At 42.0% G+C, this 142,157-nt stretch overlaps 4 protein-coding genes and 2 long non-coding RNA genes across 10 annotated transcripts in view; 3 read left to right on the forward strand and 3 right to left on the reverse strand.

Annotated features, from left to right (window-relative positions):
- Window positions 1–2,205: 2,205 nt before the first annotated feature.
- On the reverse strand, window positions 2,206–6,919 carry LOC117244045. The gene is made up of 2 exons (XR_004496406.1): window positions 4,737–6,919; window positions 2,206–2,598 (listed from the first exon to the last, which is right to left on the reverse strand). It is a non-coding gene; the product is annotated as an uncharacterized LOC117244045 (long non-coding RNA).
- Window positions 6,920–7,051: 132 nt separating this feature from the next.
- IGF2R (insulin like growth factor 2 receptor) lies at window positions 7,052–65,273 on the forward strand. Of its 2 annotated transcripts, XM_015622328.3 has the most exons (48): window positions 7,055–7,191; window positions 14,872–15,005; window positions 20,258–20,382; window positions 22,054–22,152; window positions 22,543–22,672; window positions 23,683–23,803; window positions 25,716–25,833; window positions 27,342–27,504; window positions 27,659–27,839; window positions 28,552–28,655; window positions 29,031–29,195; window positions 29,887–30,027; window positions 30,389–30,541; window positions 31,440–31,571; window positions 31,974–32,121; window positions 33,507–33,684; window positions 34,219–34,334; window positions 34,722–34,884; window positions 36,397–36,576; window positions 37,614–37,715; window positions 38,569–38,670; window positions 39,340–39,514; window positions 40,846–41,013; window positions 41,573–41,716; window positions 42,984–43,162; window positions 43,521–43,608; window positions 45,071–45,277; window positions 45,634–45,764; window positions 46,471–46,568; window positions 47,388–47,524; window positions 48,133–48,323; window positions 48,878–49,004; window positions 49,359–49,481; window positions 50,484–50,746; window positions 52,390–52,602; window positions 53,508–53,657; window positions 54,673–54,834; window positions 55,326–55,527; window positions 55,919–56,065; window positions 56,180–56,414; window positions 57,380–57,516; window positions 58,477–58,591; window positions 59,944–60,090; window positions 60,557–60,741; window positions 61,142–61,328; window positions 62,339–62,503; window positions 63,092–63,161; window positions 63,577–65,273. In XM_015622328.3, exons 1-48 carry the CDS (start codon window positions 7,088–7,090, stop codon window positions 63,976–63,978), a joined length of 7,407 nt encoding a protein of 2,468 aa, XP_015477814.1. In that variant the 5' UTR covers window positions 7,055–7,087; the 3' UTR covers window positions 63,979–65,273. The 2 variants fall into 2 exon arrangements, with proteins under 2 accessions (XP_033368666.1, XP_015477814.1); XM_033512775.1 differs by lacking the exons at window positions 57,380–57,516; window positions 59,944–60,090; window positions 60,557–60,741; ... (2 more) ...; window positions 63,092–63,161; window positions 63,577–65,273 and having other exon boundaries at window positions 7,052–7,191; window positions 58,477–58,587.
- LOC117244046 lies at window positions 62,154–68,538 on the reverse strand. The gene is made up of 2 exons (XR_004496407.1): window positions 68,321–68,538; window positions 62,154–62,485 (listed from the first exon to the last, which is right to left on the reverse strand). It is a non-coding gene; the product is annotated as an uncharacterized LOC117244046 (long non-coding RNA).
- On the forward strand, window positions 65,611–78,182 carry SLC22A2 (solute carrier family 22 member 2). 2 transcript variants are annotated; one of them, XM_015622329.3, is made up of 11 exons: window positions 65,611–68,215; window positions 70,394–70,497; window positions 71,477–71,631; window positions 73,698–73,866; window positions 74,832–74,946; window positions 75,051–75,157; window positions 75,274–75,488; window positions 75,752–75,860; window positions 76,228–76,340; window positions 77,410–77,509; window positions 78,021–78,182. In XM_015622329.3, exons 1-11 carry the CDS (start codon window positions 67,805–67,807, stop codon window positions 78,085–78,087), a joined length of 1,665 nt encoding a protein of 554 aa, XP_015477815.1. In that variant the 5' UTR covers window positions 65,611–67,804; the 3' UTR covers window positions 78,088–78,182. The 2 variants fall into 2 exon arrangements, with proteins under 2 accessions (XP_015477815.1, XP_033368667.1); XM_033512776.1 differs by lacking the exons at window positions 75,752–75,860; window positions 76,228–76,340.
- Window positions 78,183–103,926: 25,744 nt separating this feature from the next.
- On the forward strand, window positions 103,927–128,898 carry LOC107202234 (solute carrier family 22 member 3-like). 2 transcript variants are annotated; one of them, XM_015622744.2, is made up of 11 exons: window positions 103,927–104,635; window positions 112,693–112,796; window positions 114,825–114,979; window positions 117,431–117,596; window positions 118,575–118,692; window positions 123,349–123,446; window positions 123,569–123,783; window positions 126,163–126,271; window positions 126,515–126,627; window positions 127,800–127,899; window positions 128,647–128,898. In XM_015622744.2, the coding sequence occupies exons 1-11, from the start codon at window positions 104,222–104,224 to the stop codon at window positions 128,702–128,704; spliced, it is 1,650 nt and encodes a 549-aa protein (XP_015478230.1). In that variant the 5' UTR covers window positions 103,927–104,221; the 3' UTR covers window positions 128,705–128,898. The 2 variants fall into 2 exon arrangements, with proteins under 2 accessions (XP_015478230.1, XP_015478233.1); XM_015622747.2 differs by lacking the exon at window positions 117,431–117,596 and having other exon boundaries at window positions 103,939–104,635; window positions 114,938–114,979.
- A 3,979-nt stretch (window positions 128,899–132,877) lies between these two features.
- LOC107202233 (plasminogen-like) overlaps window positions 132,878–142,157 on the reverse strand; it is a 23,356-nt gene continuing 14,076 nt past the window's right edge. For both annotated transcript variants that reach the window (XM_015622743.3, XM_015622742.3), the window contains exons 11-19: window positions 141,989–142,155; window positions 140,910–141,058; window positions 139,330–139,423; window positions 137,681–137,801; window positions 136,862–136,936; window positions 136,375–136,515; window positions 135,314–135,420; window positions 134,466–134,611; window positions 132,878–133,687 (exon numbers count right to left, since the gene is read on the reverse strand). In XM_015622743.3, coding sequence (XP_015478229.1) covers window positions 133,526–133,687; window positions 134,466–134,611; window positions 135,314–135,420; window positions 136,375–136,515; window positions 136,862–136,936; window positions 137,681–137,801; window positions 139,330–139,423; window positions 140,910–141,058; window positions 141,989–142,155 — 1,162 coding nt within the window. In that variant the 3' untranslated portion in view covers window positions 132,878–133,525. The remainder of the gene's footprint in view (window positions 133,688–134,465; window positions 134,612–135,313; window positions 135,421–136,374; window positions 136,516–136,861; window positions 136,937–137,680; window positions 137,802–139,329; window positions 139,424–140,909; window positions 141,059–141,988; window positions 142,156–142,157) is intronic.

Below are 142,157 nucleotides of genomic sequence, written 5' to 3' on the forward strand. Positions count from 1 at the left end.
ATATACTACAGCAAAATGTAATTTTTTTGTGAAAATAAATGTATACAACCAGTAATTTTTGTTTTGGGTAATTTTGACATTTTTTTTTTTCTTTTCTTTTCTTTTTTTTTTTTTTTTTTTTTTTTCCTGAGCTTGGCCTGGAATGGATCTGCACTTAGCCAGGGGACAGGCTGAGCCTGTCAGACCAGTGTCTGAACAGTAAACATCTCCACTGTTAACCTGGGAGGTCTGGCTGAGGTCCTCTGTAAATACAGCTCTGCTCACTAACTATATTCTTTATATTATCACCTCTGTTTTGGTTCATTTATCTGTTAGCATATATAACATTTCAGTACAACACTGGCCTCTGTTTCTTAGCAGCATTCAGTCTGGAGAACCTTTTCTCTGTACTTTTCTGTGTCTGGATTTGATGTCACCTCCCAAAGCACCATTCAGCCACTGCATGTGCCATCCTGTGGGTTCTCCCTTGTTTAATCCCTGTGGGCAGAAGACTTCAAGCCAACAGCACGGCTATTTTAACTCCTTGGGCAGACACAGTGAAATATTTGCCATGCATGTCTCAGCTTTCTATGCATCCTGAGTTTCCTACTGTGTATTCCACTCACACTTCTCTTCAGTTTCATCATTTGCATAAGGCTTGTAAAATTGTGCAGAGATTAGATGCCTCTTGTCCTGTCTACTAAGAGTCACTGCAGCCATCATGTTCTTCTCTTGGCCATGCTCATGACATCATGTCCCCCCTGTAGCACTGGGATAACAAAACACTGCCAAAAGGACTGAACAAGCTTTCAGCATCACTGCCCATCATCAAACACTGTCAGTCTCCTCATGATTGCTTTGTGTGGAGCGGCAAGAAAGAAAAGACTCTGAAAATACCTCCAAGTAGTTTTATTGAAGGCTTCAAAGAAAAATTACTGCTGGCTCATGAGAAAGTTCCAACACCTGTTTCAGAGAACATTAGAACACTGAGAAGGTAAAGACAAATAATATACAGAGAAAACAATTTTCTCTCTTGTGTGGGACAAATCTTCTATACTATTTTGGATGAGAAAATACATATTCTCATCCAAATATTACTTTATTTCTAATCCTAATATTACTTTATTTCAGCTGCTAAGGCCGTAACTGTCTGATAATATCAGTATTTTTTACTAGCAACTTTTCCACCAGTGTTTATTCACTTCAGCAAGGGTGAACTGTAAGATTTTATTCCCCACTATAACATCCATCATATTTTTAAATGTCATGTCAGTACATGAAAAAATGCCAGAAAACTCTTAAAGACAGTTGTCATTCCATGTCTATCTGATGCATATTTCTTAGCACATTCACTATCATATTTATACACTTTCTGCTCATTTTACTCTGGCTCTGACTGAAAAGAGGCAAGGAAAAATCTGGATTACTGCACTGATTCAGATGGCAATATTACAGATCCGAAACTGTGGAGTATGGAGATCTCCTTCTTGTCTTGTGATCCACATGTGCAACTGGTTTTTATGATCTAATGTAAATCTCTAATTGAACCATTTATTCAATACTGTAATGGCTTGCCTTCCATTAAGGTAAGCCTTCATGTACACACTGATATTTACTTTTCTCTACCCTATCTCCTTCAGCAACTTGTGAATATAAAACAGCCAGGGCAATGTGGTATCTGTTATTAAAAAAAACAGACTGTTACTTTTCTTCTAAGTAAGTTACTATGTAAACTTCTTTCTTTTACTTTATGTATCTTAAAATGTTTTACAGACAAATGTAATGGAAATAAAATGCATGTCTAGAAGAATTTTAATACTGGCCTAAACCTATTTATGAATGTGGCTATAAAAACAAATACATATGCATGGACAGAATATATAAATGTATCATCAGAATTTATCAATAAATTCTAGCAAGGCAGGGTGACAGAAGAGTCACCTGAATAAAGCATATCACATATTTTAATCCTTCACAAATAGCACATTATGCAAGAAATTTCTTGCTCAGTTCCTTTCCCCTGAGAGGACTAGGAAGAAAGAAAATGTAGGTTGAATCTTGATGCTTTAAACAAAACAAATCTGGTAATTTCTCTGCAGTGTTGGAAGTTTGTTAATTTTTAAGTGTAATGTTGAAAATAGCATTATGATTTTAGTGCCTTCAGCTACATGGGAAAGAAGAATTTATTTTTCTTTGTGATTTCCCATTACAAAGGACCAAGAAAAATACAGCAAACCAGAAATTTATTAGCTACCTTGCAACAATCAAGAAGGAACAGATGACAATGTATTTCCTTACACAATACTACTGAATTAGGTGAAATAACTACCGAATTAGAAAAAGCAACGTTGCTTATTGTCTTACAATAAAAATACAACATGAGCAGTAAGACCTCCAGATGATTCATTTTTTCACTTTAGCTCTGCACGAGGTACCTGGAGGTTTTTGCTATTGTGAAAAAGTGATCTTTACATATCTTGTACCAGCTTGTACTTCTTCCAGCCAAGGATCCACAGCTGTTCTCAGCTACTCTAGGTTAGTGTTGTGGTTTAGACCCAGCTGGCAACCAATTCCCATGAGCCACTTGCTCACTTCCCTCCAGGGGGATGCAGGAGAGATCTGGAAGGGTAAAAGTGAGAAAACTTATAGGCTGAGATAATGACAATTTAATAAGAAAAGCATAAGCCAGCCACAAGCAAAGCAAACAAGGCATGCATTCACTGCTGCCCATAGGCAGGCAGAGGTTCAGCCATTCCCGGGAAAGCTGGGCTTCATCATGAGCAACAGTGACTTGGGAAGACAAACACTGTCACCCCAAACATCCCCCCCTTCCTCCTCCTTCTCCCAGCTCTACATGAGCATGATGCTGTATGGTGTGGGATATCCCTGTGGTCAGTTGGGGTTGGCTGGTCCAGCTGTGTCCCCTCCCTTGGGCACCCCCACCCTCTCAGTGGTGAAGGGGTGAGAGGCAGAAAAGACCTTGATGCTGTGTAAGCTCGGCTCAGCAACAACCAAAACATCTCTTTATTATCAACAGTAACCTTCTAAGCCACAGCACTAAACAGTGCCCTTTTCAGTGCAAACACTGAGTACAGCACGTAAGGACTTTACCAACAAGACAAAGATTTCACATAAAGTCAAAGTGTTCAGACAAAGTTGATGTTCTTTTACAGTATCATTGAACAGTACCATCTAGATTAGGAAATGTCATTCATTATCTCCCTAACTGCATAGGGAAGCCTAAACCTAAGTCTGCAAAACAAGGTCATCAGGGACTGTTTTCCTCAACAGAAACTGTTATAAAGCAGGATAACTCATCACAACACATCAGACGGTAGCTCCTATCAAGAGTTTGCCCCTACCAATGCTAAGGAGAGTAGACGTAGAACAGAGAGAAGTAGAAAGCACTAGAGAAAAGATGAAAGACTGAGCAAGCAGCAAAAACAAGGAGCATTAAGAAGTAATGGCAATGGGAGTAATGTTAGGAAGACTGAAGTATAGTACAGCAAGCAAGAGAACAGGAAAGAAAAAGAAACTACCCAGTGAGTGGCACATCTGTGCATTCTGAAAAACTGCGCAGCTCCATGGAAGAGCCTTATGAAGTTTCCATGAAATATAAGAGTAATTACTTTAGCATAATGTAGCTTACAGACAAATAGACATCAACTATCCAGACCTCACTGGAGAAGGAATTACCCACAATCAAATGTAAAAACAACTCTGGATGCTGAAAATATTTTTGTTCCTATCACTGAAAAAAATACAGAGCTCAGATGTTAAAGGGAACTGAGACAGTAACAGTAAAAAAGGCTGCCTCTCAGGCAGCCTGACCTGCACAGCTGATGGTGGCCACATGAAGCAAGACTGAGAGTCAAAAGAAAAAGAAATGATGCGACATTTGACACCTGGCAAGATGAAAAGAAGAATCCTGGAGGACCTGTGTATCCATCACTTACTCAAGATGCTGTGCCTACTGAAAACCACCCATAACACGGAAATTGCAGCATGACTTTCAGGTATACTGGGATTTACTCCATATAACTAGCAGCCATTGTGCTGAACTTCTCCCGAGGGAAAGGAAAAGGTAAGATTAAGACAATTACATAATTTCAGAATATTTCAACACTCTGACATGGTGCATGGTTAGCTGAGATGCTGGTATGATTAAGCATGGGAGGTAAATATTTATTTATTATTTATAAATGATACTCAGAATGGCATATTCCTATGGGCTATGTGAAAAACATAGTTTAGGATACAAAACTGACTGACACATAGCTCCTGGCAATTTCTGTTGCATGCAGCTAGCTTTAAGCATGGCAGAAAATCCATGAATCTTGAGAGAACTGCTGCATCCACCAGATTATAAAGGTTAAAGAAAATATGTAGTAAAAGGAAACAGTCACAGGATTGGAATTTGCAAATTTTTACTTCATTTTAAAGGTATTTGCACTTACATTGTGTATTTCAATGTTTCTGCAGCACCCTTACTGTGTTGCAACATTGGTTCATTGTCATGTATTATTAGCACAGAGAATTTCTGGTCTGTTCCCTTTCCTTTCTAACTGGGATTTTTCCCCCAATTTCTTTCCTCCTTGCTAGGTAGCTGTTCACATACTTTTCTCTGTATGCAAAGAAACTGCTCTGAAGCCTTGTGCAAATACAGAGGCCTAAGCATTCACAGCAGTACAAAGAGTGAAAAATGCCACTCTAAACTTCATTCTTTTGTCAGAAAATAACTTTGAGTTAGCTCTTACCAGATAACTGAAATTAACTGTTTCTGCACTGCCAGGCCCTGATGCTGCAATATTTGTATGTCTTCTTAACGTTACCAAGGTGAGCTGTCACATTGTCTTCAGTGGAGTCACCCAGGTACTTAAAGCTACACAAAGAAAATTTCAGGGATAAAGCCCTATTTGCAGAAACCTGTGTAGCTGATAAGATCAGCAGCTGCAGAAGGTCTGCCTGCTCTGCTGTTTGCAGGGAATTTCCTGGCTGATACATTTTTAATTCAAGTTGGTAAGCAGAGACAGGATTTCCACCACGTCTTTTCTATTTGTACTGCTCTGTGTAGAGTGATGCCAGTCCTGCCAGCAGAGCAGCAATTTTAGAAACATAACCACAGAAATAACAGACTTGGTATTCTTTTTGTCAACTGCTTTTGTTGCTTTGAGCCTTTGAGTTGGTGTCATCGAGCTTCTCTTTAAACTATACAGGCTGGAGTCTTAAAAACAGACAACAGGGATTCTTGGGTAATCAGATTTGAAACTTTCAGGAATCCACTGAAGTTTAAAACAGAAGACAAAAAATTTACAATAATCCATTATATTGTAGTAGAAAACTGAGGACAGTAGCATTTACTCAGTCCCTTTTATTAATTCTTTTTCGGAAGTCCCTCTCCCCCCTCTGGAGCTGGTGGTGGTGTTTGTGCAGACATGCAGTGAGCCAACTAAGTCAGGTGACAGGTGCAGCTGCAAACCTGCACAAAACAGTCAGAACAGTATGTCAGCTTTCAGCCAGAGCAGCATCTTTAGCCAGCTGACTGCCCTGCTGCAGAACTAATGCTACACCATAAAGGTGGGTTGTATCTGAGAGAAAATAGTGGAAAAGGAGATCATGGCAGCCTGGAATCAGGCTGAACTGCCAGAGAGGCAGGTCTTCAGTGCTGTCTCATTCTCATGGATGCTAGGGAATGGGGCAAGAAAAACTATTTCAGTCTATTTGAGTTGTAGGCCTTTTTTGTTTTTTTTGGGGGCAAATGATTTTTGGAAAGCATAATTAGAGAACAGGATTTCTTCACACAAGACTGCTGTCTGTTTAATGAGTGTAATTTTCAGTTTTCTTTCTCTCTCCCACCCTTATGCCTCTTACCACTCTTTAAAGGTGCTTTTCTTCTTCACTGCACTTTCATAAAAACTTATTGCTAATTAATTACATCTTTTGAATCTTTACGTTGCAGTTAAAATTTGCTAAATCCTGGAAATAATTATGCAAGTGCCAGGCTGGATCACTTTTCTCTGTAGGCCAGGAGGCAGTGGAGGTAGGACAGTGTGTGTTCCACATCCTCCTGACAATGCTGCTACCTTGTGCAAGCCTCCCCTCCTGCACTCTGTTTGAATTGGGGGTAATTTCTACACCACACCAGCTTCCCTGCTGCAGTAATAATTCTTGCAGCCAGACAACCAGCCACGCTACTGTCATTGCTTCCTTAAGTCTTCATCCCTAATGGGTTTAGTTTCCTGATCTCTCACAAGATTTCACTGCACATTTCAAATAACTTATTTTAAACCCCACTTAATGTTTTCCAAACAGCGTTTCTTTGACTCAACCACCAAGCCACACAATCACAGAATCGGTCAGGTTGGAAGGGACCTCAAGTGGGTGATCTGGTCCGACCTCCCTGCTCAGGCAGGGTCGTCCCACAGCACATGGCACAGGATTGTGTCCAGATCATTCCTGAGTATCTCTAGTGAAGGACACTCCACACCCTCTCTGGACAGCCTGTTCCCGTGCTCTGTCACCCACACAGTAAAGAAGTTCTTCCTCATGTTCAGTTGGAACTTCTGTGCATCAGTTTCTGTCCGCTGCCTCTTGTCCCACTGCTGGGCAACACCAAGAAGAGCCTGGAAACGTCCTCTTGGCACTCCCCATTAAGATACTTATTGAAGTTGACGAGATCTCTTCTGCAGGCCCAGCCCCCTCAACCTGCCCTTGTTAAGAGCTGCTCCACTCCCTTAATCTTTGTTGCCCTCCGCAGGACACGCTCCGGGACTCTCCAACCCACTGGAAGTGCGCCCCACAGGCCGAGCCCTCGCGCACCTCAGCCGGCCGGACAGCAGCCGCAGGGCAGGGGTGCGGCGGGGGCCCGGCTGGCGGTGTGGCGGGTGCCCTGGTAGCGGGTGCCCGTGTGGCGGTGTGGCGGTGTGGTGGTGTGGCGGTGTCGCGGCGGTGTCACCGCCCGGGCCGCGGGGGGATGTGGGGCGGCCCCGCGGCGATCACGTGGCCGCGGTGCCCGCACATGGCGGAGGTCACATGACCGGGGCGGGGGCGCGCGGCGGTCACATGACGCGCCGCCGGCGCCGCCTGACGTCCCGGGGCAGCCCGGCCCATGGCGCCCATGGCCTCGCTGCTCCTCGGCGCCCTCCTGGCGCTCCTCCCGCCCTCGGGGGCGACCGCCGCCGCGCTCCCCGACTCCTACCAGGACCTGTGCAGGTGGGCGGCCCCTAGGACGCGATGGGGCGGCTGGAGAAGGGCTGTACCGGGGGGTACGGGGAAGGTGGGGGGTGGCTCTTGGTGCCCGTGCCGCTCCTGCCCTCCGCGGAGCGCAGCACCGGGACTCGGCGGCGCGGGCCCGGTCGCCCGTTCCGGGAAGGGTCAGGCCGGGCATCTCCGGGGGAAGCGGCGGCCGTGTCCCCGGGCGTGAGGCCGGGGCTGGTCCATGGCGATCCTGCAGCGGGACTGGGAGCCCGGAGGGGCGGCTGAGGGAGCGGTGCCCTCCGGGACCTCTCTGCAGATACAGGAAAGCTGCGGGTGACAGGGTGGGTAGGCTCGCTCTGTGCAAGCCGCCTGTGGTCGGTCTAGTCCGAAAGATACCAAGCGGTGTTGGTTTGGAAGGGCTGTCACTTGAGAGTTGGCTTCTTGCTAAGGATATCACCGTGTGCCATTCGGTTACTTACAAGTGAGTTAAGAAAGCTTTGGGAAACTTAGCACCATTATTCATGTCTTGACATTTTTCTACTCCAATTTCAGCTGTGAATTTAATCCAGCACCAATATGTTGCCAGTCTTAATTTCTTAATTACGTAGTGAGAATATTCAGGGTACATACAAGAACACTTTGTTTTAATCCATGTCACTGCGAAGGCACCAGTGTAGCAGAGTGAATGTAGCACTAAGAGCAGAGGTTTGATCCCTGGAGGGAATGGGATGTTCACGTGGCAGAATCTGGGATGTGATACTGTTAAATGATGAAAAAGGGGGAAAAAAATCGGTTGGCTTGCAAGAATAACCCATGAGGGAGGCAAAAATTTGTTTTGTGGATTTGTCAGATGACCACCCTAATTGCAGAATTGAGACAGAAATGAGAAGCTATCTTGTAGCTTCTGGAGGGAATTTAGGTACTCTGATGAGTGTTTTTTGTTGGTGTTTCTTTTGGGGTTTTTTTCCTTTCTTTTTTTTTTTTTAAAAAAAAAAAACTCACCCTAAATTATTTAACTGTTAAGCAGTTCCTACTCTGTGAGTAATGTTAAGTCCTGTACTGGTAAGTCTGTCTTGGCTTTGTTGTGTGTCTGTGATTAGAGGAATATTTGAGGGTGCTGTGGAAAGACATGCAGTCTCATTTTGGATGCAAATTACTTAAGCTGGTTTCATTTTGTTACTGTCAAGTGAAAATAATTTGCATGTAGATAGCACAATCAGCCGGTTTCCTTTTAAGACAGACTGCTTCAAAAACATGTATTTGACGTTGTGCCATGGTGGGGGAAAAACTGCTTTTAAGAACTTGTGTCCAGTAATCCATAATGGGTTAAAAAAAAAAAAAAAGGACTTGTGTATGATAGGTGGGAAATCCTCATGGTGTTCAGTGGTGAAGTTTATTCTTGGGTACAGTTGCCAAAAACTATACCAATTGAGGAATGATGCAGGCAATGCAAACACACTGCTGGTGGATTTCTCAGCCAAAAGTTACAATATCGGTGTGCAGGATAAGTCTCTGACCAGCCTGTATTTCTACTGGCTTAAAACAAGGTTTTTATTTGTTTTACAGCTGTTAAGAGAACCTCCTGGGTTTTGTGTGCTATAATAGAGCTGGTGAAGCTGTAGCAGCTGTTGTGTCTGGTGTGTGAATGTCAAAAGGTGGGCAAAGAAGGAAATTGCTGGGGATTAGAAGAGGCACTGGCTCTCCTTTGAGTAAGAGTAGGAAAGCTGTTTGGCAAGGAGGAGGAAAGGTGTCAAAACAGTTTTGCGCAAGAACCGTGGTGTGAGGCTACTTAAATTTCAGTTGGCGGTTTTCATTATTTTGTGTAGCCTTACTACTAGTATGCTTGGATGGTCTGGGGGAAGAAGAAAAGCTTTCATTCTCTGAAACTTTGTCTAATGGCATGGCTTCAGTCACTGATTTTGTTATGCTTTCTCCTTTGTTCTTGTGTGCTCCAACAGCTGACTGTGGCTGTCATGTGACTTGCACTTGGAATTCTTTTTTTATCTTCTGTGTAGAGGTTTCTCCAGGATTGCTGCAGTATGAGTACCAGGGAAAGAATACAGGGAACTGGTTTGATATAGGAAGTTACTGACCAGTTTGATCTCTCCCAGTTTTTCTTCTTCTCCTTGTATCTTTTATGTTATGATGCAGGAAAAATTCTGGAATTGCAGTTAGTTTTGTGACATGTTATTTAAGTCCATCTACTTACAAAGAAATCTTGACAGGTTGCATTCACCTACATAACCCTGCAAAAGTTGCTGTGTAACTTTCCTTTCTAAAAAAATGCAGAATATATTTTGAGTATGATGGTAGAGCAGCAAATACAAACTGCCTCCTCTATGGACTGCTTTGTCTGAAAATCTATACTGGATAAGAGGTAATTTAATGACTGGTGATATCTTTGCCCCCCTGCAAGGATAGGAGCTGGTACATAACTTCAACGATTTTTAGACTGGTGGAAATAAGGGAATCTCAAACTGCTGTACAACACAGGCTTGCTAATAGACAGACTTCAAGTTTTGGGGTTGTAAATCAATTCTCTTTTATGTTAAATGTGTAATCTTTAATAACACAACTCCTACAGCTGGCTGTTCCTAAACTTCTGTTCATTCAAAATACTGTCTTTTCAGCTTTTGTTGCGAAACCACAACTGTGCTCATCTGTGCTGCTTGAAACCCTTGAAACCCCAAGCGTTCTGCTTGGCCTTGGTGAAGAAGCACATGCTGAGTACAGAGAGGTGACCTTTGGGTGCACTCAGTCAGCTCTATTAAGTGCTTTGACATATTTAAATGGGAGATGTCATAAATAAGATATTACTGGACTTCTTATACTGATGTGAATTGTTGTGTCACGTGCCTGGGAAGCTGCCATTGTAATGTCTGAATGTGATTTCTCAGCATATGAGCCACCTTGTGTACTTAAACTTGAGATTGCTACCCCTTTTCTTAAGCATTCTGTAAAATGGCATAGTAGATATGGTTTAGAGTGCAGCATGAAAGATCAAATGTCTTCTGGATGCAAAAAGCAGAAGAGCTTGTGGTGTAGCTGTAAGGCTGTCATGCATGATGCACAGACATGAAAACTTGCCTGAAGATACAGTGTGCGTGGTTGTTGGAAAAGGGGATGGGTGAGCTAGAGCAGAATTAAGCATGAGTAGGGATGCATTAAAAAGCTCTTGAGGTGTAGTGATGGCTGTACTTTGTGCTGTTCAAGCTCTCATTTTCTGTAAGGAGAGCTTGTTTTGACATAGAGATTTCTTTCCCATACACATTAGTGTGAAAATGGTAGACACATCTAATAGTGATTTCAGTGGCAAGTGATGTGCAAGCTTCAAATTTACAGCGGCCATCCTGGAAATTGTTTCTGATCTTGTCTGCCTGAGATTGTGCTGGTTGAAACTGCTGGTAAAGAGGTTTGGATGCTCGTTTAATCTCTGCAGTGTTCTGATAGCTGAGAAGCATCTGGGCACAAAATCGTGTGGATGCATAATCACATGTGGATCTGCTTTCCAACTCTGTGGCTGTAGGCTGCCTTGTCTCTCTGCCAGGTCGTCTGTATAACACCCCCTCATCAAAATAAGCTATTTCAGTGCATTCCCTGGAGAGGAAACACATGATTCTTTGCGACTCTGCTTTACAGCTGTTTGGAGCAGGGTGCACTGTTCTTCCCAGCAGTCATTCTTTGGGTAACAGTTTGAGAAAAATCTTGAACTATTGTTGGAGACTGGTGGCAGTAGTCTCTCTGGTGCTCTGCTGATGTGAAGTGGTTCCCTAGTGCTCAGACCTCAAAGTGGCTCTGGCGTTGGGACCCACTTGCTGTGATAGGAGTTAGCCTTTTGCACCTTGCTTGACTTCAGTGCCTTAGCTTCTCAACACAAAGTGAACTAGGCTTGCTTTTCCCTTTCTCATGCTATTTTTTTCATATTGCTTCTTAGATTTGTTAAAAAAAGCAGACCTTTCATTTGATGTTGCAGCTTGCTGAAAAGTAGATTAATTTTCTTTTTCGTGTGATTGCTTCAGTGTTTCAAAAACAATGCTAGGTAGCTGGAAAGTCTGACCTGCAGGCAGGGTTATTCCCAATGACTCGTTTGGACCTTGCTTGCACAGCTTCTTTTGACAGTGGTCTGAGCTGGCCCTACCTCCTTCTGTACCTCCCACTGCTGGTGCACGGCCAGAAAACACCATAGGCCAGACAGGGAACTGGCCAGGCTCAGTCCCCACTCCATGCACATGCACCTGTTGTTTTTGCTGAGTTAATTTTGAGAGAGGACAGTCCCTGGACTCAGCTTGTGTCAGGTGCTTGGGCCAGCAACACTAGCAGGAGACAGGAGAGCCTGCCCTGGGGGGATTGATGTAGGTATGTTTCATCCCTCTAATTGTGGGGTAGTTCACAGTTGGGTTTGTCAGAAAACAAGTGCCATGTTGTGGTTTCAGCAAAAATAACTGTTTGACAGTTTTATTCAGGGCAGGTGGCGTGTTTGAGCTCTGACTTTGAACTGCTCCAGAAATGGCTGTTTGAATGGTTGAATCTGTGAGGCAGCATCTGTACTGAGCCCCCTGGATCAGAGAATGCATCACACCCCACCTCACGATCATGGCTGTTGCTTTTTAAAGGTGCTGATATAATAGCTCCCTAAACTAGTTCAACTGCATTGAAGGAGGATAGCTTAAGCCCTTCAAACAAGATAACTTCGTCTGGCCCTGGCAAAGAGGTGATTACATCAGGCATCACCAGTGGTGGAGGTGAGTGCTGAGCAAGCTGGAGGAAGCCTGTCCATGTGACTCACATGATCAGCATGGGCAATGTGATTGCCAACATATTGTTTCCATTATGGATTGCAGCAGAGAGGTCAGCTTGTATTTTACTGGAAAGTAGAGCACATGCAACTTGAAACTATTCCCAGGTACTGATTTAATGTCAGGAATCTTACTTGTGTAAGAAATAATTCTTGCTTTTGCTTTGAAAATACTTTTGCATCTCTCTGAGGACAGCTGCTTAGGCTACGTCCAGGCTGCTGGTACTCACAGTGAATAAATCCCACCTTGCTCCTCTCACACACACACTCTTTTTTTTTTTTTTTGTTTAAAAAAAAAAAGAAGGTTTTGTAACATCCATGAAAGTAATACTATTCTGAAACTGCATTAGATTTTCACTTCTGTGTGCCCCTGAAGTTGTGGTTTGGAACATGATTGAACATTGGATTTCATATTTCTTTTGTGCAGACTGTTTTGAAGGATTCTTCAGCCTTCCCTGTCCTGGGGCCTATGACAGGGCAGAGGGAAGGTCTGGCCTCAGTGGCTGCTTTGCTTCTGTTCTGTAAGCTGCTCATCTTGTTTCTCCTTTGCATTTGGCCTGTGGGTAAACTGACTTGAAGATGCCGATTTCCTCTATTTTGTAACACAGAACTGGGAAAGCAAAACCTTATCTCTGAGTGATAATTCTGCTGTGTGAAGGACGTAAATTCTTGTTCCATTCACAAACAGATTTCAATTTGCAAGGTCTCTATAAAAACCAACAACACACTGAAGAACACCCAATCAAAAACTTTGTGCCTTAGTATTATATGTTACCTTTTTGTCATCTTCCAAAACCAGTCAAAAAAAAGCCCTTGAGAAATTTTCAGTTCTCAATTTGAGAAATGCTAACTTTTTGGGGCTTCATTTTGAAGAAATTTGGTTTGGATTGAAATGCATTTTCTCCTTGATGTAAAGCCAGCTTTGGTTTTAATCTCTTACTCTTTTCAGAGCCCCTTGAAGATAGGTTCTTCTAATTTTTCTTTTTTTTTTTTTTTTTTTTTTTTTTTTTTTGTATTGAGAAGCTTTATTCTATTGCTGAACTCTGGTTAATCTGTATTGTCATGAAATTCTTATCATCCTCCTGCATCAATATTGCCTTTATCCACTTCAGAAATGCAACAGACTAGCTGAGAGAACTAATCAGTATGATTGTAAAAGGTCAGGTCTGCCTGCTTGTGAGGAAGCAATAATGGCAAGTATTTGTCTAAGATTGAGACACAGTCCTTGAATACATACTTTTATGTATGTTTTGGTGTTTTGGGTATGACTCAATACCTGGCAAATTATTTGCACTCTTATAATAGGATATAAAGCCTCAAATATAATAATATACTAATTTATAAAGATTTTCTTTGTTTTTTCAGTTCACAGAGAATGCTATTCTATTTGTCCCTAACTTGTTCCAGCCATTAGCAGTCTGAAATGAGCACAGCTGTGGTAGTACAGGGAATCAAAGCGCCCTGTTGTCAGTAACTAAAATGGAAAAGTATGTGATATCTTACTTATGGCTCTTTGATTAGATATGGGATGCACTGGGTTTGAGAGGGATTCTCAGAAGATTTAAAATTTAAGATAAAGTAGCTGAACTGTTATTGACCCATTCTCATCCAAGGAGTGGAGTTCATAGCTGAACAGGAATGGTTTCTACTCCTGGGGGGATCTGGAGTATGATAATGCTGAGTGATGTAACACATATGACCTAGAGATTAAGGCAAACAAACCTGATGGGTGAAGCTTCTTATCAACTGAGATTTGTACATTAAGACACATGCTTCTGTGGGTGAAATAGGTGCACTAAATTTTGTGTCAATTCTAAATAAGAGGAATGCCTAATGAGTCACTGTGGCATCCTTAGTTTTCTGATCTGTTGATGAGTCTGTATTAATCCTACTAAAGTTTTTGCTTAGAATAGAAAGGAAGCTGGGGAATCTGTTACGTTGCAGAAGTGTCCAGAGGATGTGGGCTGCTGCCAGTGCCAGAAGAGGGGTAGCTGAGCCAAGGTGACAGCAAACATTTATTGAGTTAATGCTTTTTTTGAAAGAGCTTGGCCGGGGCACCCTGATAGTAAGCCAGGCTGTCTGAAGAGCTCCTGGCTCTAAACTAGGTGACCTGGGCCTGCCTCAAAACTGAGCAGTGCTGTGTCATGCAACTGACCACATTTCACTGCAGTCATACTGCCTGCTCTGGGGGGAAGGAATCCTTGTTCTACTTCTGAACTGTGCTGCATTTGATTTTTTTCTGCTGTTACTTGGATTTATTTCCTGGTTATATTTAACCTGAGCTTCATGTTCCTTTTCCAGGTTTTAGACAGCTGGCTTTCTGATACGCCTGTAGCTAGGTAGTGTGATCTCTCACTGAGTGTCTTGAGTATAGCTATGCTTGGTTTCTAGCTTTTGACATATATATAATGCTTAAAGGTGCACCTAGGCCCCAAAAAGCACTGTTAGCATCTTTGGTCTGAATACTGTAAGACTCTCAACCCCTGAAGTTTTGACCCTGAAGTTGAGTGGCTCTACTGGTCTAGTCCACTTGGTCTTAGCACTTCTGTCACTATTGTTGGGCAGAACACTAAGGTGCAGTAGTGTCCAGCCTGCCAAGATATCTGAATTTATCAGGCTGTCAAGGATAACATATCACAGGTGATGATCCTTAGTCAGTGTGGCCTTCACAGCGGTTTGATAGGGAAGAATGTTACATTCCACAAGTAGTTAAATCTGTTCTGCTCTTATTCTCAACAAAATAACAATTATTTCTGGTATTTACAAATAGAGAACATGAATAGGAATTTAAGTTAATGGTGCTCTTAGCCTTAAACTTGGTTATTTCAGGGTCTGGTATCCAGATGATACGCAATTCAGACAACTTGAATATCAACTGACAGGCATTTTTGTCTTTTCAGTTACACTTGGGAAGCAATTGATGCAGACAAAGAGGTGCTTTATAAAATAAATTTCTGTTCTGGTGTTGAAGACTGTGGAAGGACGAGTGCAGTCTGTGCATATAACATCAAGAAGAATGCCCATCAGTCTGTAGGTAAGTAAACAAGTGTCTTGTAGGTAGTTCAGAGCCATGCGAATGGATGGTCTTATAACTATTGCAAAGTTTGATGTGTGAGCAGAGATTCCCCCCTTCCCCCTTGGAACTGTGTAAAACTTTGTTTTGTTGCAGATCTACTGGGGAGATTTGGTAAAACATGATCTGATTGTAGATAATGACTTTATGGGACAGTGAAATGTATCTTATGCTCTAGTTAACTGTAATTTGGTGTGAAAGCATGCAAGGCTACCTCTGGTAGAGTAAGTGCATCTGCCTGTAGCAGGATATGGGCTGTGCACAACTTTGTAAATACTGAACACAGGGTAGAGCTTGAGTTACAGCTCTAAAGTATACTCAACTTAGGCTGATGTAATGTCAGGTCTTTGTTCAGAGGCAGGTTACTTTCTGTAATGCAGCCTTGGGAGCATTGCTAAGTGTCTGGGGTGTCGTCTTCAAGTTGTTCCACACAGAAAGGAAGTTAATTACTTGCAGCTGATTGTGGTTACGCTTGTCAAATCTGGTGATGGCTTCAGTAGTTCACAGATGTCCTTGGTATTCTGAGGAGAGGCAGGCTTGTGCATGCTGATCTAAATATTAAACTGGTGTATTCCTATACACATGCATGTGCTTTCATCAGTTAGAAGCACCTTATGCTCTGAACAATATTTTTTCATGAGTTCATGTTATTTATTTTCATGGATGTTTGTCGCTTTCAAGGTTGCTTTTGTGTATTGGCTAACAAAACAGTAATATATAAGTACTGTTCAAGAAGCTTTCTCACAGCTGACTGTAACTTCTAATAGAATAAAGTAACAGCATTCAAAGAGCAGTATCTCTTCAGACTGCTTCATAGTATCTGCAGAACTGAAGTCTGATTTATCATGCTTGCCAGTCTTGCCAGCCATTGGCAGACAGCTCTTGAGAGAAGCTATGAGTCTTCATTGAATTGCTTGAGCTTGAACTGCCAGAATATGGTGAGGAGGAAGGTATTTCTCATCTGTATGCCAATGGATGGCAGCTAGTCAGCTTCCTTTCTCTGCACACCTCTCTATTAAAGATAGAGAAACCAAAGTAGGTATACTTTGGTTTAAGTCTATGGTCAATCAGTGCTTTTCAAACAAATTGTTAATGTTGTGACCCAGGCTTACATAATCACTGAATGCATGAATAAAGGTATATTCAGGCTCCAGAGTTCTCTGGGATGACTGGTTAGGTTGCATTTGTATTCAAACTGCAACTGCATGTAGTGTAGAATCTCTCTGAGGAGTGTGAGCACGTGATGCTATTATTCTTGTTGAACATTTTAGGAATGCAACACATTTTTACTTCCTGCTGATGGGGGTCTCAGCTCATATGCTGTTGAGGCTTCAGTTGCCTGTGGATTAAAAAAGAAAGCAGCATCTGAGTGTCTGTTTTAACACACTGCTTTGGTTGAGACTGGAATGTGGCAGGTGGAGTGAGATTGAGGAAGTCTGTTCTCCCCCAGGAGAGAGGGAGAAGTGTGAGAACTAAAGGCTTGTGTAGGCTTTGTTCCACACTTCTTGTGGAGAGAGGAAGGGAGAACAGAGCTGGGTGATGACTGAGCAGTATCAAATATTCCTCTGTATGCAAACCTTGAGTTCCTGAGTGCCTCAGTGCTACTGAGTGGAAGAGGGCTTAGCAACAGATATATTGTGGTCTTGCCAAGGCAGTTTGAAATGACTTTCAAAGGTTAGGTCATGAATCTTGTTCAAGTGGGATACATTTTTAACTGCCCTGCAATAAAATGAGAAATCAAGGTGAGCAGTTAACATGGTCATTGTCATTTGCTTTGTTCTATTGGTCAAATTGTCCAAGTTTTGTTCTTGCTCATTCCTCTAGATGCCTTGGAGCTTCATCACCATCACACTGAGTTTAGATCATGCCAATGGGTTATCAAGCTTCTTTGTTAAAAAATGAAAACAATCACCGCTAGTGAGAAAATAGGAATATTTCTGATCCAGGTCTAGGCAGGTGTAGACTCCCAGTTACGTAAACCAGCCAAACCACATACTTGTCTTCAAGCAATCCAGATGACAGGAGGTTACCTGTATGCGGGGAGATGAAGGACTTTTGTTTGGGAGAAGAAGGGCAATTTGTCAACTGACAAATTTTGATAAGTTGTAAACTTTCTTCAAATATGGGCTTGATCAGTTCTCTTCTTCATTCCTTCACAGAAAAAAAAAAATCAGTGCAATTGTTTTGATTTTTAAATATTAGCTGTGCAAGGGATGACAGCTGTAGGACTGTTTGTTGCTCCCAGCTTTGTGGAGTGTTAAGGCCATATGCTCTGTGGCAGTAATCAGTCTGTATCCCAGGGAAGACTTGTGGCTAATCTTAACTGTGTGTCAGTGATGTACCAGGGTTTGCATGGAGACCCCAAAGGCCTCTCCTTTGCACTTTTATTGATTAGTCTTAGAAGTTTTCAAAGGTAGGCAAACGTTTAGTTCATGAACATGAACAGTGCGAATGGAAATGACACGGTAGTTATTTAACTTTTTAACTTGACCATGATACCTGGTGACTCATGTGCCACGTACTTGAAGTGCTCCTAGAAAATGGAGATATTACTTGAAGTATCTGTTAACCTTGTGGTGAAATGTGCAGTTTTTCCAGCTGCTGTAGGATAAGTGGACATGAAATGATAGCTTCCACCTAAATGCCACTTTCTTCTGAACTACTGATTTGATATCTTCCATGACTGCCTTTTTCCTGCTAAGTAGCTAAACAGATGGAGTCAAGGAGCAGAAAGTGTTGTGTGATTTAGCATAACTGTGTATTATCAAGTATTAGGTGCTAATTTTTGTGAACAGTACTAGCTGATTTATAGTGTGTTGTTTTGTGGAAGCAACATCTCTGAAGTCATGAAGAAACATGAGTGATGGTTGTAGAGGGAGCTTGATGTTACAGTAAAAATGGTTGCAGCTCTGGAAGGAAGCTGATCGTGTGAGGGGTTGATATTCCTTGCTCCATGAGCAAGGGTGCAATGAGGCATGTGCTGCTGAAGAGACTCTTCCTAAAACTTCTAGCAAGTTCCCAAACTAATTGTAAGCATGCAAGGGAGAAGAGAGCATATGTGTTGTGTTGGCCTGTAGTAAACAAGATATACTGGCTGAGCTTGTTTTTTCTTGAATATTACTTTAAGTGAGAAGATTGGAATCAGCTTGGATTGGAATCATGTACCTTTAGTGCAGTGTACTATGTTTTTAGCGCAGAGAGAAGCTAGTGCTTACAGAGCACTAAGTCCTCAGATGGTGCTGCCATAAGTTCCCTGCTAAATGGGAGCTTGTAGCTGTATACATTTATAACTAGAGGTTTTAAGTCATGTGTATATTGTTACTATATACATCTCTTGCCTAGAAAGTTGTGTTGGCTTCCTTCTGCTGGTCTGTGGAAGAAAAGAGGACACTTTGACGGTATCTTCTAAGCAATCACATAAGTAACATTCTTGCTCCCAAAACAGTGTGTAGCCCTTATGTTCAAGAGAGCTGCTTGCCATTTTGGCCAGCATCAGTGCTGGTAGCTCTAGAACCTGAAGAGGGTCTTTTGATAACACAGGAAATGAAAAAGGCACAAACCACATGTATCAGTTTTTTTGACTTCTGCTCCTCTTCTGTTCTCTAGGCTATATTACATGGGTGCAGTGTAGTTTTTCTTGCCTTGAGTAAGGAGGTAACAGGCTGGGCAAAGTTCCTACAAGTGTGTTTTTTAAAATGAAGCAACATTTGGCCTAGGTACAAAGCTGCTATCTGCAATGATTGCAGATTTGCCTTGCTTTCTCCCTAGTGTAGACATAAACTAAAATGGAAAGGGGGAAGCTGATCCATGCTCACACTTGATAGCATTTTCTGTAGTTCACTCCTAACTCATTGCAGAATTAAAATCTACTTCTCAAAAAAAAAAAAAACCCAAAAAACAGGCTGGAGTTAGCTTGTAAGATCTAAAACCAGTTGGTGTTTAATATTAACCAAAATGGGTTTGAGCAGGAGCATTTCAGTGGCCTGAGCTGGTGTTCATCATGACTTGAAATATGCTCCACCTTTCACCTTCACAGCAAGTGGTGGGGAGAACAGCACAGTGACAAAGCACTGACCCTACTCTTCATGTAGCATGTGAGCTGTGCTAAAGGGGATGGGACATGCTGGGGATTTGCACTTAGGCAGTGGGTCTGTGCTGGGTTTGTCTGCAGACAGTGCCAGTGCACGGGCACCAGTGTGTTCTTCATTAAGTAGATTAAAGATTAAGTGGATCCAGCAATGTGCACCTGCAGCCCAGAAAGCCAGCTGTATCAAAAGCAATGTGGCTAGCAGTTTGAGGAAGGTGCTTCTGCCCCTCCTTTTCCCTCTGGTGAGACCACACCTGGATTACTGTATCCAGTTTTGGGGTCCTCAGCACGGGAAGGACATGGACCTGTTGGAGCAGTTCCAGAGGAGGGTCACAAAAATACTCACAGGGCTGAAGCACCTCTCCTAGTAAGGCAGAGTGAGAGAGTTGAGGTTGGTTAGCTTGGGGAAGAGAAGACTCCAGGGATACCTCATTGCAGCATTCCAGTGCTTATAGGAAGCTTGTAAGAAAAAAGAGGACAGACTTAGCAGGGTCTGTAGTTATAAGAGGGTAGATTCAGACTAGATATAAGGAATAAACTTCTTTATGGTGATGGTGGTGGGGCACTGGAACGAGTTGTTCAGAGAGGTTGCAGATGCCCCATGCTGAAAATGTTCAAGGTCAGGCTGAACAGGGCTCTGAACAGCTGATCTAGTTGAAGATGTCCCTGCTTATTGCAGAGGAGTTCGTTGTAAGCAAAACCATTTTGTGATAAACTCTCATCTTGTGCTGATGCTATTATTATAAACGGTATAAAGGCTGAGAAACTAATAAATAGAAGCTAGTAGGAGGAAGGAGTGAATTGTGATTGAAACTAGTTGGTAACAGCTTTCCTTCTTAAGGAGGTGACTAGTTTGTAGTAGCACCTGCTGTTGTACTTTTATTTTAAAAACTGTTTGCTAAAAACCTTTAAGAAAGTAGAAGTGTGATTAGAGATGTCAAACACTATGTTAACTTGGATCTGATCTTCCAGATCAGAAAATCCACAAAGATCTTCAGTTGTACTGTCTTCAGATGGACTGGTGTGTCTTGTGCTGCTCTGCGGTTGAAACTAGACCCTGTCAAGCTTCTATGCAGATGTTGTATTATAACACCCTTCCTCCCCCCCATCTTATTTTGAACCCTAGGTGACTTATCCTTGCAAAAAGTTTCTGAAAGTCTTCTGGAGCTCAACACTACGCATAGCTGCTTGCAGCAAGGCAGTGAACACCAAATTCAAAGCAGTATTAACTTCCTGTGTGGGAAAACACTGGTAAGTCTAAATGATTTGCTGTTATTGTCAATGGAAATGACACGTAATTCTGACTTGCTTTTTAAGGAGACTTGTACTTCTGGATGTACTGATTACTGTGCTTTATAGCTTAAAGAAGAGGCAGTTATGTTTTACTGTTAAGGTCAGGATTTATTGTGGCTTTCAAAATTCAGTCCTGGTAGAAAGTTGTTACAGGTCTGCAGCTTAGCTCTGGTTATGTGCTCTTCTTTGTCTTTAATGTTTTTACATGGTTGGCACTGTGGTATTTTTATTAGCTTAATATGGAGGAATGAGTCAACAAAGCACAGGGTGCCATAACAGTGTGAGCTCTTGTTTAATTGTTGTCTGTGCCTTAGCTTTGGACCTGGCATGACTGTTTAATAGAACAGTATTGAAGAAAATGACTGACCTCTGTTAAGGGGCAGCATAGTTGACAACAGTAAGCCTTGGGTTTGGTCTGCACATTACTGAGCTAACAGTGCTTATACAGCCAGCAGGGCTTCTGAGGAAATAGTTGTTTGTGAGAATGTGTTTGAAGTGGGATTGGAGATCCTCAAAAAGTTTCTAGGGGCCTGTGTGCATGCAGTTCACTTCAAAGTGCTTTTGGAGTTACACCCTCCACACACTTCACAGATATGAGAGCTCAATGCAGACTGTGATCGGTTCACACATTTTTGTATCCGAGAGAAATATTTATTGGTGCTGCTGTTGGCACTGACAATGCTATTGCACATTAGAAATCCCTCTTAGAAATCCAGCCAATTCAAACAAAGTGCCAGTGCAGCAGAGACTTAAATGCTTCTTGTTCTGTTTCAGCAGATGACTTTTTAAACTAAATTAAAAATTATTGCTCAATTTCAACTGTAACACCAGATCATACCGATCAGACAACTTCTGGTTAGCTCAGTTCTAGTACCTGTTTGTCTCATGACATAGTAAAAGGATTTTGTAATAGTGTCTGGAACAACTTGTTTTGTCCCCTTTTATGGCAGGGTTAAATGAGAGAGGGAGTCAGTTTAAGTATGCTAAACTACTTCTAGCTGAGGTGATGGAGGGCAAAGTGAAAAATTGTTGTGTTTTCACTGGGAGGCATTCAGTTGAACATCTAGTTCTGAACCATGGTAGAACCTCCATTTTTAAATATATACAAATGTGTATAATATGAGCCCATAAAAAGAGGCAGCTGAGGTCAGGGATTTTCTTTTTGTGTAGCAGAAAAGGCTGCTAATCAGTTGCTTCTGTAGGATAAAAAGGAACTGATAAACCATGCATTGCCTCACTGTGTTAACCTATTTATATGCATTTTTATGCATATTTATATGCATTACTGGTATCTTCCTTTCTAGTAAGTAGATATCACTGGTGTTTCTGTCATTGTCATTGTCATCCATCTAAAAGATGGAATACAGTTACTGCATATTAGACTGGCACATTTTGAATATTGGTGCATATGCAGACTAAGGATTTGGCATCCTGCATCTTCCCGAGTTGCCCAACAAGCTGTTATATAACAATCCTGCAGTTAACAAGTGCCATTAAGAAACTGCATGCCCTTGTTCTGTGATATGCTGTGTCCTGTTTTTCTTACTCTCTGGAATGAACTTCTTAACGTCTACAGATATAAAATAAAACCAGTCTGTTTTTCGAAACATTGTTTTCTTTCTTAAATAGGGTACCCCTGAATTTGTAACAGCAACAGAATGTGTGCACTATTTTGAATGGAGGACCTTTGTGGCTTGCAAGAAAGACTTGTTTAAACCTGTGAAAGAGGTAATCTATGTACTATCCATGCAGAAGTTACTCTTCACATACATGACAATTTTACTCTAATGACCTGCCCCCACCCCAAATTAATCTGAACAATCTCCATGAACCTTTTTCATAGGTATGTAAAGCATAAATGTTGGAAGTTGGTGGAGCTGAGAATTTTAAACAACTCTTGAAACTTTTCTGTGCATTAGCTATTTGTAGCAAAACCCTTCTAAAAGCTGGAGCAAATGAGCGTAACTTCAGATGCCTCATTTTAATCAGCATGTCTAGCTTTGAGCTTCCAGAAGTAAAAAATCTTTCCCACATACTAACTGGGCCTTACATATACTTGTTCATAGCTTCCCCCTACTTGTGTAGCATGGTTTGCATGTAATTTTTTTGTTGTTCTAGGTCCCTTGCTATGTGTTTGATGGAGATCTGAAGAAATATGACTTGAATCCTCTCATCCAAGTTTCGGGACATTACTTGGTGGATGATTCTGACAATGATTCCTTGTTCATAAATGTCTGCAGAGACATAGGTTTGAATGATTGCTTGTGTCATCTGTCAGTGTGTGAATTTCTTGTAGTGTGGGTCTTTGCTACTGTCTCCATTAAAGTTGTCCTATGTCTGAAGATCAGTATTTCAAGACTTAGATAATTATTTCAAATTCCCTACCCTCCAAACACTGAGGTGTTCAAAGATATGCTCTTCTGGATGTGCAGATACTGTTAGTACAGTTCGTCACTTTTTCTAGGTGGGAGAGTGCAGCGTGTCTTGTATCTGTCTTTGCTGCCAAATAGGACCAACATTGTTCACAGGCCTTCATGTGCTCTAAATTTATTCCTTTGGACTCCAGGTTGTTTCCCAGTTCCTGATGAATATCCTGAGGTGCATCTAAAATACTGTTTAGGTGCTTTCCTAAGTACTGGTGCATAGCTTGCACTTTCCTCTCAGTTGAGACCTATATGTATAAAGAATTAAACCATCAAAAACATGTATTTGAAGCTTGCTGAAAAGGTTAGTTTAGCTGTATATTTGCACTACAGTTTTTACTTTGCAGTTAAATATGTGTTTTGTGCCCCTGTTATGGGTTTAATACTTCTAGTTTTAGTGAGAGGTCTGTTCTTTTAGACATCTCACTAGTATGAATTTTTTTGCTGACAGCTTTGAATTAGATGGTTAGTAAGAAAATAAGAAGGGGATAAAGCCTTCCCTATAAGAAGGAGTTACCTTTTACTTGGTTGTGGGGAAAAAAGAGGAAATACTTGGCACACTTTCGGAAGTTTTCAAAGCCCTGTATATCCAGCAGCTCTACAAGCAAGTAGCTGCAGCTGCTTTGTCAGGAAGGATGAATTTGCTGTCCCCAACCAGGGCAGCACAAATTACCACAAGCACTCCAGGTTTTGTCTTGTCAGTTTCACATTTTAATGTAGCCTGTTCTTTAGAGCTAGTTTTAGAAGAACCCACAGATAAAATGGCAAGATACTTCAGGTGGAGCAGGGCTTCGAAGCACAGTCCTTTAACTTTTTTTCTATGTGCTATAACCAGGAAGTTCAAGGGGAGAGACCACAAAGTGCCCCGCTGGCAGTGCTGCTTGCTTGTTACACGATGGTGTGGCATATGATGTTGGCCGTCCAAAGGAGCAGCTGAAGCTTCAAGACAAAAACAGGTATGCAATTTTTGTGGTAATACTTCTGTGGACGCTTCAGTCTTCTGCCCTGGAAACAACACTCTTGGTAACAGATGAGTCTCCTAAAACTTAGTGTTAAAACCTCTTCCGTGTTGAAGCATTAGCAAAGACTATTAAAAAATACCGTCAGAGCAGTCTCTCAGGTGTTCTGTGGTACTGCCATAACAGATCACATTTTCTCCTTTGTTGTGAGAGACTCCTTTTTACAGAATTGCACTCGGCCCACATGCAGTAGAGTAAGATTTGGTCCTGTCTGCCTACTGTCTGAGGGCCCACAGGGTAAGTGTTCACTGGGAGTTTGTGCACTGCTTTTGGCTCACTCTATTCCCCAGAAGTACTTTAAAAGTTGAGAATAGGACCAAGATGTTGCCTTTGTGGGTTTTTTTTCTTTTTCAATAATGAACTCCTAACAGAAGAAATAGATAAGCAATGCAAGACTTATGGAATTACAAGAAGTGTTTTTTGATGATGCTCCTGTTTACTGCCTTTTGTGTTGGTTGTAAGTATAGCTTGATGTAAAAATACCCAAACCAACAAAAAAGCAAAAAAACCCTAAAATAAATTTTAAAAAAATGAACCGGCCAATAAGCCCCCTAAAAACCACCCCACCACAAAAAAACTCCACCAACAACCAAAGAAAACCATAACAAGCATGATAAAACACCACCCAAATGAAGTTATGTAGCTCAGGGAACTTAACATGCTGGTATTTCTGAGCTTCAGATCATCTGAGCCTGCTTGCCTTGTCTGTAGCATCCTTAGTACCCATGTTGATTTCTGCAGTACTGTCTTTGTTTAAGATGCCTGCTGAAGAAAACAAGCAGAATAAATTAATAACAGGGAGAATATCACCTGTCTGTGGTCAAGTTGAGGGTTTTATTTTGGTTTGCAAATGAAATTGTTAGACCTTTTTCCAGGAAGAGAGGACTTTTCCTCCAGCAGGGCTTTTTCCCAGCATGAAACAAGTGACTGAGGTGTTCTGTGCCAAGGTAGTAGCTTACATTTGAGGAAGCACAAGCTTATTCTCATACTGAAATGCAATTAGTGCTCTAGGAAAGTACTAGCAAGCTTATCCCTGCTAAGATTGAAGAGCTTTTTGGTGCTTCAGGAATATTCACTGTATGTGTTCTATCAGACTAGGGTGGCCTGGGAAGGAGTAAGGTGATGGGAAATCTGTGTCTTGAGGTACAGAGGGTGTGGCTTGTGTGAAGCCAGAGTGTCACTGCTCTGGCAGCTGTTGTCTTCTGTCTGTTAAACTGCATAGAATAATAATGCATAGCTGGGAAGCTGTGGTGATCTTCCTGTTCTCTCATCCAAGTCATCTTGCTATTTGTCTCTCCCTGTCAGATAATTACCATGTTTTATTCTCCCACTCCTGCTTCACCTGATCTGACCCAGTTGCCTTGCTCCTGTAAATTTGCCGATGAGTTCATTTTGCTGTTAATTCTGGGGGCAGAGTGGAAAGAATTTATATGTAGAAAGATGATAAAGTACAGGAATGTGGCAAAGCACTAAGTGGGTATTGCTTTCAAAAATTGCAAGAACATTTGCCATATCTGCTCTCCAGCAGTAGTTTTGAGAGGAAAACTGCGATTATTCTGTGTTCCTGTGATTATCAGCTAAATTCTTGCTACAATGTGAATTGCAAGGCATTCAGTGTAGTCTTAAATAGTGTACCAGAAGATACTGTATTAAGTAATTTTGCTGGGACTATTTTAATTTTTATTTTTAATTAACTGTTATGATTAAAGGAATGAGGATCTCTGTAAAAGTTGTTTTCAGGAGCAGGGCTACGTTGGTATATTGTGCCTGTATGTCTAGCGAAGATTGAGTGTTTCAAGAATATCCTTATTCTTAATTGTGTTTTTGGTTTGTTGTTTTCTATTTCTAGGCTTGTATTGAGTTACGAGAGACAATACCAGGATGGTGAAGAAAGACCAGGCTTCTGCCTAGGCCACAATCCAGCAGTGACAATCACTTTTGTTTGCCCATCAAAGAGGGGAGAAGAGGTAACTTCAATGTTTTACTTTGTGTTAACTGGTTGGTCTTTAAGTTTTGTGTGCATTATCTTTCATTTTTATTCAGAGCTGAAGAGAGTGTAAGTATTCCTGGCTTGTAGCTTGTGAAGAGTATGAGATTCTAGATATACTCTTAAAGTCTTCTAGAACTTAAGAAATAGCAAGAACTTGAATAAAATTTCCCCAGGAGTGTGTTGTCTCTTGTATCAGTGAATTTGGTTGTCCCTTTACAGGTTCCAGGCTTTCCTGTAAGCATTGGGATGGGCTTAGTGTAGAGTTAATCCCGGGTACATTGTGGCACAAAGCTTTGCTTACTAATAGTGAGAGCTCTTCCTCTTCAGTCAGGCTGGCTGTGCTTATAGCTGTTGCCTGTTACTTGGTTTCTTTATTAATCTGTTACTCCTCAGGGAAAAGAAGGTAGCTAGTAAGTGTCACTGCATGGCTAGAGTCTGTCACTTACTAAGTAGGCTCATGAGTTCTTTTTAAGTAAAATCAGTACTTTCAGCAGCAATTCAGTTTATGCTGGACAGTGTTTCAGCCTAACTTGAATGCAGTGTGACAGTCACTTCGGTATGATGCTGGGTAATGTGAGCAGCCTACACTCCTTGAATTGGGCAATTGCTAATGCTCTGCCATTTCATATAGTGATGCTTTTTGTTGAAGGTTAGTGAAGAGGGAATGCTCGTCTGGCTAATGGTTTAATGTTTAGTCCTGCATCTGATAGGTACCGCACTTCACTCTTCTTGCTGCAGAAATAAACACATCTCGTCTACTGTCACTTATGCACTGTTGTAGTATAAGTAATATTACTGATAATACTTGTGCCTGTAACTTACCTGATATCTGTGTATCTATCAGTTGTTCCAGTGGATGGCAGAAATGCAGATTTATGAAACAATTTGATTTTCTAATGTTTCACTTGAAAGTGAGGAAAAGCAAGACTACAGCTTCATTCAAAAATGTATCACTACAGAAAACTCATCTGACAGAAGTGTTGGCTAAAGAGTTCTCAAATGTCTATGTGATGATTTGGACCGAGGGAATCAACGTTGTTAAAACACCAGTGTCTGAAAGTCTGCTTTGCCTTCAGAGAATGTTTGACTTCTATTCCCTGCACTGAGGACTTCTCTGAGGCAATCACAATCCAAGCTTAGGCCATTTGGGCTCACATCTCTGCTTTTTCTGACACATTAAGGAAAAGTACTTTTACTTTTCCTTAATGTTACTTCTGCTGTCCTTCTGCTAATATCTGGTCCTGCTAATGTCTGATGCTTTACTTCTGCTTAGATTTGTAGTATTTTGCCACATCATTTATAAGACCTGTTTTATTTCTTTTCAACACCTATTTCTGAGAGGCTAGAAACAATGTTTGCACATTTTAAGTAATTTAGAGGTGAAGTCGTTGTTACTGATCTTAAAGGAATGTGATACTATTGCTTTAAAGATTATATTTCAAGTAAGTCTACTTATAACTTAAATTCTCTTCACTTCTGTTTTAGAGTGCAGGTCCCAAACTTACAGCAAAAACAAATTGCCGGTACGAAATTGAGTGGGTTACTGAATATGCCTGTCACAGGGATTACCTGGAGAGTAAGAGCTGTCGTCTGACTAATGAGCAACATGATATCTCCATTGATTTAAGTCCACTTAATCTATATTCAGGTAAGCTCATTTTTTTTTTTTTTGTTTTTGTGGTTTTTACTAGCCAGTTTTGCATTCTTATTTACGGGCAGAAAAAATTTCCTCTGTTGATATTTGGAGTTTCATGTCTGTCCTGATGTGTGCTAAAAACACGTTTTGTCTTTTATTCATTCAGAGTATGTCACACCATATACAGCCAAAGATGACAAAGAGGAGTATTACTACTACTTGAATGTATGTGGGAAAACCACTGCAGGTAACTGCAAGGATGATACAGGATACATTTCGTCTTGCCAAGTAAAACTTTCAGGTTACCAGCAAAAAGTGGCAGGAAGATTTGCGAACCAAACCCTAAGGTGTGTAAATGCTCCTTAGCCCTGCTAACTGGTCTGATTGGTCTTTGTTGCCTGCTTTGATGCTTACTTGTCACGTAATCAACAATTGATACAAAATGCAAGTTTTTGCTCACTTATTTGTTAGAAAAATGCAGGATAGCATTAGCAAGCAGAGGAGCCAGTGAGGTTGGCAGAGGCCATTGTCTAGACAGGAAGACATCCACTGACTTGGTTGTCCCAATTGCAGATTGTGCTGCACTGTCTGTTGTCCTTCTTTTTACATGTAAAGCAGTATCAGAAGAAGCTGGTTCCCAAGTGGCATTTAGGGACAACAGTTTGCATGAGATTGTAAAGCAGAGATTAATTAATGTATCTACGATCTTCCATTTTGTTTGTGACAGGTTTGTTGCAGTGATCTTCCAGGAAGCATGACTTCCTTCTCTTGCAGAAACAGGCACACAATAAACTAGTGGGACTAGATATCCCACCATACCTAGAAGAGGTTTAGAGCATTTTTTAATCTCTACAGAAATTAATGAAAAGTGATCAGAAAAATCAGTGGATGCTGTAGAACTGTCAGTAATGATGTTGAACTAGTATTTGTTTTCCCTTGGAGTGAGACAATTAATAAATGAACAAGAATGTGACTTCTGTTATGTGTAGAACACTGATTTCTGTGATTGTGGTGATTGTCTGACCCCTCATTTCTATCTAAAACTGACTTCTTACTCAGATACTCTGATGGGGATCTCACTTTAATTTATCCGAATGGGGATGCATGTAGTTCCGGCTTTCAGAGAATGACTGTCATAAACTTCGAGTGCAATGAAACAGCAGGTGAGTTTAGCAAGCTGTGACAGCTCTGCTCAAAGTTCGCTCCCATGCTTGCAAGTAGACCTTATGTTCAAATGAATGCTTGCTTTGAGCCACAGCTAACACAAGAAACAAATATTATTAAATTAAGCAATAATTTTGATGACTGGCAGGATGTGCTGTGTAGGAGCACTGCTAGTCTAAATTTACACTGATGATTGAGAAGATGGAAGTAAAAAAGAGCCTTTTTTCTTACCCAATGTTAAACAGAAATGCAAGTTCTCTGCAGCAAAAGGACTTCTTGTCTTCCTTGCTTATTGCTAGTCCTGAAGTCTCCTTGCTTTTCTCCCCTTCCCCCACTAGAAACCGTATATCTGTTCATCTGTTTTCTGTGTTAAGGTAATGATGGTAGAGGAACTCCAGTATTCACCGGTGAAGTTGACTGCACCTATTTTTTTACTTGGGATACAAAATATGCATGTGTTAAAGAGAAAAAAGATATCCTTTGCAGAGTTACTGATCAGAGAAAACACTATGACTTGTCACCTCTTATCCGCAGTTCAGGTATGGCAATAAAAACTAGCTTTCAGTTACTTTTACAGCCCTGAGTTTACATGACATCTCCAGTGCAATTCTTCAGCTGAATATTAGTCAGCTTTCGTTGTTCTTAGTGAATTTCTGGGATGCTAGTGTTTGCTTTTCTCTTTACAAACAGACTGAGAGACTTATGAAAGTAGCCATGTCCATAACCTTGGCAGCCTTGGTTGCTGCCATCGTAAGTGGTTTTAAGTCACAGAATCACAGTTTGACTTGGAAGGGACCATTAAAGATCATGTGGCCTGACTCCTCTGTCGGGGGCAGTCACGCCTTCCACTAGACCAGGGTTCAAAGCCCCATCCAGCCTGGCTTTGAACACTTCCAGGGAGGGGGCATCCACCATCTGTCTGGGCAACCTGTACCATTCAGGAACCACATGGGTCAGCAGCTTCCACCCAGTGTCTTGTGCAAAGGGGATACCTTTGGGCTCATCCAGAAATGGTAGCATTTGGCAGCTGTGGCTTCATGAGACTGATGCAGGTGGTAATCTGAGCTGGTGGAGGAATAGAGCTAAAATCAGGGCTTCTGTATGCTGGGGGATGCTCCAAAGGAGAGGCCATCACACAATGGGGTACTTTGTAATAAAAGGCATTTTGGCATGGAGATGCTGGAATAATTAAGCCAGATGACTTGTTCTTAACGACCCTCTATATTTCAGAGTCAGCCCAGAACTGGGAAGCTGTGGACAGTAGCTTTTCAGAGGTAGGAAGGAAACATTACTACATCAATGTCTGCCATAAAGTGTGGAAGAAAGGAGGGGCTTTCAGCTGTTCAGATGGTGCTGCTATTTGCTCTGTAGGTGAGTCAGGGGCTTTTGTTGGTGGTGTTTATGGAGTTTTTTTGGTTCATTGTTTTTTTAAGCCTCTGAAGGCTTGGCACCTCCTGTACAAATGGGGTTGATTGTCTGAGTGCCTTCATTTATTTGAGGAAACAGAAGTTAGGAGCATGTTTCCCTTGTGATCTCAGAAATGCTCGAAGAAGAAATGTAAGCAGCTCTTTCTAACTAAAGAGCCATAGGCTTTGTAGCATGGTTTGACAAGGTAAAATCAAGCTCCTAATGATGTCTTCTTGTTAACTTGACAAGTGGAAAGTCTTGATATCTAACAGAAGCTTCACTTCTTTTCAGAGAAGCAAAAGTTTTATATTTACTGTCTTTATAGATAAGCAAAACAACAGTAAGAATCTTGGAACATTTGTATCTTCTCCAAAAAAGGTTGGAGAAAATATTCAGCTTATCTATTCAAATGGAGACAGCTGTCCTTCTAAAGAAAAAGAAAAAATCCAAACGGTCATCACTCTAATATGCAGACCAGGTGAGAACATCCACATCCTGTTCATTGATCCAGTTAAAAACTGAAGGTCATCTAATAAGCCCAGACATGAGTGCTAAGTGTTAGTATGTGCTCTTATCTTCTCTCTCTTTCTATGCAAAACCTTGAAGCATCGGCTTCAAGGATGATGAAAATGTAATTACAGGTATTTAGTTCTGTTTACCTTTTATGCAAGCAGTCTTTAAAAACTCCTGAAATAAGTCTCTTGAAATAAGAATCTTTGTGATTAAAACATGATTAAAGTATGCCTAAGTGTTTAAAACCACAAATATCTGGAAGCTATATGAAACACTTTATTTCTCTAGATTGTCTTGATGGGAAAGAATAATTCTGAACTGAGATCAGATACTTTAGCCTTCTTTTCCAAAAAATATGGATTGTATCTAAACTTCTGTTAGTTTATGAAAGGCAGAAACATTTGCAGAAGTTAATATTGTTAGTGATGATTATAATAGCCCACTAGTTAACTGTCTCTCAGGAAAATAGAAAACCTGTGTTAGTCTACCTCGGCCTGAGGAAGTTGAAACTTGCAAGTGTGCTGGCTATGAGGATAAGATTTTGCACTGTTTACTCAACAGCTATTGCTTTGTAGTAAAACATCAGTGTTGTTTATCAAAGTAGACATTTTTTTCAAATACTGTGATAGTTCTCAAGAGCAGATTGAGCCCTCCACCTTTACTTCTGGGGTAAGCTTTTATTTTGGGGAGGATGGATGCAAAGACTTAGTGAAAAATAATTTTGGTTCCATTTCCAAAGAGCAGCTACTTTCACAGTTCTTTGTCTGCTTTTGAAGATAAATTAGTTTCTTAGGGGTAGATTCCTAGTTCCTGTTGGCAGCCTGGCTGGCTGTATGTGTAACACGTTGCTCTTGTGATGCCAGGTGATCTAGAAAGTGCTCCAATCTTGATGGCCGAGCGTGAGTGTTCATATGCATTTGACTGGTATACTGCTGCTGCATGTGTCCTGTCTAAAGCTGAAGGAGATGACTGTCAGGTGTCTGATCCTCAGGCAGGTATGTATTTCTGTTCAGCAAATCAAAAGGTCATTAGTGATAGAACTTAGACCACAACAAGTAAGTCCTTATGATACTCAACAGCAAAGTGATTAGCAGCCTAGTGCTTAGCACCCACAGTTTTAAGTACATGCATATGGAAGATCAGAACAACATGAACTTAATACTCCCCTAGTGAATGTAGGAAAACAGAAGTATTTTACTAAAGTAAATCTCTCTATAAGAAGAATAATAAGAAACATTGTATAAGAAACAATGCTTTTAGTTTGTCCATTTTGTTTCTTGAATAGCAATTACATAGGAGACTTATTCAGGGGGAGGTGAACTAGACTGACTGAAACAAAACTTGTGAGAGATATCAGGACAAAATTGAACTGATAAAGTTTATTCCTTCCTGATTAGGCTTCTCTTTTGATTTATCACCTCTGGCCAAGGCAAAACCTTTCTATACAGTTAATACTGTGGAGTACTTTTTTCACATAAGCGTCTGTGGCAGCCTGCCTGATGACCTTTGTCATACAAAATCAGCAGCTTGCCAGGTAACACAAAGGTGAGTAACTAATTCTGTTGTCTGTAGGAGAAGATCCCTTGTTGCATGATGTGTTGTTGATGTGCAACAATGAACAATTTGTATGTAAAGTAATTACTGGGTTACCTGTAATAGATTCAGGTAATTAGCATATAATTTGCAGTAATTACACTGCCAGCTGTTTCAAGCTGAGTGCACATATATGTAATCCTGCTTACAGCTAACTTGTGAGATGGAATGTGCCTGTTGCTCTCCCTTTTGTTATCCATAGGGACTGTAAACTCTAGATTAACTGCTGCAGCTGTATTAAGGCAACCTGCAGTCCAGAGTTGGAGGGTCAGCTGTGTTCTTAAGAGCTTGCCTAAACAATGTGAGCTTGCTGTGCCTGGGATAAGCAGGGGCTGCCTTAGGTAGAGGTGGAGCCCAGAGCTTGGATGTTGTACCATATGGCCTCTGGCTGTTCCAGTGGAGGTTTAGATTAGATAGTAGGAAAAGTTGCTTCATGGAAAGGCCTGCAATGGAGCAGGTTGCCCAAGGAAATGGTGGAATTGCCATCCCTGGAAGTGTTCAAAAAATGTGTGGACTTGAGAACATGGTTCAGTGGTAAAAATATGGTGGTGGTGCTAAGTTGATGGTTGGACTTGATGATCTGGGAGGTCTTTTCCAACCTTAACAATTTTGTGGTCTCCCTCACTAAATGGGCTGTTGCAGACATGGTCCCAGTGTGTACTGCTGCTCTGATGGCATCATTGCTTTTGCCTTCTACAGACTATGTTTGAGGCAGTATCTGTTAATTTCAGGTTCCAGGTCAGCCTGCTGCCAGAGATGGGGTACAGTGCAAACACCTGCAGCTGTACTTGAGCTGGCTCTGAGTTACTCTCCAGCCAAGGACAGTTCACTGCAGACCCTAAAAATGTTCTTCAGAGCAAGATAATCAATCTAGGTCTGATAGAGTCAAAGTTAAGTCAGAGTGAAGAAACACTCCTGAACCAAAGCCGATATCTAGCAGAGAGCTGTTGTGCAGTGCTAGGTCTTCACTGCCTATATGTAATTGGATGAGGCCAGTTTGACCCCAAGATGACTCCAAGTCTGCAGTTTGACTTCTGCTTTGGAGAATGAGAACTTGATGTTATTGTCACCCTTTTAGAGAAGGGGGTATTAAAGTTTTCTAGATATCTAAGCAATATGTAACTTCCTTTCCTTTTCAAGGGAGAACATCTGTTAAGTTTCCTTTTGGCTGTGTTCTTTTTATTCCAGCTCACTGAGGTCTAATCAACCTTATTTAATTATTATGTCATCTTATGGTGTCTTGTATAAATGTACATGGTTACTATTTGTAAGACTTCTCTTAGAGACAATTAATTTTGTACTCTGTTCACTCTCAAAACTCAATTTTTCTTTTCTAGTAAGGATCAGTTTTGGAGTCTTGGACTGCCCAGTTCCAAACTTTCCTATTACGATGGCCTGATTCAGTTGACCTACAGAAATGGTACAGCATACAACAATGAGAATAAAACACAGCGCTCTACCCTTATAACTTTCCTGTGCGACCGTGATGCTGGAATAGGTCAGCCTGAGTATCAGGTAAGAAGTTCTGCATGAAGAAAGGAAGGATCTCCATCCTAAAATATTGACAATAGCTATTATGTCAATATAAGCAGAGTGTTATGTGTGGAAATATCCAGTATCTATCAAGTAGACTAAAAGAGATAGTTCTCTTGGTATACTTGACTCTTGTTGTAACCATAAAGCTTTCCTTCACCAGTGAACAGTAAGCCTCCTTTAATCCCTGGGCCCTGTAATTATTAGTGCTTTTGATCATCTTGTGTTTCTAGCTGGCAAAAAACCAAACTGGCTGACAAGTAACAAATGGTAGAACTGTGTAAACAGCTGACAGCAGTTTGACAGAACCAGAGCAGGTTTTGTTGGCAAGAGCATTTTTGGTGACACAGGGAATGACAAGATCTATAACAGGACAGACCAACACAAGTCAGTCTGAGAAGGTATATCCCAAAACCAAGGGGAGAGATAGCAAGCTTGACATATAAAGAAGTAGCTGTGAGTCACAAAAAAAATTATCAATGTGGAAAGCCTCTGACCTATTCTGCTCATTTGTAGAAAGAAGATAACTATACCTACAACTTCAGGTGGTACACTGAGCATGCTTGTCCAGATATTCCGCTGGAATGTGTTGTGACAGATCGCAACACCATGGACCAATATGACTTGTCAAGGTAGGAAAGTGACACATGCATTGTAACTTAGCTATTCTAGTTTGGTGTTCTGGCTGAGGTTGGTTTGCTGTGCGGACAGCACCAGAAGTTTTACATTTTGTGACGGTCTTGACTGTAAGTATGTTGAAATCCCTCTAATATGTTGACTTGCCTCCTCCCAGGATGTAAATTGACTTTCTGGGATGGTTTTGCTTATAAAAGCATGTTACCTTGTTAGCTGTGCTCTGTATCCCAGGAGTATTCTTTCTAATTGTAGCACTTAAAAAATGAAGGGGAAAAGTTAGTGGGGAATGCCTAAGGGCTGCTTTGTTTCTCAAGACTGAGAAAGCTAGAGGGAGTCTATGAAGAATGTGTGTTCTTAGAGCAGAACTTTCTCTTTCTGCTCAGATTAGCAAAATCTGAGAAGAGAGGTGAAAACTGGTATGCCATGGATAATTCAAGACCAAGTGAGTACAAGAAGTACTACATAAATGTCTGTCGACCCCTGATTGCTGTCCCAGGATGTGACCGGCGAGCGTCTGTCTGTCAGATGGCGTATAGGCATACTTCTGTGAGTACCCTTTCCATCCCAGCTCAGAGCTGGTTTGCCACAAGAGTGAGATTGAAATAGACGTGGGTGAGATTAAGACAGCCATGTGAATTCTGACTCCTTGTGCAAAGGGATATTCTGTGTACCGTAATGGTTGCATAACTATAGCAAAATGGTAGAGCTTCTGTCAGCCTCATTGAAGAACAAGGCTTTAATTTTTACAAGTGTAGCAATGTCATGTTTGAAACTCATGATTTTTTGCCCTGTGTTTCAGAGGCAGACAAACTGCATCTCTTCTGTATGAATTGCTGGAGTTTCAGATACTAGGAATACGCATTTCTTTTGGAACAGGCAGTCCTCCTGGATACTTTGTCATGCTTCTGGCTTGTTTTCGATCCAGCTGTGGAAAAATTTGTTTCAAGTTTCTTTGTTGTGCTTCTGCCCTCCCTGAGCTTTCTTTGGATTTGAGGGGTAGATCAGGCAGATGTTTCTAAGTAAATTTAAAAAAAAAAGGGCTGGTGGGTGTTCTGGGCTCCTACTTCTGTATTGCCCCGAAGTATAACAAGAATCATAGAAGTGATAACAGCTGACAGGCTGAATCAACCCAATTGCCCACTGCCTGACTTCATTGCTACTCAGAGCTGGAAAGAGGGAAAGCTGAACTAGAGACTCAGCAAGCCGTCCTAATTCCTTCTATAAAACAGGGAGAACACCTTCCCTCCTTACTGTTAAAGGGGATGTGTTAGTGACTGAAGCCAGTCACGTACTGCACTTGAGAGATGATTATTACTCCTTCCCTGTGCTTGCAATAGTCCTTGTTGTGCAAGGCCGCTTACTTTACATGTAGATACACTTTAGGGCTTTGTTACTTCACTGCTTGTGATGGTGGAGTGAAAAGTCAGCACATTGCATTAACCTAAATGCAAAGTTGTTACAAAAAATTTAAAAGGGCAGAAGTCTGTGGACAGCAGTTTTGGAGGTATATTCTTCAGTTTGTTGCTGCTATAAAGTAGTTTCTTAAAACTTGGAACCAGCAGTTATGTTGAAGTGATAATGACTGTATACTTTGGTATACCTACTGTCTTCCTGGTTTCAGTTTCTGTTAGTGATTTTTAGCCTTCGCTAAGCATGGCAGATCCCTAAAATTGATGCTGAGAGCATCTGGAGGCTTCCACACATAGTTTTAAAGAGCTCTACAATAAATTCTGCCTACTGCAGAAGACCTAGGCCTTACTAAATTGCTAAGCTACATAGCCCAGGAGATGTACATGGGTGTTCTAAGGTACTATAAGCACCCTACTGTATTAAAAATAAAAACAACAAAAATGAAACCATACCTGGTTGTGGAAGTTGTCTGTTAAATATGTGAAACTTGAATACAGAATGGGAGAGAGTTGTAGAGGTATCTCTATACCTTTATAGTCAAAACTCTCAACCCTGTATACAAGAGTATTGTAGTAGGTATTTTCTTTTTGGTTGTATCTGTTTTTTTAAAAGTTGTTGACATGCTTTTATACTTTTCTTTATTTCTAGGCTTCTTATTCTGAATTCACCTCTATTAGTAATCTTGGTGTTGCCAGCAAAGAACTAGTAATTGAAAGACCTGGGCATGTTTCTCTAACCTATGCAAATGGCTCCGTGTGCATCAATGCTGATGGAAAGACAACTACTTATACCACCACCATCCACTTTGTCTGTTCCAGGGGCACTCTTGTAAGGACAAATGATCTTTCAGTTGTTATTTCATCATAGTAGGTTTCTTATCCTGGAACATGAAGCCACATGAAGATGTGTAGTGTATAGCAGATTCATGGCAAGGGAGACTTCTTGAGGGTTTAAAATAGAGATGTAAAAACAAGGCTGACTTAGATGCTAGAGAAGCACATGTCTGAGTATTTTATCATAAACAAGAACTAGATAAAAGCTAACAGCCTTGATGAACTATAATATTTCAGGCTAGTCTAATTAGCATGAAAAATACATGAGTACTTAAAACTGCAAACATTGTGGACACTCTTAAGTGGAAAAATATTGTAATGTGTATTCTCTGGCTTAGGTTCTGCATTCTCTGTAGATTGTTTATTCTAGAATTCTTAAATCTATAGAGCTTTTGGGGATACAATTCCACATACTGAAGTTTAGACTGATGGGATTATTAGACTTAAGCTTCTGTAGACTTGTTCTTCCTGGTTTTGTGCATCTGCAGGTCTTACTCTCCCCTCACCCACATGATCTTTAGCCAAGAGGTGTGGTGAAAAATCTGTGACAGGGAGCACTTATGAACTGCTTTGCTTTTGTCTGAAAATACTGACATGAAGAGTATATAATTAATATTCCTGTTACCTTGTTACCTCACCTAACAGACTTCTGTTGCTTTACTTTTGTTTTTTTGGTTTTTTTTGGTTTTTTTATGGACTATGTATTACACCTCAAAATTCCTCAAAGCTTAGACAGAGACAAGATCTAGTTATACATGTCTAGATTAAATACTGAATTTAATCTCAGTATTTGGATGTCAGAAGCAGTTCTTTGCTAATGCGTGGTGACATGGTAAGCGTTTAACTAGACAAAATTTTTAGTGATGACCTTCAAAAAAAAACTGGGGGAGAGGGAAGTGGGGTGGGAATCGTGTGCCTTTGTAGTGAAGTCTTTTAGAAGAACCTTGCAGTTTCTCCTAAGGTGGAATCTCAAACACGACAGAGTGTTAGCTATTACGCTTACTCTGGTCTTCCTCTGCAATCTATTTCCAGAGCAGCAGCCCACGGTTTATCGCTATTCTGGATTGTGTGGCCACTTTTTTATGGGAAACTGAGGCTGCTTGCCCAATCAAGGAAACAAAAGATGATTCTCAGGTAAGAAAGGAGAATGTAAATTGTTTTTGTAGTCTCAGTCCAATTTTATTTTTTTTCTAGAACTCCTGATTTCTGTGTTTAAATGGCTCTTGAAGAAAACTAACTAAAGTGAAGTCTTAACTTGGTCATGATGTAATCTTGTGATATCTTACTGCTTTATTTTTTATTGTTTCTGAAATGTCGAACTTCTGACCAAAATATTCAGGTGCTATCTCTTGAGAGCAGTTTATTTGCTGTTGAATGCTTCATTTACCCCTTGGTATGTTGCTAGTAAAACTGAGTTTTATATGTAAGGATATGTCTTGTCCTTGTTTTGTGGAGATCATCAGATGAGACTTCTCTTTTTTCACACTAGAACCTGAGATTAGCTCAGCAGGTTGGAGCATGGTGCTAATAACACAAGGTTGAGGGTTTGATCTCTCTTCAATCCCCATATGAGCCATACATTAAAGAGTTGGACTCAATCTTCGTGGGTCCCTTCCAATGCAGAATATTCTGTGAAATCTACTCAGTTGCTTCTACTTTATAGATCTTAACATAAACACATTAGTGTGAAGACAGCCCTCAGTAAAAATTTCTGTGCTCTTAGCTAATATGATCGATGCCATCTGTTAAATTCAACTTTGATATGTTGGTGTGGCTGATAGAGAGGAAAAAAGAATGGAACGAACGTACAAAAGAATTGAAGGAAGTTACTGCCAGAACTGTTTTCTGGTATTCTGGTATGCAGTTTAGGAATATGTCTAAATCACTGCTTTGGTTCTTGAAACATGTTAGGGGTAAAATCTAAACAGAAGAAATGCATAAGGAGAAAATTTTTTTTTTTTTTTTTTTTTTTTTTTTTTCTTTCCAGTCCTGCTCTGTGCGAGATCCAGACACTGGCTTCCTGTTCAACCTGCAGCCACTGGCTTCTGAGGAGGGCTATACAGTTACTGGCAATGGGAAGACTTTCTCGGTAAGGATTTTGGCTGTACAATCTGCTGTTCATGAGTGTTGTTGCTGAATTTTTTTGTCTTGCTTAGTGATCTAGTGGAGCTTTCACTCAGTCCTCTTAAGAAGCATGAGTTGGCAGGAAAGCACTGTGGTTGAGGGAAGGAAAGACAGATCATTTCATCTTAGATGGTCTTAAAAGCATTAAACTTCTGGTCCTTGGTGAACACAGGGTAGCCACACTTTTGAGGCTGCCTTTTGGGGCGATTTTTCTCCTTATGGACTCTGTTGTGTACTACCAATTTATCTGCTAATTCTGAAGAAATTGACAGGGAAAGCCTAGAAAGGGATTTTGTCTGTCCATATCAGTGTTTTTAATGTAATCTGTATGTGCCAGCAATCCTGGGCTGTCACAGATAATACCGTAATGGTATCTTTAGGCCAAGAATAAACTTGCTGAACCACATCCTATATTTCTAGTGGGGAAAATTTGTGGACCATGTAATCTGAAGATTGAGGATACTCTTACTGTATTATAGCTGAATTCTAGTTTGTCTTTTCCAAACTGCAAGAGAACTGTGTTGTTTGAAATAGTTCTCGACAAGGGTTTTACTGATGTAGAAATGGCTATGTGGACCTTGTTTTTTTAATGCATTTAATACTATGTGCATCTACATGTTTTCAAAACTTCTAGCTAAACATTTGTGGACACTTGCCGTATTGTGGTAAAATCAATGGCAAAACAGCTGCTGGGTGTGAAAGAGAAAATCTGACACCTGTGAGGCCACTGGAACTGGACAAAACCCTTTACCTATCCAGTGAAGGGTTTCTAACTCTTACCTACAGAGGTCCTCTTCGTGTGGAATCAGGTGAGTTCAGGAAATACACAGTGTATTGTAAAAACTTAGTGTGGCTAGTCTTCATTCCTTCTTTTGCTCATGTAATGAGGTCTGTTTTGCTAGGTATTAATTACTTAAATGAGCAGGCTCATATGGAAATTTCAGGAAGAAATGAAGTTATGCAGAAGGTAATGACTCAGTTTTCAGTAATATGTGTGCTCTAGGAAAGTGACTCTATGCAGTCTTAGAGTTTTTTCCTTAGCAGATGAAAAATACTGGTCCTTGCATGGAGAAGTGGATGGTCAAATTGGAAAAACAAAAATAACTTAGGTTCTTTTTCTAAGTGAATTAATAGCTTTTAGCTTCAGTTTCATGGATAACGCTCTCTAAAGTTGTTTCATATCTGAAAGCCACTTTTCAGAAAGCTTTATAGTCTCTTGTATGGAATTTTTTGAATTACTGCTCTAATACTTCCTATATACCTACCTACTTTATGAATTTTAAGTCTCTTTTGCAGATAAAGTGAATGAAAAATATGTATCTAATTTTTTGATATTAGATGCTCCCCAATTACACTGAAACTGAGCTTCATAGAAAGGAATATGAGATATTAACATATTAAGATTTTGTTAAGATATTAACAAAAAAAGACCTTGGGAAGACTGGGTTTTGGATTCAGGAACCTCAAATGCTTCAGCATGCTTGTCCTCTGTACAAATTTCTGGGGTGCTATCTCTTATTTCCTTAGCTGTGACATTTTTATACATAAAATGTAACAGTGATTAAGCTCTTACATATTTTGCTTTGAGAGGTTCTATAATTTTTAGAAAACTCTTTGATTTTGATGACAAATACTACTCCCTGACATAATTCTGTCACTTCTTAACATATACTACCTTGATAGGATTAGTATTATTTGTTTTGCAATCATTACACTGGACTTCTTACAAACAAACAGAACTCCCAAACCCAAAACTTTGAGTGATGTAATTTAAAAGTTGCAGTTACCACTGGTGATATTTCTGGTTTCTGTTTCTTCATATATGTCAAAGAACATAGGGAACAGAGGTCAGTGAAGGTAATTATGTTCTTGAAATGTGTCAAGGTATTTTGGTCTCCTATTTGTAGATGTAGTGGTGGCTGACAGGCAATTTTTCATAGCTCTCTAAAGAAGGCTTGCATATTTACAGCTAAAACCCCATAAGCAGTAGGTAGTGTTATCCTCGAAGCAGTTAGTAACAAGAAACCATTAGAAAACTTTGAAGTCAAGTATTAGCTCAAACTTAAATTCAAATTCTGTTCCAAACAGAACCATCAGTAGATAAATTTGTTTTATATATATATATTTGTTTGTTTTACAGGAACATCAGACATGTTCAGAGTGACTTTCATTTGTAATGATTCATATCCTGGAGAGCTTAAGTTTGTGCGTGAGGAGATAAACAGCGTGCTGCACATCCATGATACATTTTTTGAGTTTCACACAGCTCTGGCTTGTGCTCCTGCTCCTGTAGATTGTCAGGTTACAGGTAAGTACCTGGATTTTAGGTGGGCTGTGTGCCATGTTGGAAGGATTAACTGGACAGCAAACTGCTCAGTGGAGGGCTTTAAGAATACTAATTGTGAAGACGCTTGTAAGACTTTAAATCTGTGTAGAAGTTGTAGGGTGGGAGAAGAGGTAAGTTGTTTGAAGCAGGCTTAACTTACAAAAACAGGGAAAGAAGCTAATTTAAAACATTGTGGTATACTCAAGAAAGCTGATAATTAATTTGAAAACATTTAATCATTTTTGTGACTGATGCTGCTTCAGCCCATCTCTGAAGGAAAAGAGTTAATTTAGTATTGACATCTGTAAAAATGCACCTGTGAATTGTGGAGAAGTTATATTTGGCAAGTAACTGTTAGAGGAACTATGTTCTGCATTTGGTATGGGGTGGTTTCTGTGGCAACAGTGCATTCTCTTAATACATACCTAATGTGATTCTGAAAATCATTTTGAATTGTGTATTTGTCAGTGAAGCTGGCATAATTTCAAATCAAATTCTGCTGCAAGTATTAAGTTCTCTCAGCTTACTGCATTTCTTCCAGATGCTGCTGGCAATGAGTATGACCTAAGTGACTTGAGCAAAGAGGGTGAGCCATGGGTTGCTATAGACACTTCAAAGGAAGCAAAAAAGCGAACGTTTTTCTTGAATGTCTGCAAGCCCTTGCCCTACGTGACTGGATGTCCTGGTAAGCCAAGTAACAAGCACTTCTTGTGTCTTCTGATGCAAGATCTTATAGTCAGAATGATGTCCCTGGGTATTTTAGTAAGATTTATTGACTCCTGTCCATTTAATTGCAGAAGTGGCACAGACCTGGGTGACATATGTTGGGAGTATTAATAAACAGACTTTGGCAAACTGAGAGCAGTCTTAATGCTTATCAAGACTCTTGCATTGAGATGTATATTAATGCATTTGGGAAAATTGCATTGAGGGCAGTATTTGCCAGGATCTGTGATTTTATAATTTTTTAAATGATAGGAAAGTGTCATAATTTAACCCCAGCCAGCAATCAGCCCCATGCAGCTGCTTGTTCACTTCCCCACCAGCAGAACTGGGGAGAAAATCAGAAGGGTGAAGGTGAGAACTTGTGGTTTCAGGCAAAGACTTTTCGTGGGTAAAGCACAAGCTGGGCATACAAGCAAAGCAAAACAAGGCATTAATCCTCTGCTTCTCATGGGCAATCAGCTATCCATAGCATGTTCAGCTTCTCCAGGAGGGCAGGGCTGCATGACATGTAACAGTGACTTGGGAGTACAAACACCATCATTCCAAATGTCCCTTCTTCCTCCTTCTTCCCCCACTTTATATACTGAACATGATGTCAGATGGTCTGGATTATCCTTTGGGCAATTTGGGTCACCTGCTCCTGCCTTGTCTCCTCCCAGCCTCCTGTGCACCCCCAACTTCCCTTGCCATGTGACAGTAGGAAAAGCAGAAAAAGCCTTGGCTCTGTGTAAGCCCTGCTCAGCAATAACAAAAAAATCTCTATATTGTCAACCCTGTGTTCAGCACAAATCCAAAACACAGCCCCATACTCACCACTATGAAGAAAATTAACTCTACCCAGCTGAAACTACTACAGAGAGTCAAATGTTGAAACCTCCTAACTGAATGAGGCCAGAATGAGAAGCTTATGCCATGTCTTTCTGCATTTCTAGCCAGTTTAATATATTTAACTGTACTATAGTCTTCTATGAGTCTGTGGAGCCAGGTAAATTAGTGCAGTTTGAAAGATTTCAGTATGCAGGAGTAACTTGTTTTATTCCTCAAAAGCTTTAGGTACACAGTGTCTCTTAACTGTGTTGATGAATATGTGTGTGTTGTGTTCTGCTTCAGGAGTTTGAGACAGTTTACTTCAAATCTCTCTTAAAGCTACCCTGTACTATTATTCTACAGTCAATTTAACTGTAGTAATCAAAGCCTTGAACTAAAACCCAGTTCTTTTCCTGTAGGTGGTGCCATAGGATCTTGTGTGAAATACACTGATGGGAGCAAGAACCTTGGAGTCATTCAGATAAACCCCCAGGCTGCTACTGATGGGTCATTAAGCATTATTTACTTGAATGGTGACACCTGCAAAGATAATCAGCGTTATTCTACACGTATCATCTTCCAGTGCGATCAAACAACGGTAATTTTCTGTTCTACTTGCTATTAATGAGGACTTTAGTGCTTGTAGCAAAATAGACCATGTTTACTCCTCTTAAAATGGAGAGAGTGGTTCTAAAAGTAAAAGCTTACATACTGGGTTTTTCCTTGTCTCTTCTTAATAAAGCTGTGTCTGTTTTATTGAACCTGTAGAACACAATAGTGAACTATCATGGAATCCTGTGAGCCACCAAAAGCAGCACTTTGCTGAACATGAATATTAAAGTTTGATAGTGGAGACTTTAAACTGTGCAACTGTAGTAAAAAAAAGCTATGCATGTATGTTTTGAGACTTGCAATGAAATTATTAGTAAGCTTCCTTCATATGGATTTTTTTGCAGGGATCACCAGTGTTGGAGCAAGAGAATGACTGTGAGTTTGTTTTTGTTTGGAGGACCTTGGCAGCATGTCCAGTTCACAAAGCAGAAGGTAAGTGTAGTTATTTGAGCTTTAAAATATCAATCAGACTGTACAAGTAATAAATACTTGAATGAAACTATGTTGGTTTCTTGTCCTGTCAGTCTTTCTGTAAAAAGTGTTGGCTTGTGGAGGAATATCCATTCTGAGCTTTAAACTAACTACAAATCCTATCTAATGTTAAAAATACAAGTTAGGATGACAGGCAAATGTACTTGCCTATCTAGGGAAAGAAGATGGAGTGTATGGAATGCTTTTGAGAAAGCATTGTAGTAACCTTGTTAAATCACAGAGAGACTTGCCTGTAAATATTAAAACATCAGGTTTTATGAGAACAGAGTTGATTCTGTGCCCTGGCAAGTTATTCCCTGTCCCTCACTAAAGACTGGAAGCAAGACTAAATTTGATCCTAGTTAGACAGTGAGGGAGAGACAAATGGAGGAGTTTCAGATTGTATTTGATTCTAGAATGTGCAACAAGAAATCACTAGTTCTAGTTCTGGTACTTCATTGTCTCTTAGATTGGAGATGGAGTGTGTAGGAGTGTCTTCTCTGCCTTTGCAGGCTTTGTTTTGCAGCTTGCAGATAATTCCTTATAAAACATCTGGACTTCCTGTAAAGGATCTATCCCAATGGTCCTAGGCATTATTGAAGCTGCCAGTGACCTGACATGGCATGAGGAATGTTCACAAACTACTGCTCTGTAGCACATAATCGCTGGGCAGGACACTGGTGACTGAATTGTGGTTTTAAGGGAGGAAAACTGATGTCTTTAGCTTGGTACCAACTTACATGATTGAGAGGAGCATATAATTCAAGTGATACAGTCTAATGCTTTTTTTAAAAGCTTCCCAGTGTTGAGCAAAGGGTCAGTTTAAAACTGAGGACTTGATCAACAGCATAGTCCTGGACATATATATATCAGCTAATGAGACTCACAAAACTATAATTTTCCTAAATCTTCTTTTATATGCATCTTTGTAGATTTGTAAGCTGGAGTAAATATTTACTATGACCCATTGTTTTGTTAACTCGGCAAACTTCAGAGCTGTTAAAAGATGATTCAAGACACCTTTTGTTTTGATCTTGTGACCTTGCTGTTCTTTACAGATAATTAAGCAAATTCTGGCCTTAGGGTCTCTGATTCTGTACTTAACATTCAGCACAGCTGAAGGAAGAACTTGAGGCCACTCTGAGGCAGTTTTTGAACTACAGTGTGACTTTTGCATCTTGCTTTTTAGTGGTAGTTACAAAAGAAATGTGCCATTTATATATAGTCACATAGTTCTGGATATTGGTGACTTCCCAAAAGGAGTTGCTTAGCTGAACTAACATGGTTCTTCAGTGTCACTGCTCTAAAGTGGCTACTCATTTTTGTGGCCTTATTTGTCCAGTAAGCCTTAATTCACCCCAGTGTATTTGGCAAGGCTAATAGATCTTAAGTTGTATTTTAAATTCTTAACTTCTCTTTAAAGGAAACGATTGCCAGGTGAAAGATCCAAGGTATGGTCATGTTTTTAACCTGAAGCCACTTTCTGATAAAGACATCAAAGTGAGTACAGATGAGTATGACTACTACTTCAGAGTTTGTGGAGAAATAACAGAACCTTGTGGTGCAGGGCATCACAGTGTTGCATCGTGTCAAGTAAAGAAGATGGGCCCTACTTTCAAAAAAGTAGCAGGTACTGCACTTACCTAAACAAACCTAGGGAACAGGAAAATCAACCAGGGTGTAATAGAAGAAGCGTTCTTGCTAATCTAGTGCATCTAATGAGATAAAGCACCTCACTCCTTTTGCTCAATGTGCAGATAAAATGTCATATGTGTAGTTACCTTGACACTCAATTATGAATGAGCTCAGCCTTTACTGTGCTGGCGTAGTCATCCCTTTTGACTGGACTTGTAGAGGAAGGTTGAGATCTGTCTATGTTCTTTAATTGTGCATTTTATTGCTGTTTATGTGACCCTGTTGTCAGAGGCATTACTGCAGTTGTGTGTTTACTGTAGCTGCTGACTTTTCTCAACAATTTGTTTCTAGGCTTACGTACAGACAAACTGACCTTCAAAAATGGTTTAATCATGATTAACTATACCAGTGGAGAAAAATGTCATAAAATATATGAGCGATCAACTGCTATATTATTCTATTGTGACAAGACTACATCTGAGGTTAGTTTCAAAACATGTTTCCTGTACATTTTCCAGAGTTGTCCTCCTTATTAAAGTATGGAAAGTTAGGGTGAAGAACGTGAGCATGCCTTATTATTTACAGATTAGACAGGCGATTCAAAGGTCCTGTAGTGGGACAAAAAATGAAGAATGTTTTGAATCTCCTGTTTATGGATGGTACCTTTATCATTGCCCAGGAAGATTGGTGCATGTTGTTCCTTTAAGGGACATCTATCATTACCAAAGCTCTTGGAGAAGTTGGGAAGGGATGTTCTTCCAGAAATGACAGCTCTTTCTTTGTAAGAAATAAAAGGTAGAAGGTTGAATGTGCAGGAAAGCAGGTATTACATGGCCAGACCTAAAATAAGCTGGTAACTTGCTTTTAGTATTTGTATGTATTTGTGCTTCCCTTACTGTTCTTAAACAATGGCGTCTATAGTTATTTTTGCTCTTCTTATTTCATGGGGGAGGCAGCAATTCCTAATGGCTGCTCTTCTATCAGAAGTGTGCATGTGGATAAACTCATGGGATAAACTCAAGGGTTGGGAGAAACCATGCATTTTAGCTGGTCAGAGGCATATAGTGGCTCTAAGGTAATAATGTGTGTTCCTGGATCTTCCTGAAGCATGGCTGACACATTTCATAGTTTCACATTTCAATGTGTCTAAATGAGAAAGCAAATTCATTTTGTGCTGTGTTCTTTCAGCCTGTATTTTTGAAGGAAACTCCAGACTGCACCTACATGTTTGAATGGCATACTCAGTATGCTTGCCCACCTGTTAAATCTACTGAGTGCTCCTACAAGTAAGTTGTTTCCACAAAATTAAAATGAAGCTGTATGTTGAGAGACACAAATAGAGCCTTCTTGCAATTCAGTGCAACACTGCCCCTTTCGCTAATGTGTTTTGACCAGCTAATGTAGCATTCAGTGACAGTGCATAATATTTTAAATAACTTTTGCAATTTGTGCTTCTGAAAACTAATATCATTGAAAAAAAACAAAACAAACCAACAACTTTGAGATTCTTCTGAGAAGTAATGAAGGGGAACTGTTCAATATGTGTTTATTGATGGTTGAATGCTGAGTATGTTAGGTTGTTGCAAATGTCTAGTTGTTATTTAACAATAGCTAATTTAAATAAGACTACAACTGTCTGTTTGGAACTTCCACCAAACAATGCTTCTGGAAAAATGTCATTTATATCTGTCACAACCAAGTATTAGCACATTAAGATTGGATGTGGGGTCAGATGTGGCTAATATTTGGCCCAGAATTTGAACATCTCTCCTCATTATAGGTCTCTACCCTGAGGTAAAACAGTGCTCTGTAACTGTATGTATGATTGCCATGCACTGAAAGGCAACATGCTTGAATTAAAAGTTGAAATTACTCTTGCATTGGCTGAGCTTTGTGCACATGGACCATTTCTGTGGTGATAGCTGGAGAGGTCATAATATCCCTCTACTGAATTTGAAGTTTTTAGGGACCACTGCTTCTGGTGCAGGCTTCTTTTCCAGTGTAATAGTCTGCTTAGAGTTATCAGGTTAAAATTACTGTAGTAACTTAAGGATTGCAACTTTAAAATGCTTAATTATTTTACATGCCGTTAATCTTTTGTACAGGGATGATGAAGGAAACTTCTATGACTTTTCATCCCTGACACGACACAGAGAGAACTGGGAGGCCATTGCTATATCTGCTACTACCCAGAAATACTATATTAATGTCTGCAAGCCCTTAGTACCCTATAGTGCTACACGTAAGTGCAAAATACAAATATATTCTTCCTATAGCCAGGGAAGGCAAGTGGTAGGACAGTACTGGTGGTGACTATTCTGAGTGAAATAAATCACAAAGCAAAGTATGCGGAGACAGCAGTGTGATTTGTCACACCAGAGGGAAAGGTAGACTGTGAGCCTGATTTCCATCTGCTTAGAGGGTGAGAGTGACTAGCAGCTCTTCTCTTGATAACTTTGGCACTCTAGCTCTTTTGGTCCTTATCCAAAGTTTGCTGTAGCTCTTAAAGTTTAAAATAATCAGAATTTCCCTATGGCATATTTTGACTGACTTCACGTTTTGTGCAGTGCAAGGCCAGACTGTAGCCTACCCCTTATAGTAGTCCACTTCCCTTGTGGTAGCTGCCACTACTTTTTCATGACCTTAAGTGAAGTGAGACAATTGCTGCTAGTTTTGATTTTTGGGGAAAACACACCCCAATAAGTATGGTTTGGACAATGGCTTTTAGGTAGATCAGCCATGATATAACTGAAAGTAGGGTAGTGGACTTTTATTCCAGGCAAGTACACCTTACTAACATTTACTTACTAACATTTGGAGTAATAATGCAGCTTTTGTTTATGTGTATAGGTTCCTGCCCCTCTGATGCTGCTGCCTCCCTCATTGAGGGTACAAAATGTACCAGTCTTGGGGAAGTGGCTGATGGTCCTCGTTGGGAAAATGTCACTTTTATCCTGAAATACATTAATGGAGATCAGTGTCCAGATAAAATTCGGAAGAAGACAACAATATTGCGCCTCAAGTGTGATGAAAACAGAATTGTAAGTGGGTTTCTTCTGCTGGGATTCTGTGTTTGTGCAAGCAGAAGGACTTACAAGTACTTGCATTTCAGATACTGAGCAATTTTTAAGAGATCGTTTTGTATACTCTGTTAGAACAAATTTTGTCATCTGTAATAGCTTCAGATCATCTGCTTACATCTTGAAGATGAATGTAGTGCAGGTTAGGAAGTGTTTTAAGTAGTAAATAATGCTATTGGCTGTGTAGCTCTCAATTCTGTATGCCTTGCCATTAAGTACTCTACCATTTGATGAGATTTGAATTGCCTTTTGGATTGTCTGTTGACCTGGGCTACCTTTAGCTCTCCTTGCATTAATTTTATTTCTCCTGATAATGATTCTGTACTGTTGTGTATTTGAAATAATCACAGTTAAATACTCTGTCCTTGGATTAATTAATTGGACCATGATGATCAGGTTTTAGGACTGGTGTTTGAACTGAGGTCAGTTACAGGCTGCAGGGATAGACCTGTTGGCATGGAATCTCAAACTATCACTTTATAGAGATGTCACTCTCTCCACTATTATGTGTTTAGGAATCAAAGCCAGAACTTATCACTGCCATTGAAGATTGTGAATATACTTTCTTATGGTTCACTGCTGCTGCATGTCCTCTTAAAAGCAATGTGCAAAATGACTGTCGGGTAACCAATCCTGCAACAGGTAAGGAGGAGGGCTCAAGATTTTGTATGTGGAAGTGGCTTCTGGAAGCAGCACTACTGTGTATTCTTGAGGGACTTTGTTAGAAAAGTGCAGTGTGGCACATCCTCTGGATAGTGACTAACATGCTTATGGATGGTAGAAATATCTTGTACTGCAATGTCCCTTGGAATATAAATAGATGATGGTTTGAAACTTGTGTTTCCTCTGTTAATGTGAGTAACTGCCTTTCTAAGCTGGCAGGCAAAAAGGGTCTGGTTAGCCTTCCTACTAAGTTCCTGAAAGCTTATAGTACAGAGAAATGTCTTGATTTTAAATCTGAAAAAGAGATGAAATTGTTCCTTGATCTCTCTATAGGCCACCTCTTTGATTTGACACCATTAAAGCGAGAGTCTGGCTATACCATCAGTGGTTCACACAACAGAATAATTGAGTTGAATATTTGTGCTGAAGCTAAAAGTTCATGTGCTAATGGAGCTGGTAAGCAAGTTATCCTCTGTGGTACTGTAATCACTGACTATAGGGTAACCAAAAGAAATACTTATGCTCAAGTTTACTGTAAAGTGTCGTGTTTTGCTGCAAATGCAGAAAGGGTGATGGGAACAGCTGGTGGCTGTACTGACTAGGAAGAAAATCAAACTGTTTTATGAAATGAGGCCATACATTTTTACCCAACAGCATTCACATGGGCTCACTTCAAGTCCCAGTCCCTTTAGTTTCTAATGAATGGGGGTATTTCTTTGCACATGAGGGCAGGAATGTAGGTGCTTCTACTGCATGTCTTTAATGCTGTGGAAACAGAGACATGACAATCTTCCAGCTAGAGTGAACACGGTAGTGATGCATCACTGTAATGCATCTGCACTGGGCTTTGTGTCTGCACTTCAAACCTTAGCCAGTCCTCTTTCTAGCTTTCTGTTCTGGGTGCTTCTGAAACATCAGTAGAAGTGAACTTTTTGCTTAATTAACTGGTTTTAAAGCTGCTTAATTGCAGGTTGAATTACTAGCTCTTCTGTCAAATTGAATATGAAATAATACTTAAGCATCTTAGATGCTAAAATAGGAGTATTGCTTGTTGCAAAAATTATTTTTGTGCAGTTAGAAGAAACTATTAGATTGATTTGCTTTTTAAGAGGCATCTTAATAAAATTATATATAATCTGTTTGACATTTTTTGTTAATTGCTTAGTTTTCAGAGAAGTGATAACCAAACACTGCTCTGTGGCTGCTTAAGCATGTATAGGTGCAGTACATTGAGCTGGTTGATGAAGTAATAAAGGCAATATTTGGTCTTTGTATCAGTGCAGTTCAGCTCAGTTTAATGGCAGCTCTGGATGGTGTGGCAAAGCCATTCTTTCTTAGAAAAATTAAAGTGATTCTAAAATCTCCAGTTTCTTGCTGTACATGTTGTATGGTGCAATTTTTCAGGGCAGTTGCATCAGACTTGATCTGTTTTCTTAATTTTTCTTTTTTTCTCTTTAGCTGTCTGCATCAGAGGTGGCCAAAAACCAGTTAATGCTGGAAAACAGAGTAAAACTTTAAGTTATGAGGATCAGGTGCTGAAGCTTGTCTATGAAGATGGAGATCCTTGCCCTGCAGACCCTGCACTGAAACATAAGAGCTATTTTAGCTTTGTGTGCAAGTCTGATGCCGGAGATGAGAGCCGACCTGTTTTTGTGTCATTTGATGAGCAAACATGCACTAGTTACTTCTCTTGGCATACTTCCTTGGCTTGTGAAGAAGAGGTAAGAATTACTTTTGCAGAAAACACTCATGGGACTTAGAGTTTCTGAGGCGGGTTAGATATAATAGCAGTACATTTTAAATTCCTTGAGGGAAGGATTTCTTCCTTAGTACAGAGCCAAAATTCATATAGGAGTTCTTGAATGCTTTCTATACTGACATTTGCAACAGGGGTGAGCAGTCCTTGACAAACTCCTGCTTCACATGCTGAGCCAAGTTAAAAGTTATAACACTTGAGAAAAACCCCTTTGTGGAACCTATTTAGCTGCTTTCCTGTATCAGGTGTCACGTTGGGAAGTGATGGCAAAGATCCTCCAGTGCAGCAGGCCAGCAGAGCTGAGGCTGACTTGAGGATGGATAGCATCTCTGGACACGAGGATAGTCTTGTTTCTAGGCAGGTGGCTAGAGGCCAGGCAAGTGCATGATGAGTTTGCTCAGTGCAAACTCAATAAACCTTGATTGAATGAATTTAGAATCTGCTTCTGATGTACCATATGTGCTGTAACAGCATAATGTGGTCAGTTTAGTCAAAGTGGTGCTCCAGAGAATGCTTTGAGGTAGTCTTAAGTTTAGCTACATTAGCTGCTAGTCATTAAAAGTAGATGGTGGGTGCTTGGAGTAAAAGGCAGTACTTGGAATAGAAGGCTAAATGAACTATTGGATAAATTTAAATGTTTTCTTAATACCTGAGTATTTTCTTTTGTGAAACTGCTAATCATTCTTTTTGCTGCTTTGATTACCTCTAGTGTGAGCATCATTCTCTGCAACAAATTGTTTTTCCTCCTCATCAGCATTTCTACAATACCACAGTAGCTCTCACTCCCATTTCCCAATGAAATTAAATTCCAATTTTTCTTTCCCCGACAGGAATTGTCACATCCTCTCCTTCAGTTACACACAGTTCTGGTTTCCCCTTCAGTAATATGTACCATGCTGCAATACAAATCAATAATACCCAACCCCCCTGTGTTATCTAGCCTGATAATTCCATTTGGTGGTCCTTAGTGCACTTCTGATCCCTTTTTTCACAGTGACCCAAGCTATTTCAGTGTGATGATATCTAGATAGCAACAATTTATTATTGCTTAGATAGCAACAATTAATTATTGATTATTTGTCCTGAAATTTAATGCTAATTTTTTTAGTTGCTCCATTTCCTATCTAAACAAGAATAGATTTCTCAAATTCCTCATAGACTCTCAGTAGGGTTATGCACATTAAGAATGAGTGAAATTGGTTCTGAGGAAACTTAGTACTCAAGCCATAAACTTTGCAATACACTCACTTTACATTGTTATAATCTTGTTATAACCAAGCTTGTTTGTTGGAGGAGAGGAGGGCATGGGGCCTGATCTTACAAAGTCATAGTAACTGTATGCTGGAGTATGTGTGCCAGATCTTTGTCTTGGTATTGCTCTGATAGGGATTCCATTCCATAAGAATGTTCATCTGAATGTGATCAAGGGTTTTCATATGCTGCTTGTAAATGCTTAGTATCTATAGACAAGCAAATATTATAACAAATGCTGCTTTACTTAGATTTGAAACTTAAATGTAGCCATGCTTCTTGCCTCAAGAAGGATGTTTGTCAATTACTCAAAGCAAGTAATAAAAGAATAAAAGCAATAAATGTACCTTCTTGTAGGTGAAGTGCTCAGTAATGAATGATAGTTCCATTATTGACCTGTCTCCTCTGATCCATCGTACTGGGTATTATGAGGCATTTGTGGATGAAGATATTACAGATGTTTCTCCAGATTTCTACATCAACATTTGTGAGCCTCTCAATCCTATCAAAGATGTCAATTGCCCACCTGGAGCAGCTGTTTGCATGGTTCCTGTTAATGAATCGCCAGTAGTAAGTACTATGGCAGGAATCACTGAAATGTGCATTTCCTTAATAGTTTAATATAGTATCCCTGCCTAGAGACCCAATTTGAACCAGAGACTTGACAGTGGATTAAAGAAATGGAATGCAGAATTTAAATCTCCTCTGCAAAGTTCCGTTTTATTGCTTTTCCCAGTGAAGTATTTTCCTATACTGAACCCCAGTGATCTTTTTGGATGTCAGAAGATTCAGTACAGTGATAAATATAAAAATTGCTACAGAGAATTTTTTTCATGTACTAAAGAAAATTTGTGTGCCAAATAGGGACACTGGGAAGCAGAATGTCTTAGTCATTATGTGGCTTAATTGATCTTGTGATAGCCTGTTGCAATTGGAAGCAGTCTAGATACTAGTATGCTCTGATGTGCACTTAAGTCTTTCATGTGAGAACTGGACAGCTACATAAATAGGAAGCCTGTTACAGAGGACTGACTAACTTGTCTGTGTCATTCCCTTGAGGGATCTGGGCTCTTGCTTTTCAGGACTTGTGTGGAAGCTTTAGAAGACTGACATAAAAAGCTGTGATTGTTTTCCACAACTTTTGGTATTCATCTAGGGACCTTACTCCATTGTTAATGTTATTTTTAAGTTATGTGTTGGTAATTTGGCGCATTGATGTAGAGAAGAATCTACCTCTAAGAGGCAGACACTCCCTGGGTTTTGTCAAATTTAGTCAAAAACTGTTTTGAGTTACTCGTGTTTTGTTAGGATTGAAATGTAATGGCTGTTCTTTGAGTGTTGAATGCAGTTTTCAAAAGTGCAATAGTTGTGCACCCATGTAAACCAAACAGATGAATTCTGATCTGAATCTCTGGGCTGATCTGGAATCTAGGTATGTCCTGTAATTCTATTAATACATATTTTTGCTTGTATAGGATATTGGTCGTGTTACTGAACCTCCCCAGTTCAATAAGGCAGCAAATGAAGTTTACATCACTTACAACAGCACTACTCCTTGTCAGATTAACAATGGATTGAACTATACTTCTGTTATTGTATTTCACTGCAGCCAAGGAACTAGTCTGGTGAGACATCTATTAAACTTACATTGATATTGGAGTGTAAAGGAAAGTAGGTAGTAACCAGTGTTAGCTTTGTTTAAAAATAAGTCAAGGATTTGTTTCTATAACGTATGGATGGACTCACTTCAAGAAGTGTCATATTCGTGTCCTTGACTGGCGAAAATTTTGAGTGTTAGAACTTTAAGCTTGAGAGTAACAGGTTCTGATGATTTCAAGCATCAGATTCCACAGAAGTAATGATAACTTATTGCTGACATTAGACTTAATTTTGTGTTGCACCTTGTTTAGATCCTAAAGTTTGTACTTGTACCTCAAGCTAACACAAGAACCAGTGTAACTGTACAGATATTACTATAAGTGTTCCCCCATGCTGTAACCTTTTCCATTATCGTACACAACTTCAAAATTTGCACTTAGTTACTTATGTTTTTGTTCTGTGTCAACACCTGAACACTAAATTCAGTTTGCATGGTAATGTGAATGTAACATTTCTTGAATTTTTTTAATGCTTCAACAAACTGTAGAGAAGCACTTAGATGTGTTTGTCAAACAAGAGTTTGCTGAAGATCATGAAAACCTTTTCTGTCAACACAGGGCATGACATCAAACTTGAGGCAGTTCTGAATATTACATAGGCCACACTAATACTTTAGTTTAAAACAAGATAAAGTAAACAATGTTCTCTAAAAACCTTAACTGTGAAATTTCGTAATGCTGTTGAGAAGCACAGCTCTCACACTTTTATTGCTTGCAACTGAGCTGAACATGAAAATCTCAACCCTAATTAAGAAGAAAGCTTGTGTTTCCTTGATTGATTGATTGTTTTCTGGAGCTAGGTAGAATGCACTTCCCTTTAAAATTTTTTTTTGTACTAGTTACAATACGGTGTTTGTCCTACAGTCAGTGAAGTCTAGCCATGGTAGTAACTGAGGTTAACTACTGGGGAAAGGGGAAAGTGCAGAGACAACAACAAACTGTCCAAAAATGAAATGTGTCTTCCTGTGTTCTTTGGTAACAGGGTAAGCCAAAGATGATAAGGAAAGTTGACTGCACATTTGTTTTTGAGTGGGAAACTCCACTTGTGTGTCCTGATAAAGTGAAAACTTTAGGCTGCTCTGTGATTGATGAACAGTTACACTATACATTTAACCTGACCAGCCTTTCTGGAAGATCATTTGAGGTAATGCCTTCTTGTGTTGTAACATTTATTTATTTAATTTATGTATAATTGCCTATTGCTAAAAACATTTTAAAACTGCAGGAAGGGTTTCTTTCAAACATTCTGTGTGAGAAGAGGCTGAAATGTCCTGTGGTCAGTATCGATACTTGTTTGGCTTCTGACAGATGGAATTATGTTAGAGGCTATAACGTTTTAATGTTTTTGAGAGTCAAGTTAATGAATACAGAAGTGGGTAAAGGAATGAGAAATCTTTACCTCTGACAGAATCTTGAATGAGACAGCAGGTCTGCTGAACATAGTTTGTTTGTGGTCTGTGTGCTTTATCGTATTTATCAGTTTTGTCATATTAATGAAGGCCAGACTTGCAAAATTAGTTATCTTTTCCTCCTGCGTTAGGCAACTGCTGCCTCAGATTTGGTTTATGAAGCATTTGTGTGATTTTGTAATTATTGACTCTAGACTTGCTGTGATGCTTCTGATTGTCTATACAGGTGTTTTCTGGACCAAACAATTACCATGTTGGTGTGTGCAGTGTAGGCTTGCCCCAGGGAAAATGCAGAGATGGGGCAGTGTGTCTGACATCCAAAAGTGGAGTGTCATCTTTTGGAAACATAAAGGAAATGAGAATGGACTATAGCCACCAGGATGAAACAGTCATCTTGCAGTATACAGGAGGCGATCGGTGCCCTCCAGGTGAGATTGGAGCAGACCCATTCTTTATGTTGAAAACTAGGAAATTTTCACCTTAAAGTGTGAGAAATTGTTGTGCCAGGAGAAAGCAACATAGATTTTACATATAGCAATGGAAACATGTCCTTTTGCTAAATCACAAGCTTCATTCTAATCTGCAATGTCGACATGTATCCCCCTGGAAGAGACACTGCAACTTTTCTATAGGGATGATTGTAGCTAATTGTATGCTGCCTCTGGTTTTCTAATTGGGTTTAAATTCATTGTTCCAGTATTTCTGTTGTCTGCCACTGACCTTCCTTTAGTACTGAAGTACAGGATCTGAATGAGGTTCTGAATACAGATACACCTATTCTACTGTGTGTAGTTATGAGATTATACCTTTCCTTCTCAGTGACCGAAAAGGGAGAACTCTGTGTGTTCCCCTTCAAGTACAAAGGGAAGACCTATGAGGAATGTATTACAGAAGGGAAGAATAGGCCATGGTGTGCTACAACTGAAAACTACCAGGGAGATGAAAAGTGGGGATTCTGTAGTAGCAGTAAGTACTTCCTATACTTTATGTACAAGGGTCTTAGCTAACACAGGGATCCATACATGCATGCAAGCCTTGTGTAAAATATTTTTTCTTTTTTTGCAACCTTTCTCCTTATAGCAACTGCAAGAAAGCAGTCTACCATTATCTTTACATGTGATGAAAATGCTGGTGTTGGGAGCCCATACCTTCTCAGTGAGACTCTTGGTTGTGCTGTGACATTTGAATGGAAGACTCAAGCTGTTTGTCCTCCCAAGAAAATGGAGTGCAAGTTTGTCCAAAAACACAGAACATATGACTTGAGAATGCTCTCTTCCCTGACAGGATCATGGATCTTTTTCCACAATGGGAACTCGTGAGTAATAAGCAGCTCACAGGGAACAGCTTGCTTATCAGTACAGTTGTAACGTGGCATAGTATTTCTGTAGTTTATTACCTGCTCAGTGTCTTGAAACTGTTACTGCTTAACACTTCACATAAGTTAAAGAAAGCTGAGAAAGGAACCCATGTCTCTGAATGGACAGAGTAATCACATTCTTCATTTACCCTTTCTCTCTATTGGTGATCCTTTTTAAAGGATGAATATTCACCTCTGAACTAAAAGCTATTTAAAAGCGTTATATTCAAACTGCTACCTTAAAAATGTAATTTTGTTGTTTAAATGCTATTCTTTTTTTGATTCTTAGTCTTGTTGAAGAAGAATCTTAATTACTTAGTTGCTTTCTTTTGACTTAAGTGTATAACTAATTTTCTGACATTCAACTGGGCTTTTCACTCATTCCTCGATGTATTAGCATAGTGGAAAATATGGATGTCAGGAAGTCATCAACCTCTCCAGCCTCCCTCCTCCAGTTAGGAAAGAGAAATGAACTGGCAAGGATGACAGCATCTGATTCTAAACTTATGATAAACTGTGGGGTAACAAAATACTTCATTCACCACTTTGCTAGCAATTCTCTGCTCTAACATATCTGAGCTGGTATAACTCTGAGGAGATAATGAACTTAGGGTAATATTATAACTTTTATAAATGAAAAATCTTTAGGATATTTCTTGAGTCTCTTCCAATTTTTAGTTTGGACCTAGGTCAAAATTAATTAGTGACCTAATCTGGTAAATTACTAATTTTTCTTTTCCAGTCTTTTGCTTGAAAATGATTATTAGAAGTAATCTGCCAAACCTTAGTACATGTTTTAGTCTGTCAGCTCATTTGAGATTTTAGTTTCTTGCAACCTGTCTGGCGTTCCATGAAGATCCTAAGATTCTTCAGTTTAGCCAAAATGAATTTAAAAGAAGTTTTGTCTACCATGTTCTGCGTAGGTACTATGTGAACCTCTGTCAGAGGGTACATGAGGGACCCACAGGCTGCCCTGAAAGAGCCAGTATTTGCAGGAAAAGCTACAATGGAGATGTTCAAGTTCTTGGACTTGTTCATACACAGAAGCTGAATGTGACAGGTAGAGTTACTTCTTGTTCCTGTGGAGAGCTAGAGATTAAAGGTTTAAATCTTACAGCCTAACTGTAGCAGTTTTTAAATTATGCTGAAGCCTTTATTTTGAAATATTTTTATCAGTGAATCTCCTGTTTAAAAATGAAAACATAATATGACATTTAAGCCATGAGAAAACACTGAAGCAAATTAACAGTGCTGTCATTAAAGCTGTAAGAAATGAATTATCTATCTGAACATCAGGAAACCCTTTTATTACAGTGAGGATACTCAAAAACTGGCACAAGTTGTCTAAGGAGGTTGTAGAGTTCCTACCTTGGAGGTATGCAAAGGCTGTCTGGACATAGTCCTGGACAGCTGGCTCCAAGTGACTCTCTTGAGCAGGGGGTATGGACCAGATGACCTCCAGGGGTCCCTTCCAACCCCAGCCAATCTGTGATTCTGTAGTCGTGAGAGGGTCTCATTCATCCTGTTTGAAAAGACTTATTCTGCATCTAGTAACTTTTAAAGCAGCATGTGAAGGATGATTAATTGGCTTCACTCTTACAAAAATGAATGAAAACCAGTAATCTCAACTTTACTCAAGCTTCTAGTTTAAGGAATATTTTTCAAATTGGTGCTCAGGGAAATTTTCCATCCATTTACAAAAGTACTGACATGTATTGCCTGTATTTATTGTCTGAGTTAATTTATAATTGGTATCTTCATTTACTCTTACATTTTAAAAAATTACATTTAAGTGTAAACATTTGTTATGGCCATACTGGTGATCTGAACACAGGGTACAATGTAAAGACAAAGAGTGATTTTTAAATGATTGCAAGTGAGAATGCCTCAAATTACTGAAGTACTATAATTGATACATGGTCAATATCAAGGAAAAGAATGCTGGAAGTAAGGAAGTCTAGGGGATGAGCAAAAGAAATTTCTGACAGCTGCTTACAAAAACGTTTTTTTTTTCTTCTAGGTGATACAGTGTATATTAGTTATTCCAGTGGGCAAGAATGTAGGAAAAATAAGAAAGTAACAACAATTATAGAACTGAAATGTGCAAGAACAGTTGGCATGCCCATGCTGCAGAGGTGAGTAATAAATTTACATACCACTGATCTTCATGGCTGATTCTTTTGTGTCTCTCTAGTAAACCCTTAAATCCCAGGACAAAGACACTCTGCTCTGTTGGACAGTCCCTAAAGTAATCCTTGGTCTGTACTTGCAAGGCATAGGGTCTTCTGGAGTTTGCACAATTGTTCATTTTCATAAACATTGTATTTATCTTAAAACTTCTGGGAAAAAAAATAGGCATTCTGCTTCCAAATTAGATCTGACAATGGCCTGGATGCAGTTGTTTCCAGTGTCAGTAGCCAATGTCATTGTACAACCACTCTTAACTCTGTTCAAAATCTGTTTATTAAAGAACATTTTCTGTAGGTAAGTGATTGAGCTAATAAAGCATGGTTTATTTCTGCCCCAATACACTGTATTTTACCAGAAGCTCTCTAAAATAAGGTATATATACATGATCACCAATACTAAGAAAGCTTGAGGACTTTTTGTTTAGTCTTGGTATTATTAACTCTATATTGTTTGTAGAATTGGAAAACTGGACAAAATGTTCTGTGACAGCCAAAGAACAAGGCAGCAAAGTCTGACTAGCTGTCATGGTTTCGGGATGGTACTCTAATTCAGTGGTCCCACTGAAACTACATGCTGGTTGTTCCCTCCCCTTCCGAGGGCTGGAGAGGAGAAATGGAGGCACAAAAGGCAAAGGTCGTGGGTTGAGATAATAACAATTTACTGGAAAGAGAAATAAGAAATGAAACAGTAACAGCAACAATACCAAAGACAGAGGGTACAAGAAGGAGCTGAATGATTTGAACAAGACATCGATACATGACCTGGGTCCCTCTGCCATGCTATGTTGGCCCAGGAGGGACCCCTTCTCCCTAGAAAAGGTGTCCTTCCCCTTGTCCCTATCAATGATGTGAGCTGCTATAGAATAACCTCTGGGTCCTGGCCATGGCCCTTCCTGGCTACTGCAAAAATATTATCCTGTCCAGGCCAGAACCAGGACACTAGCTTATACCTCTTGTTCTGCTTAAATAAAAGGCAGGTTTTACATGCTGCATAAAAGCAGCCTGATATGTTTGCTAGCTAAAATATATCAATAAAACCCTTTGATACACTGTGGGAATTCTGGAATTTTCAGCTGGAAGTTCAGGTGCAGCCAGGTCTTCTAAAACTGCAGAAAAAATCCAATGTAATTCTTCAGGTAGCTTTTTTTTTAGTGCAACTTGACTATTTTAGCTTATTCTAGGTATGATGCTTAGGCAGGGCATTGTCACATGTGGGTTAGCAGTTGTCTTTTCCTTTTCTCAAGTCTAAAAACTTGTTACTCTTTCCGGGAATCATCAGCTCTATTTTTATTTGGTAGGTTTGATGAAGAAAACTGTGCTTACTACATCACATGGGACACACGTGCAGCTTGTGCTGTGAAGCAGCAGGAGGTAGAGGTGGTGAATGGAACAGTCATTAATCCTGCAACTGGGAAAAACTTTTCTTTAGGAGATGTTTATTCCAAGTGAGTAAAAAAAAAAACCCAAACAACCCCCAAAACAACAGAATGGTTCTACCCTTAGTTACCTTTCTGGAGAAGATTGCTAAACCATGCTGTTCATCATATCTGTAGAGCACACCATATGGTTCTCAGAGTCAGTGGTGTATATGAGTCACTCAATCATGCTTTTGTCTTTATATTATCTTAAACCTTTGGAGGTATTTGGATGTTCAGTCACACATTGAGGGCAGTATAGCTGGAAAAATCTGCTTTCTGTGCTTGCTAAGGATTATATTTATGCTAAAAATAATCCTTATTTCTACTTCAGGGAGGAAGCCACAGTCCTACATCTTTTCTAGCTGCTGAATCGATCACTCAGCTTGCTCTGGAATCAACCAGTGATAGACTGGCAACAGTGGTAGATGCTGTGTCTTGGGAATAAGCCCAACCTGTGAGTTCAGACTTAATAGATTTTTTCCTGTTTCCTCAGGTTGTACACAGCTTCTGGTGATGAACGGACAAATGGTGATAAATATGTGTATCAAATTCAACTTGCTGGTATAATAAATTCAAGTTTCCCAGAGTGTTTTGGAGCAAACATCTGCCAGGTGAAAACTAATGAACAGCGCATTCGGAGAGTTGGTTCTGCCAGAAATGCCAAATATTACGTTGATGGTAAGTACGTGCTCACCAGACAGAATTGCTTGATGCTCTGTGAACTGCTTCAACCAAAAATGGTTCTTGGTTCACAACATCTGTGCTAATCCATTTCTATAAATCTATCCAGAGTGTGTCTAGCATAATTTGGATATTTTTAAATTTTTTTGCTGTGTAAGCTGTTGCAAATATGGCTTTAATGGGGGGTTAGGGATTGACACTTGAAGACTGCAAGACTTGAAGTTGAGAGACTGTGGTAAAAACCATGTAAGAGAGAAGAATTTCATCTTCTGTTTTCATCTGTGCTTGTGCTGTATAAGCAATGATTTCTCTTAGTTAACTACTTTTTTTCCCAGGGTCTAGTGTTTAGACTGTTCTCAGGAAAGTAGTAAACTACAATTTTTTCTTCTCATTGTAGATGATGATTTGGATGTCATATTTTCATCTGACTCCAGATGTGGTAAAGATAAATCAAAGTTTGTGTCTTCAACCATTTTCTTCCACTGCAATACAGAAGCAAAGGAAGGCATCCCTGAATTCCTTCATGAGACAGCAGATTGCCAGTATTTATTTACCTGGTACACATCTGCTGTGTGTCCATTAATGTGAGTAGATAACCATTTTCTGAAAGCAGCTCTTGTCAGCACTTCTCAGCGAAAGGCTTTTTTGTATTTATTTGCCACAGTAATTGGAAAAAGGGGAAAAGCTGAAAAAGCAGTAGACTTACAGATACATTGATCATCATGTGTGCAGTGTTTGGCACATATCTACTAAATTTAAGCTTCTGTACCTGAAGCTGGAGAGGTACAGTGGAATTCTTATTGTTTTCACTGAGTAAAACTGACTAGGCTGAGAGAAGAAGCTGTTTCATGTTAATGAGAAGGAGCAGTTTGTGGGTGAGGTGTTTGGTTCCCCTTGCCTCACTGTCTGGAAAACTTTGAAGCTGTGACAGACTGGCCTTCCCCTCTATCTGCTCACTTCTTTAGCCTGGAATGGAAAATGATTACAGGTCTTCAAGGAACAATGAAGTATTTCTGCAATTAAATATGGTCAGCTAATCTACTGATTAGTGAGGGGACGGTGTTAAAAGTAGAGTGTCTGTATCTAGGTGCTTACAATGTTCTTAATGGTAGGCAGCCTCACTGTGAAAAATGGAGTGACTACTTTCTGGGAGTGTTTACTCTTTTGCTGCTAGCTTGAAAGCACAGGCAAACTCTTGATTCTGATTTAAACCTCTTGAGGGAGGTTGGTATGTGTAGTGCCATAGTCAGATGAATTTCTGTAGCTGTTGCAGCTTGCTCAAGTGCAGCTTTGGTTCTAAAACAGCATCTTTGTGTGGATAACTACTCCTGTATAAGCTCTGGAGTGCTTAATTGTGCTCTGCAGACTTGACTGTAGTTTCATGTACTATTTGATAACATACTAGGATGTAGGCACAGTACATATATTTGTGTTTTTCAAGTTGTTTTTACTTAGATGAAATCCCCTAAATTCAGTTCATACAGCTGTTATGTTGGAATGACAAGATGGTGTGGCATGTCTTCTAATCTGCTGTTTCTAATCCAGTTTAACAAAATTTACCAATAGATCTTCTCTTTTCAATTTACATTGCTAGATCAACCAGTGATCCAGGAAACAATCAGCACCAGACAGATGAGGAGACCCAAATACATAAAGGTCTTTCAAGGAGAAGCCAGGCTGTTGGTGCTGTGCTTAGTGTCCTCCTGGTTGTTCTCACTGCATGTCTCATAATCTTGCTGTTCTACAAAAAAGAGAGGAGGTAAGAAATTATTACAAGGCTTTAGAAGTTCTTTGTCAGGATTTGGTTTTCTGCCATAAATGAAAGGGGAATAGTAAACTTCATAGATTTGGGTTTTTCAGTTGGCAGCATCAACTGTCCAACTGCTGGTTCCTTCAAATTCTCCATTACTGTCTGAAGGCCCATGTAGAGAAGGCTGAGTTGGTCTAGCCAACTCAGTTGTGAGCAACTGGTAATTTAAGGAGCATGAAGCAGTATCCACACTATTGTTAATATTTGATATCCCTCTGCTTTCATGGAGTCAGGCTAGATCCATACAACAGTGTCAAGGAAAAAGTGCAAGTTCTGCTGTTCTTCTGCTTTCCAGACAACTTTTGGTTGTTTTCCCCTTAAATATGAAGGGAATCAGAGGGGTTTCAGAACAGTCAGCTTGAAGCTGTACCAAAGGGCAAGATGTACATCATCCCAGACTGGATTTTGAGTGGTTCAAGATCAATGTGATAGTTTGCAGCTCATTTGTTGACATGTTTTATGTGGATGGTAAAAATCTAGTGAAGAAAATTGAGGGCTAAAAGGTGTTCCTAATGTAGTGTTCTTTCCTTTGTTCAGGGAAATTGTAATAAGCAAGATAACAAACTGCTGCAGAAGATCATCTGGTGTTTCCTACAAATACACAAAGGTAATTTCACAATCAAACTTGTTTCTTATTGAGTTTTCTTAATATGAAGCTTTTGCTAATAAATAAATAACCCCTTTAATTCCTAGTTCCTTTTGTGCACGGAAACCATATGGTGTGGCATCAGGAAAGACACATAGCTGATATATGTATATTTATATATTTATATTGTGAAATGGGAAAGGAAGACAGAGTTGAAGAAATGAAGAGCAGTCCGTAAATTGCCAAATAGCATGTGAATGTACAAGAGAACAAAGTCTGTTTCACCACAGTGAAAAATGATGCTCTTGCAGTATTTACTCTCTCACAGCTACCTTAAACCAAGGCTGTGCATGCTGTGGGGTCTGATGACTGGGGGGATCAGTGTGTGTGTCAGTCTAGAGTGGCAGATGCAGTCTCCTCTTTTCTTTTCTTGCAGATAAACAGTGAAGAAGAAGCTAATGAGAATGAGACAGAGTGGCTTATGGAGGAAGTCGCAGCACCAAATCCAAGAGCAGCAAAAGGAGGGCAGGAGAATGGTCACATTGCTACCAAGTCTGTTACATCTGAAGCCCTTACCTCTCTCTGTGTAGATGACCTGGACAGTGAGGATGAAGTGTTAACCATTCCAGATGTAAAGATTCAAACAGGAAGAGGACTAGACAGGAGCAAGCACCCACAAAAGAAGCCACACCATTTTGGCAGTGATAACAAATCTTATTTACTGAACGGAGGAAAGGAAAGGAAAGCAATAGCTAAGCCAGGCCAGCAGCAGGCACAGAACTCTACAAATACAGCATCGTTTCATGATGATAGTGATGAGGACTTGTTGAATATTTAATAACCCCTCTTGTGCCTAATCAAATATATTTAGAGAGATTATATATAATGGGACAACATTTCCAACCAAATACGAGGACTTCAGCCTGAAAGATTTTTCTGAATTTTGCCTTTAACAAGAAACCATTGAAAAGGGAAGAAGAGAAAGATTTCTTGGTTGTTTGCAATGATCTGTTCAGTGATGACTGGATTTCTGACATCCAGTTGGCTGAGTTAGTTGACTCTCTCTAGCCAGGGCACTTTTATTTTTTTTTTTTTTTAAGTCTCAGCATAGATGTTAAATGCTTGCTTAAAAAAGAGAAACCTTTGAAAAGAAAGGATTAAGGCTCAATGAAGCCCCTGGCTTCTGAGACTCAAGTTATCTGACTACTACTGTTTTAACTCCTTGTATTTATTGAGCCTCACTACTCAGGTTTGCTTAATAGTAACATGTTCTTCCTGCCGGCAGGGTATTCTTCTATGGGCTCACCCATTGTGAGACAAGGAAAAGTGTAACTTCAGTGTGTTGAGATGATTTGATGTAAATTTTGGAGCTGGTCTAATTTATCCTGTAAATTTGAATATCCATAATAATTTAAACAGATCATTGGTTCAAAGGTGTGGACTGAAAGGTACAATTCTGTATAGCTTTAGCCTGAAATGGTTGCTGTTCTTCGCATGGTTTTTGGTTTTTTTTTGGTACTGGTCATATGACTGACTTCATCAGTATTTGCCTAAGCAGCTGACAAGCACCCAAAGATTTTTTTTTTTTTCCTTGATTATGGCTGGACTGGGCCAACTGCACAGAGAACCAGAGTTTTCAAGGACATAGAGGCAAGGTTCCTATAATACAATCTGCGCTATCCAGTTTGTCATCACCAAGATGATTCCTAGATCCAAGAGGATTCCTAGTCTGTATAAAGCCTCTCTCTGGTATTAATTTCAAGAAAATAGATTTGGGGCAATATTTTCTGATAGCCTAATTTCTAGTCTGTATACTATGATCCTGGCCACGGTCATTGATTAGAAATGTTGCTGGAAATAAATGAAACTCAGTTTTTCTCTAGCAGTCTTGCTCCTCTCCAGGTGTTTCCTAAATAAAATTATGGACAAAGATAGGGTTTCAAAGCATTGTACAAGAACATGCATTGGTCAGAATTTTTTGAAACTTTTTGTTGTTCCTTTTGGCTGGCTTATTCAGTTTCAACAATGGTTTCTTTTTATAAAACTCCATTTTGAATCAAAATAGTGTAATATAAAATATTCAGCAATTTCAATAAAAGGTATGAAGTGGGTATTCCAAATCCCACATCTCAAGTCTGGAATCTTTTTTACACTATTCTGTATGCTGCTCACCAGCCTAGTGTGACCCTTTCCTGCTGTGATGGTTAACGCCTCAATCATGTCACTCAAAATGAGAAACAAATGTTTGATTACAAAGATCAGAATATATAGGTAGGACTGATGGTGTATTCTTTCTTTAATCAGACTTCAGCTTTGTTCCTCTTGTATTGTTACTAGTGGAGCTGTAAGTCAGTCTGGCTTAAGCTGCATGTTTTCAAACTTAAATCAGCGTTTTTCATATTTATAATTAGGAGAGCTTGGAGAAGTGAAAGGCTTGATGGTGTATTCTTAATATTATCTGTTATCATTACAACAGTTCTCTCCAATGCATGTTGGAGTGTTCTGCTTCCCTTCCTCAAGTTATCAAGGCCAGCATTTTGGAGGTGTTTGATCTATGAACCAGCTGCATGAAATTATTTCTCCTGTGTAAAATCCCATGGTCTCTTTGTTTGGGCTGTGCCTAGCAAGGCTTAGGTAGAACACAGCTATTCTGTCTGGGGGTGCTTATCTCACCAATCTCAATGATATAATTTGCATCTGACAGCAGTGAGTGACTTGAGTGCCTGGTCTTGGAACTACTGCCCACTTTTTACCTAGGTAGGCATTTGTATGTAGGCTGGCTGAATCCTGCCTCACAGACAGCTGGATGCATAACCAGCTTCACCAGACTGTTTTTCACAGAATACTCAACTCCATGGAAGGGAAGGGTTATGACAATAGCAGGGCCCAGGTGAGTATGCACAAATGGCTGGACCAGGAGCAGAAAAGCATTGCCAGTCAGCAGTACAGCTCCTTGGGGACTGTCCCTAAGAAACCCACCAGCCTGGCAGAGTCCCACACAGCCCCTCTGGGCTGGCTGCAGAGAGAAGGGTGGGAAATGAGGAAAACTGGCCCGGTCTGGATTGAGCTTCTGTAGTTCAAGGGAAACTTTTGCACACCATTACCAACTGTTTAAATAAAACTGTTGCAAAAGAAGTGATGTGAAGGGTTTTTAATGTTTTTAAGATGTGGCCTGATGCCTTGGCTTCACCCACTTCCCGGGCAGGCTTTGACTTCAGTTCCCTTGGCCCCAGCTGCCTGCATACATCCTCCTGCTGAGGAAGGTTTGCAGGGGCTGGCTCTGAGCATGGTGGCTGCTGTGCACTTTTTGTGTCCTGTTCCCCTCCCCAGCTCCACGTGGAACTCCTGAAGCTGGAGAGGCAAGGCTCTGGTGTGGGGTGGTGCTGTGTTTGGCTGAGGGTGACACAGCTGTGAGTGGCCAGGAGAGGACTCCTTGTTAACTTGTAGATGTTCCTGATGGAGAAGAGGAGGAAGCACATATGTGTGATATGGGGAATGATCTTGAATATTGGCCTGCAAAGCAGCTTTCACAGCTGCTCAGGCCACTCTTGGTCTGTTTCTGATGAGCAGTGAGACCAAGTTCTGTTTCAATGCCTGGGCCAGAATGGCCTTTTGAGTTGCTTTATCTTTTTTCAGAGTGTATTATGTCTTTAATTTTTTTCCCCCCTGTTACCTAAGCTATTCCAATTGCATTCCAGACAATTTTTCACTTTTTAAAAATGTCTTTTAAATGTTACCTTGACTTACGCTTTTATTTCTGGTGGAAAGCTGCTGTTGTCAGCTAAAGATATGGGAGTAGCTGGTCTCTATCCATAGGGAGGACAATGTACCACTGGAGCCTAATATAATTGCATTTATTTGAGATGCCTGCACTGATGTCTCCCTAAAGTCCTATAGGTCTTCTGTGGTAAAAAAAAAAATAGCTGTTTTGGCCATAGATACTGTATATTGTGGCTTTCCACAGCTATTCCCAGTGCATGATTCTGTACTGAATGTTTTTAATCTTTTGTATCTCTGCAAAGATACTGTCAAGTAAAACTGTGTTCCCTGATACAGGTGGGGAGAGGATTTCCTTGGGAATGGAAGAGTGTGGAGGGTGAGGGGTGAGACACACATGATACAGGAGTTTTCAGGAAAGCTATTTTTTCTTTACTGCTATTATGGCTCAATGTATAGACACTTCATTTTTCAGAGTGTACCCACCTGTTTTTTACAGATTTTTTTAGACAAGCTTTGCTCACGTGGTGCCCAGCCATTCTGCCCTAAACCCATGTATTGCTTGTGTGTTGGTTGAATTTTCTATCTATGTTTTCTCCTTAAAAATGCCCATTATTTGAGGAGCTGACTGGCCTAATTAAAGAAATAACCCCAAAGCCCCCAAGAAAAACTGAAGGGCTGTGGCCCATAGGGTCTTTTCCAGAGAACAGTAATGTGTAAGTGCTCTGATTAGGGGTTAAAGGCAAATTCTCCCTGGGTGAATTAAGGTCTGATTTCAAATGAAACCTAAAAAATAGAGCTTGCAACATGTAGTTTAATAATTTATAGAGTTAGTCTTGACTTTTGGTCAAATATCTTTGTTACTTAAGTAGCTTTGCTGCCACCTAAATATATCAGTGCTGCAGAGGGGACCTAGTTGAGGTTTTTGAGGTGGTTTTGATGCCAAAATGCCAACCCTCGATGAGATTTTAGAGCACATTGGAGAATTTGACAGGTTCCAGAAGCAAACCTTTTTTGTCCTATGTTTGTTATCTGTTTGCTTCACCCCAGTGTACGTGGGGGTTGTCTTCTTTGCGTTCACCCCTGAGCATCGCTGCTCCAGCCCCGGGGTGGCTGAGCTGAGCCAGCGGTGCGGCTGGAGCCTGGAGGAGCAGCTGAATCACACAGTTCCCGAGTGGGATGGCCACGGGGCCAGCTTCAGCAGCCGCTGCAGGAGGTACGAGGTGGACTGGAACACAACAGGCATCAGCTGCACTGACCCCCTCGGCAGCCTGCTGGGCAGTGGGAGCAGCGTGCCCCTGGGTCCCTGCCGGGATGGCTGGGTCTACGACTCCCCAGGGAGCTCTCTCGTCACAGAGGTAAAAACAGCCCCCTTTGCCCTGTCCCCTCTGTTACAGACAAGGTGAGGGTTGGGGGGTGAGGGTTGGCAGAGTCTTGGCTGTGTTAAAATATCCCCTGCTTACCTGGAGAAGGGATTGTCTCTTACTGTGAACTTGGGGGTTTACAAGTCATCTTCCCTCTGTCCTTGCTGTGAAGTGCTGCCTTGGCTGCTCACGAGGCTTATATCTCTAGCTGGGGAGCAAAGCATATTTCAGCAAATAAATCCCCTGGTAGATAAAGTCCAGTTCTGAATGAAATACCTGTCACATGAGAGGGCCAATTGGTGAAGGTGTATAAACAGCACAGCTAGCTGTGCTGCAAACAAAACTGGCCAATGCAAAGGTCTTCTTTTCCCCACCCCCTTCTTTTTTTTTTCTTTCTCTTTTTTTCCCTTTTTTTTTTTTTTTTTTAATGAAGAATGTCTTTTAAAGTTGGTTTTAAATAAAAATGAATGGCAGTCAGTGTGGGGAAAGGTACTGCCTCCCACAATTAAACAGCTTAAGTCAGGAATAAACTGTAGAAAAGCGAGTGACTTTTGTGTTCTCAGGAATGGGAATAAGCTGAAAGTGGTACTTAAGCTACATGCTGTACTTCAGCAGTTTAGGTGCTTTAAGAACAAACCAGTAACTGGGATGACAAGTTTGGTCTCATCATAGAAACTTCCACCAAATGTTTAGAAGTGGTCAGGATTTTTTCCCCCACATGTTTAACACAGGAGCAGTTAAAGTCTGTGCTCTAGCAACTTCAGCATTCAGTTTTGTGAGAGGTTGGCCCTAGGTGTAAGGGGGTGCACTCTTAGGGCACTTCTTTCAGCAAGTGACAGGTTGTGAGATGTGAAATTGAGGAAGTGAGGCACCTCAAATGCAGGATGACCCAGGCCCTCTATGCAGCAGCAGCTCAGCAGGCATGTCTCACTGGAAAAGGCTGCAGCAGATCCTGTGGTCCAGATGCCCCCATCATCATCTCCTGAGGTTGTGGGAAGCTGAGCACTTGCAGTCTGTGTGGGCTCATGCAGTATGCTCTGACATCAGTTTTCTCCCCTTTCCTGCTGAAGGGGATGCAAGACCAGGCCCACAGGCCACTTCCTTCATGGGATAACCAGCTATGTCACATAATTCTGCATTTTGTCAATGACTTCCTGGTTTTGACTGTTTCTGTGAAACTTCTCAGGCTCTGTTATGTTGTCCCCTGCTCTGATAGCTAAGAAAAGGAAGGGATAATGCAGTGAAAACCATGTTATTCCAAAGGAAAAGTTTACATATGGAAAACTTTTTACACATGGAAAACGTCCTCATGGAAAATCCCATAGAGCATCAGAAAAAAATACTTGTTTTTGTCTTAATTATGGATGCATAGATTCAATTAAACCTAGCTACCAGGATTAAGGGAAAGGATTCTCAGTCATATTAAGGAAAGTTTTTTGCAATAACTGTTTCTCCAGTAGCTTTTATGCATTTCTACAAGTAAGGTAGGATAAGACTAGGTGGCAAATATATGTGGTACCCATGTGGTATAAAGCTTGGTCACAGATAAAAAATATCTGTTCTCCAGACACATACAACAAGTCGTTGAGCTAAAGATCAGAGTAGAGAGAAAATGCTGTGAGCTCAGGGCAGATGGAGATACTTCCACCCTCCTCCGGGAGGCCAGTGCTCCATGGGATACGGGACAAGGCAGGCTCCTGAAGGCATCTAAAATGCTTTTAGTAAAGGCATCACACTTAGTCCTGAGTGGTCTGTGGGGACTATTTTGCCATGCCAGGGTATAAGGCAACAAGAACTGCTCAGAAATGTTCACCATCAGCCATAAAAAAAAAAGCTGTTTAAAAAACTAAGGGTGATCGTCAGATCCATGCTGATTTGATCAATGAGTGCCGACAGTTTCGGGTGCCAGTTTTGACAGATAATAACTCACTTATGTTCCTTCCAAAAAAGAGAGATGAGACATGAATGGGAAATGCCAGTAAACTGCTCAAGGGCTTGATCCAATTTTTAATGTTGGACAATTAGTTAAGTTAGTAGGATTTCTGTGTGCTGATAAAACAGGCATTGACCCAGAATACAAGCTTAAATCTTTAACTTAAGTGAAGGAGAGTTGTGGACGTGAGCCAGCTCCTCATTTCACTCTTTTGTCTCTGACTGTGGTTGTTCCTTTAGTTTGACTTGGTGTGTGAGGACTCCTGGAAGTTGGATCTCTTTCAGTCTTCTGTGAACGCTGGGTTTTTTCTTGGCTCCATAAAGATTGGCTACATTGCAGACAGGTACGTGTGAGCTGGCAGAAAAACCCTCTGACCTCCCTTATCAATGTTCAGCAGCCAAGCTTAGATGAAGGTTGTGCAACTGATATCACCTCTGCTCTTCTGAATAAAAGGTCATCCCTCTGGGAGTTCAGCCACAGCATGAGCCAGTATCTTTCCTACCTTTTAGCTTGTATATGGTGGTTAGCACAGATCTGCTCAGTGAGCCCTGCAGAGCCCACAAGGGTGGTTTTAGAACTGTACACTGAACTTCTGTGTCACATCAGAGCCCTTGGGTGTTAACCAAAGCCAGGAAATGCTGCTGCTTTGGATCTCCCACTTCATCTGTCACAGTCTGTGCAGCTGCAGCTTGGAAACGATTTGCTTCTTTTGGAGAAGCTTAGAACTAATTGGCACAGATTGCCAGATGTGTACAGCAGCACTCACTGGGAAAAAAGCAGATAATCCCTGCACGTCCCTGTTCAGAGCAGCAGAGTCAGACTCCCTTGCTCAGACACCTGGGGTTAAAGAGAAACAAATGCCAGTACTGGAGGGCCCATTTTCCCCTTTGCTCCCCTTCTGCCTAGGCTCTGAGTTGCTCCAGCTGTGAAATGCAGCCCATTCATAAGTAGATCATTCATAGTGTTTCAAAGGTTAAGATTTCGGAAAATAAATCCCTTTTAAATCTGGTGCATGTGGAAATATCAGAATTACAATATTAACACATACTTATTTTTCAGTCCCAATGTAATATATTTAAACATGGGATTATTCTTTATTTCCTGAAAGTTTTGTGGAATTGCTGAGCAACTGGCACAGTAACTTTTCATGGCATAGAAAATGAGATAAGTGAGTAAAGGGTGAGAAAAAAAAAAAAGCACGTCTCTATTTTGCATAGAAAAATTGAATTTTTTCTCCCTGAAGATACACAAACCTCTTACTAGTTTAAAATGCTTCCATGACTAGTGGCTTACTTCATTTTGCCTATCATTTTCCAACCCAGGTTTGGCCGTAAATTTTGCCTTTTAACAACAATTGTTGTAAATATTGTGTGTGGAATGCTTCTGGTCTTCGTGCCCACCTACCTGTGGATAGTCATCATCCGGTTCTTGCAAGGGCTGGTCAGCAAGGGCTGCTGGACTGCAGGCTACATCCTGGGTGAGTGCAGGACTTTCTCCCAGGAGCAAGACTAGCTGCAGAAGATGAAGGGACAAAACTCAACTCCAAAAACCGTGAAAAAAAGTGCCATTTAAAAAATGTGTTTTATTAAGGGGTTTTGTCCTTCTTTGACTTCTCAGGATGTTTTCAAACACAGTCTTTAGGGAAAAACAGCAGTAGCCTTCAAAGCTCGAGCAAGCAGTGGTATATTAGGGCTCTTACCTCAAGACAGGCTTTCCCCTATGGCACAACTCACTTTAGCAGATCTGTCTGGGCCCCATGTCTCTTCTTTCTTCCATCAGGCTCTGGCTGGGGAAGGTGACCAGGCAGACACAGCCCCTCTGGCCTGGCCACAGATAGGATGGTGACAGAGGAGGCCATTAAAGAAGCAGGCAGAGGGTGGGGAAAGCTTGAAACATTTTTATGGCACAAAGAGCATTAAAGGGCAAACAGTGGCTTCAGAACCTAAAAATAACCGAAGAACAGCACGAACTTGCTGATAAAAAGACAAGGTGTTTGTGTACCTGTGTGTATCCACTGGGCTGAGCCGAGGCCAAGCCGTGGAGGAGCCAGCAGTGCTGGTGAGGCACAGCTCTGCGGCCAGGCTGGGTCTGGGGCCATCTCAGGACTGCTTTCTGGTTCAGGGTAGAGCTGCCTGGGTTCTCTGATTTTAATGGAGTGGAGTTCAGTCTTGTGTTCAAAATTCCCAACTGCGAGCAATCACTGAAGCAGCAGATTAACTATTTTAAAAGCTGATCAATGGAACCTGAACAGTGTTAAGGTGGCAGGTGGCTCTACTAAGTATCTCTGAGAGATGCAGTTCATTGTGATAGTGGTAAAAATGTAAAAGTCAGTGGCCTAAACTTCCATTAAGTCTTTCAGTGTGGTCATCTTGCTAATTCAGTTCTCCATATGTCTGATATTAATAAAATAAAATGCCTATCCTGCAGTTCAGACTGTCTTCTGCTAAGACATGATTATTTCTTCCTGTACATTCTGGATGCTTGCTTGGTCTCTTAGATCCTTTCCTGGCACATATAAAATCTCCATCCCCTCTTCTGGTGAGCTTTAAGCCATTTTAGAGCACTAGGTCCTTTTCAGGACAATGATTTTCCCCATCCTGATATTTTCTCTCTGTTACATCTTCTTATTCCTGGGTTCTCTCGAAACTCTCTTACGAAAAAGATCCTGAACCAACCCCAAAGCTCCCTTAAATTTGTATCTTCTCCCTAAGGGTGGTCAATACTGAATGTCCAGGGAAGGATACAAGGACAGAACAACCTTGTTGTCCTGCTCTGCTGGGGCACTTTTCTAACCTTCAGCTGCTTCTGGCTCAGTCCTCCTGAGCCTGAGGAGATGTCTTTGTGCATCATTTGACTGAGCAGCATTAGCCAATTTGTGGTTCCAAAACTCAGCAGTTCATTTGGCTGCTAGTTAGTTCCTTACTGCTCTTTTTCTAATGAGTTTGCCTTCTTGAAGTCACACAGCTGAATGCAAAATGTTGAGTGTGCGTGTGCCTGCCTGCTGGAATAGTTACTTTTAACCCTGGATCAACAAGACTTAATGTGTGGGTCTGTGCTGTGGAGTTGCAAAGTGCAGACAAACAGTGATCCCAGCCTGGCCTGGGAGCTCTGTGCCATCCTGTGACACACGTTTTCCTTCTGCACTTGGAGTGAGATGCAGGCCGAAAGCCTCTACTTTAGAAATAAAATATTCAGCCTTCTTGTTGGGTTGGAGGCATTACCTATGTTGGCATTAGATTTCACAGCAAAATCCACCTGTGTGCCTTGAGGAGTGCTTGGTTTACGCTGAGATCTCCGCAGCAGAGCACATTCCTGGATGTCTTAGGCCAGTGCACGGCCAGCAGCAGTGTTTTCTTCTCTGCTGGGGTTTGGGTGCCAGAAAGGCCAATCGGGGGTTTTGTCTGGGGGCATTATGCCGGGTAGCCCATCATTACCAAGGTTTCTCCGAGGCGTTACCATAGTGTTGGTCCTCCAGCATCCCCCAGCTGGTTTCTGCAGTGTGGGGCAGCCACGGCACTCACCTGTCCCTGTGCACATTCCCAGTGACAGAAGTGGTGGGCCCGGATTACCGGAGGACGGTGGGGATCCTCTACCAGGCGGCTTTCTCCGTCGGGCTCCTGCTCTTCGATGCCATCGCTTACGCCATCCCTCACTGGCGGTGGCTGCAGCTGACGGTCACCCTGCCGACCTGCTTCCTCCTGCTCTACTACTGGTGGGTGCCCTTTTGTTGGACCTCTGCCCACCACCCAAAAAACCCGGCTTCTCCTGCTTCCCAGGGCTTGATGCTGAGAGACACCTCCTTTCTGGCATGCACACCTCTTGGTTGCAAAGAGAAGGTTCCCAGCAAAAATGAGCGGGAAATAGGACCCCTCAACAACTGAGATCTTGTTGAATCCTAGCCTGTGCACCTCACCTGACCTTGTGTTTAAAAAACAGACCACTTGGGGGAAAATCAGACTAGTATAATTTATTATTTTCTTTAAGCAATTCATAAATGAAAATAGGTGCCTTGGCATAACTTAGTTGGTCTTGCACTGAAAATATGGTTATTGACAGATCATCTAATGCTAATGTAACTGTAACAGGTTGTTAGCATGTTCTTTAAAGGCAGAAAAGCTGCAGTTTTTTGTGGTCCAACCAAAAAAAAAGTACTTGGACACTCCTTCATTTGAATTTCCTCTATTTTTAATCAATATTTTTTTGTTTGAGTGGCTTGGATTTGAGAAATTATCTGCATGGGTCAAGTGGTTAGGAACAGTAGAAAGAAATTTGTTGCCTTCCTTCTTCCATTGTTTTGAATTAGCAAGCCAGTTCTAGCTTAATTAGTACTTCTTAACCTGTATTGGCAGAAGTGAAAAATGGCTCCCTAAGAGGAGCTGGTTTGTGGTGAATGGGCTGGATAAGATGAGAGCCCTGCTCACCCTCAAAGCTCCTCCCTGATGTATCTTTAGCAAACTCCTCTTTGACTAAAGCCACTACCTCAACTGTTCCTCTTCCAATCTCAGCCAGGGGATATACTACTTTCCCTCACTGGGGGAGTGGGACGTAGCACACGAAACCCACCCAACCAAAAAACCAAAAATCCATCTACCTCTCTTTAACCCCTCCAAAGTCTCCGCTCACGGGAGAACAGGTAGGCTTTGCTTTGTTGTATAATGGCATCCACTCGCATTGTAGGTGCCTCCCAGAGTCTCCCAGGTGGCTGATATCTCAAGGAAAAAATGACAAAGCCATGAAAATTGTCAGCGATATAGCTAAAAAAAATCGGAAAAAGATGCCTTCCCATTTTAAGGTGAGCTCAGGGTTTGCTTGTGTATGTAAGTAAGCATCATGACAGTACCTTACATGAGTTCTTCCCAGAGAAATTTTATGTACTATGTACTGGCTCTTCCATAGGATATTAAATTTGAAGAGGAAGATTGTGGAAAGCAGAATCCCTCACTGATGGACCTCTTCAGGACACCACAGATAAGAAGAAACACGCTCATTTTGATGTACAACTGGTAAGAATATGATGATAGAGAGCTGGTTTTGGAGTTCTGGATTTGAAAAGTCCATCAGAACACAGATGTCTGTTCTCTTACTATCTAACAAATCCAGGATGCTCTTCTCTGCCCAGGTTCACGAGCTCCATCCTCTACCAGGGGCTCATCATGCACATGGGAATGGCTGCTGAGAACATTTATCTGGATTTTCTCTATTCCGCACTTGTTGAGTTCCCAGCTGCCTTCATCATCATCATCACTATTGACCGTGTTGGGCGGCGCTACCCCTGGGCCGTGTCAAACCTGGTGGCTGGGGCTGCCTGCCTTGCCACAGCCCTCATCCCAGAGGGTAAGTCACCTGAATGAAGCCCTGTGGGGGTTTCCCACCCTGTCCTCTGGAACCTCCATGCTGCTTTGTGAGGGTGCCTTTGCCGCTGCTCACTGCTGGTCCTCGCTGCTCCTGTTCCCTCACTCACACGGGTGAAACGAGGTCCCTTAAAAACATCAACTGAAGTGAGATCAGAGGTCCCACAAAATAACCCTGTTGTATTAGCTGACAGCTGCTAAGTCACTGGGATGCTTTTAAATGTGTTGAATGTATTTTCTCTGCAGACATGCATTGGTTAAAAGTGATAACTGCTTGCATTGGGAGAATGGGAATTACTATGGCTTTTGAAATGGTTTGCTTTGTAAACACAGAACTGTATCCAACTTATATCAGGTAGGTGCATCCTCTCCCCAGCTGGCATTTAGCCTGGAAACAAATAGTTGAGGCTGATGTGTATCTTATGTTTTATGCTAAATTAAGTTACCCTCAAATGTGTCAGAACTACACAGGTACTGTTGAACATAAAGTAGATGAAGCACAATTAAAATACTTTAAAAAGGTAGCTTAATAAAGAAATGTACTTTTAGGCAAGGGAAAAAAATCACATGACTGAAATAAAGGGAAAATTCAGGAGAACCAGGGTGGGTGAGGGAATCTGAAGTTCCACAGAAAGCCTGGATCTGTCCTGTGCAAGTTGTGATCCATCCCCTTCCATCTGCAATGCTCTGACACTAACATGATCCCTTTGCTGCCAAACCAGGAATCTCGGGGTGATGGTTTGCTCCTCTTTGTGTGATATTGGTGGAGTCATCGTCCCCTTCATTGTCTACAGACTGGTGGAGATCTGGCACGATCTACCACTGATTGTCTTCAGTAAGTGCCACCTTACCTCCTTGCTGGCCCCTTGCCGGGTGCAGTGGGGCACCCAAGTTCCAAAGGGAGGGAAAAGCCACCAACAGAGCTGCTTGAAGCTCAGCAGAATCCCCTTGCTCTCTACAAGGCCTTAGCCTTTATGACAAGCTGGAACTTCTTTATTCACTCATGTCTCCCCTGCCCCTGTGATTTCTCCTTGCATTTTAAAGGAAGTTAGAGTCAAATACACGTTTGACAGATGGCAAAGAGCTCAGAAATTTTTTGATTAATAGCTTAATATTTGATAGCTTTAAAGCTGATTTACTGCTCTTTTGTGAGTTATATTGTCTCTGTCCAGCAGTTAAAGCCTAGAATTTAAGGTAATTGCCTATTTAATGGAGTACAAGTGTGGCTGTTATGCTTCAGCTTTTCTAACACTTTGTTAACTCTCTCTTCATCTGTTTGGAAAGTGGCTGGTAAATAAATGCAAGATGAGTTCTGCAGACTAGTGACCTGAACTCTCAGGTCAAGGCCTGCAACACTTCTGTGACTCTTTAGGTCAGCACATTATTTATAGAAAAATACCTTGAATGGCAATATGCAGATTTTAACAGACAGGACATCTAGAAGGGCGCTTAGTAGATTTAAAATACATGCCAAACATGTACAAACTGGATAAAAAAATTATCAGAGGAGAATTTGGTCATATTGCTTAGAAGGTAATACATTGTGTATACATTTTCTAATCTTATGGGAATAGCATAAAGATGGAATATGTTTTCTGGCATGCTTTAGCACTAAAAAGAGTTCTTTCCTCTATAAAGGAAGGATCCTTTATAGTTTATATCAACCAGTTTGAGGTGTCCTAGTTCATGCATAACTCAGAAGACAACTTGTCTTGGTGCTGTCTCCACAGGGCAGCCACATCCTTCCATTTTAGCACCAGCTAAATTATAGTTTTGTATATAGAGACTTGAGGTGTACATCTTGTATGAAGAACAAAATAAAATGCCATTGACAAGTCTGTTCTGTCTGGCAGTAGCAAGTGGTTGACAAATGCTTACAAGCTCTTTGTGCCTCTGTTTTGAAGCTGTGCTTGGTTTGATTGCGGGTGGATTGGTGCTCCTTCTGCCTGAAACTAAAGGAAGAGTTTTGCCTGAGACTGTGGAGGATGTTGAAAACTTTCACAGGTGAGTCATGATGATGAACTTGTAGCAGTTTTCACTTGAAACTGGGCAAAATCCCTGTCCAGGGGTAATCCAGGGATTACTTGGCTGCCTTGTTTGTTTCCAAGAATTTGCTGGGTAATTTCCAGACTCTCACTGGACAGATTCAGGACTTCTTTTATCCCATGTCTACCTAGGCATCTTGAAAACAAGTAGCCTAGGCCTTTACTGGCCTGTGAATAGCTGCACTAGTCTCTCAAATGTGCTGCAACACCATTATAAATGGTATTTATAATATTAATTAATAATTATTAACAATTGAACAGCACAAGGGCAATCTTGATAGCAGTTTCACATGAAGTGAAGCACCGGTATCTGCTGAGGAGCAGACTAGGTTTGCTGAGGAGCAAACCTAGGGAAATATATATCTGATCATTTTCTTGGGGCAAAGGCAGAGCAGGTGAAGAACTTGAAGTTAGGTGCTCCATGAACAGCTTCATTCCTGGTTGATGTTCATGTCTTATTACTCTTGCAGGCAAAGTGCTCCAAAGACCAAAAATATCTATCTCCATGTCCAAGGATCAGAAGCAGGACGTGGCTGAAGAAGGCATAACTCTTACAGGGTAGTGTGCTTTAGGGCAGTAGCGTGGAAATGCCACTTAGAATAAATACCCTCTCAAAAATCTTGCCTCTCTTATTTCAATTTCTATGCATATCCTTTATTTACAGTGTTTAGGGTTTTCTGATGGGATTGTCCCTATTGCTGCATAGCTGCTTCCCCCTCTGTACACTAAGAGAAACATATTTTAGGGCTGGGAAATTTTTGTATCAGCTGTGTGGATTTCAATATGGACTTCAAGAGGTCTAACTTGAGTATGGTGGGATCCATACCAACAAAACTTTGTAAGTCTCCATAAAGTCTGACTTTGTTTGCTTTTTTTAAGAAGAGGCAGCATAATATTTATTAAGATTTATCTCCATTGTAGAATCAAGGTAACTACAAACCTGGTTCAATCATGTGACAACTCACACAGAGCTTTTAAAAATTTTATTTTTAGTTTCTCCTATTTTATTGGCTACTCACAAGGATGGGCATGTGGCAACTCCAGAGCATGAAAAAGAGTGCGTAGGAGAAACACTTATGATCCTTTATAGGGTAATGGCATTATACATGTGCCCTGCAGGGGCATTCCTTTGGAGTGAGCTGGGATCAGGCTTGGGGACTTGCAGGACCCTTGGTCAGGGTCTGGTGCATCAAGGAGAGTCAGGAACAGCACTGGGTCTTCCAGGAAATACCCAGCACCTTCAGAAATGTCCTAGTCCATCCTGTTGAGCGACTGCAACAGGCCTGTGGTTGCAGAGCAAAACAGGGACAGTGGTTCTGTGGCTCCCCTTCCCTGTGTTGCTGTTCCCTATCTGCTGGAAAACACTGGCTTTCCATAAGGGTACCATGAGCAGGGTACAAGATACCTCTGCCCTTTGATAATCAGCTGCAGGGAGAGAACTCCCAGCTGAGCAAGACACTGCTGGACTCGAGCAGGCAGGGTGAAATTCCCCCAGGATTGGATCCCAGTGACCTTGCACCTGCTTTCAGCTGACCTGAGGCTCAGTTAATGTTCAGTGTTGCTGTGGGGGCCTCCAAGGCAGGGAAGCGTGTTGTGCAGTGAGGCAGGGCCATGGCAAGGTTGCCTCGAAAAGATTAGGGACAGATCAGGAATGACATGACTTTGGCCCAGGCAGTTGCAAAATTAACATTTGCTTCAGGATCAGAGGGGCATAAGCTTGTCCTTAGAAGGCAGGAGGAACTGTGGGGGTGTAATTATGTGTCTGGTAGAGCTGGTGTCCTGCTGGTTGAAGTCATGTCTCTGCTCTGCACTAAAAGATATCTGTCAGAATTTCTGACTTACAGTTCTTTGATATAAAACCTGTTGCAGATAGAAAATGGGGTCAGTCGCAACAAGTCAAGCAAAACAGAAGCTGAGATGAATAAATGTGTAACTACAAAAGCCTAGTGCCAAGCCCCTTGCCCATCACACTGGTATTTATTCCCATAAGCACTGCTGCTGGCACAGCAGGAGCTACAGAGGTGGCAGGCTCTAGCACACCCTTTGCTTTGCGGTCACCTACATGTGATAGTGGCATCTGCTTCTGGTGGCTGCTTAATAAGTGCAAGGGCAAATGTCCTTCCTTCATTTCTTTGCTGGTGACCTTTTCCCCATTCATGGATTGCTTCCTGGAGCTGGGAAGTCAAAGAGATGTAAAAGCTGGTCCAGCTGCATGTGGCTGCTCTCAAAATGGGGAGCAGCAGCATTGTGTCCTGGGGGGTGGCAGGAGTGTGTCACCCCCAGGCTATGAGTGGTGCTCATATCCTGCCTCAGGGAACACACTTTGACAGTGACACAGCTTCCCTTCCCCTCAAGACTAGCTGAAGCCTGTCTGCTCCTGGGGCTGCTGGAGCATAATCAGGGCCAGGGCTGTCCCTGGAGCTTGGGAAGGAGCACTTCAGGACCAAGCACCATCTGACTCTGGTAAGAAACCTGGGAGCAAGTAAACAGACTCCTTAAGAAGACTCTGCCCCTCACCTAATTACTTAAACCTGGACATTGTATCAACTATGCCTGAAGAGAACATAAAAGCTCCATGTTTTGGGATGCCCATCAGGTTTCACCAACTGGGTTTTGGCAACCAGCTTTAATTTTACAAATTTCCTGGTGTTCTCCATGGCATCATCTGATGGGCAGATGGTCTTGTGGCCAAGGGCTGCACCTTTTTATGCACTGTTCTTGTTCTCTGCTGTTGCTGTTAGCACCTAAATCCAAATGCCAACATGCAAGCATGGCTGCTGTTTGGACACTTCTGTGTTCCTGTCCCATCCCTACTCTACAGCACTACATCCTTAATATTTTAAAATATTAAGAAATTGAGCCGTCTTGCACATCTAGAGCTGGTCAGGAGACAAACTCAAATCCAGAGAATAAATATAAGTTGATGAATATGATGTGAATCACAGCTTCCCAAGAGCTGTGGAGAGGGCTCTTCAGCCTTCAAAGGCACTACAGCAGTGATTTTTCCACCATGGTATGGAGGGAGAACTACTTTAAAAGCCATATCTTTTTTTTGGCTTAACTTTTCCCCGCCTCAGTACTTATTTCTGACAGATGCTTGGGAGTTTAGCCATGTAAATAATCAGTCTCAGGCGATGAGGAAAACATTCATGCATAAACACAAACTTTCATGTGCTTCAATATGCAGGGCAGAGTGTCCTGTTACTGTTTGTGCTGGTCCCAGGGGTGGCTGTGATGGGGCTTTCTGCCCCTTCCCTGTCACTCTTGATGCACTTGTATGCAGCCCAACATGTCCTGAGGATTCACTGCCTCCAGCTCCTCACTGTCTTTTATTTTTCATTTTCCAGCTTGCCTAATATCTCGTCAAATTCTGGAATGCCAAACCTTAAAAGCCAACCTGGGCTTAGAGATGCTTATTTTTAGTACATATTTCTGTGGAAGAAGAGGAGGAAAACTAGGAGGGAAAAGGATGCCCCAGGCTCCTACAGTGGCAGTGCTCATGCGTGGGTGGTGGGAGCTGAATTATCAACCAACCAACAGTACCAAGATTTTAAGGGAGGTAGAGGGAATTGTGACAGTAAATCAGACACTGCCTCTATGTTACTTTTGTGCAGAGTCAGCTGTAGCTTGGAGGAAGAGTTGGGCTATGACTGCACTCCTTACTACAGAAATGAGCTGAGTGAACAGCCCAAAGAGATTTCTGGTTTTATAAGAAGCAAAAGAAAATGTTCATTAATTTCCCGCTCCTGCCACATGAGTTGCTGATGTCAGATGCCCTGGGACACCAGAAACATGAATGTGTTCAGGAGGCAAATAGAAAAAAATATTGCAGGATGGTCCATGAGGGAGTGAAGCAAAAACATTTCTGGCTCAGGAAGTCTGCCTTTATTACACCCAGTGCTTTGACAATCAGATGGCCTCAGTGGGGGTCAGCCCTGCTGCTAAACAGTGGTCCCTGCCCAGAAGGTGCAACTACAAACTGCATAACTGAGGACAGACCTTGTGAGCCAGCCTCCCTTGCTGACCTGGAACAGGCAGGATGTCACCATCCAGGTGTAGCTCTGTGCAAAGGCCAGCAGAGCCCCTGAAACTGCATTGAGGAGGACTGTGACCAGAAGGCAGAGTTTGTGCCCAAAGCTGTGGAGGAAAAAAAAAAGAGAAGAAAGAGCTCCTGGAAGGGTAGGAGGTAAACCAAAAGGTTTGAAGAGGCTGAAGAGGGTGTCTGTTAGTTTTGAATAGCAGTCTTCTATATCTGCTCTTCCCTTTGCATCATTAACCATCTCTATGGAATTTCAGGGATCTCCCCGTCTTGTGTTTCCAGGTCATTGCTCACTTTTGGTTAATGACTTGGCCAATGAATTCAAGATTGCTCTGATATAGCTTTCCAGCCCATCTTTCAAAGCTGCCATAGCTTTATAACGGGGGTTTGTCTGCTAACTGTGATCTTTCCATATTTTCTTATCAACCCTGGCTGACTACTGTCATTTCTCATTCCCTTTATCACTATGACTCACTGATAGTCAGAAAGAGAGGGTTTCCAAAAGAAACAGCTGTCTGGAACACTGGAAAGGCATTTGACCTCTAGCTGACAGAGATACATATTCAGTTAGAAGTATGAATTATAAAAGCCATTTAATTAGTCAACATCCACTAACAAGAATACCACCATAATAGGTCCCAGCCAAAATAAGTGGCTTTTGTTTTCCACAGTAACATCAGCAGCTCCCATCATTCAATCTTCATCTTCTCATGAGCCTGACATACAGACATTTTTGACTTGCCCTGAAGTTCAGCCCATGAGAGCCTCATCAGACCACATTTAAGACTTGTGGTTTTGTTTTCCCCCTGAGTGCAATACATCCTGGTTATGGTACTTGTGTTGCTCTTGGGTGCTCTCAGTGCAGGAGCAGCATGAGCTGGGACAGGGTGGTATGAGCAGAGTGGAGACCCCTTAACACTCTGACATGGACATGTTTTATCTTAGGAGGAATTATTTCTTACTCCCTCATGTCTTTTCATACCCCTGCTTCAGAAAAAGGCTTTGTGAAAAGATCCTTCAGTATTTTGACAGAGAGAGACAGAGGAGCATTTAGGCTATAAACGACTCTGAATTTGGAAGCTCTGGTTTCTGTTGGCTCTCACCATCATATGGTGGCAAGAAATGCCTTTGCCAGGGAACATGATTGCTTGGAAAGGTGATCTGAAGAGTGGTGCTTCTGACAACCATGGGATCTGCCCTCTGCTATTTCATGTCCTGTTATGCCTGGATGAGGGTGCACCACCACCCAAGCCTCACTTCTGGGAAAAAAGGATGGAATGCCTTCAAGTTTACTCGGAGATTAGTCAGAAAACAAGAACTTGGATTTAAGGGAATGAGAAGACGAGGGAGGTGACAAATGTTTCTGATTAAAAAAAACCAAAGATCTTCCAAAATGCATGTGAAGGAAAGCTGAAATTGTCATAAGTCTGTCCACTTCTGTCCTGGAAATCAGACACAGGACTCCATCCCAGGATGGAAGACTGTATCTAGGATTTTAGTGGTATTGCTGTAGCCATTTGATGTCTTTCACCTGAGAATTTCTTTTGTCAAAAGTGTAGACACAAGATGTAGCCACAAAGAGTTACTTCAATAAATCACTATCTACTGATGAAAAGTTCCATTGAAGCAGAAAGCTTATAAAAAAGCTGGTCTGGACCACTGGAAGTATGGTAACAATTTGATGAGGATGGGAAAGCAAGTTGTCCAATCTGTGCATAGACGAGTTTCTTCACAAGCAGATTTGTCTGCACAACCTAACTGATGGTGTGTCTGCCTGCACTGAAGCTAGGGAGCAGGGACCAGTGCGACAAACACAGTTTCATCCTAATTTTGTGACACTGCAGAAGTGCTATAGGAAATGGCTATGTCCCTTCCCATAGGAGGAGTGGGACAGTGAAAGAAAGGGAACAATACTAATATCTGTTCAACAGAGACAATATTGGGGGAGTCTTGGGAAGAAAAGGCTATTGAGAATACAAAATAAAAACAAACAAACAAACAAAATTAAACCCCCAAAAAAACCAACTCAAGATAGACTGGATCTCCAGAAGGATTGTTCATTGCCTGCTACCTGAATTTCTTGAAATTCCAGTCTCATCATCACTTGTTATTTTACTGAAAAATTTGGTAAATATGCAGAGGCAGATCAGCTACAAAGCACTAAATCTGTTCAGAGTCTAACCTAAAAAAACAATCCATTGGCCAGATATATGATAACACAATGATAACTGTGATGGAAAAGAGGAAATGAGGGACAATAATATCTAGAACTGGCTAAATACAGACTCAGCTGAGAAAAAGGAGGATCAGATAAAACTTGGGGAGAAATAACTGCTTCTATTTCTTTGTCTGAGAAAAACTCTCTTATTTTGAAATAAATTTATGTCCATCTGGATTCTGTTAAAATTAATGTGAAACAAATTTATTGCAAAGATGAGCAAATAGCTCTTGGTGCAAGAGTTAAGATTTCATCTTGGACTCTGAGCTTGCATTGCAGTTTGCACCTGTGAGAGAAAACAAAGTCTCTTCATTTGTGTGAATTCCTCAGGGCTGTAAAAGTGGAGTGATACCTTGGCATTTTTGTGGATTCTTGGGTCACAACAGCCTTTGAAAGTAGGACCTTAGAAACCAGCACACATCTCCATTTAAAGTGACACACAGATCTTTTCAATCAGGTTTTGGTTGCATTTACTTTCTTTCTGATTTGTGAATGTTGTTCAACAACATCAGAAAGCAAATAACCAGAAGAAAGAGTTCACCTCATACCTGTCCACACACCACACACCTGTCTGGTATGGAACCAATAAAAAAACCCCAGCATTCACACATGACTTGAAGAGGTCCAGCTTCCAGGAGTCCTCACACTCCAGATTAAACTGTAAGGGCAAACAGTTCCAGGCTCTGGGGCATTCCCCACAAACCATGGCTGTTTGAGAAGGAAGGAAAACAATGGCATCAACTAGAAAACAGAGGGTAAGAAACCCTCTATCCTCTTAGCTGACATCGGCAATACATCTTGTTCAGATTTTCCTCAACCTTGTGAAAGTTACACTCCAGAAAATGGTTGCACAATGACACATAAGGAGAGTGAGAAAGGGAGGAAAACTCTGAAAGAACAAATAAAAAAAGTTCAGAAAAATCTCATCCTCTTGTCATCACCCATCGCCTTGAAATTTGGAGGAGGCTTGGAGCATTGTCTCCTTCCCAGATGCCAAGATCTGTCTCAAACCATGTATTTCCTTGCTGCAAAATCAGTGTCAGATGAGAGAGATGGAGGTGCTGCCATGAACCCTGCTGGGTGGAGCCAGGGGCTGGGGTGTCACTCATCTCATTAACACTGGCAAAAGGCCCAGGATTAGGCTGTCTTTTCTTTGAAGGGAACAGGTATTTGGGAACTTGCTTTTGATTTACCATTAACACGTTGTCAGGACACACCCAACAAAGGGAGGAGGGCAAATTGGTAATAACTTCTCTACAGCTGGAAATATTCCTTCAAGTGTAATTAGCCTTCAGCCCAGAAAGAAGCATGGATGCATTTGGCTGCTTATTTAATCTTTTTCTAACCAAGATGAGTTTGCTGGGGCCATTCCAAAGAGCTCAACCCATTTCCCTGGTGTGGAGGACAGCTGGAATGCTCTTCCCTGCCCCAGCCCATATGTCCCAAGGGAAAATGAGATAGACTTGCTCTGTAACACTGATGATAGTGAATCTAGGAAATACGGATACCCTACCCATGGAAGCTGTGAAGTATCCAGCAATGCACTTTTTTAAGATGGAGTGACAGAAACATCTGCTAGGCACAGTTTAGGTATAGCTAATACAGATTTGGCAGATTTGGAGGAGAAGGAGAAGAGATCTGTTTGGAGGTCATTCCTATACTTCAGGTATCTACATGGCTTTAAGGCTATTAGTACTGGTTTGCATTGGCTTTCATATTCTAGATTATCTGGTTTAGATACTTTAAATTGAGATAACTGCTGTTGCTAAAGCATTATGTGAGAAATGTAGCCCTATACTTTGCTTCTTGTTCATTATGGATGGGTATTTGGATTATCATCCAAAGCTGCAGTTCCTCAGTTTGGGCTATGGGGTGCTACCCTCAGTTGGGTGATGGAAATAATAATTATGAGAATAGCCATTGATGACAAGATTGCAGTATTATGCTGCTGGGAAAAGCAATAATTTCCCCTTGTTCATGCATATGAACCCTTGCCCTAGGTGCCTAGCAGGTTCTGATATTGAGTGTTTATTAGCAGTCAGACTAAGACTGTACACCAAAAACAACCTTTACTAATCCAGCATATTCAATCTTTAAACTGTGCAGGCAGGAGTGATTTTTCTGGACAAGCTATGCCTTACCTCTGTGACGAGAGAGCTCCCTGGGGAGTCGTAGACCCAGCCATCCCGGCAGGGACCCAGGGGCACGCTGCTCCCACTGCCCAGCAGGCTGCTGAGGGGGTCAGTGCAGCTGATGCCTGTTGTGTTCCAGTCCACCTCGTACCTCCTGCAGCGGCTGCTGAAGCTGGCCCCGTGGCCGTCCCACTCGGGAACTGTGTGATTCAGCTGCTCCTCCAGGCTCCAGCCGCACCGCTGGCTCAGCTCAGCCACCCCGGGGCTGGAGCAGCGATGCTCAGGGGTGAACCCGGGAAAGAAATCCACACATAAATGGGAGCAAGAGTAGCAGAAAGCAGGCATAAGACAAAGAAGGTTCTCTTCTGAAAGAAGTCAAATTCTCCAATGTACTCTAAAATGTCATCTAGGGTTGGCATCTTTGTGTGTCACAAATCATGGAAACTCACAAGCATATAATTAGTTAACTTTGTCAATTGTCAAGTCTCACGTTGCAACCTTTGTTAAATGTGGTTTCTAAACACACCTTGGCTCTTCATTTTGGCTTCTGTTGTTATTTTCTTTAATATATGACATACTTGAAATGCAAGATCTGGAGTCTTAGCTTATGGCCATTTCAGTCTGTCACTAAGAATCTGCACAGTATGGGACATGTGACAATTACTCTGTCCAGTAATTTCAGAGGCCCTAAATACTACTAAAGAAATATGATCCTTTCCCTCATGTGCATATACAACTGGAGAATTACAGTGGACATAGATGACTGCTTGTATGCTCTTTTGAGGGAATAAGAGAAAACAAGACAGCAAAACCACAACAGGGCAGATTTCTTTTAGCTACTTAGTGGTTAAAGAATAGTGTTCCTGAAATGGGAAGCAGACCCGTCACTGCAGTATGAGCTGGGGCCTCTGAGTCAAAGGTGACCAAACTGAACTTGCAGGGGTTCACATGCAGCTGACCCACACTCAGGGAACAGAGAGTGGCCCTGAAATTGGTCACCAGCCCTTGCGTGCCCATCCTGCCCTCTGCCTCCTGCCCTGCCCTGCCCTGCACCCTGGGCAGGCAGAGGGTGGAGAGGCTGCTGCAAGATACAGCCCCATCTCACAAACAGTTTGAAGCTATTTAATGATAATTTATTAGACAATGCTAATGTGTAAATGTGTGATTAAACAGTGGAGACATCCTCAGCCTCCTCTACTTGAGAGGGTGATTAATGTCATGTTCCCATGGCCATGATTGCACAAGGTCCTTTCATGCTGTTCCCCATTTCCTCCAATGAGGACTGGAAGAGATTCCGTGCAGCTGAACATCAAAAGTGTGGATTTGGACAAAAAACATCTATGGGCAACAGTATCTGCCTGAAAAATTTCTACCGTCTTTCTGTCTTCTGCAAATCTTTCTAAGTCAGACAAAGATTCTGTAGCTTGGTTAGTGCTTCTGAAGGGAACCTCTGAGCAGGCTGCTGTCCCTGGGTTAATTTTCCCCTGAGGAGCATTCCGTGACCCTCTGAGTTTCATGGAGCACAAAACTAAATAATTAAGAAAACTGAGGTGGTAGGTAATATATATTTAAAAGAGCCATTAAAAAAATCCCCAGTAAAAATCCCCATTAAAAAGAAGTCCCACAAACAGGACTGCTCCTTTGCATTAAACATCTTTTGCAGCTAAGGAAAGCCCAGCCCTTTGACTGCTTACAGCTGAAGAGTTTACCTATCTCTGTTCAGTATGGTTTCATTAGAAGCAGAGAAGGGACTATTCCCTCTGTTAATGCTCAAGGAGCTCACTGCACCAGCAGCTTTTAAACCTTGTACCCTCCTGCACACAGACTACTCAGCAGAGCACATCTTTGATGCAGTGGTTAACAGCTAAAGCCTGTCCCAGCCAAAACTGAATTAAGTACAGCAAGAAGTGCATAAACTCTAGAAATCTGCTCTACTCCCTTTCCTGATTCTGCCTACTGTAGTTACTTGCTGGAGAAAACAAGAAGAGAGCTGCTAGTGTGGTGTTCACATGCCAGTTATGCTGGCAGAAGGTTGTATCTTTGATTATGATTAATGTTTTTCCTTCTGAAAAACCTTCAGTGAGTATTCTCTTTATCGCCAGGAAGCAAAGCGTTATCCTTCAGTGGGAATGACATTGAGTAGCTTTACGTATTTCAGGATGTCCAGAGGTTTTGGTTACTGTCATCCAAGCTGCCCTTGAATAATCCTGACCAGACTCCCTCATGTGTATTGTCTCACCAGTCTTTGGGCAACTGAGTGGTCCATCCGACCTGTATAAAGGCATGTGACTCTTGTCACCTGGATATCTTATCAGTGTGATGTCTTTATGATGTTTTTAGTGTGGTTTTTTTTCCACTTTGCTGGGGACAGAGCAGGCAGTGAGCATGCATGCAGTTGTGGTGGTGGATCTGAGTGCATGTGAATGGAGGTAGCATGAGAGCTTGCCAGGGTGACATCTGAGTTGAAAAACTAAACACCTTTACCACCCTTCCCAGTACTGTTTTGCCTGATTCCTGTTACCACCTCACAACACCCAGGCAGGTCTGGGGAGGTGATGTCAGACAGGCTGTTTCTGGTAGTCAGGAGGGAAAAGATCACCCTGACAGGGGATGTTTCACACAGAGGTGAGCCATTGCCTCCAGCCTCCCCATTTATTAGCACAGATGCAGCAGAGCATTAATCAGCACATAGCAGGTAATTCAGCCAGATGAGAAAAGGGAAGAAAGCCAAAGCAGCTCTGTTAGCAGAGGGCATCTGTGCCCCTGACAGAAGATCCATATCACTCTGCAGTGGCAGGTTCATGAAACACTGTCACGTGTGACAGGTTTGCTGGCTGTAATCAGTAATCCCTTCAGTCTGCAGTAGTGAAGCATTACCATGACTGCTTTAAAACACATCAGCCTTCAAAAACTGGGGTAAATGCTCCTGTACTCTGACCTTCCTGAGTTTTAGATGTAGGCTTGAAGGGCTGGTGAAATGTGAACAAAGCCAAGCCTACCATGCTCCTGTAAAATATTACAGATGAAAGGCATACTGATAATGATTGTATAAATAGCTGTTGGCTGCCAAACAATAGCCCCAATTCAAAGACCTGACAGCATCTTCTCATGAAGTCACTCATGAAGACTGAGAAACTGCGGCAGGGAGTTCTAGCAGGTTAGCTTTCCAGAGAAACTGGTTTTCAGGTCTTTGAGAATTTAGGCTAAAACAGTTTGCTAGAGGTGCCTTACACAGACTTTCCCATTCAGACCTTCCCACCAGGAGCATGCTGACATGTTGTCCCACAAACCTTCTTGTGTGAGTAAACACTTCTGCACCAATTTCCTTCTAAGTGAATCACTCTTTCATCCTTGCCACTTAGGGATGATTTTGGTTCAGTACTTGCCTGTGCTTTTGGATCTTATCATAGCTCTGTTTCCTGTGAATATATCAAGAACACAGACTTTCAACAGGGAGCTCTGAGCATGCTGTCTGCCATAATCACATGCTACTATGTACCTGAGCAGGACATGATTGCTTCAGAGGGATGTGACGGAGAATCACTGGAAACATCCATGCAAACAGCAAATCATGCATCCACTGAGATGCACTGCCTGTTCATTGGGGTGCAGGTACTTCAGCCAGGCTGAGCCAGTCTGGTTGCTTGGTGCAAAGGCTCCATCCCCTTTTCTACAGCCTACAGGAGCTTGGGTCATGGGATCTCAGCTCTTCAGATCAGCACTGAGAGCTAGGTACCTAAAAACTGACTGTAGAGGGAGCCTATGCACCTTGTTTTTAGGCTGCTCGAGTTATTTCAAAAGGCTCATGTTTGCACTTGGTATTTATTTGCACCATGGGAACTTATTTTATAACTGAGAGAAACAAAGTGTACTTTATGGTTGGCTCATATACTACTAATACATTTTTCTCAGATGATAATCACACTATATTTGGCAAAACCCTCTAGTTTAAGATTATTTGCATCTAGATCCAAAAGTCACAGCTTGAGCTCATTTCTTCCTTGCACATTAATTACCACTTAGTATTGTGCAACCTAGTAATATCTCCCTTGGTGACAAAGACAGCTCAGTTCTAACTCCTCAGTTCTTACCCCTCAGCTTTTGCCATGGCACAGGGCATGATGTGTTCATGGAGTTTGTCCTCTGAAGGTTTCATTTCTGCAGTCATGAGGTGGCATGGCTTTTGCCAAGACCAGGAGCATGCTGAGCTGCATTTGTACCACTGGCATTTGGCCTCATGGCTGCTGGAGTGCTGTGTGAGCACTCTTTGGGCCAGGATGAGGATGCTTGCAATGCCCAGGGAGAGGCAACTGGCCCTGGGGCAGCTTGGCTTCTTGAGAACCTGTGCCATGGTCTGTAGGGTCCTGTTGTTCTGACTTCCCAAGGAGATGGCAAGGTCACCCCACAGTGAGCTTGGGGTTTGTAGAGCCGCTCTTATCAAAGGGTGCACTGATAACAGGTTACCAAAGTGAGCAAAGGCGTCCAGGCAGCCCTGTAACTCCTGGCACAGAGCCTGGAGGCTGTGCTAGGCACTTCAGGAAAAACGCATAGGTTGTTTTAAATGCTGATCAGAGAGTTTTCCTGAGCCCACCCACATTGCACTTCACAAAATCCCTCCTGAGGAAACTGACAATGGTCAAATAAGAGACTTTTAGGCTTCAGGCATTAGCTTGAGCCTGTGTGAAACCATGTCACTCTGGCCTGAGAAATCATAAGGAGGAATTGAAATAGTCCTTAGAGAAGGAAAACAACCTTTGCAGGGGCTTTTGCCACTGTTTACTTGCAAGAAACAGTCAAGGGGTGTTGTTCCTAATTGTCCAATGATGGTGATGTGTTGGTTTCATGACCAGTGAGAGTTTTATCTCTCAGAACTGTCTATAAAAGAAGATCTGGAAGAATAAAACTTGCTCTCTTTTGCAACCAGGCTAAGAGGGTCTGTGTCGTACTTTTGCCATTCCTAATACAGTGTGTCACTCCTCCAAGAGCTGTCTGGAAGGGGTAACTACATCTATCAGCAGAGCCAAGGATGGAGCTGGGCAAACCAGCCTTCCCAGCTCTGGGATGTCACAGCACAGGTACAGCACACAACATCCATGGTTATCCCTGTGTGACACCACAGCCACCCATGGCTCCCAGGGCTTCAGCTTCCTGTTGAGCAGCTCAGTGTGACTGCAGAGAACAAGCCCCATCCTCACAAGGCTTGCAGTCTAAGCCATAGGTTTGTTACTTCCTTGGCATAGCTGAACTGCTGATACCTGCTGTAGAGGTAGCAGGACCTACCTGAGACAAGCAGTGCAAACAGTATGGGTACTACAAGGCTATAGATCCTACTCGGAGGGCTTGATAAACAACAGAGGCTGGGGTGAGCTGGGGACTGGGGGTGCATCACAGCATACATTTCTGCCAGTGGAGAAGGTAGGATTTGCTGTCATGATGGGTAACTGCACACAAAGTTACCTGTCAGGGGCTGAGGTGGTGCTTGTTTCTCTCTTCTCAGCCTGGACATGGTCACTCCTGAGCTGGTTTAAACTCATTGACTCCTTCTCTCCCATTTGTAGAAGCTTCTTTTGGACCACAGCTCTGCAGGTGTGGGAGCTGCTTCATGCTTGGATAAGAATGAGGAGGCAAGTTGAGTAGGTGTCATGTGAAGCGCAGCTCAAAGAGGGCTTGTGAATTCAAAAGGGAAGAAAGAAAGAAGGAAAATAAATATGAGAAAGCAAACTGGCAACTAGCAAGCAGGTTTGCAGTTTGGAACTGGCCCTGTTCCAAGGCTTTAAAATGTAGTTAATTACAAGCATTTAATTTTGCAGTCAGGTCTTGTGAGTGTGAGTGCTCAAGAGGTTCCTAGATGACACATATCAATCTCATACTTACCGCTGTGCTCAGAGAGGGTATCGCAGCTGCACAGCACAAGGTGAGGCATGGGGCCATCCCTGGCACCCCACCAGGCTCAGAGCAGGACCAAGAATGGTGGCAGGGGTTGAGGCTGTCCTGCAGGGATCAGAGCAGGGATGTCCTGTTCCCACCTCTGCAGGTCTCTGCTCCCCATGCTGCTGCTCTGAGAGGTGGAGGAGTGAAGGTGACAAGGGAGCAGCACATCTTATTATTGTTTCCATCATCAGGGGGCTCCAGATTCCTGCTTTCTGGAGCTCTGGCCTGGCCCGAGCCTTTCTCCACCTCCAGAGTGGGAATGGCAGCTATGCAGAGGGGGAGAGGGGAGTGCTTCTCTGAGGGATGGGTGGCTGGCTGAAGAGGATGGTGACTCTCTGTCTCGTCAGACTGGTCTGGAGCAAAGTGTCCTGGCCATGGGAAGATGGACAGGAACAGGGGGCATGAGGAGAGACTGCTCTTCTCCTTTGAGACCAATTGCTCACTGTCAAAGTTCCTTAACTCACCTCTCTGCCCTGCCTCAATGTGTGACAGTCCCCTTTGATTCCTCCTGCTGCCCCTGGTTTTGGCCCAGCCCCTTCAGAAATCCTGTTTGATCCTTGAGACAACAAAATGCCATTAACCAGAGGACTGGGTTATCTAAACCAGGATAAAATAGAATAAAGGGTGGTATAACACTGTGAGAAATGATTTTTCTGAATTTCTGACAGCCGTGCTCCTTGCATATCATTGTGCAGCTGTTAGGATCACTGGTGTGGATGTGGTCTAACGAGAGGCAGGCAATTATAGAATTCCCTCTATATCTTCTGGCACCATAAATTGCTCTTTAAATGACAGAAAGCCTGGAATCAGACACAAAACCCTGAACAATAAAGCAGTTAATACTAATCTAGGAAAATAGTAATTGGGGATCAACCCAAATTAAGCAGAAGGTTTAAGAAAAGACTTCTTGACTCTGGGTATGAATATTTCTTTTTCCTAATGCAAAAGGAGTTCAAATGTATTTCGCAAGCTTGAATCTTTGGGGAGTTAAGTATCATAAGCACACAGCTGTGATGCAGTTTGTCAGTGTTTGTTTACAGAATTGTTATTAGACTGGACATTTATGTTTCTAAAAGAGCTTTCTGCTCAGCAGGAAATGAAGCTATTTCTTCTGCACAAATTGCTCTAAAAAACAGTCCTTTTGTAGCTGAGAAATGGCACATTGGCCTGTGAGGTTTCGTGTTTAAGCCTGATGCCTCTGACATCCAAGGTGTTTGGAAGTGATGTGCTGCCCCAGGAGAGGAGGAGATATCCAGCACTACTTGTCATGGCAGGTGCTCCAAAGTCTTCCCTTCAGGACAAGCTAAGAGCTCTTGCTCTCAACTTTTATTTTCATTTCTTAGCCTGTGTTGTAAGTGTTTGGGTTTTGGTATCTTGTCATTTGGTTTTGTGAACATTTGGGCATCTGTCTACACTTCTGAGAGGTAATGAAATACACTGATGACACAAATCCATTTGCAGCTACAAGTGAGGTAATACAGACACAATAAATAGAGTTTCTCAGGGTTTTCAAGGGTAAAGAAAACCACCAAAGAGCAATGGCAAGATGGTGTCAGTAGTTTAAGTCCAAAGGGAACCTACAGACCCAACATTTGTAGAGAGGCAATCAACCTTTGGTAGAGAATTTGGACTGAACTCTACCAGCCCATCATGAATGCAGACAGCCCTGCTTCACTTTAGCCCCAGGACTGCTGACATTTCAGTGGGACTAGCTAAAAGTACACTAAGAGAGGCTGGTCAGGGAAGTGAGGGAGTCAAGCATAAGGACTCGAGCTAGCAGGCAAATTTGAATCCAAATGCATACCACATGAAATAAGAAATAGAGAGCAATGTTTTCTTCTTGAGTCTTCCCATGCTAATTGCTTGTCTGTGCTGCCCAGTGGGCTTTGGTGTTTCCCTTCCTACTGCAACAAATGCCCTCATAGAGGCCTCCAGGGTAAGAAATGAAACAGTGGGAGGACATTAGTGATGGAAGAAGCAATGAGACAGTCACCACCAGATATCCTGTTTGGAGCAGCGGTAGGTGGGAAGAAGCTGCCCACATGCTTCAGTGAGATGTGATTCTTGAGCACCATAGGCCTGGACAGCTCTTCAACAAGCATCTTTTGAAGTGAAATATCCATGGGAAAACTGAGCCTCTTTACAGCTAAGGGAGTGGGTGGAATGAGATCACTGAACTTGGCACTTTGTACGTTTGAAAGATAAACCCAGCACGGGGACTCTGCTGAGCTGGAGCAGGTCCACTTTTGACTCGGGAGGATTTGGCTGAGTGAAGGCAGGGGAGCTCCATGTGGAAGAGCCATTCTCAGTGGACTGAAACTAAGGCATGAATTCAAGCAAGTGACTGCTGAAGCTCAGCCTGTTAATCAGATCAAGACAAAAATAAGGACAAAGTGTAGGCAGCATTCACAGAAGGAGTTGCAGTGGAGCAGCAGCATGTCCCTGTGTGTGTGCAGGGAGGGTTTGCAGGTGGTGGCCAAGGGCCAGCCATGCCCACAGCAGTGGTCCCTCTCTGCTTTCCTGAGACTGAGGCTGCAGAGCTGGCAGCACAGGCAGTTTTACAATGCACAGGCAGTTCTCAAAGGAGCGATTTTGGACTGAGTGACCTTGTAAAATATATGTCCTGACTCTTCTATGGAGCAAGCTGCCCATTCAGTACGAGAGATTACTGATAACTTCTGAATTGCTGGGCTGCTCCCATAAATACGAGAGTAAGTGAACTATGAGAGTAAGTGAACTATGAGCGTATAAGGAAATTGTGAGCCTAAACTGTCATTAAATTGTCTCTCTGAGGCCCTAAGGTTGAAAGTGGGTGGGCAGGATGGTTAGTCATACCTGTGGAGACCACCCAGGTGAATGTCTATTCTTAGACACACATGTAGCAAGGTATGTAAAACACAAAGTATGTGATACACTTACATAACACACAATAATGTATGTAACACTGTTGGGCCATAGCTATATCATGTATGTCATAGCTATATCACAGCAATGTTAATATTTAACTGCATCTGCCCCTTGGTTAGAGCAGAAGGCATTGTGATCTCAGCTTTCCCTCCTAAATTCAGGGTGTGTTTCCTCTGAGACCTGCAGCAGAATTGTCCCATACCAGCGACACCAGTGCTGGTTCCCAGTTCAGACAGCATTCAAAACTGGCCTGGAGCACAACTCACATTTCTGTCGAATGAGTACACAGCACAGGATCTATGCCAGCTCTGCTTTTACATCAGTTTTAAGGCCAGCCCCAGCACTACAGGTTATACCCAACCCACAGGTAGAGAGGGATCTCAGCCATCACAGACACTGTTAGGACCCCTCAATACTTTCTGGTTAAACCATAATCAGCTGAGCATGTTTAGGCATCCTTTTTACCCAGCTCTAGAAGCCTTACAGCCACACTGATCAGAGACTCTGCCTGATATTGCTGCTGGTAGTGGACAGACACTCTTGTGCATCAGGTATTTCTGATGTGTGGGATATGGGTGGCTTCACTTCTTGTTTTCTTGAATGCCACATGCCAAAGGGAGTAGCAGATAGAAATACAGCCATCAAGGACAATACCTGTGGGAAACAGTAAAGGCAAGAAAGCTTTCAGAAGCTGTGAAAATGGGCCTCAGAAAAGAAAAAGCAGAGAACTTAGAGCTAGCTGCAGCTGCAAAGCCTGAAAGTAAAGAAGATACAATAACACAACATGCAAGGACATAAAACAATAGTTGAGTTTTTAGGCTTGGCCAAGATAGACCTTAAGACTGAAGAAAAATATGCTTTCCAAGACAGTAGAAAGTTTTAAGTTTAAAAACAGAGTATTGTGTATTGTTAATAGAAAGCAAACAAGCCAGCATTGTTTGAAAAAGGTGTACGTGCGTTTCTAGTGATTGGATAGAACTGTAAGACTGGATAGTCTGTAAGATTTAGCAATATGCTATTGGCTGAAAAACTTATAAAATGTTCTGTAACAAAGAGATTTGGAAGCTGCTCGTGGTAGACTTGAGCTTGTGCCATCTCCTGTATCTGTAGCCGAGACTGGTGCCCAAAACCAAAGCTCATGACACATCACCCTGGCAGTCCTGCCCTGTTTGTGAGAAAATGAACCTCCAACAAATACCCAGCAGGAGTTTCAGTGAGTTTGGCACAGTAGAGCACAGCAGAGATGCCTTTCTCAGGGTAGATTTACTGTGTGGTAGTTCACACACAGGTGCTCTGTGCTTCCAACAGGCAGCAGAACCATCCCCTATGCAAAATAAATCTGACAGCTACTGAGCAGACTCCCGAATTCTGACCTTATCAAGAACATGCTATAACACTTACGTGTGCTCTGAGATAATTAAAGGTGGAAATGGTTAAGAGGAAATCTTTCAAGAAAGTCATACAATAGCACGAAAAAACTTTATTTAAACTTCAGTTTCTACTGTGGTTTTCTTGGAGTTCCCAAGAACAGTGAAATCTATGAAAAAATAATCTTAAGAAATAGCTCCTAGGTCTGCTTAATGAAACTGCTGCATAGTGAGTGAGAAGCTGAAACCTGTCTGAAACTTCCCAGAAGCTCCAAAGGAATGAGACAAGGTTTTCTAAGTGGGGACCAGGAGAGTGACAGTCAGCACCTGCCAAGCATGAGGTGTGTGACACTCAGCCTTCCTGCGCTGCACGAACTGCTCCAACGTGTGTGTCACCTTGCATCCCTGCTCTGCCACCCTGTGCTGGATGGGCAGTGAGTCTGGGATAGGCTCTGCTCCCCCTCACCCCATGGGAAGGTGGTGAGGTCTGCAGTCCTGCTGCAGGTGAGGAGAGGATGAGGTCCATGCTGGTGCCTGCTTGCTATGCAAGAAATGAACATCTCCTTGGCTCTGCTGGCCCAGGAGCAGTGTGCTGCTGTAACACAGCACTGGAGGAAGATAGTAGTTTGAAGGGTCAGGAGGGTGCCAGCTGCTGGACTGATGCATATATGGAAATTGTACAGTAACGTTGCTCTTTTCATTTATTAAACAAACCCAAAGTAAATCCTTTCTGTTTTTCTTCAACTATCATTTTGCTAAAAATACCATATGAACTAATCCTCTAAATAATATTTTCATAAAGTTCATCTCTGAGTCAGTCTCCTAAATGTAAGTTTCAAGGAGCTGGCAGTGAGTCCAGGAACTTCTTGTTTACTGAAATTGGTCCGTTCCCCATCTCCTCATCTCGGTGCAGAGGAGTACATATGTGGGACTGGAAACCTTGGCTCCCCTAAAGGATGGATGATGGGCCTGCACCCAAGGAATGCTACCCACCCTAGCAGCAAATGGCACCATCCCAGACTTTACAAGACCTCCTTTTCCTCTGCAGCTGGCCAGCATGGAGCTGGGGGAGCAGCGGTGACATCCCGTGTCCGTGGTTGATAATGTCCCTTCATCATCCAGCAGCCTCAGCTCTTGGCTACTGCGTGTCTGCAAGGGCTGAGTCAAGAGCTGCACTCCTTCTGCTGAGACCTGCTGCACCTCTGCAGCATGAAGAGCAGTCCCTTCATTTTGCAGATGATGTCCTCCAGTTCCCGGTGCCCAGGGCTGTCCACCTGCTGCACCGTGGTGACGCTGCCAGGGACCAGCTCTCCAAGTTTCCTGGTCCCTGCACTCCCCTTACACAGGGTCCTCTCTCAAGACCTGGGTTTGGTGACTGAAAGCTCTGCCTAGAAATATAGAATTCATCTCAGGGACTTCCTTTGCCACCTACATTATTTTACCTGGGCCAGCTCCCCATGACACAGGTGTTACACTTTCCCTCCAGTCACTGCGTGGGAAAATGGATACAACTGCTGCACCCTTTTCAGATGCCCTCAGCTTGATAGGCCTTTGTTTCAGTTCACCTGTTTACCCAGGATTTGGGGATCTTAGACCAATGTAAAAAATGTCTTCATTTTTGAATTTGTTGAACCATTCTTGCTTTGCGTCTCCACAGCAGATATTTACATCTTTTGCTTTTTTCTTGAATACACCCAGGAACATTTGCTAAGGAAGGGAAAATATAATAAATCCTGTGTAATAAATACACTGACATTTAAAATCAAATAAACATTAAAACTTAAGTACCCTGTGGTAGGGCCACATACCCAAAAATGTCCATTTTAAGTAGTGTGCTGTGAGCTGGATCATTAACAGAGAGCATGCTCATCCAGCTAAGCGGCCTGATGAGAGTAGTCTGGTCTCTCTTCCTATTAATAAAGCATGCTAATAAAGCAAGAGGTGAGAACCCAGCTGTGAAAACTTCCTTTGGGTTGGTATTGTGCAGTCAGGACAAAGGACATGATGTTATAGCAGAGATAAACTACAAAAACAGAGTGACTATAAATAGATTGTAACCTCTAAGGCCTTCCAAAAACAACGACAGGGAGAATAGAGAAAGGCACTGAGAAATTATCAGTTCCCATCCATCCTTCTTGGATGACCTGAACTTTTGCTGGTCCATTTGGAGTGTGCTGGGTCTCTGCTGCTGCTCTGAACCTACCTTGGTCCTGCAGCTTTTTTAGTTTCTACAGAGCTGTTTCTCAGTTCTTTTTCAGCGGTGTTAAAAATAATTTGCTATTGTCTTGGAAAGACAGAAACAAGAAATCTGTTGAGACTAGATAATTTTTCACATAGATATGAAATGTATATTTTTTCTCCCGTGTGGACTTTGATCAACAAAATGTTAGGGCTCATGGGGTATTTTGAACCTGAATTCTCTTCTACACCAGATCACACTGCTTCTACCCAAAGCTGCCCATAAGATGGACAGTAGTGGTCTAGGGGAATTGCTCTGTTACTTTCTTCTCATATATATGAATACTGGCATTTTTGTTACACTGGACACCTGAGTGGTCTTCTACATTCCTGAGAGCTCCCAGAAAAACAAATGCAATAAAAATACCAAAAAAAAGAAGCTTGTTGGTAATACTGAATATGAAAGCAAGACTGAGAAACAGTATGAAAGTAGATAATAGAGTCCAATGTTAAAAACCCTGCAAGCAGTTTAATGTGATTTTTTTTCTCCTTTTTTTTTTTTTAATGGAATTTTCCTTTCAGAAATATTTAGGGAAGTATATAGCTAGAGAGGGGCACACTCAGAACTCACAATTGCACTGACACCATCCTTGATAAGACTTTGAAGTTTCATCTTTATTCTCATAAAATGGATCTAAAAACATTAAAGCAAAGTCCTTTTATTAGTATTCAGAAATACTGGCTTCCAAGGTCAATGGAAACTGAGTCATAGGGAAGAGATGTGCAACAATGAGGAAATCATGAACAGAACTGATGTGATTTTTTTCTGACTTTCCAAGCAGAACCTGAAGCATGTGCAACTGAGAGAAGAAACCTTGTGACTTACACCTGTCTGATAACATGAGAGGAAACATTTTCATTTTATTAAGTCTTTACACCCATTTCTGGAGATAGACCTTGTTTGTTCCGTTGTGTAAAATATCCTCTGGTGAACTTGTCTTATCTTATGGCTGAAATGCTTGCTTTTTCTGAGTCCTTAGCAAGGATCCTGATAAACATGCTGTTATTATTGCATATTTATCTGAACAGGAAAGTAGAGCCTGGTGTAACCTCTTCACTAGCCTCCAGGATGACTGGGAGAAAACAAAAATGATGAGGGAAGCCACACATAAACTGTAAAAATGGGTATGTAGGAATCCCTTTTTCCTCTGGCTGCCTTTCCTTCAGCTGGCCCTGATGGAACTGGTGAACCCTTTCAGTTCCCAAGGCTGTCTCAGATCCTGAGCTGAAATCCTGGCAAGCAGATGTTCCCACACCAGTGTGCAGAGACATTTCTGCTGCTTTCCCTCAGTCTGCTGAGAGCCAGGCTGTCGTCTGCAACCACCATGGGGGTGAAACAGCACTGGGTCTGGGTGATAGAGCACGGGCCCAGCAGGATCCCATTCGCCTTGAGCAGAGACTGCTTCACCCCAAGAGTGAGCCTGTGCAAGGGAAGGTGTGGGGTGTCAGGGAGGGAGACCTGGTGGCTGCAGAGGGGATTAGCCCGGGGGACCCCAGGGGCTGTTGGCACTTAAACCTCATGTGAGCCCCACCTTCTGCACCTTGGCAGTGGGAGAAGCTGAGGGTGTGAGAATAAGCATGCACTGAAGAGTTAGGATGGCTCCCTCAAAATGACAGATAAAGGCTCTCTTCAAAGTGGTCACTACTGGTCTGATTTTTCCTCTCCTGCGAGGAGAGAAACAGGAACCTCTTTGCTACTGTTTTGCTTTTCCTTTCACTCTCCACGCTTTTCCCCCGCCTCATTTCGATTTTCTCTTCTTTCCCCATGTCTCATTTTCTTCTGCTGTTTCAGCTGCTGTCTTAGCAATGAGTACAGATTCCCCTGGTTAGTGTATTCTACAGTTCCAAGTACTACATTTATTTATATTTGTTCCTGGGATTAAGATGGTAAAAATAGCTTACAGTCCATGGAAATGCTGAGGGAGGGGAGTGTAATGTATTGTGCATTGCTTTCATGAATTGCCAAAAGGTGGAAACCCTGTTGATTGGAATTGACTTTTCCCATGTCTCAAATTCAGCCTACAGCTCACTAAGTTGATCTGGAGGCCTGGGAAAGGACATATTTCAGTGAGTACATTTGCCACCTTTTAGAAAAAAAAAGAAAATCTGGAAGAGGAAGAGGGAGATAAAAGAGGAAGATGAAAGTGGATGTGGGAGGAAGAAGAAAGATTATTAAAGTGAAGGGAAAAAAGCCAACAGCAACAAAAGCCAAAATAGGGGAACTGTCAGAGAAAAAGCTACGTGTAATTTAGTGTCCTGACCTGGAATGTAATTGTACCACGTGTGGGAGAGGGGAGCCTCAGCATCTCTAACTGCCTCATAAAGCAGTCTCAATCTGATCTTAAAAAACCCACTATTTATTTAATCTCCAAAACTGAGCTCCCCAAAACTGAGCCTTTCTTATTCTTGCCATCTCCTGTTGTGCACCAAGCCCTAGCATTAACATCTGTGCAATGCACTTTGAGCTGCCTGCTTCCCTGTTGCAGTCTCTGCTGTGGGGTCTCCAGTGAGCAGAGGCTCAAGTAGTCCCCAAATGCAGGGCTGTGGAGATCCCCACCCCTTCTCCTGGCATGGAGAGTGGAAGAAAAGGCTGGTGTAGGCAGTCTCCTGGCCCTGGGTGTGAAGCTGACTGGTTTGCACACTTGCTGCTTAGGGCTATCTAGTCTTAGCAGTTTTGTCTGAGGGACAAATATTTGGTACAATATGATGCAGCATCAAGTGAGACAACAAGCAGGGTGGATGATTTCTGCCCAAGCTTGTTCACAGGTACTTTTTTTATTCAAAAAGAGGAATGTGTTTGTATGGCCCTTAAGCCTGGGTCGTGGTTTTCTGCAGAAGTTTATAATGGAACTGCATAATTTTATCACTGCTGTTATGTAGGATGGTGCCCTCAAGTTCCTGCAAACTGGGTGATGTCACTGCCCCACTCCTCACAATGTTCCAGGAAGGACTTTGAGCTTTTAAATTTATCATCTGAGGCAGGGGTTATCCAGGGTGTTGCAGTAAAGTTTTAACTTTCCAGGATTCAGTCAGAGTAGGTATTATCAAAATGTCTCATGCTGTCATCCAAGCATGTGTAAATGGTGGTCTAGTGCCACATGTGTACAGGGAGTGTATGTGCCTTCCTCTCTGGATTACATGGTTCTCATTCCATGTCCAAAATAGCTGTGACATTTGGGCTGCTAAACAGAGCTCCAAATGAAGATGCCAGTGATTGTAATTTAGTTGTACTTCTATATCTCTTTTTTCTCTGCTCCCTTTCATCACCACTTCTGCATCTGTTCTTTCTCTGCTCCCTTTGCACTCTTTCCCCTCCTTCTTTCTGTTCTCTGCATCAATTTTTACGGCTTCTGCTCTTCTCATCAGTCAGCATCTTCCTTGGCTTTTCCCAGTAACAAAAAGTATAATATTTTACTGTATGCGTAGGATAGGATGTTTAAAATGATGACCCAGAGATCTGTTCTCAAAAATGTAAAGGCACTCTTTCATGAGGTTACAGTTACAGGCTTTGTGTACAAACCCCTCATCTTCCTGTCCTTAGATGTGTTGAGCACTCACAGCACATGAAGCTGAAATTCCAGAAAAATAATGCAGAAGCCAGGAATTGCTTGCTGTAGAATAAATGCAGTAGTGCACACTCTCATGCATCTGTTCCCTTGATATTTTAGATTTCTTTGACAAACTGGAGTCTTGCAGTACACTGATATGGTGGCAAATGCTGATACACTCCTCTTGGACAGAGAACTTAAAATTCAGGTTAACACTGAGAAACCAAGGTTGCCACAACATCACCTATGCCAGGTGGTGGAAATTATTTTAATGAATGAATCCTTGCCTCTATGACCAGCAGAGTAGCTGCAGGGAATGTTAGGGAGAATCCCAGATGTCCTCTCCCTTGACCTTAGCACTGGTCTCTCTCAGGCTTTCTGGCTTCTCCTCCAACAGACTGAGGTGCATGTGCTGTCCATGACCACAGCATGATGGACAGGGATGGGTGAAATTTTGACAGTGGGCTACTGGAACATTCTTCTTTTAGGGAAGAAAGTAACTCCAGAAGCAAGGTTGCAACAGTGGACTGAATTCTCCCTCAACTGAATCTGGTCTAGCTCCACTGATTAGCAAAGAGGCAGCACAGTAACTACACCAGTGGATTTCTGAAACAGGAGGAACCCTTGGTTGGACCTGTGAGAGCAGCACACAGTCTGATTATCAGGCTCTGTCCCTATTTCTTGTCTTTATGGTGTTCCCTACAAGACAATCTCCTCACAGCCACTGGAAGCTGTTGGAATAAACATTATTGTCTTTTACATCTCAGCACGATTGACTTTCCAGTTAGTCCTGCTGGGATAAAAGAACTTCTCTTGTTTGAAATCGGCCATCAGAGTGGTCCTCATCTCCACCTGGACCCAAAGGTGAGACATTCATGGCCTCTAAGCTTGAGTACTACAAAATAGCATAACCAGCCATCAAACCAAATTCCCTCAAAAGCATATTCTGTGTCCCCACCTAGAAATCTACATCTTTGCTGAGCTCACACCACAGAATCAGTTTTCATGCCAGCTAGCCTGTATAGTAATCAAAGACTTCCTTGACTTGCACCTGTTTTTAAAATTGTATTTTGTTTCAAAACCGTAGACACCCATAGTCAAGGCTGTAACCAAAGGTAACCAAAGACAAGGGGCTGCAGGAGACATCTTTGATAGATGCTGTCTCTGACAGATGCTCCTTCTCCCAAGAGAATACAGTTGCCATGGACCTCATGATCCTGAGGTTCAAAAAACCCACTATTGAATCTCTGGTTTGATTCACGTTGTTCTGCACAAGATATACTCACATGCGCACAAAATGCACCCTGGCCCTGGCTCCCCTTCTCCCCATTCCTCAAACAGCTGGGTAGAAAAGTGACATGACTTGCTTTCCATTCATTTTTGAGAAAGAAACACTGTCATTTCTCTTTTAAATACTTGAGAGATTTTGTGGAACTAAATTTAACAAGGTCAGATAAAAGCCTCCTTGAACAGGTAGATCAAACTTTAAGAAAAAAACTTGGATTTTGGTCTCTTGCATTTTGTGACCCTCACTCTATGTATGCTACAGAAAGAAAAGGCCCATGTGAATTAGGTGTGTACCGACGCTGAAGCAGTGCCTTGGAGAAGTAATTACACTTTGCCAGAGTATCAATTTCTATTTGTGGAAGGAAAGATTATCGGTCTTTTGAAACAACTTTCTTTCTGCCCATGCCATCCTGCAGAGAGCCTGCATCACTCACTGATGCTGTTTGCCACACCTCCCGTGCTCTTTCCCATTTAACTCTGCTTTACCCTGGCACTTCTTAGTTTATCGCAGCCTCTGCGGGAGCTGGCCTTTGCGGCTCTCCCGTCCCGAAGGAGTTAACCGGCTTTATTACACAAGCTCTTTAACATTCGGGATGAAATGCGCGCCCCTCCTCTCCTACAATCTGTTCGTCGGCTTCAGCTCGCACTTCTCCCCGGCTGGGTGCAAGCCCGGTGCCACTGGCGGTGCCCTGAGCCTCCGTGCCCGGGTGTGTTCCCGGGTGTGTTCCCGGGTGTGTTCCCGGCTGTGTGCCCGGCTGTGTGCCCGGCTGTCCGCCTTGCCCCGCTCCGGCCCCGCTCATGCCACCGCCGGCACCGCGAGCCCGCCTGCTGTCCGTCCGTCCGTCCGTCCGTCTGTCCGTCTGTCCGTGTGCGCACATGAGAGGAGCGCAGCGAGGGGAGGCGAGACCGTCCCGTTTGTAGGAAGCTCCGGCGGCCGATGCGAGGTGTGAACGAAAGCTCCGCCGTCTCTCGGGCTGCTGCAAGCCGACAGACCGCCCCGCACAATGCCGTCTTTTGATGAGGTTTTGAAGGAGGCTGGGGAATTTGGAAGATTTCAAAAGAGGGTCTTTTTCCTCCTTAGCCAGACAGGCATAACTTTTTCTTCCCTGTTCGCCAGCGTAGTTTTCCTTGGGCGAGCACCAGGCAACTTCTGGTGCAGGATCCCCGGGGCAGCTGAATTAAGTGAACGATGTGGCTGGACACTGGAAGAGGAACGAAACTTCACGGTCCTTCCCCTGCACCTGGGGAACGAGTCCTTCAGCGGGGAGTGCCAGAGGCTGGATGTCACTTGGGACACCTCTGTCAGCTGTGCCAGCCCCCTCGCCCGCTCTGGCAATCGCAGCGCGGACAACCTGCCGCTCGTCCCTTGCCACCGTAACTGGGTCTACGAACAGCCCCACTCATCCATTGTCAGCGAGGTAAGGAAAACACCCACCCTCTAATCAGCGGTGTCTATCCCCATGTGGGATTGCAGCAGTAAAATGGGATTGCCAATGTAAGGGTTGTGGTTTTGCTGGCTGGTTTTCCTCTCCAGATTTATTTAATTTTGAGTCCCAAGCAAGTCCAGACAATGAGCATGATCAAGTGCTGGCACCAAACTTTTAGGGAAAGGTGAGCTGATATGGAAGACGGCTGTTCAAAGCCAAGTGCCCACACAGAGTCGAATACCCTGCAGAGATATTGCTCTGTCTCCAGAGGAATTTAAGATTAAAACAAAGACTTAAGTCTTTGCAGCTGAGGCTTCTGGTGCTCAGTGTCGGGCCAGCACCTTTGGTGGTGTAAATTCCAAGTGTGCTCTATGACCAGGATCAATGTAGATTATCTCTTCTCTGTATTTCCAGTATTGAATATGTAAGTTTGCAAGTAATAAAAACAACAGGTGGCAGGCTGCCTATCTGAGATCTGGCAGAAGTCAGCAGAAGTGATTGTGCTTACTAAAGAAAAAAAATGAAACAAACAAACACACATTTTTGTCCAAAGCTAACATTCAGCTTTTCCTGAACATCAGTGTCAGAGAACTGCAGGCTATTATCACTAGTGGTAAGCTCTGGCAAATGCAGTGATTTTTTTAATGAGGCTGCAAAAGGCCAGTGAAGATGCTTTCCTAGGAGGTCCTTTATGTAATCTGTAATTGTACTGTGGTCTGGCTCCAAAACACAGTTCCCTACACTAGGAGTGTGCATTTTAGGGTCATTCTGACCGCAATTGTCACTGACACAGTGATGAAAAATATGAAGTGGGCTTAGAGGGATTGGCTCAGAAATAATCAAGGTGCACTGCAAAATGTGTCAGCACAACTGAGGGCTCTGCTCCCTCTCTGTCTCATGAGCCTTCTGCTGTGCTTTTTAATTTGGTGCTTGCACTGTGACTCCTAGAGGCACTCTTGCTGGCCAGGTCCAACTCGCATGGAGGCTGCTGGGCTGTGACCTGTGCCACTTGGAACCCCTTCCCAGTTTTGCAACATTTTCTGGATAAATCATATCCCATGAGACTCAATTTCTTCATCTAAAAAGGAGGCTTGTGGCATGCATGTCCTGACTGAATTGCTCTGAGATTAGCTACTAAAAGGGGCTCGATGTCTTGTTAATGAGTTATATATGCAGTAAAGACAATTTATATCCCAGATTTAATTTAGTTTCTTTTCACCCAGCTGAGTCTCTAGCAAACCATGACTCAATTTGGGCTCTGTTTAATTAGCTCACCAAAGACTTCTTTTCTTACCCATCTCCTTGTAAATGCTTCATTTTGTCCATGTGTGCTGAAATGTTTCTTTCAGCTAAAGACTTCTGGCATGTCTTGTTGAATCAGCAGTGGAAGTGACCAGGGAGACAAAGTTAAAAGGATGAGCTACAAAATAGCTCCAGGATGCGGGTTCAGGGAGAAAGAGAGAGAAAGGAAAAAAAAAGTCAATGTACTGAAGGAGTTCTTCCAGGCCTATGGTAAGCACAGGTCCAGTGTGGATTTGCAGTGTGTCAGGGGATTTGGAGGGCAAAAGCAGGCATATAAAGCTTTGTCTGTGAATAGATTTCATATTACACAGGAGATCTGGCAGCCAAAGCACTGGCTATTGCAATAAGTTCTGAGCACCCTTCAGAAGCTAAAAATCATGTGACTGATTTGTGAGGAGTTGCGAAATGAATGACATTGTGGTACCTGACTTCACTGCCCACGTTGCTCACTGGCCATTCCCTCATCTGAGATAGCTGTCTTATGCAAAGGTGCTCACAGTAACATCAGCAGAAGGAAGTGAAGGAAAAAGGGGAGTGTGGATTGATACAAAGCACACACTTCTTTGTAAGTATTACTTGGGGTGCCTCTGCATCACCTGCTGCTGCAGGATTCACAGGGCTCAGTGCTGGGTTACAGTGAGGCTCTGGGAGAATGTACAGGACTTTCCTCCTTCAGCATTTGAGGAGAAGAGCAAATTGTATTAAGAAATCATCACAGAAGCAACACTTGGCAAAGCCAGTTACCTTGTTCTACTGATGGGCTCCACCACAGTATTGCTAAAGATTCCCTCTTAAGATCTTTTGCTTCCCAATGGGCTCTGAGAATAGGTCCCTACTTCTGCAGTGACTTGGCCAAGGGTGTCTGTGCTCTGTTGCTTTAGATCAGCCTTTTCTGAAGACAATTCAGATTTGAGAAAGTGGTGCTGCACATACAAACCTGCAATGTGTTGGAGTTGAGCAAACAAGACCTGGGTTGACATAAATGTTTTGAGGTATCATTTTGAGACACAGCTGTGTTGAGGTGGTGGAGCTGTGCAGAGGACCTTGGCACAGTGCAATCAGCTCCAGTTTAATTGAGCATATCTTACATATCTCCCTGTGAATCTGCATCAGCAGCAGGATGGGGATGCAGTGGCTTCTCAGATTTTTCTTGGAGAGGGAAGCTGACAGGGAAAATTATGAAGGTAAATCAATTCTCAAATCAAATCAAAACTCAAGACAGCTGGTGTCATCTGAAATGGTGCTGGTCCCAGCAGGTGGCTGGCACAGCTCAGGAGGGAGGGCTGGTGACAACAGCAGTTTCTCAGAGGGAAGAGGGAAGGGAAGGACTATGTTTCTGTGCAGCAGATGGAGATGGAGAAACAAGAGGTGTGCTGGGAGGCTGTAGTGGACTGGGGGGCCATGGCCTCATGCTTTGGCCCAGGGGTCTGGAAGGGAACCCAGGTCACTCCATGCGCTCTGCAGCACTTGGAACAGAAAGTATTTTGCCTGCCACATCCTGCTGGGTGAGCCCTGTGGCCCTGGACCCATGTATCCAGGAAATATTGAAGTCAATAAACCTAACTTTTCCAGGAAACTGTGCTGAAGACGGGGTCACTGATCTTCGAGACTGCTGGGCTTTGGCACTATGTACTATTATCCCTGAGAGACAAACCCAGCTCTTTGTGACAGGGCAGCTGGAGAGAGTGTGCAGAGAACCATTTTCTTCAGACATTTTTGTCATTGGTGACTCCTCCAGGCATGGCCATGAGTTACAATTGCTACTGCAGTGAAATGGTGTGAGGTGGTGGAGGAAAGGAAGAGGGAGGTCTGTGTGGTCATCAGCAGCTACAGCACAGATGGGCATATTTTAGACAGCATATATTTCAGCTTTTGTCAGCAGGAGTTGAGCAGAAGGGACAGATTTCATTATGTGTTGTCTGCAGCAAATCTGCACAGATTATGCCATTTTGAGACCTAACAATACTTTGTTGCTGAAGTGTGAGGTCTGAGGTAGACAAATGATCATCTGAATATAGCCTATTGCTCCTGCTGAGAATTGATCTTCTTAATTCTCTGCTCGCCAGCCATCTCAGAAAACACCAGTCAACCTCTGCAGTGAAACCTGGAAGGAAACAAATAATGTTTGTCTCATGGTTTTTACAGTCCCTCAGAGAAAGAGATAACATGTCAGTCAAACTCAGGGTGGAAAAAACACAGCTGATCCTGCTGCTATCTTCCTCCAAGGGAATAAACAACCCAATTTACCCTCAAGTTGTTGATCTAGTGTGACTCTTGTTATTGGCATGGCAGCATATCCTGTCTAATTTTCACTGTCATGGTGGGATTAATATTAATTAGGGGAGGGAAAAGGGCATACAGAGAGCAGAGGGAGCAACCACCACTGAATTTCTTGAGACTCTAAGATTACTCTGTATGAGAGGGGCTGGAGCAGCTGCTTGCAGGGGTTATGACAGTGGGGTTGTGCTTCTTCCACTCTCATCAAACTCACTGGTACTAGTCGAGGGTTCAATTTTTTCCTTATTTTTTTGAGGACCGCTGCTGCTTTCCCCTATTATGAGATGAATTTCTCTACCTCCCTCTTGCTTTGGCCCTGAAGAGACAGAGAAAAAGGAGAAGTACAGAACTAGCCTTTTGTGCTAGGACACTTAATAAATGAGGTGATACCAGTGGCAGGGACACAAAGTTCATGGGTCTTCAGTCATGCACAGGAGGGAAACTTTACAAAGCTTTCAAAACTAACCTGTCCTTCAGGCCCTGAGCCCCAGTGCCCTGCCCACACGGTAGTGACTGACTCCTCTTGTCTGGGTAAATGCTTGAAACAAGACAAGGAGAAGGACAGCTGCTTCATCCCTTGGCATTCTGCCAGAAGCATTGGCAGAAAGTGAAAAAGAAGATAATTTCTCCCTTTCCACTACAGGCACTTGCAGAGGGGTTTGTTGCAGTAAGAGTGTGGGAAAGATAGCAGTTTGAAAGGGCAGTGGACAAGAGAAGAGGAGAACTGCTCAGCAACAAATAAGGAACATGCAGCAATAGTCAGCATCTCCCCAGGTTTCCTGAAACTATGAATATCTCACTGAACCATTTGTCACTGGGAGTGAAAGGGTAAACCAAACTCTTTTTGGTCACTTGTATGAATGCCATTTAAAAAGTGTGTCTGGACTCTGGACATGCTGCTGCAACTGGGCTGAAGAATCACTGTAAAATTCTTTATTGACCATAGAGTTTAATCCATTGTTTTGTAATTTAATTGTAACAGGCAATAAAGCTCGTCAAAACTCCTCTCCAAGGCTGCTACATTTTGAGGAGCTTTTAATGGTATGCTGTGATTTAAAACAATATATTTCTACAGGGTGTGCTGAAGTGAATAAAGATCTCTCAAGTACCAGGAATTACAAGTTTGTGGTTCGTAGGTCAAATGAAATGGAAAGTGAAATGGAAAATGCTTGCCTTGTTCCAAAGCCATGAAGAAGTGAGAAGTTGCCACAGTCCCATATTTCTCAGTCAGTAGTCATGTACAAGCTCATCCAGTTGCCACTCCTTCTTACAGAGATTACACCACTGGCGAGCTACAGGGAGCCTCTTTCTTCTCCCAGAGAGATCTCACTTAGGTGGTTTGCTGCTTCTTTACAGATCAGTGAAGCAGCCAGCACCGTTCCTTCCAATCACACCACTGCTCCTGTAAATCTGAGCATCCCCTTTGTGTCCAAGCCTCAGCACATATGCAGGTGCTCATGATAGGGATGTATTTGTAACCAGCAGTGGATGGCTGCATGGACTGCAAGGCTGGCAGGGAGGACAGAACTGTTTTCCCCATCTGTTAAGGACACTAGAGAGGAATGTCTGGAAGGAGCTGGTCCCTGCAGTCTGTCTGTGATGGCAGCACCTCATTTCTGCTTACAATGACAGCTCGTTGGCAATGTTAAGAGAAAAGCAGTGAGGAAGTGGATTGTTTCCCAGTCTGGGCAGCTTTTTAGTCAGCTCCCTAAACAGAAAGGGTCTGTGCTCAGGTGCACCGTGGTTTGTGTCCTGCAGTGGATAGAAATCCTGCAGGTGGGGTCAGGGCTGAAAGCAGAGGTGAGTTGCAGGGCTGTGCTGGGTGCCTGCTGTAGTGCACTGAGGGGCTTGGCTGAGAGCATGGCCAAGCCTGGAAGAGGCTGTGTCCTTAGCTGGAGCTGGCCAGCTGAGCTGGGTCACCTGCTTGGTGAGTACAGAGAGGAGCCCGCTCGCTGGGCTCCAGCAGGGTCCGATAGGGTGTAGCCAGAGCTGTGCAGAACAACAAACAGGCTTAAGATGAGGGGAAGAAAACCCTAAGGTTTTATTTTACTTTTTCATATCCTTCTCCCCCTGCCCTCTGGCGCTGCAATAAATTCTTTAGCATTTTTAGAAGTGTGAACATCAGCCTGTGCACGGAGGGGTGTGTGAATGTTCAGAGACAGAGAGGAGGCACGGTGCCACTACCCTTTGTGTTTGGGAGTGGGGCCGTACAGGAGGACCAAGGACTAGCTGGAGGCAGTCTGAAAACGTGGGTAAACTGTTTCAGATCATTTTCTTCCAAGGGATGAATATAGGGATAACTTTCATGCACAACCACCCCGGGGCACAGCTGAAGCAGTGAAGTGGGTCTGGCAGGCGGCTTGGATAAAGAAAAGGTCTCTGCAGGGTGTTCAATTCTCTTTTAAAGGTTACATTCCCCTCTAAAGGTTATGTTTGCAAATGAAAAACCAGACATTAGCAGGGTGATGACTTCAATGCTAGGTGCTACGTCAAGCAAACAGAAGTGCTTATCTATATCAGAATTTATTTAAATACTTAGGAAATGACAAAGTGCAGCCCTAACTTAGAGAACAGTTAGTGTATTGTCAGTAATCTTCAGAAAGCCCATAGCTCCTTAGAAGTTTCCTGTATGTTACTATTTCCCAGAATATATACAATATTTGGCTATATTGTTAGTGTAGAGATAGTTTTAGCTGCTGCATATATCATAGGAAATTGCTGTACAGATGAAAGAATCTTCTCTGTTAAAGATACTTTCCCCTTCCTTTCTGGCATGCATTTGTTCTCCTCCTTTCATGATAGTTTATCCCTTGCTTCTTTGCAGTAAAGAGAGATCAAATAATTTAAAAATAAATACAGTTTTTGAAAAGGGATCAAGGAGAGTCCCAAGCTCTGGCATCAGCATAGGCAATTGCATTGTAATTTAAAAAATCTTCTTTCAATGGTCATTCTCATAAATCCCCACTGTTTTCCAAAGATACATCTTTTGATACTATTTGCTAGCATTGTCATAGCTTCAAAAACCATGAGGTTAAGCAGCATTTGAAATCTGAAAGTGCTGCTCCAAGTTCAATCTGTTTTAGGAAAGCATTGCAATTGCCCTTGAGTATGACAGCTGAGAGAAGGTTTTATCCCTCTCAGAGGTTTCTGTAGCTTTTGTTCAAGATTTACAGAAGTGGAAGCCAGGTGCTCATAGCTTGACTTGGCTGAAAGGTGGGCAGTCAGACTCCCTGGAGTAATGGGATTAACATCAAAACCATGAATTAAAGTCAGTGGAGGTGGGATATCTACTGGGTTGGAGACCTGTGAGGTGCCCCTTGTATGTCCTGTGTAGGCACCTCTGAGATCTCAGGCCCAGATAATATTCTGGGCATTACAGCAAGCAGATGGGCTGGGCTGGAGTTCAGGCACACAGCACAAAAATTTAGGGTCTGGAGAGCTGTGAATGGCTGAAGAGGCTGCTGTCTCTCTAGCCCACCCTGTGCTTACTCTGATCAAGCAGAATGCTCGAGCATTGTTGTCATGTGCTGGTGAGCACAAATGTGGCACATTGTGTGTGCCTCAGCAACCAGCACCTTGTTGACTTAAAAGATTTCTTATAGCTCACATGTGAAAGCAAAAGGGTCTCTCTAGGTAAATGGTAGCAGCTGCTGTTGTCCGTGTCTTCCTTTGGTCCTGAGGCCTCATTGCAGCAAAGATTACCCCAGGTATGGATTGTAACCTCCCAAATCCCTTGTGGTCTGCAGTGGTTAAATCTCTTTATTCTCCAGGAGTCTCTGAAGTAATTTCCCATGCCATGCTGAATATAGAATTACTTCTGTTTTAGTTTCATTCTAGCTTTAATTCCTAGTCCCTTCCTTTCTCTCAGCCACTTTCCCCTTCTCTTTGCCTCCACTCATCCCCACTCCCATCCCTGCTAGTAGTGCTAGGGAGTTACAGATGCTGCAGTATAAGGAATAGAAAAGTCTGGGAAAGCTACACCAAGAAAATACATATTCAGTGTGTCTGAAATTGACCTGAAATCTGCTTTCAGTTTCTTCAGAGACTACATGTTTTTGCTTTTATCTAGGAGGCCCCAAGAGGAATAACTAAACCGTTTCTGTAAGATGCTGTTTTCACTGGCAATAGCTGGAAGAGACCCTTATTCTGCACCAAACAAAGTCAGGACTTTGCCTTGGCACCACATTTAACAGTGTTATTTGCAGAAGAGAAATTTGCTTTCCAAATCTGGACAAGTGATGTATGAAAGGCAGCATCCTCTTGGCAAGGAGGAGCTCTCTGTGTTCATGACCACTTTAAGAGTGCTTACTATGAGCCCACTGATGCTTGTTATTGAGCAATCATATTTGAGCTTCTCCTTCCCCTTCCTTTTCCCCTTCCCATTTGGACCTTTGCAGTTCTGTCATGTTTTGCCCTGAGGGTGACAAATGACCCAGCTGGGTGCTTATGCCTCTCCCTTGTTCCCACAGTATGATCTCGTGTGTGGCAATGGCTGGATGCTGGATCTCTCACAAGCCATCCTCAATCTGGGGTTCCTGGCTGGAGCATTTCTCTTGGGCTATGCTGCTGACAGGTACAGTATGAGCTCTGCCGTCCTTTGTTAGGAGGTGAAACCACCCTCAGTATCACCTGCAATAGCCATGTGTCAAGATTCTCCAGGTTTTATTCTCTTTGGGCAAATATCCCCAGAATGAGTTAGCAAAACCCAGCCAATGTAACTTTTACTTTTATTTGGGCTGGAAACTTTATGCGACTGTATTTACTGGTCCTGTTTGGACCTTAAAATGCCATGAAATGAGCTTTTCTTGTGGTTTCCAAAGTTTTCTGTGCACATCTGGATCCAGGAAGGGCAGAAGGACACTGAAACAAAAAGGAAAGCATTCAGAGGAGCTTTCTGACTGATGTTTACTGAAGGATGTTCAATAGATGCACCATTGATGAAGAAAGCTGTTACCTGAGGATAGAAGGAAGGGGCTCAGTGTGATAACTCTCTCCATTCACAGGCTGCACTCATGTTTACCTCCGAGGTCATAGCTCCTGCCAACCAGTCCTCAGCCCTGTGTGAGCTGGATGAAACCAAGGGAAGGTCCCTCTCAACCTCACCCATTCTGTGATTTTGTGAAAAGGTGTGGGTGATATTCAGGCTTGAGTAGCTAACCTGCTCTAGAGTGGGGAGCTCCCACAAGCTCTACCTTGCTCTGAAAGTAAAGAAGAGAGCCTAGTTTGTGCTTTGTGCTGCTATTTAACAGTAGGCAGCCTGTCCATTGGCTGAGAGCACCACTGATGGCTTCAGTGACAGACCATTTTTATTCAGTTTGTAAATTACTTTCTGCCTGGTTTATATTTTCTTTCATATCTGTATACTAGATATTATAAGTTACTATTTAATTACTATATAATATATATATATAGTTACTATATAATAGCAACTTAGAGTATGATTTCTTCATAGGCAAACTTATCTGTAATGGCATCTCAAACAGAAAATTTTGAATTAGCAAACAAAAGTAATTCCAAGGTAAACCTTGTCTTTCCAAGGGAATTAGGGAAAAAGCAAGGAAAAAAAAGGCCATGGCACAGACTAACTTAAGATATCTCTGCTCAGTGTCTGGCCAGACAATTGTGATACTAGCACCACAAAACTGTGAAAGAGCAGAGACATTACAGCCAATTATTAAAATAAAACAATATGTCTAGGAGTGCTTGTGTAGTAAGCCTAATGAAACTACTGTGCAGCTGTGAATGTTTTGACAGAACTGGGGGAATGTGCTGCAACCAGATCATTTCACTCTTGTCTCCTTGACAGCACTCAAAAGAGTGGATCTGACTGAAAATTTCTTGGGTTTTGTCCTGCATTAATTCTTTTCATTAAACCCTTTGAATAAAATGAACAAACAAATACTGTTGCAAATACTATATAGTAATATAAACAGCCACATCATTTTTCACGGTTTCTTCTTAAAACAACAAGAACAGAGAAAATATCTAGTTGTGCTCCAAAGACACAATGCCATAAAACTACAGGAACATTTTTTTTTTTTTTAAATTATAGCTTACCTTGGCAGATAATTATGTTTCTTGTTGGAAAGTGAAACTCCTGAATACATTAGGCACCTTTTGAAAAGAAGAGATTTAAACTTAAAGCAAGCCTATAATAAATAATAAAATCACATAGAGTAATTCAAGCAGAAATTACTTTCACAGAACTGGCTGAAATTATTATTAAAACACTAATTTGTGGAAACAGAAATTCCCAGCAAAAATTACCCTTATCAAAAACCTGATCAAATTAAAGACCTGAGCTGGAACATATGGGCCATAGTTTAGGTACAAAAAGATATTTTGTTTTCTAAAACAAAATGGGCGTTGGTGAGTACATCACAAGTTTTGAAATTAGTGATGTAAAGACAGTGATACCTACCACAGGGAAAAGAGTTCTGTATCCCAAGGGCCAATACTACAAAGTTTCAGAGAGCCAGCTTCTGGAAAAAAGCTTCTCAAAAAGGCACTGTCAGATCTAGCATTAAAATGAAATGTTGGGGGAAAAAGAAAAGTCTTTGTGTCTTTTCACGATTTCCACTTTCTTTTCCATTTTCAACAGATATGGCAGAATCCTCATCTACCTGCTCTCCTGCCTTGGGGTTGGGATATGTGGTGTCATAGTGGCATTTTCACCAAATTTTACTGTATTTTTGATCTTCCGTTTTCTCCAAGGCATGTTTGGCAAGGGAACCTGGATGACATGCTATGTGATTGGTGAGAGCTGTTACCTTCTTTTTTTCTTGGTTAGGGAAAGTGAGGGATTTTTGGAGGACAAAGGCTCTGGCTGCATCTACTTGTCATAAAATTTTTTCTTGGGAACAAAGCACTGGAGTCAGCAAACAAAGAGTAACCCAAGTCCATCCTAGTTACTGCATTTGTCTTCCAATGACTAAGAGGTGAAGGAATGGATCATTCATATATAAAGGCTTTGTTATTACGTAGAAGATCACCAGGATGATAAAAATCTACAGAGCAAGCCCCAAATAAACTGGCTACAGAAACAGGGAGGTAGTTTATTTTGGCAGAGTCTGAATGTCTTCCACAGATGCTCAGAGGAGTTAGCTGCCTCTCACCACTGGGAGGACAGCTTGGCTGGCTGCTTTCATTCTTTAGCTGGAACACTTTACATAGTGTCAGGCTGGGCACCAGGGTCCATATTAGGATTAATATTTTCCTGAAAAGGGAAAAGAAAGGCAAGCTTTGTTATAAATAGCATCAAAACAGCAGGGATACAGAATCTTTGGTAGATTATAATTTATCAGTCTATAGTCTATAGCAATGAAGCTCCCTGCATAGCAAGCTTCCTCCTGACAAGGAGGGGATATTGTTGTGGTGTCTTGAATGACTGCCAGGTTCAGTAGGGCAGTAATAAAAAATTAAAAGGCCAGACATTGAGGAAGGCATCCTGCAAGAGAGGAGATGTCAGATTTACTTAAAAATAAAACCAGCCATTTGGTGATCTACTGTTATAAATCAAAACATAGTGATAATATCGTTATATAGGGCAAAAGCTTGTATCACTGCTGTTGTCTATGAGGCCTGTGACAAGTGTTTAAAATTCCTAGTGGAATTTAGATGAATGGGAGTGAATTGCAACCAGACATAAACACTTACAAGGGGACCTGGGAGTACTGTGGTGATGAATGTGCAAACATACCAGTCTAGACCTCTTAGCATCTAAAGCCAAGAAGAACCTTATTTTTCTGGGCTGTTAACACTGCTGAGCAGCTCCTGTCCAAGATCCAGTGAAAGGACCAGAAGCTGCTTTTCCTCTTACTTCCATGCACATGGCTTAATTTTAAACTGAGATCTTATCTTGAAACTTTGGCAAGTGCTCTAACTAGCAATATGCTTTATGACAGACCCATGGCTTGCTTAAAATGTCCAAGCTTTAACAGAAAGGAGTGGTTTTCAATGCTCAGATCAGGCTGCCTGACTTTGGGGAAAGATTCAGAGATCCTCAGGTACATTGTATTACTGCAGACCTAAGCAAGGTGCCTAACTCTTGGGAAGAGTGATTCCTTTCAAATCTCTTCAGGGATCCACTCTTATCTCCTGAAATCGCCCAGAGTATTTTCCAGCCTAACATCTTTTGAGAAACATGTACAGATCAAAGGCTTGCTTGCACCAGGAGGTTGGTTGTTATTAATACATTTCCAAAGCTCTTGATGCGTGTTTCAGGCTGCCCCAATAACCTCCCTTTGCTTCTACATGCATTCCAGCTCTTTTGGGGGCAGTGCTAATCAGCTATCTTCAGGCAACAGAGTTTCCCCTGAGCTATCCAGACATGATGGATAGTCAATAAAAATGGTCATGTTATCATATCTCTCTGCATTGACAGCCAAAACAAACTATTTTTACTTGTAAATTTGTGCCTGCTTTAGCAAAATAAATAAATAAATAAATTTAAAATAAAATGTTTTCTGTGCACTTCAAAAAGCAGAGTAAAAGTCTCTGCTTTTACTCTGAAGGTGTTGTAGTGGAGACAGTTTTGGAACAAACAGGAGACACTTTTTCATGCATTGATCACCTCAGTTATGGATGTCATGGCCATGGGATATTGCCTGAAAAACGAGCATAGGTTTCAGAGCTACTGGACACATTCACAAAATAAAAAAATCCACCAAATGATTAAAAAAAACCCAAACAACAAAACCTAAGACTTTCCTAATAAATAAACGAACAAACCAGACTGGATCATACCTTACAAGCATACAGAGCAACCAGCATGATATGGTTAAACTCTCTTCCCCACAGATACCTTGTCCATATTACCTGCTGGGAGCAGCCTCTGCCTGAAGGATCCCCTTGGCTGGGGCATGTGCCAAAACTGCACCAGGGAGAGTGCTAAGGATTTCCCACCAAGCATGATCTGGTGCAGTCTCAGCCTCCTCTTGTGGCCCTGTGGGACTCAGTAGCAAACTGAGTTCTGTGGTCAGAAACCCCCCTGGCTGAAGAAGGGTGGGTGAGTTGATGAGGAGGTGCCACTCGTGTTTGCCCTGGACAGCCTCACTTACATGCCTGTACTGCTGAAGACAGCATGCTGAGCTAGACAGACCTGTGGCCTGATACAGCATAGCCTTCCTTACATTTGACCTCTAATAGTTTTTTTTTTCAAATTGGGCTTGTTTCTTTGTTATTTATTTTGGCTTTGTTTCTGCTCAGTGACGGAGATCGTTGGTTCCGATCAGCGGATTGTTGGAATTGTGATTCAGATATTCTTTACCCTGGGAATTATAATTCTCCCTGGAATTGCATACTTGATTCCCACCTGGCAGGGGATCCAGCTGGCCATTTCACTGCCCAACTTCCTCTTCCTGCTCTACTATTGGTAATGTTGCAGTCATTGTCATTATTGCTACTGCTATTTGAGCACCTTGAGAGTCCTGCTGTGGCTCCAGGTCTCCAGTTGTAGGTTAGGGAGAAGATATTTGCATATTGTTGACTTTGTAATTTGTAATTCCCTTTTAGTGAATCACAAACATACATTACTTCAGCTTTTCTGCCCACAGTTTGCCTCTCTGATCAGCCACAACTGGCCCTTCACAGAACTCTGCTCTGTTTATAAGGTTAACTTGACCCAGGTTTGTTTTTCCCATCAACCATGAGACCCCACTTCTGCCTCCCATTATGTACTTAGTTAAAGTCTGACCTTGCCCTCAGGTCCCCTGAGCTGGGCAGTACAGCTGATGAGAAAGCAGAGCTCCAAGCCATGGTAAATACCTGTCTCATTGCAGCCGTCCTGTGGAATGGATCCAAAGAGACAAACCTACAGAGCCTCCTCCTGAACATTGCTTCCTTAAACACTGTCTGCTGTGAACCCTAAAATAGTGAATGATCCTAACTCTAGGCTAGCAGAAACTGAAATACCCATCAGTGCTTTGTGTTCAGTTTATAAGAGAGGTATACATTTGTGTGTGTGTATCTTACAGTGATGCAGCCAGAAGCTCCCTGATCTGCCTGAATGTGTTAATCTACGTGTTTAGTGTTGGCTTTAATTGCTGCTGTTCTACAGGAACCTTCTTTGCTTGTTGGTCATGCTTTTGATAACCATTGTGCAGATACAATAGTTAGATTTCTGATTTTTCAACTTTGGAGGGTATTGATGTAGTCTATTTTCTTCTTTCTTGCCTGCTACAATCAAATAATTTACAGAAGGCTGACTGGAAAAGCAGTCCTCAAAGAGTTTTTGTAGCCCAAAGTCTGAAAGATCTGTGCTTTGTGTTAACACAGGGTAAAAGACAAAAAAGTTAGGTTGACTTCTGATGTTACAAGGTAAAAGCCTTATTTACAACTTCTGCTCTTACAGGGTGGTTCCTGAATCTCCACGTTGGCTCCTGACACGCAGAAAGGGAGAGAAGGCATTAAAAATCATGCGCAATATTGCAAAACACAATGGGAAATTTCTCTCACCACATTACTCAGAGGTACAGTCATATGTTTGAGCTAGAGGCTTTTTCTAAGCTTTCTTGGGCTTTGGAAGGTTCAGTGGTGTTAAAATGTGTTCTCTTTAAGGGATGGATGACACACTCGAAGGGTCACAGCAGAACAGTTTGTTGTCAGACACACAACTACTTTGTTAATTGCAAGATGGGAAAAGTGAACTGGCTGGAAATATAGGGGCTGAAATAAGGAATTAGGTCTTCCTTTTGTAACACTACTACTTGAAAAACTTGTGGGAAATATCAGAAACTGACCTGAGAGGCAATGGTATTTCATAGAAGTTGCCATTTTATCTGACAGAGAGAGTGGAGATAGCAGGATCCACTTTTCTGGCTCTTCTTCTACAAGTTCCTTTCACAACTCTAAGAGAAAAAGAAATTGGATTTTGAGTACGAATTTGCTTTCATCCCAACAGGGAGAAAATGCACTGCAAAGTTCACAACTGAGGAAGCTCTGTCTGAGATCACTATTTACAAAGTAGGATGATATGTGTTACAGTCCTTTGGCCAGTGGTCGTGACAGAACTTGAAAGGACTGATGCATTTCAAATAGTGCTGTTGTGACATTGCAGCATTTGGCTCGTTCTGTGCTGGTAGCAAGTGTCTGGCTCTCAGACCATGATTACTGCAGCATTGGACTTATGGTTCAGTGAGAACAGCTGTGGTTAACTGGAGTGATAATTAAGATCCTTTTCAACCCAAAACATTCCATGATTCCTGTGCTGGGACCCCAGAGCTGGAGGCAGCACTGCAGGTGGGGTCTCACCAGGACAAAGCAGAGGTGCAGAATCCCCTCCTTCCCCCTGCTGCCCACACTGCTTTGGATGCAGCCCAGGATAAAATTGGCTCTCTGGGATCCAAGTGCACATTGCTGGGTCATGTCCATCTCTCATCCACCAGAACCTCCAAGTCCTTCTGGGCATGGCTGCTCTTGGTGTGTGCATTCCCAGCCTGTGTTGATACCAGGGGTTCCCTGGATCCAGGTGCAGGACCCTGTTAAACCTCTTGTTAAACCTCATGAGATTACAAAAGGACATGGAGCTGCTGGAGTAAGTCCAGAGGAGGGCTGTGAAATGATCAGAGGACAGGAGCACCTCTCCTGTGAGGAAAGGCTGAGAGAGCTGGGCTCACTCAGCCCAGAGAAATGAAGTTTCCAGAGAGACCTTAGAGCTGCCTTCCAGTACCTAAAGGGGAGTTACAAGAGAGCTGGAGAGGGACTTCGGTCAGGGGTGTGAAGGAACAGAACAAGAAGGAATAGCTTCAAACTGAAAGAGGGCAGTTTTAGATTAGATATTAAGAAGAAAATCTTCACTGTGAGAGTGATGAGGCACTGGAACACATTTCCCAGAGAAGCTGTAAATGCCCCATCCTGGACAGTGTTCAAGGCCAGGCTGGACAAGGCTTAGAGCAACCTGGCCTAGTAGACAGTGTCCCTGGCCATGGCAAGGGAGCTGGAACTAGAGGAACTTTATTGCCCCTTCCAGCCCAAACCTTCTAGGATTCTATGAATTATTGTATTTTGCTGAAGCATTTACACCAGCGTGATTCCCACATCCAGGTCAGAATTATGCAGTGCCCACTGTTCCCCAAGTCATGTAGCAGGAAGTTTGTGCTGCTGCAGTTTCCCATCCACATTCAGCCCTGCATTCCTACACCCACATTCTCTCCAGGCATCATCATTTTCAAAGCATCATGTCAGAAAGATGTGTCTTTCCTTGCTTTTTGTTTTGAGTTGTATTTTTATTTTTTCCAAAAGTATCCAAGCTCATAAGCTCATATCTTAAGCCACTCACAGCTGCAACAGATTAACCTCCACACATCCAGATTTGTGCTGGATCTGTTCCCAGGACCTTTCTAATATAAAATCTCTGTCATCCTTTGTGCTGTGTTACACACATAGGAAAGAGAGCATCTCCAGGAAGTGCATGGGTAATGGATCAAGGGTATTTCTCACATTAACTGATATCAAACTTCTCTTTCATGAAACAGCTCCAGAATTTCAGGCTAAGTGCTGTAGGTGTGGAGGCTCAGGGAGAAGTGAGAGGCATTATCCCTCAATGCACTTGGGCTCAGATTTTCCAGTATGTCTGCATCAATTTCACTGGCCAAGTCCCTTACACAGCTCTGGATGTTGCAGCTTTGGGTTTTTGCTGGCATGCAGAAATGATGGATAACCTTTATATGACAAAGGATAAACATTTGCTGCTTATGCTTTGTGAATTACGACACTGGCATAGGTCAACCCAAACCAGAACTCATTAAATTAATTGTAAAATATAAACCCTTTTTTTTTTCCAGTTGCTCATATTTATCCTATCATGGAGAGTTTTTTCAAACTAATGTTCTAATTTTTAGTCTCTGTCCAAAACCAGAATGAACTGCAACTCTCTGATTAGGAGCTGCATCTTAAGAGAATTTTGGATCAAAACCTGTCCCTTTAGCTACAGATTTTTTCCTACCCTATAGAACTTATCTAGATATATGTATTTCTTGCATACATTAACTTACATATGCAAATGTTATATACATCCATGTAGGTATAAACCTGCATGGTCCATGGAGAATTAGCATGCATAGAACTAAATACATAAAAATAATTGTGGGAAAACATATGGAATTTTTCTGGAACATGAAAATATGAGAGAAGTTATAAAACTTCATCCAGGGTTTTCAATTAGTGTGTCTTTGGAAACATGGGCCCTGTCATTGAATTCCTGACTGCACTGGTGTGAATAGCTCTCCTTGACTTCAAAAGACAAAAAGAGGATTTTTTTCCCCTGCAAAGTGTTGACTCTCCATAGTGCTTTTTTTCTTCATCTATAAAAAGGTGCTCAGCAATGCTTGGGGTTATTTTGACTTTATTAAGACATGAAAATACAAGTGGCAGTTGTGCTGAATTTATCTTTAGTCCTCTGGAAATCTAAAACCATATTTGCACAAAGTCACAACTGATGGCTGGCAGCCTGTTCTTATAAACAACAGACATGGCAGCTTTATAACCACACTATGAGAGAGTCCAAGAGCAGTGCAGAAACCCAGCAACCTCAGCCTGCCTCGCTCAGGACTCTGGCATGCAGCACAAGTGGCAGTGCTTTGAAGAAAACCTTTGGCTCTGGTTACAGAAGAAAAGGGAGAGGGAGTATAAAGGAGTTCAAACAATTGTGGGGCTTCTCTGTCGTACAAAGTAAGTAAGACTGACTTTGTGTCAGTCAGATATGAAAAAGTCATGTGTAAATACATCCAGCGAAATCTCACCTAAAAGCAGCTGTGCTGCCTTATGATATGATAAAACAAATGGAGGATGAAAGCTTTGGGCTCAGCCATGGCTGAGCTGATGAGACCCTCAGGCAATGCCTTTGGCTTTACCTGTGTTCTCCTCATGGATCTGCATGTTACCTCGAGCTTCTCTGTCTTTTCACTCCTGTCTCCCCTCTGGCCTGGGCCCCTGCACCTGTGTGAGCAGAAGGTGCTGTGGTAATAAAGAGGGGTTTGCTCCCCTCTTTGCCCTTTTAGGCCTCCCCTCTCAGGAGGGGTCAATAATGGAGAGTTAAAGCAGCAAGACTGCCTAAAATCCTCCTAAAAATGGCACAGCATGTTTAACCCTATGTTCCCCACAGCTGCTTTGAGAGCTGATAGCAATCCCAGTTGTGGCTGCCAGTTCTTGGGCAGTATCATGGTTGGTCCTTGCCTAAAACTGCCTCTGCATTATCTTCCTTGTGTCTTCTTTGTTTGCCAATTGACCACATGAACACAGGGCTTCCACCTGGCTTGCACAGCATGGTTAAAAACTGCTGGCCAAAGTTAAAGACAGCCTAATGTTCAATGTAACTAATCCCTTTTTGGCCCTGCTAGTATTCTGGCTCTCTAATATCTACAGCAATGAATTTCAATGGGTAAACACAGAACTGTGTGAAATGCTGCTCTTTTCTGTTAGTCTAGCCAGTAATTTCATTGAGTGTCTCATTGTGATCGTTTTGGAGGCAGCTGAGAACAGATTTTTTTATACTTTGTAGGCAGTATGAGGACCATTAACTCAGCAGGTTATTTTTTTCAGAGTGAAAGCCATGTTCAGCACAGTGCACGTGTATTTTAGGACCCTCTGAATTTCATTGGTTGAATATTTTGTAGCACCCAAGCACTGTCACAGATCTGCTCTTTCTTCTACTCCCCTTTCCTTCCTGCTGCCCAGCTGTGCCACCAGTGATGTTCCCAAGCCCACTGCTTGCTGTTCAGCCCCTCTGTCCCTGCTCCCCTCAGCCCACTGCTTTGCCCTGTCTCTTCCTCTCTGCCACCCCTGGCAGAAGACAATTCTGCCCAGTGGCCCTGATGTGACAATGACTGCTTATTATCTTCCAAGAAAATCCAAGCCAGCAAGGAGGAAAAAATTTTTCCATTCACAAGATTGGGGATTTTTTAATAGACTTTTTCTCAATCAACATTAAGGAAAGCTCACAGCCATATCCAGTTATTTGCTGTTCCAACACCTGTGCACCGCTCTGGAGTGCTGTGAGCAGCAAACTGGCTTGTCAGCACCTCTGCTTGCTGGACTGGAATATTGCTGATCACTCTATTTACCCAGAAACTCTGTCCCAGTGTGTGTCTGATTCCTGGCAGCTGACTGCTGCTCACTTGTCTCCTCAGATCACTATCAGCAATGAGGAGGTCAGCAACCCCTCCTTTCTCGACCTGGTGAGGACTCCCCAGATGAGGAGGAGCACACTCATCCTGATGTATGCCTGGTGAGTGCCCATGTCAGTCCAACTTGTTACCTGGGAGGTGGGTTTTGAGGAAAGATTCCCTTGTGACTCTCCAGCTGCTTGCAATCATTTGTTTGCCTCTCTTTCCCCCCTTTGCTGTTTAGGTTCACAAGTGCCCTTATCTACCAAGGGCTTGTCATGCGCCTGGGAATTATTGGAGGAAACCTCTACCTAGACTTCTTCATCTCAGGAGCTGTGGAGCTGCCCGCTGCTTTCCTAATCATAGTGACAATTGATCGCATTGGCCGGCGCCTGCCCTTCGCCATGAGCAACATCGTGGCCAGCATCACGTGTCTCATCACTGCCTTCCTGCCAGAAGGTGATTCCCTTCCCTGTGTCAGGCTCTGCAGGTCAATGGCTTCCCCCTGACACCCCCTGAGCAAGGATAGCCAGACACACAGAACTGCAGATGAAAGTGAAAGCATCTGGTGATACAAGCAGCACCCAAGTGTCATGGAACAACACACCTTATTTGCACATAGATGGCCCTGGGACATGGAATAGCCTTATCTGTAATGGGTTATGAACAACATAACTACTGGGAGTAGTCTTAGAGAAAAGATATATGAAGGCCCTGCACTCTCTTTAAAGGCAAATGCAAGGGAAGAATATACAAACATAATGGGAATATGCATTCCCTGACATGGAACACTCTTAGTGATCTAAGAAATCAGTGATTTTGTCATCTTGGTAGTCTTTTCCTTTACAAGTAAAACAATGCAAACCACAACACAATATAGGGGTTGTGGTAAGCATCACAGAGATTGTTGCCTTGCTCTCTCTTCCAGGGATTTGGACAATGCTAAGAGGCTGGAAGAAAGATACGTCTTTTGATTAAGCCATTCTTATCTGGTTTCAAGGACAGCTAAAAGGTCTCATATTGTGCAAAGGCTTCCCAGCACTTCTCTCCTTTCTTTAAATTGTTTTCCCTACCATGTGTTTTTGGAATTGTTTTGTTGGTTTTTTATTGTTTTTTGGTTTGGGTTTGAGTTTGTGTTTTGGTTTTTTTTATCCCTAGGGAGGCATTTGGAGGTGCTTTGAATTGTATATAACCATAAGATTATGCTTTGCCTTACCATAGCTGGGACCAGCAGTTCAGTGGACACGAGAAAGGCTTATTCCTCCCCAGAACTGTTCCTACCAAAGGGAGAGACAGTCCTGGCCATCCAAATAGGTTTTAGTTTCTCAAGGTACATCACGGGGCTGCCAACAGCCTTCTCTCAGTAGGAGAGGACAGCCTTGGGATTAAGATACTTGCAGATTGGACACTTGAGGTCCAAGTCCTGCTTTAAAGAAATCTGTTTATACAGATGGAAAAAACTGCAGCTCTCAGCTGTGAGCCCCATCACACTGTGTTGCTCACACAGTTCGAGTCCCCTGGCAGAGGGAGGATCCACATGGACGTCACCATCACCTTGGGAGTCTGCTGGACTGAAGGGGTGCCATGGAGATGATGTGGATTTGTTTTGTTCTTTCCAGTCTTTGTTTTTCTTATATGTTTTTGAAAACAGAACTCTTCAGGGCAAAAGCAGTGTCTTGCAACATGGGATGAAGTTTGATGGCGGTTTGTTTGGTTGTTTTGGAAGAGAAATAAACCCAAGTGTCTCATTTTTGGTTCAGAGAAAACTGAAATGTTTTCTTGTTCTTCCACTGAAGATTTATAAAAACACAATCACTGCCAGGGCCCTCTCCAGTGGCAGAGCTCCCCTTGGTGCCAAGTTCAGGCTTGCTGTTTCACTTGCCTCCCTGTGTGCCTAGTCATGGTTAGACCATGCAGGAGATTGTCCACTCCCAAGAGCATGACAGTGCTTGTCACATTCCTTGTGATGCACTTCCAGAGAGCACCAGCTCTCCAGAGAGGGGCTGCTCACAACCACAGGGGCAGCTCTGTCCTGCCGTGTGTGGGTGAGCACCACACCCCTGCTGACGAACCAGGGCTTCCCAATGATGGATTCAGGGCAGTGGCTGCTCACCAGGGCTTGAGTGGAGCTGGGAGAGCTGGGCAGAGCCAGAGGGGCAGTGTCAGGTACAGCCTGTGCCAGTCGTGCCAGGTGTGATGGAAAGGGAGGGGAAGATGATGAGTAGCATAATTACGAGGGTGTCTAATGTGCAGTGGCTAGAAAAATTACAAAGGGTGGGTGGACTGCTCTAGGGAGAATTATTTTACTACAGCCTTCCTGGAGGTTTCGATGAGATGCGTAAATGTGGCACTTAAGGATGTGGCTTAGTGGTGGAGTAGCAGGGTTGGGTTAACAGTTGGATCCAGTGGTTTAAAAACCTAAGTGATTCTATGATTCTATGGAGCTTTAGAGGTACCTTCCTTGTGGTCAGAAGGCTTTTGGAGGTGACTCAATACTGTTTCTTACAGCATAACTCTCCTGTATAGAAAAATACTCCTGGAGCACAGTTTGGATGTGGTCATGGAAGCTTATGATGGTTATTCTCCCATCCATGCTGTTATGCCCCACCAGCATCTTGAATCAATCAACTCTAGTGATTTCTAATTCTCCAAAGCAGCCTCACATGATGTTCATAAGCAATAAATGCCAGCATAGATTGATACCTACAGCAGTGGTCTTTCAGTCTGATTTGCAGTGTTCCTGTGGTACAGTTTCTGCTGGCAGGGCCTGGGGCACTCAGAAATGCTCTGCAGGTGTGGCAGCACTTCACACAGAAGTGTTTCTTTTTGCATGAACAGATATCCCATGGCTCAAAACAACAGTTGCCACGCTGGGGAGACTGAGCATCACAATAGCTTTTGAAGTTGTCTACCTAGTGAACAGTGAATTGTACCCTACAACACTGAGGTATGTCAAAAGCTCCCAGGGATCTTCCTGCTGTTCCCTGTGCTTTTCCCCATTTCCTCTTTCACTGTCCTTTAGTTAAACTTGTTTTTTCCAGAGTTCCCCAGCTGAATAGCCACTGCTTAATGTGGATGCCACATACTGAAGAGATAATTTTGGAGCTACATCTACATTCTACTCCTTAAACTGCTGGTTGTTCTGTTTGGTAGCACCTCTCTAATATCTGGTACTTTTTGTCTTTTGCAGGAATTTTGGTGTTTCCCTGTGTTCAAGTCTGTGTGATCTTGGTGGGATCATAGCCCCATTCCTGCTTTTCCGACTCGCAGCCATTTGGTTGGAGCTACCTCTAATTATTTTCAGTAAGATTTAATTTACAATATACTTTTGGTTTAAATATCTTAACAGAGCTTTTCTTTTGGGGTAAAAGTAGCATGTGGCCTTATCTTCCCCTCAGATCAGAGCTTCTCCACCTTTATGTCCAGAGCAAGAGGCTGAATGGCAAATGGTGAAATGTGATTTCTCTGTGCAATGTGGAAATGCTCAGGTCTGCTTAGGTAACTGCTGAAGGAGTAGAAAAGAAACTGTGTGAGGTGCTTTAAGACTAAGAAACCTTACAGCTAGGTTCTGTAATTGCATAGGAGTCTGTGGCTATGCTAGACTTCTAGGAGGTAGACATGACTGGAAAAAAATCAAAATGAAAAGGATAGAATAAGAAGGGAAATTTGCACCAATGACAACTTTAGCTGACAACAAAATTGGAAAGACAAAAGACATCTTAAAAGATTACAATTATTTCAAGAAAAGACATAGATAAAATTAGAGTGTTCACATTATCTAATTATTAAATTCTGCTGCTTCTGAGGGACATATGAATTCCTTTTGTCTTAAGTAAACAGCTACAAAATCAGAGAGGATCAGAGTGAACTGTGCAACAGTCAGGGAACATTTGATTTTTTTGCTCCAGCCCTTCTATTTTTGACTTAATACATTATGTAAATTATATCTATGCAGGAAATTTTCCCAAAATATCGATTCCTAATTCAGATTGTATCTGAATGCTGTTCCTCAAGGAGGAGTTTTTATCCTGAATCACATAATTTAATTTGGCCATGGATAAAGGAAGAAAGTATTTCAGGAATATCTCAGTAGTTTCAGGAAACACAGATGCCTCTACAGGATGAAGCCCTTGGAGAAAAGGCAGATTTGTTCTACATAAGAAATACCACCCTGGTTCCTGTGCTGTTCTTTATACATTTGCCCATGTGAACTTATCTCAGGTTTTTGACTTCTGAGATCTCCCTTTGGGGAGATCAGGCTGCAAATGAGGTCCTAGCCCCCAAGTGATTTTGTAACAGGATAAATTAATGTAACACAGAGGTGTTTGATTTGAGTAAGTTAATCAGAGCTAGCTGATGCACTTAAAACATCTCACTTAAAACTCAATCTGAATAAACTTTGCTCAGTGGATAAATGCTGAAAATAAATAAACAATGCTCTTATTTATTTTGTATTTCCTCAATATCTGTCATAGGTATTCTTGCAGCTGTCTGTGGCCTCCTAGTATTGCTTTTACCAGAGACAAAGGGAATCTCATTACCAGAGACAGTGGAGGATGTGGAGCAGCTTCCAAGGTATGAGATGCATTTTCTTACTTATACTTGGGTGAGGTTTCCTGGGGATATTTTCCTCCCACTTTACCAACTGTCATAAAGTATTGATGTTTTCCAGTGTCCAAGTAAATTCCCAATTAGTCTGATGCTATGAGCAGGTGGTCTTTTCCTCAATAGAAACCTGAACTTTGCAGTATCACTATGGAAGGCTATTAAAAAAAATGTATGGGGATAAAGTGTGTATTTTTCTCATAGACACACAAAGTTTTCCTATGCATGTCTGGGAGCAGAAAGCAATAGTGGACAAGAGAGGTGCTGCAAAGCATAGCCTGTGACTCTCTGCTCGAGGAAATCAGCAATTATCTCAGCCAAGCCATCCTGTGAAGAAGGGCCCCTTATCATGGATGCAATCCCACAATTTGTGAAGTCATTTAAAAGTCACATATGAGATGGATTTGGAGCTGAAGAGTTGTAGGCACAGCTTTCCCACTCCTGACACACAGCAAACCAGACTCTTCATTGCCCTGCAGATATGTGGGGAATATTTACACCTTGGCAAAATAATTTGAGGATCTAGTGCTACACATTAATGTTTCAAGGGGAGGCTTTGGATGTTACATTAGCAACTTTTGCCTGATTCAATGTAAAAACTAAAGAAAGGAAATTTTCTATTCAAAAAAATTATGTTTCAGTACTGCAGCTTGACTACAACTTGAACTATGTATTTTTCTGTTTTTTCACACTTACACTCCTCTTCTGTTTTAACAGTCATTTTGGAAAATGTGTCAAGAAAGGGAAACACCGGGACACCAACTCTTATATTTGACTTTTGAAGGACAGCACTGAGCTAACAGCTTTGTTCCCATACTGGGAATTTGTTCTCTACCTGTCACCATTTCAAAATTTGCTGCAGAATATGGATTAAACTTCATGTTCTCCTTCTTCTAAGCACAAGGACATTTAATACAAGTAGTGTATTTTTCTATGAATGTGGAATAAATACTTTTTTTTCTGAGTACACTGTTTGCAAGAAGAGACTATGGTTCTTCATAGAGAACAGAACTGCTTTAAAAGTATGGAATGTCCAGTCCAGTGACCTTGTATTTATTTCTGTATCTATTTGAGACATTTGTTTATTGTTTTGTTAGGATTTACATTTGTGTGGGAAGGATTTCAATGGTAGTACTTTTTTAAGATTTAGATGACCTTGAAGGGGGGAGGATGACTATTTTAACCTGTCCTCCTTTGCCCCTGGAGTATCTGGACCAGCAGAAGTTATGATGGCTAAAGAAGTTGGGTACTGATTAGGTGACTCTCTCCCTGGTTGAGAGGAACGGAAATCAGAAGTGTGCATCAGGAGAACCTCTCTCTGGTCTGATTGTCATCCACAGGGACCCTTTTCAAAAAAGCCCTGTTCCCTCCTTGTTCAATGGCTTTCTGAAATGTGGAAGCAGTCTTCCTCACCTTTCCAGGGCTTTATGTAGGTGTCATAACCTGCACAGGGCATTAGCTCTGCAGGACAGGTTGTCCTGCTGCCCTGTAGTGCCTTTCCCCAGACACAGCTGGGGTACATCTCCAAGGGAAGGGCTTCTGCCTGCTCTCCTCTCCTGGATGCTTTTCCAAACACCTCTTTCAGGAGCATACTGATTTTTTCCTTTGTAAATCATGCTCTCTGCCCACCGCTATGAACAGAATTCCTTCACCCTCACCACTTCCAAGATGATCTTCACTTTTTTCTGTCTTCTGTTCATTATCACTGTCATCTTTCTGTCTTGGGGATATTTTCTGGGGGTTGTTGACAGAGATGCCAAGATGTCTTGGGCAGGGATGAGCCAGGGGCTTTGGTTATGGAGGGAAGTGTTAGTTGGTCCTTTGAAGCTGACACATAACAGAATAACTCTCTGGCTCTGCAAGCAGCGTCCAAGGACAGAGTGCCTTTCCTTTCTCCTGTATGACCTTCGTCAAGAATTGTGTCCTGGCCACTGACTGGTGAGCAATACACTTCTTGAAAAGATGTGGCATTCAAAAGGTATCCTGTTACCAAAAGAGAAATACATAAAAGAAAGTCAGTGAGATGTTGTAAAGGACCTTATAAGGTCACAAAAAAGATGTGTTTGGCACCAGCAAATACAGGACTGAGTTTGGAAGGTTCATACCACAAATCAGTAGCACTATAGTAGTCAGTGAAAATGAACGACCACTGCTCCAGTCTCACCACCCTATGAGCACAGGAGGATTTCTTATGGTGAGGAATATATTGTGCTTTCCAACAATTCCCAGCTTTCCCTGCCTTTTCCCAGCAACTGCTCTTATCAGCAGCCCTTCTGGAGGAAAACAGAACCTTTAACAATAATCCCAGCCTAATGTTTGCACACTGTAGGCAGTTAGTGATAAAGGCCTGTCTTTCAAGGCTGTTTCTAACTTACTCTGAGGCATGGTAAAGGTCAAAGGTATGCTTAGCAAAAGTCAGTAATGACTTAGAGATACGAATCTAAATGAACATCTCACAATATAGACAGCTAAACTAGAAGACACCACACAAAACTGGAGCTACTGCTATGAGGAGAAAACTCCTAGACCAATACAGTTTTCTGTGGATAGCGGAAAGTGTTAGTCCAAGGTTGGCTGGCAGAGACCAGCCCTGAACTGGGAGCTCTGGGCTTGCACTGGCCGGATATGTGTCAGTGCAGGGTGGAAAGCGCAGGCTCCCAGCCACAAAACTCAGCCCAGCCAGTCCCTTCTGAAGGCACCTTGGAGAACCAGGGTGAAGTGATCTCATGTAATGCTGGATGAGCTGAACCAACCTCTTCCATTTAGTGTTTCTTCTTTGTTTGATTTTTTTTTTTTTAATTGGTGTCTTAAGCACTAGCAGCTTGAGAAAGACTGCAGAGATATTTTAAAGCTACGACTTTCCAAATAAATGTGAATAACTTTTAACAGCTTCCTCAGTTTGTGGACAACTAAAACATGTTGAGAAATGAGAGATGCAAAGGCTTGTCTCCTCCTTTTAGATTATGCTTTGATTTGCATAGCATTATGTGTTGCTCAAAAGATAATATAAGTGATAAATTTTGGTAGGTAAAATGGCTTGGGGCAGTGTCAGAAGTTTCAATATATTAGTTTCTTAAACATTTGTTTTATAAAGGACAGCAGAAAAAAGCCTATGCACGTGTTTTGACTTCTAATCTAGAAGTGCTTAGCAGCTTCAGGTGGAGTTTGTATTTGGTAATTGCTCCTGTGCCAACTCTTATCCCTAACAGGGACTTTGTAAGTTGATAAATTCTTCCATCTCTGTGAGACCTTGTGTTGCCTCCTGGAGGTGTGGTGGGTGTGTAGTGCAGTGTCTGACCAGCAGTTTGGCAATGGTGGGGTTACACACTTGTGGGACAGATGAGGTGGTGGTACCAGACGAAGAGCTTCAGTGAGGGAGAACCCCAGGCCAAACCATCTGCATGGAGAGGGATGTACCTGGGCATGCAGGCCACAGGACAGGCTGTTTGTTTTAAAAAAGAGTTATTCTAAATTCGTATGTGCCTCAAACCTCCTAATACTTACAGGGACATCCCACAAGCTTCTCAGGAGCCACAGCAGTGTTCTCTTAAGATGCATGTGTTGACACCAGCCCACTCGGTGAGAGGCACCTCTTCAGTGAGGGCCTAAACTCTGTCAGCTACTATTGTCCTGGATGTGCATCCTCCAGAGGCACGGTGAGAGATGTGAGGTACACAAGAGACAAAGGGTCCCTGTACCATCACCAAAGGCACACAAACAATGTGACCTCAGAAACCCAGCTGTGTTTTTGCTGCTGGCAAAGAGGTTTCTTGGACCAACAAACAGATGAAAATGCTATTTTGGGTCAAATGTGCCACTGGCACCACATGGGCTAGGTTACTTTATCCAGAGTGTGCAAATGGTTACCACAAAATGTGGCAATTTTTATTGCCACTGACAGTCTTGCAGGAGGAAAAGATGACAACTGGCGCTGTTTGAAGGATTATGAGGTGGGACTTTTGTGGCCACTCAGGCATATCCAGGCATTTCTAGCCAGTTTGGCAAGGAGAGCAGGGCCAATGGTTTCTCTAGCTCCAAGCCAGGTATTAATCACGACTTCAAGAGTTCACATCAGAAGAACTTAACAAATGGAAGTTCAAGCTGCAGCACAGAATTCCTGCTGTCAGGGAAGCATTGTACAAATCTCTTGGCTGGCTAAATGATCAAAGGTGATATATGAAGAAAATATGCAGGAGGGTATTTGTGCTCAGTGAATCCTTCTGACCAGATGGGTGCTGTTTGCTTTATCAGAGCTGCTCCTGCCCAGGAAAGCAATGCCCTGAGATTATTTCATCTCCCAGAATCAGACTCCAGATGTAGAAGCTTCAGAGATCACCCTGCCACCTAACTATGCTTACTAGTTCTCATCTCTCTTTAAGGCAATGGGAGAAAAAAACAAACCAGAACTCCTAGGATGCAACACATCCTTTCTGCATGTGCAAGCATACAAAAAAATTAAAGACAATTTTAAAATGTCATGCAGCTTGGCTTGTCTGGGAGTGAGGAAAATGGACAAGACAAATCCCAGGAAGTAGCTGAGTTACTTGGAATAGAGTCAGCACACCCTGGGGATACCAGAAGGACCCCATGCAGAGCTGGGGGTCTGCCGACACCTGTGGGGAGCTCCCTGGCTTATATGCCAGAGAAGCAGGATGTGAGCAGGAGTTTATAGTCAGCAATTGTTTCACTTTGGCAAGCATGAGTCAAGCTTTCCCTGGGAAACATTTCAAAAAGTTTAAGCTTACGCTCCTTATAACCACATATGTACACAATCTTCTTTTAGAGGAGAAAAATGTACATCTAACAATTATGTAGTCAGATAATGTTATACAAAGAAATAAATGGGACTATGGACAACACAATTTTATAATATGTAGATGTGTACATGCATTGTCATTATTTGTGGTAGCTGATGATAGCTATTTTCTTGTCTTTACTAGAGACTAACTTCAGGGTGAGGCTGGTTTTTTTATTCACTGTTTTATATCATTGATGCAGCATTTATACTTTTGCTGACACATGTATTTTGATGACGTTAAAAAATACAAAAACACAAACCAAATGTGTTTGCTTCTTTTTTTCCCCATCCCATGTATTTAATGCTATTAAATATATCTAATAAAACTTCACAGCCATATAAGACATGTACTGTGAGATTCTTCTATGTTTTGTAGCATCAAATTGGCAATAGGTTCAGACAACTCTTAGAAAATAAAAAGTATTCTCATTTCTTCATATGTTAGAAGCACAACATCTGTAAAATGATGACCTTAAAAGAAAATGTCATTGTAGAGCTAATAAAAAATTAAAATGCAGGTGTCCAGTTACAGTTAAGGCTGGGATTTTCAACACGTATTTCAGAGGTGGGTAAGTCTATTGTCAGACATAGCAAACAAACCATATAACATATAGAAAGACGGTAACAGACTGTCAGCTGGGCTTCTTGGCAATGACTATTAATTTATAGCAATTTAAAATGGATGATCATATTTATTTTGCTTTCTTATGAATGATTGTAGCTTTAATATTGCACTTGGAAATCTTGTATTTCTGGCGTGCATGCTGCTTTCCAGGAGAGGGCAGTCCATACCCAGGATCAGTTGCTTTCCATCACACTTTTAATCCAAGGAATATAGTTGGAGACTCGAACATAAACACCAGGTTTCATGGGTTGAGCACAGCCAAGGCCCCAAGAGGTGACTCCATGTTGGACAAACTTATCTTGGTCCAGACAGACTAGAGGTCCTCCACTGTCCCCCTAAACAGCAAAAGAACAGGATGATTCCTTCTTGGACAGACCCACGTGGCCTTCCCCCAGGAGGCACCAAAATAGAAGTGCCTTCTATATGTGGACGCAGTAATTATAAGAAACACTGGAATTCTAGCGAGGCAAGAGTTCTCTATGCATGTTGTTGAACACTTTACAAAAGTGTTGTCTTCATGTCACCCAGGCATTACATTTATTTTTGAAGTAAGGGGTTTTATTGAGAAAAAAGCTCTTTACTCTTGCTAACTTAGACAGTGCTTCCTCCCTCAGCCTCTTTTCTGAGGTCTTCATGGGTTCCTGTTGTTAGTAGATGATCCAGTGGAACTGATACTTGGAAATTCATAGCTCCTTTGGCCCTTGTTTTGCCTGCATGGCAGGCTCCAGTGCCTCCTTCCTTGACTGTTAACTGAGATGCTGTTAACTGAGCTAGCTTGGACATTGGAGGTAATCTCTTTGGGGCTAGCAAGGGGGTCTGGGGAAAGAAAGATGACCTTTTGTCATCCTAAGTTGGCTTCCATACACCTGACTTGCACAACTGTGTGTTACCATGTGCTCTGGAGTTCAGGCTTATCTGGAAAATTGCCCCACTTCCCAGCAGCAGACAAGGGAGCAAGGGAAAAAACAGAATACATGGGCATTTTTCAGCTCAGATACCACGTGGTGTGGTAACATCCCCAGGATAATACTGGGCCTCTAAAGCCCAAAAAACAATGCCCTGTTTGATTTGAATGTGCTTACAACTGACTCTGATGCTCACAGACTTTCTTACCTGGCAGGTATCTGTGCCACCATGAATATTCCCAGCACAGAGCTCATGGTTTTTAACTCTACCGTTCAAAAATTCGGGGCGGTTGCATATTTTATTCTCGATTACAGGAAAGCCAGTTTCCTTTAAGTAGCCATCACCACGAGTACCTTTGCAAATAGAAATGAAACCAAAAAAGAATGAATGACAAAGGCAATTATCATCATTACCTCTACCACCACCATTGACCTTCCTGTTCTCACAGTACATCCCTGTGGATCCAGTACCCACAGACACTTATGGGAGTCATTTCCAAGCCATTTTATTTCTCTATATCTGAATTTTCTGTGGAAGAAATTAGGTAGGAAGCAAACAGTTGAAAATGGCATGATGGGCAAGGAGACAGAGAAGGTACCAAGGCATTTGTCAACCAAGACAGAGTGGGAAGTTTCAAAAATGAAGGTTTTACTTGTGTGAGAAGCAAACCAGCTTGCTTGACAGGAAGAATCACTCAAGAGAATGAGCAAACTCACATTTATGTGATTAAGAAATAACCTAAATCTAGAAAAACTCTCCATCCAATCAGGCAAAAGCCCACTTTGGGGAAAACCACATGGACTGAGAGAGAATTGACTCCTTATCTCTGCTTCTCCTCTTCTATTTAGAGGCTTTCAGTTTACTTGGCATTGCATGATTTAGGAGAATCGGTGTCAGAGAGAGAAAGTGGAAAGTTTGGCAGCACCTGATAAATTTTGATGAAATAACTTTTTTATCAATAACTTGTGTGGAGCACAACAGAGGGGCACCCTTTGGGTACAAGTATGTACCAGTCTGCAAATATGGAGCTTTTAAATGTGTTAATGCTGTCTCACCTCTTGTATCCCCCCAGCCTGTCACATAGCACTCCTCTCTTCCTCCCAACACAGAGTTTTCTTTTGGTAAACAAACTGGGATTACATGATTATTAATGACTGCTGGTCTGAAATGAACAAAGAGGAACAAACATTAGCACAATCATACTTAATACTACTTTCAGGTTTCTAAAAAGATTATATATATATTTAGCCTTTTATCATTTAAATCCTTAGCTTCAGTCAAGGATTTTTTCTGATATGCAAAATTGCTTTTTAGGCTCTAAACCCACAGAAAGTGATACACAAAAGAGAAAAGTCTGAAATGGAGAATGACATAAAAATAACCAACAGTAGTCCAGGAGAATGTTTTCACTTGGGCTAATGCATAGCCAACAGAACCTAAACAAAAAACTATTACAAAGGGTATAATTTAGTGGCATTTAACACCTAGGAGTTAACTTGCTTTTTCTGCATCCAGTCTGATTTTAAATCGATTTCTATTGGGATACTTAGCACACAGCAAAACCTAAGTCCATCTGACTTGCCTTGGGTAGAGCTAAAGCTCATTTAGAAGACCACCTTTTTAAGTTGACCGTGCATCTGTTTTGGACATGCACTGCAGCCACAGCAATGAAAGCCCAAGCACTACACATTCATATCTGTTTGCAGCTGCATGGACAAATTCTTTTTGATTGCACAGTTCCAGAGAGCATTTCCGATGAATGAAAGCAGATGCAAGAAGGGCCATACTGGGCATTCCATCAAACCCTTTGCCTGACCACTGGCCAGCCCTGCTGGAAGAGGAAATCTCCCCACCACAGTATGGAAACAGCATAGAGTGGTATCGTGATAACATTGTAGGTTTCAATCATCATTATCTTATTAAGGTACAGGCATCTTAAAGGCAGCCTTTCCCTTTCTGAAACCCTGGAGCTTCTGCAGAAAGGGAAGAAAGAGGGGGTCTCAAATCACTAATTGAAGACAGTGTTGACAGAAACACTCATTTCTACAACACCAGCAACCACTTTTTAGTTATCTTGTCCCGTCAGAACAAAGGAGTGCTTCAAGTAAAAAGGTACCTGCTCAGTTTGAGCAGAGCAATATCTGCTCTGCGCGGCTCCTTGATCAACCTCTCTACGTCACGTATTTGTACTGATGGCTCTGTTGCCAGCTCTTTGTGTAATCCAAGGTATACTTTATATGCAGCTGGTCGTGAGGACCTGTTGGAAAGAATTGCACATGGTGAGCTGATGAATTCGCACCCAGAACAGAGACCACTTACAATGTTATTGAGCACCTTGCTCTAGCAAAGCCAGATAGCCAGCTTCGGAGTAAACTTGATCCCTTATAATGGCACATGAAACCAAACTTGGCAGAAGTTATCACTGTCACTCTGTTTTACAGTCAAAATTCAGCTTTAATGAATGACAAACCAATTTGGCTCAATTCTCAACAGCTAGCAAGCTGTTTGCAACCAGCTTGGGTTGGTTACTGGGTCTCTTGTTTCTCCTGTTACTTTCTATCTTGTGTAAGATCTTGCTGGTGCAGGCTATAACAGATACTTACTTTTCTAAGCAGTGGGCAGCAGTAAGAACCCATTGAGGATCTATCAGAGTTCCCCCACAGAAATGCATGCCATAACTGTAATAGAGCAAAAAGTCATGAAAAGAGTGGTTTAAGATGGGGAAGTTAATCCTACTGTAATTTTTCAGGTAATATTTCTAACATGTGCCTTTATAAACAAAAGACTTTATTCCACAATTTCATTAAGATATGTTTTGGTTTCCTTGAATAATGTTTCTTCCAATGACAGTAGGGTTCTGTGGACATTTTTAGGAGGCCTTGTATGTGTATGTACTTAGTTCTTCATTCTTAGTCAACATTGCTATTACTGGAAAACCCTGTGTGCAGTGAGGTTCACCATTTTAGAGACTTTGACTTTTTCTAGCTCTAATCTCAGTCATAAAGCTCTGCAACTGGCCTTGACTCACAGTTTTATTAATAATTTTGCCAGTAGGATCAAATACTTACATGGAAGGACTGATCAAGAGGTGTACTAGTCATACTGTTGCCTGTATTCATTGGAAACTGATTCTATTGTTGAATATAGCAACAGATTTAAAGTCATTCTGCCTTCTACTGAAATTGTTTTTGAAATTAACAATTAACAATTGACTGTCTTGCTATTTGTCACAGAATGGAGCATTCTTGGCTGACTACATGACCTTCTTTAAGAACAGGACACACAATGTTTAGCCTTGAGCTATTTTTAAATTAAAATCAAGTTTACAATGCTAAAACCACTTAACATTATTAACACAATTAACACGTAACATTGTATGAGAAGCATGTAGAAGAGTCTAATGCAATGGGGAATAACCATACCTGGTACGGAGACTGATCTGCCAGGGCCAGGAGTGTGGATGTGAAACACAGCCTGCGACAATCCTTTGAGCACACAGTTTTGGTCTGAACTTGGATTTTCCACATTCATACTGAGGAGGAGCTTCAGAATAAGGAAAAAACATCACCATAAGGAACTTTAGCGATTTGCTATGCATTCACTATGAACTCAGTAAACTAGAAGGTGAACCTGTTACATTTGTCACTTCAGCTTCTGATTCTCCTCAAGTAATTCTATACTATACATCACATACATTTTATTAGGTTACCTTCATCTGGAACACCTAAAATGTCAGGTAATTTTTTTTTTTTCACATCAGTTCTCAGTGGCCAGCAAATTACATATGAGTAGACCTACAGCCTGATAGGAAAAAAACAAAAACAAACCCAAAACAAAAACAGAGGGGGAAGGAGAAGAAAAGCGAGAGAAAGAAGAAATAAATAGACTCTCCCAACATTCTTAAATGGACTCGGATGGAAGTCAGCAGTGCAGAAGTTGCACTGACAGATGTTTTAAACTAATCTTGGTGGCACAGCATGTGAAATTCTAATGCTGTCTCTGAGGAACAAAATTTTGTCAACTCTTATCTTAGGATTATTTGGCACTTCAGATGTCTCTGAGTTATTAAAAAAAAATTGTTCTTATTTGGCCTTGGTGAACTGACTCATCAACATGGAATTTAGAATTTTACCAGCAAAAAGAGCTGACAAATTAAATTAAAGGCTAGAGCCATGTTTCTTCTGTTCTTTAGATTACCATCTCAACAAAAAGACAGTATTAATTTAAAGAAGAAGGGGATCATCAGAATAGAATATAACAGTCATGTGAAAATGTGATGTTTTTCCTTAAGAGTCCCAGCCCAACATGTTCACTGCAGTACTACTTTCACAGCACCAGTGTGTATACAACAACTTTCTTCCTCTCGTTTGCTCCATTTTTGGGTTTTGATGTGAGCACATTTTCTTCTGTTCACTGCTGAGAGGATAAAGTAGCAAGAAAGTCACTCTTCTTTTGAGAGCTACGTCTCTTCCTAGCATAGTTTTTGTTGTTGAGAGACATGAAAGGACTGGAAGCCAAAATGTTATAAAACTTTACCATTGTACACTTTTTTTGCACCACCTCATTCAGAGCTTGATTACCACTGACAAAGACAAAGGGCATTTGGTTAAATATTTAGGGTCTGCATTTTGCAGACATCAGATATGGTACAATATCAGAGAAGGGGCAATCTGGTTGTCATTCAGAACAGAAACAGAGCCACATGAGTAGGGAGTGCAAAAATTTTGCTGGTCTAAGAGCATGCCTTGTTCAGCAAGGCCAAACACAGAGTTATACCAGGAGTTTAGGCTGGGGCAGGGAAAATTTCTGCTGGAGTAGCCCATTTTGGAAGACATGGAAAAACCCCATGAGCTTCAGTGGCCTCCAAATCTTGTGGTGCATTTGGGGCTTTCAAGGAAAACCAATCTTAAGTCTTCAGTCAGAGACCTTGAACATCACTTCCCATGAGCCTTAATTTCTAATCTAAATCTATTGCACTTAGATCAGTCTTTCAGACTAATCACTGAGTATTCTCCAGCTGTTATAAAAAGGTACAGGAAAGGGAGACACTAGTCTTTAAAGGAATAATTACGGCACTTGGGAATGTCACAGTACTCCCAGGCTTTTCTCGGGTCTGTTGTGTAGCACCAAGGTCCATTCACATCTCCATCAGGATTCCTGCAATACTGTAACAAAGGAAAAAGGCACCAGCTATTAACCAGGGAATAAAAAGGCCAACCAATTAAGGTTTCAAAATAAAATAAAATTAAATTTGAGAAATATTTTTCTTATTTCCATTCTTATAAGTGATTTCCAATTCCTTTTGTCAAAATTTCTTTCATTTTTCCATTTGCTCTGTGAGCTTGGAAAAGGATAATAAAAATCAGACTTCTTCAACTGTCTTCAGACAGTAAGCCTCACTAGGGCAACCTCAGATCTCTGAGACCTCAAAAATGAGGAGATCTTGACTTTGGATGAAACTTTCCAAATCACAGAAAATATCTACTCCTGCTTTCCCTGCAGTTAATAGGAGCAGTAGGATCATTCCTGAGGTCTTTTCACATCCACTCTGCCTGCATCAGGGACAAGTGAGTGTTGTGTAAGCTGTTCTTGCTCAACCTGATGATGCCTGTGGTGATGCAGGGCTGCAGTGCTCACCCTCATGCAGGTGCTGGTTAGCTGAATCACTCTCTAAGTTTTTCCTGGGCATACTGACTGATCTCTGCTCAGCACAGCCACCTCACACAACAGCATGATACCAGGCATCTTTTCTAGTTCCCTTCCCTATCCCATGTCTATGAAAAATATCCCACGTCTTAGAAAAAAGGAGAAAATATTTGCTAATAAAAGACCCTGACAAATGCAAGAATCAAGAATTTGTGACAGGCAGCTTTTCAGAAGCAGTTTCCCCAGTCCAAGCTGGAATTCAACACAGGGTAAGTGATGCCATCAAAGAATTGACTAAAGCAAGTTCTAAAGTCATCTATCTGGTAAAAAAATAGTTCAAGCTGTCAGCATCAAGCAAGCTCTTTATATCAGGTGCAGAGCTTGTCACAAATTAGGCAAGTACTGTAAATGGGATGTTACAAGTCTAAAGAACTGGTGATGAGTACATTTGTCAAGACTAGGGAGATGAAGGTTAGAAAGGGAGATTGCCTTCCAGGATGGTCAGGTGCATGTATAGCCCTGAATAATGGGCTGTGGCAGAAGCTGGAGGGCTGAAGGGGAATTACTGGTGCATGGGGGGCTACAATCCATCAGCTATATATCTCAAGGAACTTGCACTGAACATTGGATTCATCACCATCTTACCTGCCCCTGGTACTACTGAAATCTATGAATCCAGGTGTTCTTTCTCTCAGAGGAGACAGAGGCACTGCCCACAGACCAACTCTGGTTAGTCCTCAGCAGTGAGGAGGAGGCAAGTGCCCACCTGAAGCCCCTTGGATGTGCTGCAGAAGCATTCAATAGAGCTTCTGGGCATCTCTGTGCCCCACAATGACCACACTGGTCATGTCAGCAAGAATTATCATGATCATTATCATGATCATATTTTGGATTGAACTGAGGAAAAGAAATTAACAAAGACCTGTCCCCAAATGCTTGCTGTGGGACCCTGAAAAAGTCAGGCAAAGCTCAGTGACAACAAAAATTAAACAAACAGTTGTTTACATTTTTTTCCAGGCCCGCTCTTGGATGAGTTCTGGGAGTGAAATAGTCATGGCTATGAGGTTTCTGAGAACTCCACTCTTGACAAGTCCTGCCTCTTGCAGTTTTTGCCACTGTGCCACGGTAGTCTACACCATTTTCAATAATGCAGTCTGTGAAAAATGGAAAAAAAGGAAATAGTTGTTAGATATGAGCTTTTGGGCCACAGCCATACTTGATTATGGTGAAGCAGAGATAAATTTGAGGAAATACTACTAAAATTTACACATCCTACATATTATGTAGATGAGGAAAGAAGTGCTACATAGTGTCAAGAATGACTAACATCGATATTTTAATTTCCTTGCATCTCAAAAGTTTTCTCCATGATCACAAAAGTCATAAGTCAAAGAAGCTTACACTCAGTCAACCCTTCATGACCTCATAAATCAGGTCTACAAAGGCCATGAACTCATAAAGTATTTTTCTTGCAGACACTGGTATCTGTCCAATGCCACATTTTACAGCAGGTAAAATGAAGTAACACATATTCAGCCAAAATTATTAACCTTCTAACCAGTGAAACGTGTCATAGCAAAAAAAAAAAAATAAAAAATTAAAAAAGAAAGCTGCAGTACTCTAACCATCTATTGCATTACAGAGTTGCATCTGAACTGAATTTTAAAAAAAAGCCAGCTATCCTCTGATGGTAAATGGAACCATAGAAATGTGAAAGCATGGCACAGGAAAAGACTTTTTGGAGAAGGTGCCAGCAAAATCTCATCACTGCTCCATTTTCTGTCATTGTTAGTTGCCCTTTCACAGTAGTGTGGAGACTAGTAGCCATCTGCTTCCTCATGTTTCCAATATTGCCAGATGTAGCAGGTAAAAGATGTGATGTTAGTCTAAAATTTAATGCAGAAACTCTGCTATAAAATTCTACAAAAATGCTCAGAAAATTAAGAGAGTTGATGTAATACTATATTAAATTCTGTATTTAATTAGCTCCCTGTATTTCATCCTCATTAAATTCTTGAAGATGCTTCCATAAAAAACAGCTTCCTAGCTATGATCATTTCTGGGGAAGCTGAAAGTATTCTCACCAGGGTTTGTTTCCAGTGTTGTCTGAGGAGGCTTAGGCACAGTCTGTAGCCCTTGGCCATCACACTTCTTCAGGTCACAATACTCCCACCTCACACTGGGGTCGGTGGTGTAGCACCATGGACGGCTGTCGGCGTCCGGGTTTCTGCAGTAATTTTGGCTCAGGCCCCT

The sequence above is a fragment of the Parus major genome, chromosome 3, assembly GCF_001522545.3.
Source record: "Parus major isolate Abel chromosome 3, Parus_major1.1, whole genome shotgun sequence".
Lineage (NCBI taxonomy): Eukaryota > Metazoa > Chordata > Aves > Passeriformes > Paridae > Parus > Parus major.

Coding starts and splice junctions, on each gene's coding strand:
- IGF2R (XM_015622328.3), top strand. CDS start 7,088: ATGGCGCCCATGGCCTCGCTGCTCCTCGGCGCCCTCCTGGCGCTCCTC. Junction 20,383..22,053: donor TCCTGTGTGGGAAAACACTG/GTAAGTCTAAAT, acceptor TTTCTTAAATAG/GGTACCCCTGAATTTGTAAC. Junction 43,609..45,070: donor TCCAGTTCACAAAGCAGAAG/GTAAGTGTAGTT, acceptor TTCTCTTTAAAG/GAAACGATTGCCAGGTGAAA.
- SLC22A2 (XM_015622329.3), top strand. CDS start 67,805: ATGCCAACCCTCGATGAGATTTTAGAGCACATTGGAGAATTTGACAGG. Junction 75,158..75,273: donor CTCATTTTGATGTACAACTG/GTAAGAATATGA, acceptor TTCTCTGCCCAG/GTTCACGAGCTCCATCCTCT. Junction 75,489..75,751: donor CACAGCCCTCATCCCAGAGG/GTAAGTCACCTG, acceptor TTTTCTCTGCAG/ACATGCATTGGTTAAAAGTG.
- LOC107202234 (XM_015622744.2), top strand. CDS start 104,222: ATGCCGTCTTTTGATGAGGTTTTGAAGGAGGCTGGGGAATTTGGAAGA. Junction 112,797..114,824: donor TTGGGCTATGCTGCTGACAG/GTACAGTATGAG, acceptor CATTTTCAACAG/ATATGGCAGAATCCTCATCT. Junction 123,784..126,162: donor CACTGCCTTCCTGCCAGAAG/GTGATTCCCTTC, acceptor TTGCATGAACAG/ATATCCCATGGCTCAAAACA.